The sequence below is a fragment of the Drosophila yakuba genome, chromosome 2R (assembly GCF_016746365.2).
Source record: "Drosophila yakuba strain Tai18E2 chromosome 2R, Prin_Dyak_Tai18E2_2.1, whole genome shotgun sequence".
Taxonomy (NCBI): Eukaryota; Metazoa; Arthropoda; class Insecta; order Diptera; family Drosophilidae; genus Drosophila; species Drosophila yakuba.
Window position 1 is genome coordinate 8,014,059 of NC_052528.2, and position 103,993 is coordinate 8,118,051.

At 43.0% G+C, this 103,993-nt stretch overlaps 20 protein-coding genes and 2 long non-coding RNA genes across 35 annotated transcripts; 11 read left to right on the forward strand and 11 right to left on the reverse strand.

Annotated features, from left to right (window-relative positions):
• Window positions 1-6,995: 6,995 nt before the first annotated feature.
• Window positions 6,996-34,541, reverse strand: LOC6529633 (S phase cyclin A-associated protein in the endoplasmic reticulum). 2 transcript variants are annotated; one of them, XM_015196598.2, is made up of 11 exons: window positions 33,873-34,541; window positions 31,386-33,611; window positions 29,880-31,326; window positions 29,432-29,689; window positions 29,233-29,356; window positions 27,171-27,310; window positions 11,089-11,234; window positions 10,891-10,983; window positions 10,518-10,609; window positions 7,821-8,147; window positions 6,996-7,718 (listed from the first exon to the last, which is right to left on the reverse strand). In XM_015196598.2, the coding sequence occupies exons 1-11, from the start codon at window positions 34,051-34,053 to the stop codon at window positions 7,608-7,610; spliced, it is 5,145 nt and encodes a 1,714-aa protein (XP_015052084.1). In that variant the 5' UTR covers window positions 34,054-34,541; the 3' UTR covers window positions 6,996-7,607. The 2 variants fall into 2 exon arrangements, with proteins under 2 accessions (XP_015052084.1, XP_002090627.1); XM_002090591.3 differs by having other exon boundaries at window positions 33,867-34,541.
• Window positions 34,542-34,721: 180 nt separating this feature from the next.
• LOC120320968 lies at window positions 34,722-36,638 on the reverse strand. 2 transcript variants are annotated; one of them, XR_005560494.2, is made up of 4 exons: window positions 35,731-36,635; window positions 35,360-35,572; window positions 35,184-35,284; window positions 34,722-35,125 (listed from the first exon to the last, which is right to left on the reverse strand). It is a non-coding gene; the product is annotated as an uncharacterized LOC120320968 (long non-coding RNA). The 2 variants fall into 2 exon arrangements; XR_005560493.1 differs by having other exon boundaries at window positions 35,360-36,638.
• A 702-nt stretch (window positions 36,639-37,340) lies between these two features.
• On the forward strand, window positions 37,341-38,145 carry LOC26534769. 2 transcript variants are annotated; one of them, XM_039371999.2, is made up of 2 exons: window positions 37,341-37,654; window positions 37,716-38,145. In XM_039371999.2, the coding sequence occupies exon 1, from the start codon at window positions 37,437-37,439 to the stop codon at window positions 37,608-37,610; it is 174 nt and encodes a 57-aa protein (XP_039227933.1). In that variant the 5' UTR covers window positions 37,341-37,436; the 3' UTR covers window positions 37,611-37,654; window positions 37,716-38,145. The 2 variants fall into 2 exon arrangements, with proteins under 2 accessions (XP_039227933.1, XP_039227932.1); XM_039371998.2 differs by having other exon boundaries at window positions 37,346-37,654; window positions 37,739-38,145.
• Window positions 38,146-40,008: 1,863 nt separating this feature from the next.
• Window positions 40,009-42,125, forward strand: LOC6529634 (glutathione S-transferase C-terminal domain-containing protein homolog). Its single transcript, XM_002090592.4, has 4 exons — window positions 40,009-40,273; window positions 40,334-40,503; window positions 40,567-41,032; window positions 41,092-42,125. Exons 1-4 carry the CDS (start codon window positions 40,130-40,132, stop codon window positions 42,067-42,069), a joined length of 1,758 nt encoding a protein of 585 aa, XP_002090628.1. The 5' UTR covers window positions 40,009-40,129; the 3' UTR covers window positions 42,070-42,125.
• A 187-nt stretch (window positions 42,126-42,312) lies between these two features.
• Window positions 42,313-43,003, reverse strand: LOC6529635 (NEDD8). Its single transcript, XM_002090593.3, has 3 exons — window positions 42,845-43,003; window positions 42,556-42,686; window positions 42,313-42,487 (listed from the first exon to the last, which is right to left on the reverse strand). The coding sequence occupies exons 1-3, from the start codon at window positions 42,860-42,862 to the stop codon at window positions 42,382-42,384; spliced, it is 255 nt and encodes an 84-aa protein (XP_002090629.1). The 5' UTR covers window positions 42,863-43,003; the 3' UTR covers window positions 42,313-42,381.
• Window positions 43,004-43,415: 412 nt separating this feature from the next.
• Window positions 43,416-45,625, reverse strand: LOC6529636 (homocysteine S-methyltransferase). The gene is made up of 4 exons (XM_002090594.3): window positions 45,487-45,625; window positions 44,679-44,848; window positions 44,433-44,612; window positions 43,416-44,206 (listed from the first exon to the last, which is right to left on the reverse strand). The coding sequence occupies exons 2-4, from the start codon at window positions 44,833-44,835 to the stop codon at window positions 43,548-43,550; spliced, it is 996 nt and encodes a 331-aa protein (XP_002090630.1). The 5' UTR covers window positions 44,836-44,848; window positions 45,487-45,625; the 3' UTR covers window positions 43,416-43,547.
• LOC26535352 lies at window positions 44,821-46,318 on the forward strand. Of its 2 annotated transcripts, XR_005560740.1 has the most exons (3): window positions 44,821-44,920; window positions 45,009-45,425; window positions 45,495-46,318. It is a non-coding gene; the product is annotated as an uncharacterized LOC26535352 (long non-coding RNA). The 2 variants fall into 2 exon arrangements; XR_001454194.3 differs by having other exon boundaries at window positions 44,855-45,425.
• Window positions 46,319-46,653: 335 nt separating this feature from the next.
• LOC6529637 (homocysteine S-methyltransferase) lies at window positions 46,654-48,656 on the reverse strand. Its single transcript, XM_002090595.4, has 2 exons — window positions 47,653-48,656; window positions 46,654-47,506 (listed from the first exon to the last, which is right to left on the reverse strand). The coding sequence occupies exons 1-2, from the start codon at window positions 48,265-48,267 to the stop codon at window positions 47,126-47,128; spliced, it is 996 nt and encodes a 331-aa protein (XP_002090631.1). The 5' UTR covers window positions 48,268-48,656; the 3' UTR covers window positions 46,654-47,125.
• A 332-nt stretch (window positions 48,657-48,988) lies between these two features.
• LOC6529638 (AP2-associated protein kinase 1) lies at window positions 48,989-60,027 on the reverse strand. 5 transcript variants are annotated; one of them, XM_015196596.3, is made up of 9 exons: window positions 59,537-60,027; window positions 56,710-56,843; window positions 56,513-56,646; window positions 55,885-56,437; window positions 55,453-55,816; window positions 55,245-55,386; window positions 54,445-54,743; window positions 54,126-54,356; window positions 48,989-51,911 (listed from the first exon to the last, which is right to left on the reverse strand). In XM_015196596.3, the coding sequence occupies exons 1-9, from the start codon at window positions 59,697-59,699 to the stop codon at window positions 49,558-49,560; spliced, it is 4,374 nt and encodes a 1,457-aa protein (XP_015052082.1). In that variant the 5' UTR covers window positions 59,700-60,027; the 3' UTR covers window positions 48,989-49,557. The 5 variants fall into 5 exon arrangements, with proteins under 5 accessions (XP_015052082.1, XP_002090632.1, XP_039228843.1 ...); XM_002090596.4 differs by having other exon boundaries at window positions 55,245-55,816; XM_039372909.2 differs by lacking the exon at window positions 48,989-51,911 and adding an exon at window positions 52,340-54,032 and having other exon boundaries at window positions 55,245-55,816; window positions 59,537-60,026.
• Window positions 60,028-60,312: 285 nt separating this feature from the next.
• Window positions 60,313-63,301, forward strand: LOC6529639 (transport and Golgi organization protein 6). 3 transcript variants are annotated; one of them, XM_039372912.2, is made up of 3 exons: window positions 60,313-60,454; window positions 60,513-60,691; window positions 60,745-60,942. In XM_039372912.2, the coding sequence occupies exons 1-3, from the start codon at window positions 60,394-60,396 to the stop codon at window positions 60,751-60,753; spliced, it is 249 nt and encodes an 82-aa protein (XP_039228846.1). In that variant the 5' UTR covers window positions 60,313-60,393; the 3' UTR covers window positions 60,754-60,942. The 3 variants fall into 3 exon arrangements, with proteins under 3 accessions (XP_039228846.1, XP_015052395.1, XP_039228845.1); XM_015196909.2 differs by adding an exon at window positions 62,775-63,301 and having other exon boundaries at window positions 60,314-60,454; window positions 60,513-62,714; XM_039372911.1 differs by lacking the exon at window positions 60,313-60,454 and adding an exon at window positions 62,775-63,301 and having other exon boundaries at window positions 60,553-60,691; window positions 60,745-62,714.
• Window positions 63,286-65,566, reverse strand: LOC6529640 (L-2-hydroxyglutarate dehydrogenase, mitochondrial). Its single transcript, XM_002090598.3, has 3 exons — window positions 65,175-65,566; window positions 63,871-64,728; window positions 63,286-63,817 (listed from the first exon to the last, which is right to left on the reverse strand). Exons 1-3 carry the CDS (start codon window positions 65,294-65,296, stop codon window positions 63,430-63,432), a joined length of 1,368 nt encoding a protein of 455 aa, XP_002090634.1. The 5' UTR covers window positions 65,297-65,566; the 3' UTR covers window positions 63,286-63,429.
• A 371-nt stretch (window positions 65,567-65,937) lies between these two features.
• LOC6529641 lies at window positions 65,938-69,538 on the forward strand. 3 transcript variants are annotated; one of them, XR_001454195.3, is made up of 3 exons: window positions 65,938-66,119; window positions 66,181-68,487; window positions 68,553-69,538. XR_001454195.3 is itself a non-coding variant. In XM_039372914.2 (3 exons), the coding sequence occupies exons 1-3, from the start codon at window positions 66,049-66,051 to the stop codon at window positions 68,047-68,049; spliced, it is 1,773 nt and encodes a 590-aa protein (XP_039228848.1). In that variant the 5' UTR covers window positions 65,938-66,048; the 3' UTR covers window positions 68,050-68,197. The 3 variants fall into 3 exon arrangements, 2 of the variants coding, with proteins under 2 accessions (XP_039228848.1, XP_002090635.2); XM_039372914.2 differs by lacking the exon at window positions 68,553-69,538 and having other exon boundaries at window positions 66,181-67,710; window positions 67,878-68,197; XM_002090599.4 differs by having other exon boundaries at window positions 66,181-69,538.
• LOC6529642 (EF-hand domain-containing protein D2 homolog) lies at window positions 69,051-78,125 on the reverse strand. Its single transcript, XM_002090600.4, has 2 exons — window positions 77,887-78,125; window positions 69,051-70,052 (listed from the first exon to the last, which is right to left on the reverse strand). Exons 1-2 carry the CDS (start codon window positions 78,123-78,125, stop codon window positions 69,638-69,640), a joined length of 654 nt encoding a protein of 217 aa, XP_002090636.1. The 3' UTR covers window positions 69,051-69,637.
• Window positions 78,126-78,923: 798 nt separating this feature from the next.
• Window positions 78,924-79,543, forward strand: LOC6529643 (ER membrane protein complex subunit 5). Its single transcript, XM_002090601.4, has 3 exons — window positions 78,924-79,086; window positions 79,155-79,207; window positions 79,276-79,543. The coding sequence occupies exons 1-3, from the start codon at window positions 79,005-79,007 to the stop codon at window positions 79,468-79,470; spliced, it is 330 nt and encodes a 109-aa protein (XP_002090637.1). The 5' UTR covers window positions 78,924-79,004; the 3' UTR covers window positions 79,471-79,543.
• Window positions 79,544-79,601: 58 nt separating this feature from the next.
• On the reverse strand, window positions 79,602-82,841 carry LOC6529644. Its single transcript, XM_039373423.2, has 3 exons — window positions 82,149-82,841; window positions 81,950-82,081; window positions 79,602-81,076 (listed from the first exon to the last, which is right to left on the reverse strand). The coding sequence occupies exons 1-3, from the start codon at window positions 82,219-82,221 to the stop codon at window positions 79,602-79,604; spliced, it is 1,680 nt and encodes a 559-aa protein (XP_039229357.1). The 5' UTR covers window positions 82,222-82,841.
• Window positions 82,842-83,032: 191 nt separating this feature from the next.
• Window positions 83,033-84,465, forward strand: LOC6529645 (actin cytoskeleton-regulatory complex protein PAN1). The gene has a single exon (XM_002090603.4). The coding sequence runs from the start codon at window positions 83,033-83,035 to the stop codon at window positions 84,116-84,118; it is 1,086 nt and encodes a 361-aa protein (XP_002090639.1). The 3' UTR covers window positions 84,119-84,465.
• Window positions 84,466-84,537: 72 nt separating this feature from the next.
• On the forward strand, window positions 84,538-85,553 carry LOC120321252. Its single transcript, XM_039373424.2, has one exon. It carries the CDS (start codon window positions 84,752-84,754, stop codon window positions 85,319-85,321), a length of 570 nt encoding a protein of 189 aa, XP_039229358.1. The 5' UTR covers window positions 84,538-84,751; the 3' UTR covers window positions 85,322-85,553.
• Window positions 85,554-85,631: 78 nt separating this feature from the next.
• Window positions 85,632-87,963, reverse strand: LOC6529646 (keratin-associated protein 10-1). Its single transcript, XM_002090604.4, has 4 exons — window positions 87,800-87,963; window positions 87,623-87,733; window positions 86,166-87,050; window positions 85,632-86,019 (listed from the first exon to the last, which is right to left on the reverse strand). The coding sequence occupies exons 1-4, from the start codon at window positions 87,876-87,878 to the stop codon at window positions 85,814-85,816; spliced, it is 1,281 nt and encodes a 426-aa protein (XP_002090640.1). The 5' UTR covers window positions 87,879-87,963; the 3' UTR covers window positions 85,632-85,813.
• Window positions 87,964-88,454: 491 nt separating this feature from the next.
• On the forward strand, window positions 88,455-95,840 carry LOC6529647 (probable multidrug resistance-associated protein lethal(2)03659). Of its 2 annotated transcripts, XM_039373422.2 has the most exons (11): window positions 88,456-89,341; window positions 89,767-89,855; window positions 89,923-90,008; window positions 90,080-90,388; window positions 90,459-90,667; window positions 90,726-92,299; window positions 92,368-92,837; window positions 92,892-93,157; window positions 93,221-94,150; window positions 94,213-95,712; window positions 95,781-95,840. In XM_039373422.2, the coding sequence occupies exons 2-10, from the start codon at window positions 89,779-89,781 to the stop codon at window positions 94,255-94,257; spliced, it is 3,966 nt and encodes a 1,321-aa protein (XP_039229356.1). In that variant the 5' UTR covers window positions 88,456-89,341; window positions 89,767-89,778; the 3' UTR covers window positions 94,258-95,712; window positions 95,781-95,840. The 2 variants fall into 2 exon arrangements, with proteins under 2 accessions (XP_002090641.1, XP_039229356.1); XM_002090605.4 differs by having other exon boundaries at window positions 88,455-89,855.
• Window positions 95,414-100,057, forward strand: LOC6529648 (probable multidrug resistance-associated protein lethal(2)03659). The gene is made up of 6 exons (XM_002090606.4): window positions 95,414-95,555; window positions 95,781-96,035; window positions 96,106-96,259; window positions 96,325-98,123; window positions 98,184-99,810; window positions 99,869-100,057. The coding sequence occupies exons 1-6, from the start codon at window positions 95,488-95,490 to the stop codon at window positions 99,887-99,889; spliced, it is 3,924 nt and encodes a 1,307-aa protein (XP_002090642.1). The 5' UTR covers window positions 95,414-95,487; the 3' UTR covers window positions 99,890-100,057.
• A 68-nt stretch (window positions 100,058-100,125) lies between these two features.
• Window positions 100,126-101,184, reverse strand: LOC6529649 (60S ribosomal protein L30). Its single transcript, XM_002090607.3, has 3 exons — window positions 101,071-101,184; window positions 100,817-101,005; window positions 100,126-100,392 (listed from the first exon to the last, which is right to left on the reverse strand). The coding sequence occupies exons 1-3, from the start codon at window positions 101,178-101,180 to the stop codon at window positions 100,224-100,226; spliced, it is 468 nt and encodes a 155-aa protein (XP_002090643.2). The 5' UTR covers window positions 101,181-101,184; the 3' UTR covers window positions 100,126-100,223.
• Window positions 101,185-102,736: 1,552 nt separating this feature from the next.
• On the forward strand, window positions 102,737-103,390 carry LOC6529652. The gene has a single exon (XM_002090609.3). It carries the CDS (start codon window positions 102,849-102,851, stop codon window positions 103,194-103,196), a length of 348 nt encoding a protein of 115 aa, XP_002090645.1. The 5' UTR covers window positions 102,737-102,848; the 3' UTR covers window positions 103,197-103,390.
• Window positions 103,391-103,993: the final 603 nt, after the last annotated feature.

The following is a 103,993-nucleotide window of genomic DNA, read 5'->3' on the forward strand; positions in this document are numbered from 1 at the left end:
AATAACCAAGCATGGCCAATAACAATGCGAAATACAAATATGCAATAAAAGCAAATGGAAGTAGGAAAAACATTGCAGCGCAGAACCTGAAACTAAAGTCCAGACAGAAAAAGTTTACGGAAAACTGTAAGCGAACAAAGCAGGCAAAATAGTTCACTAATAATATACATAATACACATTCTTTAAAAACTTAAAAATAAGATCGCCTACAAAAGTGTTTACCTAAATGAAATGCAATCGTTAATAAATATGCTATAAAATTAAAAACATTAAAATTAAAACATTAAAACATTAAAGCATACATTAAAATTAAACATAATAGCATAGATTTAATCCCTAATTAACTAACATTCTCTGACCACTGAAAAATGTGGTATTATCCAATTTTGTTGAACTTTTGATCAACTTTTATTCGACTGCCTAAGGACTTCCGACTATACTGAAATTCCAATTTGAATTCCAAATGCGTTGCCTTAGCGGTGGCAGCAAAACAACAGGAATAAGAATAACAATGGCCAACAGCAGTGGCAACAATGGATGATGGCCGGCAGTGTAAAAGCCAACTATAACCAAAATTCGGCATTGTCCAGTGGACGAGGGAGGGCGGGGGTTGCCCCTGCACTGGCATGTGGCAAGCAGAGTGGGGCGTGGCACGTGCTTTTCCAACGTGGACCCTGGGCACAGATTTTTATTTTTAATTTTTTATAAACACGCAAAAATGCTGGACACAGTTTGCGGTGTTACAACGGATTCCTGAATATCCCTGCTACGTCCGTCTCTCATTTTCTATCCCTTTCGTTCGCTGCACAGTAAGAAAAATTCTATAAAACACTAGCCATGTGTCAGTGGCACTATAACTATAGTTTTAAAAACATACTAATATCCAGCAACATCTATCAATCCAGTATTTCCAAAGTATGATACATTTCATGTAGCTCATGGGCATATGAAATGTAGGATTACTTGTATTATTATCTCCATATCCACTATCAGCCATTTTATCTACGCATTGGCCCCTATCAAGACTTTGGCCATATCGTGACTTGGCCCATAAAATTAAATCAAAATCATATTGTGCTGACACTGAACATGATAACTAATTGACAGATTGTCGTCCTCATTGCTACCTTGATTTCGAGTGTTCTGTAGTAGATTCCTGGTTTATTGATGGAGTTGTTTTTATTGCGCAAATTTGTTGGGGGACTTTTCACCACCCGATAAGCTTTTCCGATTACTAAAAGCTGACTGGACATGACCGGGGGCAAGCAATTCATTGGCAACCTGCGTAACAACGCAAACAAAATAGTTGTTTCATGTCAACTGACAATTATGAGAGATTATTTCATTTTTTGTGAAGTCAGGATGATAAAGGAAGAATTGCACCGATGTGTCCCGAATTAGTCTGTCAATTAGTGTTACAATTTTTCCTTTTAAAGCAAACATATGTAAAATGTTTAAATACATGTGAGTGCTTAAACAGTAAAATATATTTTAAAATGATGGGAAGTTGTACCTGCGATTTCTGTAAATTGCTATGGACTTCTTGCTATTTTCATACGATTTGACATTAAAGTCCACGCTATGAAAGAAGATCCAGCCCTTCATCTGGATAATCCAAATACTTTTGGCCGCTCTTCTTTTATTGTTTTTGAAGCCAGAGCATAAAGTGGAAATTATATTGCTGAAAAAAAGAGGCGAATCAACGGAGAACAACTTCCAGCAAATGCAAATAACGCAAAAGTTGCTCGGGGCAGAGGGGCGGAAGTGGGTGGGGCTCTGCCGAAAGGGTTGTGGTCTGCGCCCAGAAGTGTGGGCGTGGCATGCCACTGCCACTGCCACTGCCGCTGCATGGATTTCGATGATTAAATGCAAACACGCAAATATGACGAGCGACGAGCGACTGACAGACGAACTGACTGTCTATACCATCGCATTTGTTTTCGAGTGTGCGTCTGTTTGCCGACTGCCAACTGTCTTCAAATATGTAAAAATACGTATCGTATGTGGGCAAAAGAATGGGAATAAATAAAAGTTGGCATCCATAATTTATGCAATATTGTACAATGTACATATCCGAACGCATATCTGCATGCGAGACCGAAAATATCTCCGAGATAGCACATGATGAAAATGGAATGCCTTACAACATCCAGTTCTTCTGCCCCATCTCCGCCCTCGGGATATGGCATTTGGAGTATAAGCATCTCTTTGCTGCTTCAATTTGAAAATTCAACAAATGCTGTCAACGCTTTTGCCCCAAGCAGGCACCACTCAAAATAAAAAGCACATAAAACACATCCCGCATAACCGTAATGTAAATGGGCTCTCTCCCTAAGTTTAACCAAAATCGTAAAGCGTAAGTTTGTTTCTTAGCATAGCCACCAAAACTCCTGTCTATAGTTGTATAACACTTTATGATAGATTTAAAACAAAATTAAATATTCCGCTCTAGAATTTTGTACTCGCATTCTCCCAGTTATTCAACCGGCAGTCGTATCATCGCCTATCTTATCGAGTGCGCCCCACAACATATGCTATATATTCGAGAACGATATGAGGCAGGCGAGTGCGGGTAAAACGCGTTTAATTAACCACTTACATGGTTTTAATTTATCTCCCTGCTGCACTCGAAAAAATATAAAAAATATATAAATAAAAAAACAGAAAGCGCACGGAAGTGCTGCGATAAAGATTTAGCTACAACAAATTGGTGTTATCTCCGGTGGCGGTCTTATCGAGACAGGAGAGATACCTAGGCCACATGTCAGTGATTTATGGCCAGAAAACTGTCATGGTTTTCCCCCGTATCCCCCCTATCCCCCTGTTTCCATGACCTCAAACTAGTTTTTCGAGTGTGGCATTTTGGCATCAAACGAACATTTTCGCCGTTCATTTGTCGAGTCGTGTCGAGTTTTATTTATGCATATTTAATATTTATCAATATGAACTGCGCCCGATACATATATGTAAATACATAGCTATAGTCTGGGGACTGGACTTCCTTCTGCTCGGTTCAGTTTCGGATCTCAGCCTGTCTCGGGCTGTTGGATGGTTATTGAAACAAAAGAGAGTGACAAAATTTATAGCCATATTATTTGTTATTTATTTAAGCTATAAATATGCATATGAAATGAATGAATGCGAGCAGCAGGTTTTTTACCATACCGTAGAGGCTAGCTTACTGATAGTGGGAGTCATGATGGACTTAGATTGGGCTATCGTTAAACTCGAGCTCCTTTACAGGGAGTCAAGAATACAAAATTGATAAATCCAAAAATAAAGAATCACTCTTAAGTAAGTACCACCTAATTGTTAATTCATGGATAAAAAGCAACAACTTAAAAAATTTACATTAATATGAATATGGGTAAATGGATAATTTAAGCATTATTGTTCTACAAATCACAATAATACTATTGACCTATTTGGGGTAACGCCACATAATTAGCGTAAATACCATATGACCGTATTTTTCCAAGGTACTCTTATCTTCGTTTTAATATCGTTTTGGTTTTGTGGGGTTTTTCGGCGGATGCCTCCCTGCTGCCATCTCTTTCGCCTCAACTCTATCTCTTTCTGGCTTCGACTGCCACTGGTTTTTCTGCTGCGTTATTTATGTGGTCATAAATTTGGAGCTGAAAGCAAAGCTCCGAGAAAATGGTTCGGGGACTAATAGTTGCACAAACACACAGATCCCATTCGCTGCGTTCGAATACTGACACTGGAACACAGCGATAATGGTAAATTTTTCTGTATGATCTGCTCAAATGGATATAAAACTTATTCCTGATCCCATAGAGTTTAAGCCCGTTTTATAAAAAAGAAGAAAGAACCCAATAGGTTGATAATCGCTTTGGATTTGCACACGATATAACAGTTCATCAATTTTTGATGTTCGAGTTAAACAATTTCCAGATACACACATATGTATATAGTTCTTAATAAGCCAAGTGAAGTAGCATTTATAACTTATTGCATTTCGACTAATTCTGATCATATATATGTATTATATTTCTCACTGTGTACTCCTAAGCCGTAACGCTTCGCTGCCTTTGGGGGTACAACTCGGTTGAGCTGAGTTTATTCCAGTCGGGTCTTGCTGAGTTATACGTGCAAATGAGCATCAGCAAAGCCGCTTAAGGACATTGTCCATGGATGGGAGTTGGCAACAGGAGCTTAGGCCACTGCGCTCCGCTGATTTTCAATGGGTAAGGCTCTTCCAGTTGCCCCGCCTCCGAATATCCTGCGTGTGTTACATAATTTACCGTTGCTGCAAACATTTCCGCTGAATTTGAGGCGAGCACGCAAGCCAAGTCCAGGATATTTCTTTATAATCAGCTGGGTGTCATCATAAGGTCATCACGCAATGCCATTGTTGCTCACATTATTTGTCCGCTAAGTCCTGGAATAAAAGTCGGAAAGTCAACCCCCGTGCGCTTTTCATTGAGTCCTGCGAGTCCTTCTGAGTCCTGTGTTCTTATCGGACACCATGCATCGTGCATAATGTGCATGGGACACGTCAGGATTGTGGAATCTACATGACCAAGTTCCCAACGCGGCATACACAGAACACAAATATGTATGTAATTTTTCGTAATATTTGTAGTGTGTATTTAAAATATACGTAGTGTGATTTATAAATTTTAATTTTTAAAACAAAAGTGAATATTAAAAGAACAATCTTCTATAAACAATGAACGCCTGCATTTAACCAGAAAGCTAAAACTAGAAGAGTTTAATTTTCTGTGTAGGTGAATCAATTGAGTGTGGCGCAAAAATAAAGTATGGACCGTCGGCTAGCCCTTGTAAACAAATTAGGAGCGTATCCTGACCGGAAGTCCAGGCGCAACAAAAATAAGGAAACAAAACATACGAAAGATACACAAAATGAGCGGTCAGGATAGTCAACTTTCCCTTTCCCTTTCGGATATCCTTTCCATGCCCTTTTTAATTGGGTATAGAGAACAATGACTTCCACAAAGGTGCTTAAATATCTAGGCTACCTTTCGTGTGTTGTATCGAAAATATTATCCTTGGCAGAGTATTAGGCTTTCGGACAAAAACTTCCTTCTTTCTTCAAGCTCGTCTCTTTCCTGGGTTCCGTTGGTCAACAAACTTTGTGTGATGGTCTAAAATTTGTTTGTCCTGGCCGCGCCTGGAAATCAGTTGGCTCTGCTGCGCCTCTTTAAGTTGCAATTAACTTTTCGGCGGCTTAAAGCCAACTAGAACCAACCAAATGACCTCCATCCCGAGTCTTATGAGGCCACTGCACGCAACCCAGACGCACACTTTTTCATTTTAATTGCCCCTGACTATGCTAAACTAATCTACACAAAACGCAGCTCCCCTGGGGGTGACTTCTATCCCGTTTCGATATTGTAGCCGGCCGTAATTTTGATTGAGAAGGTGAAATTGGTATTTTGTGATATATTGACATGGCCGCTCAACGATGTCCTCTGCTTAGTCACTTGCGGCAATTAGTCGAGTGGACAGTTGGACAGTGGGAATCCAGGCATCTACATAGCAATTATGACTTTTTATGGTTAGTGCACGGATGGTGGATGGATGAAGGGCTAGCTGGCTGGAAGGGTTGATTGACGCACTTTCATTTGCGGCAAGTGCACCCACTCCATCTCCAGCCTTTCCACTGCCAGCTACTGTAACTGCACCCCCACACCACCCCACCCACTCGCTTGAATACTTTCTATTCTTTGTGCCCGAGCACTTGGCTTCTGCTAACACCAATTTGTTCATTGCTTTCCGGGCCTCAAATTAAAAATGATGTTTGACAAAAAAGGGAAATAGAAAACCGAATCAGTGATAAACGCTTCATACCCCGTACATAAGTAGTATGAGCGGGGTGTGTATAAAATATTTTTCGAGGTAATATCCTAATACTTTGCACATCTTTCTTCATTTATTGTACATAAATGTATTATCTTAATATTTACAAGTTGACAAAAGTAATATGTAATACCTGAACAAATTTAAAGGTAAAGCAGATTGATATTCGCTGGCGTTCCCTTCAAAGTCCAACATACCTTTCCCTCGAAAACAAGGATATTCCAGGATATCCGCCGCATATTGTCCCCATTTGATTGTGCAACTGTTCAGCGCTGTCGCATTTTATTTCAAGTTGAGTGACTTCAATCTGTCGCCAGAGAAAACGAGTCTTGAGGCCTTTTATTATTATTGTACTTGTTGTCGTTGTTCGAGCTCTTTCAATTTGGCAAAATAAAAAGTAAAAAGCGAGGGTCTGCCCAGGGGTTGTGCATATGGCAGCATTAAAAACCCACACGTACAATGTCCAAAGAAATTAGATGTCGTCGCTGCCACTGCTTCCTCCGATTCTTTTTCTCTCGCGCCGTGTGACATACATAATTCCGGGCTAGGTGCAACAGCAAGGACAATCGAGACAATGGCCAGCCCACACCATCCTCCCGCCCCGACGAATCTTTGCCAAGCCCCCCTTTCAGTCGGCAGGACAAAAGGACATTGCGCGATGTCTCAGCGTTGCCGACACTGATGAGTTTTGCCTTTGTCTCGCTGACAAAGCCCCAAACGCCCCCTCTGGACCACGCCCACAAATGATTAGGGCACATTATTTTTGTCGTTTTTAATTTGTTGTTTTTGGGGGGAGAGGAGGAAATTGCCAGGCCGCCGTTTCATTGCAGCACTTCAAACGTAAGGGGAAAAAGCTGATACACCTGGCTAGGGTGAATTACAAAGAACTACATTTTGTATATGAATTGGGAAAAACCCAAGTGCTATATAATCTAAATGTTTTAAATGATCCTGAAGTTAATTGGTATTACCTGTTAAACTTTATCAGAAACAGGAAAATAAAGTCATTCAAACAACTGTTGTTTAATACGGCAATGCAAATAAATAATTACTCTGAAATTACATATTGCATATTGATTTAATTAAATGAAAACAAACCCCCCTTTGCCATCATATTGCCCCTATCATATTTATTCTTAATAAGACTTTTCTTTATTTCATTTGCGTTGCTTTATTTGTAATGTTTTTGCACAAAACGTTGATATTTATAAAAATACATAAGGTAATTTTATTTATGTTTGCCTTTCTCCCATTTCTTTTTTTGTGTAGGTGAAAGTTGTGTATGCTAAAAGCATGGGTTAATTCGATAACTGAGAATTTTCTGTGCTTGTGGGTGAGTTTGATAGAAGCGCTAAACTAATGTTAATACTTTGCATTAAACATAAGTTACAATCAATACATGTACTAAGTGTATATATTAATATAAAATCTATGCGAGTTCGACTTGTTGTGAATGTGTTTAGCGAATGTGTGAGAGTAAGTGAGATGAAGTGATTGTTAAGTAAACTAGTTTAAGATAAAGTTTATGGTTATATAAATAATATTACAAATATTTTGTGTGCCGCTTCTGCATTCGATATTCAATTATCCTGCTGTTCATCTGCTTACGAATGTTTCAAGTAGTTTTGCCCTTCAGATTTTTAATTTTCTTTGAAAATAATATCACTTTGAAAGTTGGGACTTCAGTTTGAAGGATCATTGTATGGGATACAAATCTTTATATACATGTATATTAGGTTGCCGACCTAAAACATATCATATATCTACGCATTTTGTTTATTACCGGTGCTGATTTTGTCTTTGGTGCGGCTGTTTATCAGTTTAATGACGACATTTTTTTGTGCCATCTCCGATTTGCTGTACTCGTCTAGGAACTGCAAGAATATAGAAAATAGTAATAAGAAATTGCCATCATTTCAATGAGTTAAATCATTACAAGAAATCATTAAATCATTATAGTAAATAAGAACCCTTACCGACAAATTGAAGTCCTTGCTGAGAAACTCCCTGGCAGGCGGATTGTTGAAGGAAACCGTGACCAGAAAGGGATAAATTACAGGGTTGAACTGGGTGGGCAACTTGGCCAGGTTCTTGAAGATCACGGAAAACTGCTCAGATATCAGCAGGTCCTGGTGCCTGCGATTGTTGACGCAGAAGAAGGCCAGCGAAGCGATAAGGTCAATCAGCATTGGGGTGCTCTCGCTGTTCTTCGCCCACTGGGCATTGGCCAAACTGCAGTTCAGGATGAGGGTCATCACGTCCAGCAGCTTCAGCGACAAAGGACCCTCCACAGTCAGTGCCTCCTGAAAATACCGAAGCACATTTAATTGGCAACACAAGCCAACAACAATGGTAAAAAATAACCAAAGCCGAAATCACTGAGCAAATGTTTTAATTAAGTCAAAGCAAATATCAAAGAGTGCCACTTGTTTAGGGCAGGAAATGAAGGGCCGGCACGTCCTGCCCGATTGTTTATTTAATCCTGCCTATATATTTGCCTGCTATTTGCATAAGGGACTCGCCGAGCGAGCCAGAGAGCGCTTCTAATTTGTTTATCCTGGCAGGCCAAAACCCGAAACTCGAAATTCAACAACTGAAACTGGCAACTTGTTCGAGTATGAGTAAGAGTACGAGCACTGAGCAAATATTTAGCCAAACAATTGACATGCCTGGCTGGCTAGAACAACGCCCCTCACTTTTCCGACCCTGGCAGGATATGAGCGAGCGGCAAGGATTTTCCAGCCGGAAACGAAAAAGTAAAACAGAAAAAAAAATGCAGAGAGCGCTCGAGAACGATTGAAATTGCGTGGGTTTTGGATTGGCTTGGCTTGGCTTGGGTTAAACTTGAAAATTTCATTTTACAAAGTCAATATTTACGCAAAAACAAACGCGGCCTCTGGAGCGGCTCTCGAAAATTGAGTTTGCTGATTAAAACCGAATCAAATTATTTGCCAAAAACGGAGCAACCGACCCTCGCTCGCAAAACTTGATGATGATGATGCTGATGGTGATGACGAGCAAGCGAAACCCTTATCTATTTTTGTGGTAATTTAAAACAAATAGCTCTAATCCCAGTGCAATTCGTGGTTGGAGCTTTTGGCAGCGGCAAAGTTTGTCTAGCAAATTAGTTTGTCAAGTGCGTAGCCTTGCCTCTGCCAGCCTGCATCCGTTAAATATTGACACGTGCAACAGACGCACACACTCGAGAACTTAGATACTTAGATGGAGGTACACAGGAAATTAAAACCTAGCAGTCAAACACTTTGGATATCTATTTCAGATTGGTAGCTCGTACGAAAGTCTAATGTGAATCCTATTCATTTAAAATATTTGCATTAATGCAACCTACTTGGGGATCACAACATTTTAATGTGCAAAAGTTGAACATAAACCATCGCCTTAGGTACACAAATTCATGAATATAATTTTATATAGAGCGGTTTTAGCAAGTACTGGTAGCTGCACCATTTACCACTAAAAATGTTCAAGTGCCGAACCTCAGATAGATTCACGATAGCACTCCGACATTCTGTTTCGTTGGCGCGGTTTTGGCTGCCAACTCCAATCCGGTTCCTTTCGTTACGGTTGGCATAAATATTTTAGGCCACGCCAAGACGACAGCCGACATTTGGCCCAAGTAAAGTGTCAAAATATTTGCGTATGCCACCCACCCAACCTCTATTTCGTCCACCCACCAGCCACCACCCAATCCTGCCCTTTTCGCCATTTTCTCCTCCGAATTTTCACAGGTACACGAGTACAGAGCGAAATGTCATCGCGGTTCAATGGCGTCTGCCTCATGTTGTGTTTGTCATTTGGCGCTGTGTTGTCTGTTGCGCAAAGCGCAAATGTCACTCTGCCCCAAACCAAGGAACTAAATACACAATTCTCGTGGTGGCTGTCATGACATTCGGCAATATGCAAATCACTCTGGCGAAACTCACTCGCAGATTGCAAGCCGCCGCAATTGCAAAGTTTTAAACGTCTACACTAACTTTTCCTCCTTTTCTTCAGTTCCTCCCGCTTATGCCGATGCTGCAATCGTTGTTGTTGTTGTTGCCGATTTTCTCAATTTTCACCAGGCGATTTCACGTTCGACAAAGTTTAGAAGTGCAAAGCAAAGAAAAGCCAAACGCATACACACGCCAACAGCAGATTCCACGGAAAAAATAAAACAGACGAGAAAAATTCTAATGAAATTTTCTCTGCTGCTTGAGCGGGCAAAATTGAGTCACATTGGTGAAAATATGGATTTGATCTTAGATTCCAAAAAAGTTTTGAAATAAATTTCTGTATACCTTTAAAAATCATTTTTAGGTAAGATAACATCTATATTAATACAATTATTTAAGATGAATTCGGAGAACTGGGATTAAAATAAACTCTTTTAAACTTATCAAATTATTTATTTGCTTATATGCTTTACCAGCATGATTCAAAGTTTCTAAAAAAAAACCTTGAGGAATTCTTCCTTATAAAATGTTAAACTTAAATTTGAGGAACGATTTTGTGATCTCTTTAGGCACTAACCACTGTGCTTTCGTATTGGGGTAAGGGCTGGCTGGCTGACTTTTTGATTTGTTTAAACGGCGACGCACGACGTTCGACTTTCGACGTTTGTCGTTTGCGCTGAAACTCCCAAGAATACCCCTCCCGTTGAAGGGCAAACTCACCTGGAAGGTGTTCACATCCAGGCAGGCCAGGGACACGTAGAGATGAAAAGTCGATGCCGCCAGGGCGGTCGTGCGTGGTGGAATGCATTCACCTGCAAAAACAGAACAGAACAGAAATAAAAAAGAAAATCGAGTCACAAAATAGGTAGGAAAGGCGTATAAGCGGCGATAGCGGATATTCACTCATAAAACATTAGAGGCTTACGGAAAAATCAAAACTAATTTCCGCCTTTGCGAGGAGATCACGTTGCTTGGGTTGTTCGTAAAGTGCATTGAAATCTAATTAGCACCTCCACCTCTCTACTACTCTACTTCTCCGCCCCCGCCTCCGCAATTCAATTTGCAGCTACTGTTTGGTTCAGTTAAAACTCACCCATTGGCATCACGCAGCCATAGAGCATCGAAACGGTTCCAAAGAGCTCAGTGGACTTGGCTGCGCTCAGCAGACGTGTCGGATCGGCAGGACCTGTGGACGGAGGATAAGGAAACGAATAAGCAACGATCTTGCTCCGGTTTATTTACCCTCTGGCAGGTGCGACTTCAGAAGCTGGCTACTGCTAGTGTGACTCACCGGGCTGGCAAACATCAATGAAGCGGGACAGGAAGCCCAAGGTGGTCAGCAGACCCAGCATCACACTCTTGTTGCCCTCGATGGACTCCCGCACCTTCTGAATGCGTCGGGAAAGGACTTCGATCAGGCCCGTAATCACAGCGAAGCTGCAAAGGGAAAGATGGGTCGGAAATATGTTATTATTTAATGGATATAATTCAAATAAGTACTGTTAATATAGATTTAATTACAATGATCCCCTCCCAACTGTACCTTTCAGCTATTCATTGCTATTTAGCAGTAGTCACTCGGCCGTTTTCCCTTAATTTGCCCCGTGGTTTCCATGTCCATATGTCGCTAGTTCTGTTGATCTACACCCACGTCCTACCCATTCAAATGGCTACCTTTCGGGCCAGGATACTCCACACTTGTTAATCGCCCGGAGCGTTCACGGGGCAAAACAACTGGAACCCGACCATGTGTCATATGATTTGAAAGCGATTTAAATTCATACTCCCCCCCTCGCAAACGACAAGTATCCCAGCACCGGCCGGAGAGGATGGCCACCTCTTCATCCGGACTATTCAAGGGGCAAATGACATTTCATTCACTCTCCCAGCAAGGTGTTTCCATTCTCATATCAAGGGTGGAGAACTCGTGTCCTGTTGTCCTGTTTAACCTCCGAGTGAACATTAACATGTCCTTGCTCCGGCTTCTGTTGCTGATTTTGATGCTGATGCTGATGCCCGTTGTCATTGTCAGCGCAAATCTGTTTTGATTTTAATCCAGCTTATGCGAGCCCGAAATGCCGAAATGCATGCCCATGGTCCTGCAGGACAACTCCTGGTCCCTCCTGCTTCCGGTTACTTCCCCCTAGTCCCTTCATTCTACACATTGTTGTTCAGCGAACTGTGCCGCTCATTGGCTACACTTACAAAAACGAATAACAGTCTAATAGGTATTAAAATATGTTAAAGTATAATATGTTCTCTTTATATTCGTATATCGTATACCATTTTCCCTCGACTAAAGCCCTATTTGAAGGCAAAATTATTTGAAGAGTGCACAAATCCGCGGCCCTTCCCGTGTTATGCTGCCGATTAAGCGTCTTAAGTGCCGAAATCAATGCACAGAAATGCCCAAATTACAAGCGCCCGTGAAAAGGACATTTTCCAGTTGAGAGAGGAAAGCGAACCACTTCGTGTTCCTTGTAAAAAAAGACATTACTCAGCCAGGAACAAGGGGTTGCACTTTTTCCTTGCGAATCGCAACTATTTTGTTTAATAAACAAAACACACAGAGCTTGAGTTAAGTAGCGTGTGCATTTGACACTTGTTAAAATATTTGCGCCTGTCCCACACACATACATACACACACTCATGCTTGAGGGAGGTCCTTGATGATTAAAAGGGGGGAGGGAAGAGGGTTGGTTGGTGCGCCTGCAACTGTCGCGCGTATTTAACGAACGTGTTTTCACAACTAACAAGGATGTTAATTCTTTTTTTTGCCGGGGATTCTTATTTTTATTTCGAGCTTTGCACCAAATGCCTTTTCACACCCGAAAAAGTCCTGTGTCCTGGGTGTCCTGCCAGTGGTTTGCCCCCTCGACAACCATTTGCGCCCCGTGTTGTCGCATTTTATTTTTATTTTGTCGCCATCGTTGGCTGCTGCTTTTGGCTGCTGTTTATTTTACGGCACTGACGATTATGTCCTGCCCGGGGTCCTTGGTCCTCGGTCCCGGGTTTGCTATCCTGGCAGAGGAAGCCTCGGCCACATCCGATACGTCGTCTCTGGCCGGGGAGTTGGCCATTTTGTGTTTGGATTGATGCGACCAACGAACTAAATACTTTCCACAGGCGAAACTCGGGCCAGGACACATGACAAACGATGACAGCTCACTGGCGGCGGCAAAGGGGCGGTCACTCACTCGCCCACTCACCCACACAGCCACAGAACGGGGGTAAAAGCATCCTTCGAGCTGCGTGCTAGCTTTGTGCTTGTTGGTTTAAGAAAATTATTAAGGATATTTTTGTGGTGCTGATGAGTTTGCCGAGTACTTTTTGTCCAGCAGAGGCCAAAGGGACGGCGGGCGAGGCTGTGGGTTAGATTGACCAACCAGGAGAGCAAACATCGTGTGGATTGTCCCTGCATCCCTGTGTCCCTGCGTCTCTGCGTCCGGGTGTCCTCTTGTCCGTTCCTCCAGTGTCCTTGTGTCCGCCTGTCTGCGCTAAGTGTCCTGTGTGCGATGCGAGGCACAAATAGCAAAACAGGAAGCTCAAGTATGTTTACAGTTGACAACGCCAGAAATGTTGTGGGGATATCAGCAGGGGATCAGCAGAGATGTACTTTTAGCTTTATTTTTCAGTGTGTGCAAAAAACCCTTTTTGGCTTAAACATCGAACGGAGGCAATATCAAAGGCGTTAGGCTTTTTTCTTTATCACAATAAAGCTGCAACTTAAGTTTAAACCACCATCTTTTTCAAACATTTACAGAGTTAAGAGTTTTATATTAACCAAAAAACTTGAGCTATTATCAAAGATCCTAGGTCCTTGATATACTTTCAGTTAATGCTGAAACAGAACTCATTTCACGCAAGCATCTTAAGCGGGCAGCACAGACACAAATACAGATACAGAAAAGCGGGACTTGGGGTCTCATCCTGGCGGTGGCACGTAGTCCTTGCTGCTTTGTTTGCCTCTCCAGTGGGTGTGTGTGTGTGCGTTTGGCCGCTTATGTGCGTGTGTGCCAGCGTTTGAGTAATGGACGCTTTTATTTGCGAACAGGACTTTTGGTTGTGTCAAAAGGGGTCAAAATGGATTTTTCGGCTATATAAAAATTGCTTCTGGCCGTGTTTGCTTTTCAACGCTGCTACGGCTGCCACTGCAGCTCCGGTGGTCAGCTCTGGATTTTCAGATTTATGCGGCAGGACTTTGTCATGGCATATCAATCATTCATTTGTAGAATGTTATGGATCTGTATATGTTTATGGCTTGCCACTTAAATAGCAGAAATCTGTATGCCATTCATTTGTATTGTAAACATCAAACGATGAATGAGCTCCTTTTGTTGATGACTCGCTTTCGTTTATTATGATAAATCACACAGAAAATAATGAACGGACAGACAAAGGGAACGAGGTTTTGTTTGATATTTTTAGTGTTTGTAATCAGCACTCGCCTAATTGAAATCAAAACATCAAGCAAACTGAAATTATTTGCACAACAATTTCTCTTTCACTCTCTATTACCGAAAAACAAAAAACACAGCTCTAAAAACATGGAAGCCAAATGGTTTGAGAAGGACTTGCACTTGAATCTACGAAAGCTGCTAAATGGATGCAATGTCACAATTCCCGGGATCTCACACACTCCTCGCAAATTCACAAATTCGCAAATGCCACTCGTATTTGCTTACGAACATTTAGCAGTATTTTATGGACGAACGTATCTGAATCTTTTGCTAATCGGTTTTGCATTTTGAGCACATTTAATGCTAGACGCGTGCTGCTCATTAGCATATGAAAGAATTATATTGCCATTGTCGGTGGGCTTTGTAGTGAAATTTGCACAGCACGTGGCTTTTCAAACAATTGGACAATCGATTTTTAAACTATTTATGGGATTGGTGGCTAAATTGTGGGCGCGGAACTCCATGTTTTGGCTTAATAAAAAGTTGATAAACAAATTAGAAAATTACATTTTAATCAATGGGTTTGACTAGCTTCTTAATACCTCAATGTAATTTTGAGTGTTAATGTAATTTGAGTAACCCATAACTTGTGGCAAACTAGAGAATCTTTAATTGAATTATTCAATGTGGGTTAAAATATTCAAGTTAGCTGAGAATTATTTTATTAGTTGTACGCTGTATGTTAAATTTGTAAAACTGAGCTACAGGATGGGTATCAGTCATACTTGCAGTGGCTTCCCCAATTTATACAAATTGCATTCCTTCATTAATTTATTTACACACAGGTTAAATCAAATTTTTAAAATTCACATGCTGTCGAGTTACCCAAAACATGCTTTGGACATTTTTAACCCCAACATATTCTGTGTTTTCACAGCCAAATCTGCTTAGCAGCTTTCGCAGTAATTCAATTTCAACACGAACCATTGAAATTCATCAGATTCAAATTCATTCAATCAAGTAAAGTCAACAACGCAGGCTGGAAAAACGCCAGCTGGCTGCCATCCTGCATCCGAGAACACACGTAGAGACCCATCCGCATCCGCATCCACATCCGAACCCGATTCACATTCAGATCCAGGTCAGAGGCATGTGAATAAAACTCAACGCCTTGCGGTGGCCTAAAACAACATTAGAAATTCGATTGTAGTCGGCAGGCAAAACAAGCGACACACACACGGATCGGCTCTAAAGGTGTTAATGAAAACTAAACCGGAAAAAAAGGGAAATCAGAGAAATGTAGCCTGTAGCTAGCTACCCCGTAACTTTCCGCAGCGCGCACGAGCCGGAGTTGATTAAAATGCAATTTCAAATTGTTTTCTCCGCCGCTTGTCAGCACTTGATTAAGAGCAACTGTTTCCCTTTCGGAGGGTTAAAACTGTCGCGCCTGCGCCTTGCCATTGCAAAGTCCCCCCTTCTGAAGGGCATCACATACATACACATATTCCCGGGCGTCCCGATTCGGGTGTCATGTCAAAACAATGCAACTCGAGTCGCATTTTAGGGGTAGCAATCGGCAGTCAAACAGCCGGCCGGCCAGAGTCGATAGCTCTGATTGCCCACAAGTGGCTTGGAGACCAGAAGTGCTGAAGCAACCCTCGGTCGAGATACCAACGCATGCAAGTTAAGGCACCCATTTAAAAAATATATATGTATTACTTTAAGCAGCAAAACAAAATATATTTTAAAAGACGTTCATAAGTAAAGCATCATGAATAAAGTACTAAAATAAAATGTAAATTTCTGAACAGAACAAACATGTTTTCACTGTTTCAAAAGCACTTTTTAATCAATATGTAATATAACTCTATACAAAACTTTATGCAGAGCCCCAACCAAATTTTTCGGCGGGTACATGGCTATCATTGACGATGCTGAAATTACACAACACCTGGTACTGGGTTCGGTTGGCAACTTTGTTGGCCATGTTTATGCATTAGAGCGCGTGTTAAATAATTTCACGCTGCAAGTTGGTCGACTCCTTTATGGCCATAAAGGGAATCGGGGGCCGAGGGGTAAGGGGGTTTGTTGTACTGCGAGAGGGTGAACTTTTAATGGGCGACGAGGAAAATGTGGGCATGTGGTGTTAAGTAACCTTATCAGTGGGCGAGAGCAGGGACATCGTTATCATTAAAAGACACCAACAGTGTGACATCATCATCATCATCATCATTTTATCATCATAATTATGGCGCTTACTAGGGCAGCACGTGCAGCAGCTGTCACTAAAACAGCGGCGGGGGGGTTATATTTATAACATAAATCCTGGCCAGGACTAAGACAATTCGTCATGTCACAGGGATTTGCACGGAGAGATCTAAATTGCGGCTAATGGAGCTTAGACTCGGAACAATAGTCCTCTCGTGAATTTCAATTGCCTCTTACCTTTCTGTGCACACAGGGAAAAACACCCAGTCAAGTATCTTTATTTGGAAGTTTAATGACGTACATTGGTGGGGTAATATTTAGTTGTATTAAATGGAAAATGATATTAAATCGCATATTGCACCGATTGGTTTAAAATATGCATAGTAAGTTATACTGCATGCGAAACGGACATTTTCACATTGTTCCCTGTGCATGTTTACATTACTAATACGAAACTCCTCCAACAACAATAATCACATCAACAGGATCTGGGACGTGACTCCCTAATACCCAGCAAGGGTTCCTTTGCCGGCAGGGGTCTCCTTTCGGCCTGCATGTCCTTTTGCCACTTCGGACATCCTGCGGTGCTAATAACCCACTTACTTAGACTTATCCCATTGTTGAGATTGTTGAAAGAGGGCACAAGAGCGAGTGGAAAAGGACCGATTGCTCCGCTGCCCATCAATTATTGCCCGGAAAATGCAATTCGGAATTCAGAAGCGAATTGAAATTGAATTGACCGCATTCGGGCGCAAAACATTTTTGATTTTTTACGAAGCTATCCTGTGGCACGCATAGCGAAATGGTCATTCGAAAAAGGACACCCCTATGTGAGGATAGAATTTATGCTTTGGGTGGACGGTTATGGTTTAATTGCATTGGTAAATGTTTTGGCTGAGGCGGAGATGCGGTTATGACTGGGTGCACTTTGAAAGTTTTCCCAACGGGCGGTCTACGCGAAATACCGATCGATTTATAATTAAATTTTTAATGTTCACGTTAGTACTCATTATGTTACCAAAACAACAAAGGTCTGTGTCTACGCAAACACACTATTTTTTTGTATCTAAAGTACAAAATATTCTTTTGAAATATCCCTTATAATCTTGATTTCAACATTTCATTTACAGGTCATCAATTAGTCGAACACAAAGCAAATCCGTATCAAAAACCTTAAAAAAGGTAGAACCCACATATTAGAGAACTATTTTACAGTTTTTCCCTATTTGTGTACGCGAAAACCAATTGAATCCCATTGGTTATGCTCAAGGACTCGACAGGACATCAGTTACGGTCCTTTTTATATTTTTTGGTGGTCACACAGCTGTCAACGGAAACCTCCGAAACCCCTCTGTTTTGCGAAAATGGTAACTAATTTCAGATTTTTCGTAATAAACATAAAATAAAAAAAACCCAGCAGAGAAAAGTGTAAAATAAAATAACAACAAAGATACCAATCAAATGACAGGCGAAGAGGCGAAGAGGCGGAGAGGCGAAAAAGGCAGCTGTGTGTTTTTTCAGGGCCGCACCTTCGACTGATAAGAGTTCCAGTTGAGATCGTAATTAATTTCTGGACTCTCCCCTGTTTTTATTTTCATTTCTGAATGCAAATGAATTTGTACGGATTGCCGTACGGAGCAGCGTCAACTTTTAATTCATTTACCTTGCACCAGTCGCTGGATGACGATGATGATTCAGTCGGAGAATGAGGATGCCCGAGCCCAGAAATGGATGCAAATTGATTTGCAACGGTGTGGCAGAAAGAGCGCGGTATAAACATACCGAAAGAGATGGCTGTACAGGCTCCGCGACCGCAAGGTTGCGCTGAAATGGAGGTATGGCGCCTAGCAAAACCGCGGCGAAAGGATTGCCCTCGCATGAGATACATCTGCACATGATGCGAACATATGTATCTACAAACCAGTTTCTGCCCCTTGGGCTTCTGAGCTCATCGTAAATAATGGGAAAAGTGGCTTAAAGCTAGCCAACCAACGAAAGTCAGTTCTTGATTAAATATCGTGCTTCATACAGTTAACAAGTTTTAGCAGCGCTAAAAATGTAAGCATGCTACAAAACTTAAAAAAGGAAACATTTTTAGTACAAATGAATAACCCTCCGCGCTGGCCATAAAATCCCATTAAATTGGTTTATAATAACCATATTAGTTATTGACTTATAGCCCCCTGCCACGCCCACCAAGCAGAAGGTCACCCTTTTTTGCGACAGTTGCAATGGAACCCCTTATCTGAAATACTTTCAGGCGTGCATATTTTGCGAGACTACTGAATCTGTTAAACTTTTCACGAGGCTGCGCCTCATTAAACCGCCCAAAAATCGGCAGCCACGGTTGCAGGCCCATTACCACGCCCATTAATGCAAATTAACGCAATGCAGACATATGCCGAAATGAAGAGCTCATGGGCTGCTGACCCATCCAGTTGGGTTCGCTCCGCTTGGCTTCGGATGTGTCACAGCGCATTATCATTCATAAATCAAAACATGGAAATTGTTTAAGGCGGAGTGAGGGATGCATTTTGGCCGGGGACAACAATATAATAGCCCACCACCCTGGCCGCCCCTCCCCTCGCTCTGCGTAGTCTAATAAACATGTATAAAAAGTTATGAATAAATTAAGACATTTGGCTGTCAGTTCGGGTTTAAAGGGATGCAGATAGATGTGCTCCGGGGTTGTTGCTCACTTTTATTCCTTATACCTCAGTGATTAAACTCGCATTACGCGCAGACCTAAGAGTTGAGGGTAAAAAAAATGTTAAAGAGTGCCTGGCAAGTGCCGAGATTGAGCTGTCAAGTGGGCCCTTACGAGTTTGCCAGAAAAGTGTGCAAAAAGTGCGGAGAATTAGGGGGAAATGAAACCCAAGAGGCCGGCAGAAAATATCTCAGCGAAGTAAATCATCTCAAGTAAATCCGAGTTATAGATATGGGATGGAAAATCTGAAATCTGCATGCGGTAGGCCAACGAGAGGCGAAGACAAACACGGATGTGGCAATCACTCCGTGGGATATATAATCCCGATCCTGTCTAGCCGAGTTCTTAAAGTGAAAATTCATCAACACGTCACCCGTCCATCCAATCCATCCATCCAACCGTCCATATAGCAATGCCATACCAAACCATTCCGTTCCATCTCGCGTCGCGTCTCCTGTGTTTTCTTAGTAACGAACGCCACCCAAAGCGTTTTCCATTTACCCCAGAAACACGCAGGAAAACATTGGGGCGACAGGCAACGGGGTAAACGTTTTGTCTTATATTAAATACATATATATTTTGACAGGGGGCTGGGTGGGGCTGGAGGAGGAGTTCGGGCGTCTTCAATTACGACACGCGCGTTGAAAATAAAATTTCAGCAGTTTTTACCCATTTACACAGAGAGAAATGAAGTACTCAAAAACAGTTAAAGCTGCAAGGCCAATTAGTTTAGTTTAGGAGAAAGAATACAATTAATAGATTTTGTTTTCAAGATGTGGTACCAAATTATCTGTTTTCAATTATTAAATATCTTATTTGAATGCAAGCTAGGTTTTTTCTCAGTGTGTGCCTGCTTTCCATATGGGGCTTGTCATCCTCCTGCCTACCGCAGATGCTCATCCAGAAAGCCGAAAAGTAGGAAAAGTAGGAAACGTTGGAAAATATAAAATTGGGTGGGGGAATCAACGTCAGAAATGGACAACACACGTGGGGCAGCCCGATGACGGGATTTTTCTATGGGAATTGGCACTGGGATTGGGTCGCCAAAACCCCCGTCAACCTTTGCGAGGCTGTTAAAAAGCCAAAGTCGAAATAGCTGCCAGAAAGTAAAGCCGCTCGTAAAACTCAAACGAGGCGCGAAGAAGAAAAAGCTGGGGAGCCAAACGCCAGTAGTACAAAAACATGGCGCCAAATAACCGCAACCATAACGATGTTCCCCCAAAACTCCTTCTTAAGATCCGTCCCAGAGCCGGAGAAGGACCCCGAACAGGACCGTGCGGCGACGTTTGCCGCCATTTTGTAGAAGAAAAGTGCATATAATAAAATAAAATAGCAACACGGCCAACAAAAGCCAGTCGAACAACACACACGACCAGGAGTTGGGTCACAAAAAATGGCACGGGCATTAAACGTAGCCAAGTCGAGAAAGGCAAGGCGAAGACTCAGATACCCTACTCTATGCTGATTGAAAGATAGGAACTATTTAACAGTACTTTAAATCTAAAATTGTAGCTGGAAAATATTTGAATAGTTTTAAATCATGCTTAATGCATAAAAAAAGGCAGATATGAAAAAAAGGAAAAAACTAAGAACTGTTTTAAGATTGTTCATATACCCTTAGAGATATTCAGGATAGGAAAGTTAGAGTCTGGGTCCAAAGTCACTGTAAATGGGCGCCTGCGATTTGGCTTTCCCAGGCTGAGAGTGTGTATGTGCAAAAGTAGAAAATGGAAAATGGCGAGCGAATGAAAATGTCGCAGAGTGAGCATCGTAAAAAATTATGCCCAACGTAGGGTTCCAGAGCTCCTCCAAATAAATGTACAAGTATGAATATATGCATGGGGAGTCGAAACCAAATTGCGTTCTTATGGCACTTTAGTGGCAAAATCAAATTAGAATTTATGGAAAGTCGCCGCCCAATCATAAATGCGGCGCCCCTATATACATATATACTCGTATATAAGTAAGTATACGTGCACCCCCTCCTCCAGAAACAATCCACAGCCATTGAATAGCCATAACCATAGCAGCGACTTTTCCTTTAGTGCTAAATGACCTTTACGGCTGGGCCATTTCAAAGAATACTTTGCGAAGATTTTTAGTTTTGTCGTAAATTTTTATGCGAGTCTGAAAAAGCGTATGGGTACGCTTATAGCGTATAGGGTATAGGGTATAGGGTAGCACCCGGATTAGCGGCTTGTAATGTGCGCCATCTGCTGGCCACTTGAGGGCATTACTCATGCCACAGTTGGCCCGATTCAAGTGCTTAGCGTGTTAATTTGCACCAGTTTCGGTCCCCGTATCGGGATCTTTAGCAGGGGATGCGACCAGTATTATCTATCTATACAACTATTGAGCGAGGGTAGCTCGGCACTTCGATTGTGTTGCGGCCCGAGGCCTCGTGTTAAGCCCTCACAATTGCCATTTGATTGAGTGATGCGTCAGTTGGTTGTCCTTGTTGTCCTTGTCCTTGCGCCTGTTTTGTGTTCCCGTTCTGTTTATCTCCACCCCCTCATAATCACCCCCTGCCTGTTTGCTTTGAGAGCTACCAACGCGCATTAAGTGCACTGGAAAAAACACTTTGTTGTACACATCAATTGCTGCGATGTGTTACAGAATATTTAAATGTAACGAAGTTAGTTTAATTTAAAAATGGTACGGTTTTTATGTTTACCAACCAAATTCCTTTTGGACAACTTAATCATTACCAGTCATTTCATTTTAAATGTTTGGCATTTATAAAATCATATTTGGTTGAAGAAATGCACATTGTTTAACCTTTTTTTTAAGTGATGGAACAACGAAAACTGAACCAGGAAGGATGTGATTTTATAGAGGGTGCATTATCATCCCGGAGATATAGTACTTCGCATCTGACGAGCATTAAATTAACTGTAACCGGCACTGCACTTTACACATTTTACATATGTCGCCTACCAGAGACAACTTCATCTTGGTGGGTGGTTGCCGGCCCACCCACTCCCCCGGAATTTTCCCCAGAGAGGAAAAACCCAAAACAGAGCAGCGGGGGCACAACAACAAAAAACCAGGCCAAAATCAAAGCGAATGCACTCAAACGAAGAGTGGCTCAGCCTCGGACTGAGCCTGTAGGTAATTCAATAGCCAGAAGCCGTACCGCTCGCACCCTCCTCTCCGCCTTCCCCCGCTGCTCGTCCTTTGACATGCGGCGGAGCTGGACAGGCACTCATCAAACTTTTGACATGCAGCTCGACAAGGGACAGGAGTTTGAGGGCGGGGAAGAGGGCAATAGCTGCTGAGGTTGCTGGGCTGCTGCGCCTTTTTGCATGCAAAATGTCAGCGCATATGTCAGACTTTTGCATATGACCTCTTCGGGTAGAGTAGAGGGTAAACTCGAAAGTTACGTACTATCTTGCCACCAGTCTATCTGATACCTCTTACTCGGTTTACTCAGCGACTGCTTTCTCTGCGCAACACCGGACACATTATTAATTTATAAACTTTGCGGACAATATAGTAACCGTGCGTGTTATTAAGATCTGCATGTTGAATCCCTACTTTCTAGCTCTTATATTTCCCGATATCACCGTTCATACGGACGGACAGATGGGTATGATTTCCAAAACACATGAAACCCATCTCGACCATGGTTTTTTCCTCAGTCCTTTATGGCCAAATGCATTTTGATGCAAATATACAGCGAAGTTTTGGGCTACACTTCTTTTGAGCTACTACTCTGACCCTTGGCCCTTGACCCCCTCTCTTTTGTGCCACACCCCCTCGAACACACCTCCCCCTGCTCTCCGCTGCTCGGATTTCGGGTGTATTTGTGTGGGTTTCCGTGCAGGGCTTTTGCTATGATGTCTTTGTAACTGTAATTGATGCTGACTTTTTGACAGTTTGAATGTCGAAACGAACAGATGAGCAACGGGAACTGAAAACGAAAACTGAAACTGAACTGAAATAGAAATAGAAATTGAAACTGAGCTCTGTTGAGCAGTTGACTGCAGTCGGAGGTGGAACACTCGCACTGCAAAATGCTAGGAACAGGACCCAGATGACAACTCCGATTAGTTGTGTGACAGCTTTCTGATTCGAATTCAATTATGACATGCAAAAAGCTGGCAGGTGGTTCTTAACGTTAAGTTAAGTTATGAAATAAGCAGTGCAATACTTTAACACAAAAGAAGGTTTTTAAATTGACTATAATTTATTTTAATTTATTGAATTAGTATTTGGCCTAATTTCTAGCACGTATGTATGTATGTTTATTTTGAAATTCGTAAAAAATCATGGGTTTTTTTTTTACAAATGCTTTATTTTTAATGTCACTTCTAATTAAACAATTTATAATAGAGAAAGCCTGCTTAATACGAATTGAATGCCCCCTCCCAATGCCAATTTTCCACCCTCCCCCGCTGCCATTTTCGGGGTAGCTGAAAGATCAATAGGCACACCGTTAAGAGTCAATATTTTGATTTTCCTTCAAGCGGGGGTGGGAGGAGTTGTGGAAACGGCGAGGGGCAAACAAAAGGAGCGGCGCAGTGGGCAAATAGGAAACTTCACCAATGCCAAACAAAGCGAAAGGGACAGAAACTGAGCCGAGCCGAGCCGAGTTTTCCCTATGCTCAGCCTTTTGTCAAAAAGAATCAACAGAGACTAGGGGGAAACTGAAATCGGATATTAAACGCAGCACATAAAAAAGCCAACAAACAAAGGGCCGGGGAGGAGAAACATGAGAAACAGGAGATATTTCCAGTCGAAGGATATTTCCAAAGGAGTACGAGAAAGCGAGAGGAGAGAAGAGCAGCATGGACAAAGGACCCAGAATGAAATTAATACATTTGACCAGATAGGAGAGTCAAAGACCATGGTCTATCGAGGGCGGAGTGGGCTGCTGTCTAGTTTAAGGTCTTAATAGTTGCACTAATATGTCGATGGTAAAATAAAACCGAGTGGCACGTGTGTGTGGGTGTGCAAGTGTGCTTAGATGCCAGATACTGTCCTTGTTATTGAGCTGAGAATTTTTATTGGCACTGGGAGAATGAAATGTATGAAAGCATACACTAAATATAATGAAGAGTAGTCAACAAACATTATTTTATATGTAATACCTAAGTTGAAAATGGATTTTTGAAGAACTTAGGCTAAGAACTTCATTCCGTGTACATGCTTAAGTTGTTTGTTCTACCTAATTTCAATCCATTTTTTTTGGCTTAGTAAAGTCCGTGACACAAAAACTTGCACTCTCAGACTCTGCATGCGAACATACTGCAGGATGTGGATGCAGCAGCTCCAAGGCCTGCTGGCCGAATCTCCAAATTGGCCATTCGATCTGGTTACTTAAAGGGTAATTAAATTATCTGCCGCACAGCAGTCGTGTAGTTGAGCAACGAGCGGAAGTAACTCTGCCAGCATGTCCTCCTTGTCCTCCTTGTTGACATCCTGCCAGTGGAAACAGCAGCCGCAGGAGCATCGACAGACAAGCTGGGGAATATCGAGAAGACCTTTTGCTTTTCCCCCTACAAGCAGAGAAATATGCATATATTTCATTATGACTGCTTTTTAGGGGTGGCAAGGTGAAAGGGGTTCCGGTTCCGGTTTCGGTTTCGGTTTGGGTTCGGGATTGGGTTTGGGTTTGGGTTCTGCTTTCTGGTTTCGATTCCGCGCCAAGGGGTGTTTGCTTTATCGCGTGCCAAATCATCGTTATGATTGCGATGAGCCGCCTTTTCAGTTGTTGCGATTGATGATCAAATCGTGATTAAAAAATTGTACTTCCCGTTTTTTACCAAGAGGGCTAATGACTGTGTTGATTAATTATAAATCTATTACAGTGTAAAAAGATATCTCGTAGATCTGCGCACACTTTTTGTGTTATGTGAAGGTGCCCAAGCGAGGCAAATTAAATTTGTAATGGTTCTAGAACGGGGATGACATACTGGATGGTGGCAGGATTTATGAAGGGCATTATGGTTAACCAAATACTATTTCAATCGACATAATCGTACTGCAATTAATCATATAGAGAAATAATGATAGTTTGAAACACCAGTCAATATAAACGTTTTCATCTTTCAGCTAAATATGTATTGTGTTTTATTCTATATATTAAGCAAACCAACGTGAAATATAATTAGAACTGAAAAACTGTAATATCTGCAAAAGGAAGTTTTTCTTTCAGAAAGCAAAAATCTTTTAAAAAAAACTTTCTAAGTGCCAGCAAAGTTTCACTGCCCTCACAGAAGGAAAACCCTTGTGTAGAATAAAAGTTCCTCTTTGTCAACTTTAATTCGATTTCACGACTCCCCGAAAACTTTATTCAAATGCAAAACAATATATACTTGAAGAGCCCCGCACCTGAACAATTAAAAGTAAACAAAAATTTAATTATGCATCCGGCAAAAGCGACACGCAGAGGAAGAAGAAAGAAAGCTGCAATCGAATTAGGAAGCCGGAAAATTCCAAATACTTCGTGGCCAGAAAAAATATGAAGTAACGGAAACGGAAAAGGGCCAGAAGAGGAAGAAGTGCAAGATGGCGGACCATTCAAGTGCGGCGAATTGAGTTTCCCATTCAGCCAAGTTTATTTATTTCCAAGGCAAAATGGCGCAAGGTGCAGGCACCATAAAAGGGAGTGGGCAAGCCGGGGGTTGTTTCCCCGAAAATTATAGTCAAAAGAAAATTTGATTTTGCAAACGCTGTAATTGAATTGAGCGCCGAGATGCGCGCTACGAAAAATGGCCGAAGAAATAAAGGCGAGTAACCAAAAGAATGAGGATAAAAAGCAGCAAAAGCCACCACAAAAGGCTGCAAAGAAGACACACTAACGTAAAAAAATAAAACAACAATGGCTGACTAATAAAATAAACGAAAAGCTTTTGTAACCAAATTGAAAATATAAACAAACGAAAATTGACAAAGAACATAAAAAACAGCCGTCAACAAGACGGGAATAATAAAAAATAAAGCAAACAGCTAGGAAAAGGCAGAACATTGGTCAGAGCCAAGAGCACACACAAAAGCATAAACAAAAGCCACGGCACACAAGAAAAGCCAACACAAAAAATGGCTGGGAAAACCCGAAACAAAAACAAACGCAAATGTAACACACAAAAGCCAATTCACAATTGGAAAATGCATGGCAACAAAGTTTTTTATGTAACAATAAAGGGATAAAACACACAAAAACTAACAGATACATAGTTGTATATTTCAATATAAAGGGAAAACTGAACAGTACTATTCTACATAAACAGTTTGTGATTTATTAAAATATAACTAAAATAAAATAAAAGAAATCGAACATTTTTTTGACGAATGAAACCCTTTTTTGTTGTGCAAAGTCTATAAAATGGCGCTTGTATTTTGCAGCTATGGAAACGTCAACAATAGCAACAATTCGATTACAACTCTTGTCTATAAAAATAAACGCAAATTTCAGGAAAACCATCAGATGAAGAAGAAGGGGGTGGGGTAATGATTCCAAAGCCCTTGCAGGACGCAATATTAAAGTATCTGAGATTAAGCATGAAAGATGCTTAAAGAGCAGAAATCCACCATTTTCATGGAATTAACTGAATTCAGCGTATAATTTACTAACTTTTATATGCACGTATTCAAATTCAAGTAGCATCTGATATGATGGAAACTACCAACACACAAGTGCAGTAAAGGAATAATCATACTATATAGTTAACAGTTGTTCAAGAATGGAAATCCATTTGTTTTTTATGTGCTAGACACCAAACAAATGCGATGGCGACCCACATGCTGTGCGATAGTGTGACCAACTAAATAAAAGTTAAAATTAATAATAATATTTTTTAAACGCAGCACGGTGGGCAGCGCAGCAGCAGCGACGTTGCCGCTGGCAGCGCAGCCGCATTTGCTGTCCTGCTCCCGCGCAGAAGAACACGCCCTCTCCGGTGTGCGAAAGAGATGGCAGCGGTGCCGACTACAATGGCCATCTCGCTCCCACTCCCGCCTGGTTTCGAACTCGCGCATTTCCCCTTTTTTCATTCGAAGTTTCTGTAGTTGGCCGCAATAAGCCGGCGTAGCTGCACTTGTTGTTGTACTCACTTTATCATGTCCGGCAGGCGTTCCGGAACTTTTGGGTGGGTGTTCTTTTTCACGTAACTCGAGGACAGCGCCTCCGTGCAGGCCAGCATTAGCTCCGTGGACAACTCGACCGGATGTTGTGGTGATTTTTCTTCGGGTAACTGCAAGAGATCGAAAAGGACTTAGAAAAAACACGTATTTCGGTAATAGGACTTAATTTCGAAAAAAATGAATCAAAATATTGACAAATTCCCATTTTTAAATAATCATGTATGTTAAATCTTGTTAATAATAAAGCGCCTATTGCAATGAAAATGCTTGTTTTGGCTTAGAGCAATGGGAAATTGGTTTACTGAATCCCCATTAATAATACAAGATATAACACATACGACAGATACATTGTATGTAGAAGTATCCTTTTTCAAAAAGTGGGTTACTCCTTAACAATTAAAATAGCATCGCACGACTGTTGCGTGCTTTTTGGGGCCAGCAGTGAAATTTTATGTCGCGTGTTTAAATTAATTATCCATTTAAGCAGCAACAGCAAACGGACAGAGCAACAGAGAAGGAGACATCCACATCAATCAAAAAGTTAATTGATATTTCTCCCTCGCTCACTTTTTTACTCTGTTGCGTCTTCTACGGTTCTCTCCTCTCCTCTTCTTCTCACAGTCACCTTCTTCTTCTTCATTACATGACAAGCGGCGCGCAAGCTGATCCATCAACGAAAAAACGGAAGGTGATGTAGGTGAGAAGAGGGGAGGGGGGGAGATTAACAATGAACACGAGCCAAGTTAACAATGCCAACGACCAAAAATAACAACTCCAAAGGGCGGTGTAAAAATATTTATATAGATTTAAATAAGAGACAAGAAATTATGTCTATTATACGTTTAATGCTATTTTAAAGCTTTTGCATTACAGCTAATATTAAAAAGAGAAAGTTTTAGTTAAATATATAAAAAAAAAGTATATATGTATGTATTACAAAAAAAAAGTTTTTCAAAATTTTATATATTTAGATTTTCAGTTTAAAAAAAAAATACTTTACATCATTCAGTTTTCCTCTCGCCCAAAATTGCACTTATAAAGCAGCAAAAATATAAAAATTAAAAATACTAACAAAATATACATACATATATTGGGTGGAAGAGTGGCTTTTATGCCACTTAACGATTGATTTAACAGCAGCCGCAAATGCATAAGCATTTTACACGATGACAAATTTGCCAGTAGAGGGGGAAGAGCCCCAGAAAGTGTAGATCCATTTGGGCGGGGATCAGGGAACCGACCCGGTCTAGTGCTTAAAAATTGATGGGCCAGGCGGCAGACAAGCGAGTCACGGGGCCAGTAAATAAAATTCAAATAAAAATGCCAAACAAACAAAAGGCAGCGCCAAATAAAAGCGTCAAAGAAATGGCGAATAAACAACGCCTGCGAAACGAGCAAAAACAAAAGCCAGAAAACATAAACTTAAAACGGGGCCAAAAGGGTCTAATCGTCTACCAAATGCCCTTTCCAACTTATTTTGAATTGCCTACAATGGCATAGTTAATTTAAAACAATATTGATATGAAATACTATAAAAATGTAGGGAAATAACAAGGTGTTGAATTATCTCTGACAAACCAAACAAAACTATTAGGTCAATACAATTAAAAAATTTAAATTAGGTATTAACTACTTGTATTCACTTAGTGCACATAAATGGCAATCTCTAGAACAATATAGTTGTACAAAGACCTTTGATTAATCCCCAAGATCCCCGCCACACCAGGATTTCAGTTATAGCGAGTTTAAGTTGGACAAAGACATAAACGCGGCCAAGTGTTAAGTGGATGCCGGCAGGAGTATAACGCCAGCCAAGTACGAATGTATACCACACACATAGGCGACTTTCGACGTGCCCTGGGGAAATGTGAGTTGCCAAGTTTTGCGACCGCTCCTAACCCTCTGCCCCAATCCCACGGACAACGCTTCGATGCGAGACGACTGCCTGGCGACACTTTTATTGTGGAGCAGTTTGGGTGGCCAAAAGTTGATGAAAGTTTCTTTTGTGAAGCGGTTTTTTTTTGAGGATTACCTGAAAACTCTTGTTGATGGCATCGAACAGAACGGTTATGGAATTGCCCAGAAGAGCGTGACGAGCAATCTGAGGACACACGGAGCAGGCATTCCTGTACAGCTGCACGGCCAAATTGACGGACCTATAACAATAACAAAGTAGCGAAATTAAAGATATACTCAAAAGTGGAAAGGTGAAAAGTTCCAAGTCAACTCACTTTCTGGAGATCTCAGAGTTATACTCCATGCCCTTGCTAATTACGTGGTTGGTCAAAATGCCCAAGCCGTCCATGCAGAGAAAAGCCTGGAAATCGAAGGTCTGAGCTTTGGGTATGACACGCAACAGGTTGCCTAGGTTCCTTTCCAGTCCCTGGGCACCTCCACCCTTGGCCACCAGATTTAGCAACTTAGGAACTGTACTATCTCTTTTTACGTGTGCGGGCAAGGGCTCCAAACTTTCCAAATAGTCGGCAGCGCTGTAAGAAGAGCACACAACATAATAAATACAGATTCTGATTTCAGATTGATGCTTATTGAACCCAAACCAAGGGAGAGTCAATGTGTTTTAACGATTAAGCAGAAATTCAACACTCACGTTAATACCCAATACCTACAGCAATTAATGAAATTCCATCAATAAAAGTTAAGGAATCTCATTTTACTCACCACTGACTCATCCTTTGCTTAAGCTTCTTCATCTTCTTCTTGTAGCTCCTCGAATGACCGGGATTGCCCCCCACTTCGGAAAGAGTAGATGATAAATCGCAATCCTCGTTGGTGGTGCTCGTGGCATTTCCATTTAAGATATCCTCGGACTCGTCCTGATCGCCACGTCCCTCGTCCGCCTGTCTTGTGGGTATGGTCAGCTCCAGAGCCCTTTGCCGAATGTGTTCGATGTTCTCCTCGTGACGACGAGCGGATTCCATTTGTTTTTGGAGGATCTTCCGCTGAAGCTCTTCCGTCGTCTGTTGTTGTTGTACTTGTAAGGCCAGAAGTCGTTCCTCACGATCCCTGGCTTTTTCCCTCGCCAGTGCCTGTCGCTGTTTCTCCTTCTGCTCCTGCATCTTACCAATCCTCTGCTCCTTTTCTAGACGCGTTTCATTCATCTTCTCAAGCTTGAGTAAACGTTCTTTTTCCAGGGCTTGTCGTCGTCTTTCCACAGCGGCTTCTTTGGCAAGTTTTTCTTCCACCCTCTTTTGCCTTTCCTGCTCTAAGTCTTGTAGTCTTCCCTCTGTTTCCTTTGAGGATTCCAGGAGATCCAGCCGCTTATTTTGAGCTTCAATGTTCTTGATGAAATTAATTTCCTTGAGTTTCTTCTCCTCGTCGTGAGCCTTCTCAATGATTTGCTTCAGATATTGTTCTCGATTTTCAGCTGCCCTTTGAAGTCTTCCTTGCATTTTTTGACGCTTGTCTTCGATAATTTGATTCTTAGCTGCTTTCACATCCTCCACCCTTGAAAATAGCTGCTGTAACTTAGCTGCCTTTTCCTGCTGGAGCAGATTGCGCTTTTGCTGAGCTCTCGCCTGTTTGGCTTGGTATTTCTTCAGAGTTTCTTGTAGGGAACGACGTCTGGAGGGGGATGATAACTTCTGGTGCAACTCTTGAGCTCTTCCAGGATGTCTGGCCACATAAGCCTGCAAGGTGGCCAAAGCCTCAGCCCTTTCGTTCCAGGACATGTCAGAAAGCAACGCTTGGTATCTTAACTCCAAGCTGGCGTTTTCATCATCGCTCATGGTCACAAAAACAGCAGAATCATCGCCGCTGCCCATTTCCAATCCATCCACTCCGTCGTCCTGCTCCTCCAGCTGAACTTCACAATCAGTTTCATCTGTTTCCGTATCTACGTCAATCTCAGTTTGTTCCAACTCCCTGATCTGACGCTCCAGAGATTCCTGAACCTCTCCTAAGATCCTTTCATTACGCTCCTCCTCGTTGTCATCAGTATTTTGCTCTTCATTTTCGTCACAAGCACTTAGGATGCTAGCATTGGGCTTAAGACTTCCGCTTGGAAGCTTGCAGTGGGCAATGCTCTCGTAGAGTTCGCCTATGGTCTTGGAGAACTCGCAGTTGGTTTGGATCTTAATATCGATCTTGCTATGGTCGTCGTTGCAAGCTAAGATAATATAAATTTTATATTTAGGTGTACATATCATTAAACTAATAAATACTTACATTCCACAACGGTTTCCGCGGAAGAGGAGCTGCTGTTGTGTTGCCTGTTGCCCTGCTCCTTTTGTTGAAGTTTTCTTAGCGCATTCTTCTCACTCCTCATGTACTCCTTGTGCAAGGATGTCATTTTAAGTCCTGTAAGATCAGATTTCTGTCGTTTGATAATGGAATTACGTCCAATACAAATACTGCTGCTGCTGCTCCGAGTGTTACTTGAACAAACAATCGGCGTATCGGACTTTTCCTGCTTTTCTGGTTTCTTCACTTGATTAGTGTAGCTTTTCTGAACGGGGAATGAATTAACCTTGGCCTTGGCGTTTTTGATTTCTGGTCGGGTGATGGTTACTGATGTTTTCGCTTTGGCCTTTGCCTCTCCAACTGGAGCTTTAGTTTTAGCCGATATTGTTTTGCCGATTGCATCACCTTTCTGATTTTCCTTATGTTCCTGCTCTTTTTGCTGCTCGTTCAACAACGCCAATGTCGGCAAGCTAGCATAGCCTGTGGGCTGATTGAATCTGTTTGCCCAATGCATACTGCTCCTTCTTCGGTTTTTCACAGTCAACCAACCATCGTTAGCATCTGTCGGAAGTTGAATCTGTTTTGGTTCGGAATGTTGATAATCTTTTAGAGTGTTTCTTGAATTTGAAAGTTGTTCATTGCTAGCTTTCAGAGTGGATGTGGAACTAGTTATATCCTCCCTAGAACTTAGCCTAGAACTAATATTAGTTCTTCTGGCAGTGCTTAAAATGGAACCCGGATTACTTTTCTTCGGTAGAGTTCTAGCACTTGAACTGATGTTACTCCCATTTATTTCCAACATGGTTCGGGAGCGTGCAGACAATCTAGAGGCCACATTATTGGGTGGACCATGGCACTCGGTTTTGCTAGAGGGCCTGGGTTGTAGCTGTAATCCACTTCTACTAGTTGTTTTTATAGGAGGAGGAACTGTTTTTGTGCGACGTAAACCATTGACTGGAGGCGGTAAATTCGATTTTACATGACCCGGTTTAGATGCTATGGTCTTGTGAGCTGCTACTACTCCAGGTGTTGGAAGCATCTTCTTGGAGGGACGATTTAGCACACTAGAATACTTGAGGGGACTGTTTTGAACAATGTTTCCTGTTATGGAATTTAATGGTTGTTGTTTCTTACAAATTTCCGCCAGTGCTTTAACGACAGTGCTTGGCGGCGTAGGCTCTTTATTTGCCTGCTGATTAAGTAAGGCGTTTTCCATAGACTCCAGAGAGGCCACAGTCATCTCTAGAGCTGTTCGCTCTGGTGCTGTTTGCATTAAATCAGATTCCGTTACGTTAATAATTGGTTGTTCGAAAAACGACGGCTCTTGTTTGTGTAAGATTTCAGTTGTGTATTCATTGGCTATTGGAATGTTCACTTCTTCTAAAGCCTCCTTTTCAATCCTATTCTGAGCTTCTCTTTCCTCCGCCTCCTTGCGCATTTTCTCCCTGATATCCGCTAGAGTTAGATGTGGATCCTCCAGATCTGTTTGGGAATACTGCGTATTCAGCTGCACAAAACTAGATTTGTCCCCACTTAAATCTAGAGGACCCTCTATGTTATCAGATTGTGATGATCCTTGAGTAGCTCTCTTGTTGGCCGCAAAAAGTTCTCTAACATTTAGTCGCATTGCTCCCTTTGGCACTTGGTCATAGGCACGCAGTAGTTTCCTGGGCGAAATCTGTCCTTGATCACAGCACGGTGAGGTTTTTCCGGATTGAGTACCCGGAAACAAGGCTGGACTGGATTTGCCCGAGTTATTGGGGCTGCAGAGACTTTTAGTCCGAACTCTGGGTGTGGGATTGCTTTTACGCACTTCCCAAGCCAGGCTTTGGGGACGCTGTTGGAGTGGTCGAGATTCATAGTCCCACGATACTTTGAACCATTCGCTTAACGCTTTGAAATCTCGCACATAGTTCTCAAGCACCAGGATAGCCTCTTGGCAGCTGGAAATGTTTTCATAGCACTCCACAGTTTGATAAATCTCATTAACAGCTCTCTGTAGATTTCCGAATAGCAAGGCCCAGTACCTGGCTTGCAGCTCAGACTTTTTGTCCCTTCCAGTGGAGGCGCTGCGCACGCGTGGTCCACTGCTACTGCCTCCGCCGCCTCCCAGACTGGCAGCAGATTTCAGTCGTGGTGAAGTGGGCGATTGACAGTTTTTGGGCGTACCGTTGGGCGACTTCGGCGGCACCATGGGTGGCTTCCGATAGCCTGCAACGGATTTAAATATTAATCAGAATTTAAATTAAAATGGCATATTTCATTGAAGTCTATTTAATACCCGGTAATCATGTGGTTTTCAGAAGATTATGACATGAAGGAATAACTAAATTAACCATTTGAAAATTAAGCTTTCTAAATATTATTTAGACAACATAAAGTAATTTCGTAACTAAGAAAGAATGCTATAACCCTATAAACTCCTCAAGTACCGGATACTCAATAGCAACAGTTGTTGGTTCTTACAGTCACCGTTTAAAAGTACGCCTCCGCATCCAACAGCTGCTCCTCCATCACCACCTGCTCCTCCTCCAACGCCATCGCCCACAGATCCACTGGTTGCACCACTCGAGGTTGTCTCATCGCAGAACTGGTAGACTAGCAGATTCTTCGCCTCTCTGCCCTCGCGACTCAAGACCTCTCGCATTTCCATTGTTGGAAAGAAAACAGAAGACCGAAAATCTTGTTGTTATTGCTGTTGCTGCGCAGCCTCTGCCGGCGTCTCTGCCGCGTCGCTGCCCACACAGCTGCTGCAGCTGTTCACGCAACTTTTGGTTTTGTCCTTTGATGCAAACCGAATCCTTAAAAACTATCCAATGTCTACAATGCTTCGCGGAAAACACTTGCTTCCGCTTCGATTTTAATTGATTATTTCTGTTTTTCGCTGCTCCTATTTCAGGCGTCGCTTCTTTGTTGTTTTTGTCGCAGAATTTGGCAGCGCCAGTGGACTGGGCAGCATTTTTCGACGGCGTGACTTGCCTATAGGAACCGCTACGTGGTCAATCGAGACCTAAAGGGTTCCCCTTCACTTTCCCAGTTGTCTGCTGCTTGTCTTGGATTGGTTAAATAGAAAAAGCCCTTAGTAATTGCGTCTAAACTGAACTTCTGATTACTGCCATATTCAGCCGAGCAGAGCCAGCTGATTTGAACGCACGGTTGCTATTGGGCACCAAGTGCCATTGGTCAATCGGTAGACTGCTTAGCTATCGATAAGAGCGCGGACTCTATCGATATTGAAAGCGAATTCAAATTAAAAAACTGCTCATGGATATTGAAAAAATTAAGTAAAATTAAGCTTTAATGAAATAAAGCAATACTAAATATAATTTATTTATTTATTACACACAGTAGCTGAAGGTTTAAGTTTTAAGCAACGGGGAGGGGAGCTAGAAAAGATTTGTCAGAGAGTTATAGTTATACAATATTTGCTTATATCGTTGCGGTTGACGTAGAATATTTGGTTTTAGTGGCGCAGTAGTTGCTTCCTTAGCTGCGGCATCAGCATACTTATTGCGTCTGATCTCTAAGTCTAGCCATAGATCTACCCACAGTAGTCGGATTTTTGGGGTGTACATAATAAGAGTCCCATATAGCAGATATTGTTGTTAATATTCTGTGTTGCATCCAACGTTGACAGAGAGTCAAGGCAGATAGGTTTCAAATGAAGTAGGATTGGGATTTCAAATCGTTGACACAGATACTACTGCTGACTATACCCGTCACTCCTAAAGTAAATGGGTATACTGATTCGTTGAAAAGTATGTAACAGGCAGAAGTGCTTACATGTACTCCAAGGGCACAGTTTACACAAGTGGATTTGCAGAGCTTTGCGGTACAGCGCATTCGAAGGGTATATACATACATATGTACATACATCTTATCAGCTTGAAGGGAATTCTTGGTTTTAATAAACAGCTTGCCATCTTTCTTTACCGTTTTCTTACAACTAGCGACTTTACCTTGGATTGTGTTGTCAATCATTTTTTTGATAGTTAAGGTGATGATCAGCAATTGACTTGGTTTCATCGTCCGTTTTAGTTGGTACCAAAAAAATCCCGTCTAGATAGTGTTTCCTCCAGATGCCCGGTCAGCTGCCGAAATAGACTGCCGCACTACACAGTTTCTAAATAAGAACTTTGTTTCTTTTGTTGATTTGATCTCGGATTAAAATGCTGCTAAAACATATTGCGGAAGAGCATGCCCGTTGTAATTGAAGGACACCAAATTGCAATAAGTTAATTTATCGGTTCGAAATTCAATTAAAATGAATTCTCCTATTAACAGGAGCTTGAAAGACCGCCAAATTCGAATGGTTGGTTTCAAAACTTACCTTTGAAAGTTCCGCTCAACCGGAAGCTCCAAGCAAAAGCTCACCGCGTGCAAGAGGGACAACGCGAGCTTCGCCAGAGTGGGACAGCTAGCGGGCGAGAATAATCGCGACGAGTCGGTTAACCGGTCTATCGGCGCTGTGCGCCTGTTACAATTCCGGTCTAAATCTAAATGATGCTGCTCACTGCTCTAGTTGTTCGAATCGGAAGCGCTGGCGGAGCGAAAAAGACGAAAGAAAGAACCCGTACACTCAACTTTTGAGCAGCAAGTACATATGTATGTACATGTACGCACATATATGTGTTTGTTTTCCAGAAATGTCCTACCACCAGATATTAAAAACAAGTTATTTCGCAGTCTGAAAGCATCTTCTCATGCGAATATCGCTCTCGTCAATTGAAGCGACTGCAACGCAACCAACACTAATTTTCGAATTAAGGCATCGGACGGGCGAACGAAGTCGAAAAAAAGACCACATCGTCACTTGAGCCACACAATTTCGATTCATGGACTCTAACGAACAGGCGCCCAGGCTTCGCAGCCACTAGCCCATGAGATTTATCGCGCTGCCCCCGATTTCGTTCCGTTTCAACTGAGTGTGAATTTCTACGGCGTCTGTTTGTCTGTTTGTCAGTCTGTCTGTTTGTCTGCGGGCTTGTTTGTTTGTTTGTTTGTTGCCTCGCCATGGAGTCGCCGCTTTGAGCGGGCGTACTATGTATGAACGTGTGCCTGTGGAGTGGGGCGACGATAGAGTGGTGGTTTTGGGGAAATCATTCAGCGAATTGAGATTGAGTGGTGGATAGAGTTAGACTCGGAGCAGACTACATATTAGAGCTCACTCTGAGGTTTGGATTTTGGTTGAAAATTACGAGTCAAACGTACCTATGTACATTTAGTGGTACCATAGCCATAAAATATTTAAAAAAAGGTCTTATTTTTCCATAGGGATTACATTTTCGTTTTGTTTTAATTATGGAATTCTTCGTTCTTCTCCAATAATGCAACATTTATTTTCAAGATTTACAGACCTGCCACTAAGAAATTAAGTTTCTTAAATTGAAGACAATTTCTTGTCTTCTTCTCATTTCTTTTAATCAAAATAAAAGACTGGTCCAGTTTTTGGCTACAAGTGCCTTCAATCAAAATATTTTCTGAGGTAACTACATATGTGCTCAAATCTTATTAGAAGAGGCAACATAAGTCATCGGCATGCCTGGAAGCATGAAAAAATCCTTGAACATATTGACAGACCAGGAGTGCAGTAGCCGGAGCATATGGCTGCATGTCTGGCAGAGTGTGGCACAGATAACTGGAATAACTTCTGCCGAGTCAATGCCACATTATCGGAAACCGAAGTTGCTGGAGCCGAGAGGCAGTGAGGTGGGCGATGATGAGTCGAGGCACGACATTCGTGGATCGACCATTAGAAGAGGCCTTGTCCAAGGACGTGGGGCAGGGGAATGAGGAGAAGGAGGAGGTGACTGAGGAAGTGGTTCCAGTTGTCTCGCAATTGCTTAGGCATTCCTGGAGCTCCTCAAGGCCGCGTTTGTTGGGGCACAGTGGGTATAAGAAGTAAACTACAGCCATTATGTGTTTTAACATCTGGTTGTTCTATACTTCGGCCCAGTAGGTCTTGTCTCTTTATGACTTTTATTCTACTTCAAAATTCACAAGCATTTCGTTTTTCCAAATCCTGCACTCCCGACCATGGCAATTCTACCAGTCTTCAACATTCGCTCTATTCGACCGAATTCTCTCCAGGGTCTGGAATTCTTATACGTTCCATTGCATTATAGTGTGCACGTTACTTCGACTATAATTTCGACCATCGGTAACTTCTTGTACCGCCTTTGGTCGCCACCCTTGAGGAGAAGTTGTTGATCTCAAAGTTCGAAGCGCGATTCATGCTGCATTTTGTAAGAATGGTAATTTAAAATTTCTTTAACTGATTTATTAGAGGTGCTATGATAGTTTTTTATACGAAAGTTATTTCTAAACCGACCCCACAGTGCCACAGTTGCAGAAAAGCCTTAGCAAAGGAGAGGTTAAGGAGGTTAAAGCAGACGCGGATGCAGCAGATGAAGAAGATGTTAGCCCAAGCGAATGCAGAAGTAAAGTACGAAGACGACAAGGGTCCATGACCAGGACCAGTCTGGACTTGAGGCGCTGCCATGGATCGGGAGGAGGTCGAGGAGAAGCAGGGCGATGGGAATTTGAGAAGGGGCAGCATCATCAGCAACAGCAACATAAACAAAACGACCATCAGAGCCGCAGGAACGGAAGAACCATGCACTCAGCGAAACCAAACCAATGTTTGAATATCTAAATAAGGAGGGAAGTTGAACATTTTAAAAAATTATTAATATTTTGTAAAGAAATGCCATATCAAAGATTTTATAAAATGCAATTATGCAAAGGTGTGGGTTTAAATATTGTAGTTGTTATATGCACATTGTTTGATCATTTCGAAACACTTAAATTGAATTTCTTTCAAAAAGCATTGGTGCTGATGTCCTAGTAAAAATGTTTTAGTATTGGGATGTACTCAATTAATTATTATGATAAATTATAAATCGTTCTTTCATACTTTCTATGAAAGGTAAGGTACACGTGCATACTTAGTTTTCCAATCTCTTGATCTCAGGATAAAAAGGGTAATATTTTCCAGTGCATTTACCCTCATGCATAAAAAAAAAACACGGAAAAAAAAGAGGCAGAGTGTGTATGTGAGCGATTCTCCGGCTGTCTCTTGTTGAAATTCTGCCCATCCTCTTCCTCTTCTTCATGGGAAAATTCAGGCCGTGGGAATACATGTGAAATTTCGATGGTGTCCGGGAACAGGCGAGCAGCAGCGCTGGAAAGCGGATAGAGCACAGTACCCCTTCCCGCTGCTACTTCCCGAATCCCATTCCTATTACCATTCCCATGCTGTGTTCCCCATCACGTTCCAAGCGAGAAAAAATTCTAAGCAAGAGCGAGAGGGCCAGAGTGCTGGGTGTTGCATTTCATGGCGAAGGGCACGCAAGGAGTACGCGAGTGCGAGCGGGATGACTGCTGCCGGCCCTTTGTGCAACATTTTGTGGCCTCTGCCCTAGCACAGATTTTAACGGAACAACTTCGAGCAGGCGAACAGCTGTTGGAGCGCAGCGATCTCATACATGCAGCATGTTGCAAGTTATATGTGGTTGGTATCATTGAGTTCTCGTTCCCCAAGCAAAAAATTATAAACTCCTATTTTTCAGCTAACAAAGGGCCAAGGTTATTCCCCGAGGCCATCATTAGGGTAGAAGGTTTCGTTTCGATTAGAAATCGCAGCAGGCGAGCAGCAAAGTGCAGCAGGTAAATAAAGCCGTCGCAACATTCTGCGGGGGGATCCATTCCCGTTCCACATCAACATTACCATTACCTTATGCCCATTCCTTGGTCCATCGTTCCTCGGAATGGCTAAAATTAGCTTGCATTAATGGGCGGGTAATACCCTTCCACTTTAGCAGGTCCCAAATTTTAAAATCATCTCCCTGCTTTATGTTTAGAAATTTAGAATTATTTGACTTACTATTCTGTAAGACCAAATCATGTATGTATATTATATATGCAAATATTTGAGTTGCAAAATTGTTTTGGGTTAGTTATTTTTAAAGGAGATTTGGGTAAATAAATGTTTAAAAATTTACTTGCTTAAACTATTCCAAGCCAACTTGCTCCTAAAAGCGGAAGGAGAATTTCCAAGGGCAGTGTATCACCACAATTATGTTGCCCTTTTTGCTGAGCCAGAAGAACGGCGGCAAGCAGCACTTCTTTATTTATAGCCATCAGACATTGGGAACAGACAAAACAGGGGAAGTTAGTGGGAATAAGAATGGGAACGGAAGAAACATAAAAAAAGGATGATCTGCTCAAGGCGAATCAAAACTAGTCTGTCAGAAGGGATTTCAGGAATATTTTATTGAAAACCATCGCTTTTGCTTCACAGAAATGAACTTAAATACATCAAACCAAAAGAGCATATTCAATATGGGGTTCAGAAATTGATTCTTGACAATACAATTTGTTTTATTCCTCTTTACAACGAGAACAAAATTAGTAGTTTTATTTGAACAATATTACATAGTTCAATTGTACAAAGTTACAACTCTCTAAAAAAAAAATATGATATGCCATGGAGATATAGATATGGATATGCTAATTTAAAATTTAAATAGTGCGCCACATACAGTCCGATAAGTAATCGATAACCCAAGTTCACATCGCAGAGTAAATTGACAGATGAATGCCGATGGCTCTTCCTCTTTCCTTTTTGGCCCCCAGCTGGCTTATAATTTTCTTGCTCATTTATTATATTTTCGTTTTTCGATTTTCGTTTAGTTTCCATTTTGTTTTGATGATCGGTTAATGAAACTATGGATCAGTTGTACCTGGAGATCGAGATCAGCACTCAAAAAGAGACCACGATTTATACTAGTGTGTCCTCGTTCTTGGCTTTGTTTACATACAAGTTTTTAAACGATCCAAAAAATGTGCGAGTGAACTTCGTTTCCACAAAGGTTGGACACAATTCAATTATGTAGCTTAATTATAGAATGATAACCAATCTTCAATCTAAGATCGAAGGCGGTAAAATAGCTTTACGAAGTTCCCAACTCAAAAAGGAGCTGACGGATCGACACATCACGTGCAGGGAAGCCGCATCCTTGCCCGCCATCCAGGATTTAAAACTTCCGATCTACGAAAAGGACGGAAATACCTTCATAGCTGGAACGTGTGCTGTTTGCCGGTTGGATAATAAGTTTAATGGTAAATAAGTGGAAACATTTACTTAATTTTTCCTTAATTTCAGTGAGCTCATTGCAAGACAATCGAATGAGGCCCTTAAGAAACTTTTAGGATTTAAGGGAAGCTGCCTGTTGGCTCCGTCAGAAGCATCAATTTGGACTAGGTTCTGTGAGGTGGATGTGGTTGCTGTGGTCAGTAAACTTCATAGTGGGCAAATTTTGGATTCCGTCCCAGAAGAAGTGGTGAGGTTCGAGCAGCATATGAACGAACCAGTGAGGATGCATAACATCTATAAACAGGCCAGGGAGCAGGCCAATCAGACTGAGAATGGCGGCAAAGTCAAAAAGAGAGAACGAGTGCAGATTAAGTGCACCACACCTAAGGAGGAGCTGCTTATAGAACATCGCTTCGCCGAGGGCATCAGCTTCACAATTGCTGATATAATTTTGTACCCCCTGTTTAGAATTGTCTTCCTGCATTGCGGGCAGATGCTGCCTCATTTTCCACTTACTAGTACCTGGTTCAGCGAGGTTAGTAAAGGTGATCTACCCAAATAATTATAGAAGATATAAATTTATATTTGTTTTAGATCGATTCTTTTGACGATAAATGCGCCAGGGTTCTAAGGGATCTTTATGTGCCGCAAGCTGTAAAGACCCCTCCCGGTGAACTAGGAATCCCCGACTGTGAGGCCACCAGTCTGTACAAAGCCGATCCCAAGCGATACAAACCCAGAAATCGCATTTACACCAGCCAGTTAAAGGTGGAAGCGGCTCTAAGTAAGCTTTCCTCGCTGCAACTGCAATTCAACTCCGATTCTGAGCACACCTATGGCCAGCAGCTTATCGATTGGGAGCAGATTGAGCCCACACATGCCAAGAGTTCCGCACTGCCCAAGGAGCGACTCGAGCGCAAGAGGCAGCAGCTGGAGAACATGGCCAATGCGGTGGTTTCCCTGGCGCAGCGAGGTGACCGCATTGTGGACTTCTGCAGCGGCACAGGGCACTTGGCCATACTTCTAGCTCTCAAACTGCCAAATTGTACCATTATTGTGATGGAAAACAAAGCTTTCTCCTTGCTCCAAGCTCAAAAAAGATCAACCGAATTGGGCTTAACCAATTGCGTTTTTTACCAATGCAATATAGATTACTTTGTCGGAGCATTTAAAATCGGGGCCTCTCTGCACGCCTGTGGAACAGCCACAGATATCGTCTTGCAGCAGTGCCGAAGAGCCAAGGCACATTTTGTTTGCTGTCCTTGCTGCTACGGCTCTCTGCAGCCCATGGCTCACATTTCGTACCCATTGAGCGCAGCGTTCCAAAGGGTGTTAGACACAAAGAACTACTTGTACATTGCCCACTCGGCAGATCAGGCACACGAGATGGGGACCACCAACTGCAAGCCGGAAACCACGCTTCAGGGACTCCACTGCATGTCCGTGGTAGACACCGATCGCCAGCTGCAGGCGGTGGAGGCGGGCTACCAGGTTATTCTCACACGCTTAAAGCCCGAACAGTGCACGCCAAAGAATCACCTGCTAGTCGGACGTTTTGTTAAACAGAACTGAACTTACAAACTGCCACTGAGACAAAATAAATGCCTTTTTGATATGCTTTAAGTCTACGCCCGCCATTGTGCAGTTTTCTTCTTTTTCTTCGAGTGATTTATATTTTGGCTTACAATAAAAATGTGTTAGACCATGCTGGCCCCAATTCATTGTCTAAATTTTTCCGATGCGAATATACAATTTGTTTTCTTCTAAACCACTTTTAGGACTGCTTTTTTAGGTTACATATATTAATTCTCCATATGATGCTTCTCAAGCTTAATATATTTGAGTAAATTTTAAATGAATGTTTTCCGCTTATGAACACGCTAGTTACATACAAGGTATCAGAATGGAATCCCCTCCTCGCAGAGCCAGAACCAAATGAAGAACAGATCCACCTTGCACTTTGTAGTCCGCCGCGGTTTTGTCGTCATTCCTGGAATGGGAGTCAGTTATTCACATCCGAAATGAGCTAAAATCAATGACCAATAGCTCAAAACTCACATTTGTTTGCCGGAGAAAATAAGACGCTGTTGCTGGGGTGGAATGCCCTCCTTTTCCTCCACGCGCTCCTTTATGCGATCTACCTTGTCTGTGGGCTCAATGTCGATCTCGATTTCCTTTCCGGTCAGGGTCTAATTAAATCATAATACATATTTACATAAATAATCCAACCACATATATATTCACTGTAATCTCCCCCGATTTTGTTGTTGTTTGGAGTGGCGCTGGGCACGTTGGCTTTGATTTATCTTTATTCTAGTTATTTTGAAATACATATCCTCCCACTAACCTTCACTTTGATCAACATTTTGTCTGTATTTAACTAGCAGCTCCTCTACAAATTCAAAAGTTCCTAAATTTTTGCAAATCTCCACAGCTGGTTCTCTTTTTTTGGCTGTCACTTTCGGCGTTGGTACGACTGTCAAAACATCGATTACACTATCGATTTTCGGACTACACTATCGATTGTTTTACACTCTATTGAAAGTATAGTATTTTTTGTATCGTTTCTATCTCTTCAAATTCTCTACTTGGGCACCTGTAAAATATTACATTTTGACATTTATCTAAATTGGGCACCTGTAAAATATTACATTTTGACATTTATCTAAATTGGGCACCTGTAAAATATTACATTTTGACATTTATCTAAATTCGTTTTGGTTATTTATAATTTATCTAATTCGGTTTCGAGTCCTACTTAATTAGAACTGAAATTTTGATTAGTTTATTTAGAGCAATGTAAAACAAATCCATTGAGAACCATAGAAATAAAAAGCGCCACATCTTAGAGGTTTCATTTAACAGTAATGTGCTAATTAATGTTGTAACTCGGAGATTAGAATATAAAGAAACTTATCTTTGTCTTTCCTTCCTTTTATTCAAATAAGTTCTAAGCCTTAATAACTAAATACACATATATTTACAGTACTAAATGAATAATCATTTTGTTCTTTCGAAGTTACTGAGATCGCCAGCTCAGAAGTGCATCTCTAGGAGAGCTTCTTCAGTTTGTTCCAGTCGCGAATGGCTTCCCCTATGTGGCGTACATCCCGCGCATAGGTGCGACAACATCCCCCAATGACCTTGGCACCCAGTTGCGCCCACTCGGGTACGTAGTTTGCCAGGGGAACACAGTGCTCCTTTCCCTGCCAGCCGTTGACCACGTCGTAGACCTCCCCGCTATTGGGATACACCACCAGCGGTATCTGCTCACCCACTTCGCGGTCTCCATTCAAACTCTTAAAGAGAGGAGTCACAAACTTGGGATGCACACAATTTACTCCGATTGCCAGGCATTTATCCTGGGCATTACGCTCAGCCAATAAGTCCCAAATAGCATTTGTCGCATCCGCAAAGGTCTCTCCATGCGCCAAGGTATTTTCATCCTTGCACTGGAAAGCCACCCAGAACTTCACATCCGGATAATCATCGCACAGCATCTCCACCAGGGCCTCCGCCTCCATTTGGCAGGGAATCGTCTCGATGGCCAGCGCATCCACACCAGCCTCCAAGCATGCTTCGATCCTCACGCGATGCCAATCCGTAATCTCCTTGGCCGGCACGTAGTCGGCATAGCTACCGGTGTACTCGGAGCCATCGTGTAGGTGGGCCCCAAAGGGTCCAATAGAGGCGATGATCAGAGGGTATCCTAAAAAAAGAGTTCCGGACTTGGTTAATTTTTAAAATGAAATTACTAATGGAGCACGATTACTAAACAAAACAAAAAAACAAATTTTATTTTGTTTGAAATAATGCAACTTTTAAAACTCAATTGAATATTTAATGAGTACCTAATTCCCTTGAGCGCAATCTAAAGTGCGATCGAAAATATCAATTAATCTAACTCGAGCTGAACCATGTGGATGTCCGCTTACCCTCCGGCATCGCCAGCTGTGCCTGATAACACTCGGTGAGATAGCGCTCCTTGGCGATGTGTGCCAAGCGGACAGTGTTCCTTATCAGCTCTATGCTCTGCTCCTCGTCCAGCTCCAGATACTCCATGTAACCATCGACACTGGACTGGTAGGTGTTGGTCAAAATGATATCTGCACCATCTGGTATTGTCGAAGGGAAAATTTAGTTAGTCTGTTGCTAATTGCTACCAGCAAACATTTACTCACTCTGCAAAAAGTCCAGGTGGGTGCTGATGATGGCCGCCGGATTGGTGGCATTGAAGCGGGAACTCCATAGCGGATCCCCATCCACAGAGTCACCCACATGGACAGTCATCTGGGTGCCAAAACCGCCATCCTTCAGTAGCACGCGCGTCAAACCCATGATTAAAAGATTACTATGAGGGGAGGAACCATGGCCAATTGATTATTAGTTACATTTCTACGTCAGCGGGCTGCGAGATAATCAAGTATGTATATTAGGTCTGGCACCTGGATTCCACTGGAATCAGATCGATGTGATACAATGCAACGGAAAATCTAATCTCTAACTTGCAGTTCAACGAACTTGGAAGAAAAGAAGACGAGGGCTTCGACTGCTTAAGAACAACAATCAGGAAAACAGGTCTAAGTACTTTAGCTAAGATATATGGTTGTGGATCATATTTTAAGATTTATTATCAAAAAGGTTAGATTTTAGCTGAAAAATATTTGCAAATATTTCATTTCAATAAAACGGATACAATTATAAAATCAAGGTCGTATTTTTAGGTATCTCAATAAATGCTACATTCGAAATATATACATAAATACATGAGATCTTAAAAATTTGTCACCATTATATGGTTAATGTATATCTTTTAAAGTGAGTCATGAAAGAAGTGTCATAATTTTGAATTAAAATATTTTAATTTAAGTTATATCAGTAGAAAAGCTTAAAAATTCCCTAGTTTTACTTTTAAGGATACCTCTTGGGTAGAGTATACAGAATCTATCAGTCAAAATCGACAAACACACGATAACGCCTCGCACTCACCTTGACAGCTTGTTTATGGATCTTGTAAATGGGCAAATTCAATAACAACTTTATTAGGCGCTAGACTGTCTGGTTATCAAGTGGTTATCACAAAACTTTCGGACCGGACCGGTGGATATGATCAGTCGCACTGGGTGCTCAACGAACGTTTAAGTGTTTCACTGCGCGACGAGGGGCTTTTATACTTTCTGAAGGGCCACTCAGCTGTGCGGCTTATCAGGGCGAAATTTATAATAATAATAATAATAATTTATAACAAAACAAAACGGCAAACACAAACATGAGAGTGCCCCCACCAAGTGATACTTTCTGGGCGGCGATAAGCCGGGTGCACAGCTGCCAGACGCTGGCCAGCCAGATTGGATTGTCCGGGTGGACTGCGACTCCCCCTCCACGAGGCTGATGAAATCGTCAGAGCGCCGCAGTGCGTGCTTCTGGCTTCCGAGTGACTCTGATCGGGATGTCGGCTCTGCTAAGTCGTCGTCGATAACCTCTGGACGCCGCATAGGACCAACACTACAAGATGTACTTGGTTGTTGACTCTGTCCTCCTCAAAGGAAAATGGGGGAGCTTCCGACTGCACACAATAGATTGTGGTCCAAAAATAGGTTTACTGATGTAGAAGAACAAAATAATGTGAAACCCCTTTTCTGGTAAACAAACAGCTAATGAACATGGAAATAAGATGACATAACAAAAGATACGATAGGATATCAATCAAATACCTCTTAACAAGGTGAGACTTAGGTGACGATTAAGAATAACATGAAGATTAGGAATACAATTAAAAAAGGAGTGAGAGAGGCTTTCATTCAGTAAAAAAAACAGGTAACATCTTGTTTTCTTAATACCTTGAAGTGGGACAAAATAAAATAGTTTTGCACAGATGGGGACGCAGTTCCATCGGACAAAACTGCCTCAGATTTAGAAGGCTAGTACTTCCACTTTCACTCCGTCCTTTCTCTTTCGAAAATACGGTATGCAGTTTCAGTTCCTTTTGTATACATACCTTTCAATCAATATATAAATTGGTTTCTGATAGTAGTTTCCTAGTGAATTTTACTCCTGGTGCTCACCATCACTACGTAAGCTGAGAATACCCTTCTGTATAAAATATGACGCGAACCTGAAGGGTTTGCCTTGGTAAATTACTATAAGACTAACTGCTTAAAATTTCAGTTTCGTACAGTTTATTGCTTTACATCTGTACATACACACATACACACTTTATAACAATATTCAAGTTTCAAAATTTAATTTGGGTAAAGTATAGAAAGCTAAGTACACAATAAGTTTTTTAAAGGACAAATGCATGTTTACGTGTTATAATTTTATAAAAGATTGTTTTGATTTGGACTGAAAAATTGAGCTAGGTTTGCAAAAACAGTCGTTGAGTGAACGTCTGCCCATATCCCCAGCCCACTTGTTTACCTTTGGTCCGCCCGTATAATCTGTGTTCGTCTCCCAGCCAGCCGTCCACGCTTTTTTCCACTCTCTGCTGATTAGGAAGCCATCTGATCTGGGTACATCTAGTACATATATATGTATTTAGCAAACTAAATAGGTCTAGGTCTAGTCACACGAAACAGCTTTCGCATTAGCGACAAGGCTGCTATCAGTGGCCGAAGTTCTCGCCCGATTACGGCTTTATGTTGAGGCCATCGACGTACTTGCGGATCGCCAACACGTCCGTCGGATAGACCCGGCAACAGCCTCCAACGATGCGCGCTCCCAGCTGGATCCACTCGGGCACAAACTTGACCACCTCCTCGCCGGTTCCAGTCCACTCTCCCTGCTCCGCGTCGTAGATCTCGCCGCGATTGCTGTACACCACCAGTGGGATGCGATCCGATCCGGCCACTTTGGTAAGCGATGATAGCAAAGGGGTCACGAATAGTGGGTTTACACAGTTCAGGCCGATCCCAAGGAGCCGGTTCTCAGCCTTCCGACTTTGGACCAACCGCCAGACAGAGAGAGCCGCCTCCGCGAAGGGTTCTCCACTAGCCAAGTGCTTTTCGTCCTGAAAATATTACAACAGACACGGATTTTTGATAGCACGGTTTTTGTTGTTTAATTTAAATGCAACCGACCTCTCGATTATAATTATCTTTTTATTGAAAATGTGGAATTAATTGTCTACCATTATTTTGGTTGGTTTTTACTCACCTTGCACTGCAAGGAGACCCAGAATTTGGCATCCGAAAAGTTGTCCAGCACTAATTCGGCGACCGCCTCCACCTCCAGCTGACAGGGAAGTGTTTCCAGGGCCAGTCCATCCACACCAGCTGCGAGCAAAATCTCGATTCTCGTCCTGTGCCACGACTTCAGCTGCTCCTTGGATATCTTGTGCGCATAGTTGCCGGAGTACTCAGATCCATCGTGGAGACATGCGCCATATGGACCTATTGAGCCCAGTATCAGGGGAAGGGCCGACTCCAAGTCAGAACCGATTTCAGTTAGGTACTGTTCCTTTGCCTGCCTGGCCAGTTGAACACTCTTTTGGATTAGCTCCACACCTCGTTCTCTGGTCACGCCCAGGTACTTTACGAAACCCTCCACGCTGGACTGATATGTGTTGGTTAGAATAATATCCGCGCCGTTGCGGAGAAAATCCAGATGTGTTTGGACCACAGCCTCTGGATTGGTGGCATCAAAACGCGATCCCCACAGTGGATCACCGTCCACTTTCTCGTTCACATTCCTGGCCAATTGCGAGGAGAATCCTCCGCATTTGACCAGAATTGGTTTGGTGTCCCAGTTCCAGTTTTGGTTCTCCTTCATGTCTTCGCTGATGTACGTTTTCCGCTAAACTGCAAATATTTCTGAGGGCGTACTGTGCGATACGACAAAATTTTGTATCTGACAGATACGTGATATTGTAAGTACTGCCGACTTGGAATTTTATTCTTTTTATCGGATTTTTCGCTTGGGCTGGCAACTTTTTCCACTTATCTTGCATGAGTTTCCACAACGCAAAAACTTACACATACCTCAACACATCTCAGCTGTTCTTTGTTTACGATTGCAGTGGGCACTCGATATGTTGGAATTCTAAAAAACTATGTGTAGGCTTAGTAATAGGCTGATCCTCAACAAAACATTAGGATCCTTCGACAAATATCATAAACCTGGAAATCTCCTGTTAATGTCTAATGTTTTAAAAACAAACGTACTGTGTTTAAGTACAAATCGAATTATGTTGAGTTGCTACTGTAAATGTGTAAGAATTCAATGGCATTTAATGTCACAAAAGTACTAAAATAGCAACAAGCGGTTGACGAGAAGAAACATTTGTATGAGGTTCTTAACCGCAAAATTATACATGTATACAATTTTTTGATAAGCAACAGATGTCCGTGCATTATCTTTTGTTAAGAAGCAACCCAACAGCTGATGCCTGTTACCAGCTCTCAAAAGTTAATGCTTTACAATTTTTATTTGGCTTAGGAGAAGGCTAGTTTGCTGCTTTTCCCAAGGAAACCAAAGAAAACACTGGAATAAATTATAAATACAATATGCATATTTTATATAGTCGAGATAATACATAATGCAAAACAAATGGTGTACTAACATAAACGCGTATGTTATTCGATACGGATAGAATAATTAATGCTTAAATACCTTGGTGTGTCAGTGAATGCAATTGGCTTAAGTGATAAATTGTTTTTTGGGGTTGTTATTGGGTGTGGGTGTATAATCACATAGTTTTGTATAAATAAATAATTAATGAATTACTTCAAGCTGAAAATGCCACAAAAATAAATGTAACTTTGGTATATTTACACACCGTATACATTAAACTTGTTTCGCTCCTAAAACTAGTTTACATTTTTGCACTAAATAACAGTTATAGGTATTGATCTTGTTGTGTGTTTAATATGTGTATGTGTAGATGGTATTAACCATTTTTTAACATTGCTACACTAGAGTAAATACTATGTTCAAAAAAACACATATTGGTTATTTTTGGAACCACACTAAAAACGGAACGGAGAAAAGCTTCAACGAAATGCCAACATAATTTGAAACACTCAGTCTCAGGTCTCCTTGATGGTCGTACCCCCTTTCCACTTATGAGAACAAATTGTTCCGCCGTTTGAGGGAACCGAACTTCTTCTCCGCCTCGAGTAACATCTTTTCGTTTCTAACCACCTCAAAGGGAATGGTCCTGGATAGACGATCCATTTCTTGATCCGAGGGAAAGTCCTCAAAACTCATGTTGCTGAAGCCGGTTTTTGCAGAATTTTGTATGGTGTTGGATTGGAAATTGCGACCGCCGCCAGCTCCTCGGTTCTCGTCCTGATCCTGCTCGTCGTCGTCATCGTCGTGGGACTGGTACTGCAATCGCTGGTGCTTCTGCTTGCTGCCGGAACTCAGGGAACTGGTGGATCCCAGAGCAGCAGCGCTTACTTTTTTGTACGAGTGTCCCTTAACCTTCTGGGTGAGCTTTCCCGGCAGAACCCTTACAGCCAGATGGGACTTCTCCTTTTTTGGTTTCGCAGGGGTAGGTATACCGTCTGCCACCACATCGGCATCACGCAACACCACGGGCTCCTCCTCGTCGTCCGGTGTGAAATCTGAGCAGCGATCTTGGGAAATTTGCACATACGCATTATCGGCAATTGGCAGCAAAGGACGCAGATGGGTAACAACCGCCGGTATTGGAGTTGGAACGGAAACAGAGGCAGGAACTGGAACTGGAGGAGGTGCCTGAACTGGAGTCACAGCTGATGGTGAGGATTGTGGCTGGTTAATGGAGCTGGAACTGGTGCTCATGCTGGAGAAAGACGGCACATTCACATAGACACTGCTGGTGCCACTCGACTTAACAGTCTGGTTATTATTAAAGTTCATCGGCGGCTCCGGAGTTTTGTTGATAATAATCGAGTGATTTATGGTCACCAGTTGTGGGGCAGACGAAGTGACGGAAACAGACACAGGAACGGAGGCAGGAAGAGCAACAGATACGGAGGCGGGCACTGTGATCACATTGTTATTGTTGTTGTGGCTGGGAAATTGGTGGATCTGGTGGTGCTGTGGGTTCTGTTCGATTGTACGAATTACCTGTGGAAATGGTTCCAAGCCGAACAGGTCGCATTGATTACTTTCCTTCGGCTGCGTCTTCTGTGTGCTTTTCTGGAAGGGATTGAAAATTGGTTCATTGAACTCGTCCAGCTGCACATTTTCCACATGATTTGTTGGCGTGAGCTGCGATGGAAATCTGGCAAAGTTGGTAGAGGGATCATCAACAGCGGCGGTTTTAACTGGTGTAGAAGTCCACATCTCCGGCTCAGACGGCTTGGTCTTAGTTTTGGGCTTACTCTTTCGTTTCAGAGGAATTCCGACTGGTAATTTAAATGGAGCCAGGGCGAACACATCTTCCTCCGATTCCTGCACCTCGGGATTGGTTGGCAGAGCTGGAGCCACAGGCGATTCAGTGCTACTCTTGCTCTCTCCAGAACCATAATCCAATTCATCATCTAGGAGCAATGGACGGTCACCAAACTTGTGCAGGAGATCGCTGGAAGTGGGACTTAGTTCTTCTGACGGAACACTTGGATCGCCAGTGCCAGTCACAAGGGCACGGTCCTTCTTCCTCATTCGCACCTTCACCACCACCCTACTCCGCACATCGTCCTCATGGGTAGTTACACTTTCACATTCTGCATGGTAGGCAGAGCTGCTACAGGTCTTAACTGACTCGCTTATTCCATCCATTTCTGTTGGCAAAGGACGACGTTGCTTGGCTTGTGTCTGTCGAGGATTCTCGTCAAACATATCATCATCCTCTGCCCGCAGGTCACTGGCAGATCCGATGGAATCACCGTCGGACTCCGCCGCCTGGGCAGCTTCTTCAGCTTGTGCAGCTACCGCAGCAGCCATGAGATTTAGTTGTTGGGCCGCTTGATGGGCAGCAGTGGTCGGTTTCTTGGTCTTATCGCGAAGCTTCTTTACAATTGGCAGATGAGCTGTTTTGTCCACCTTGTGATAGGCAACTTGTTGGATTTTATGGATGGTTTCCGGCAAATTGCTAGTCACCATCTGCATTTGCCTAAAGATGCCGCCACCTCCTTCATCGCTGTCCTGTTGAAAGAACTCCGAAGCTTCGGAATCGGAGTCATCTGAAGTTGGCTGATCTTTGCTGCGAAGCTTCTCGTACTTGTTGCGGTCTTCCACAGGGAGCTTAACATAACCAGAGACACCTTCGCCAGCCCCTCCAACACCGCCTGGGATTCCACATTCCGAGTCTGTTTTGAGTTTGCTGATAAGCGAGGTTTTCTCTTCGCTGGAAACCTCCAAAGTGGGCGAGAGCATCCACTTGGATGAGTTGGATGAGGTGGCGGTGTTTGCTCCTCCCGTTACCAAGCCGATAGGCGTGGCCACTCCGCCTCCTGTTCCACCTGATGAAACGCCGATGAATTTCGCTGTGGACGAGAGCGAAGGACTTTTATGCAGTAAGGTAATGAGATTACGGGTTTACGGGTTAGCGGCAGTTTGTTCTACAACTAAGTATGGATGATAAATGTGAGAACACGTGGATGTTATCCCCTGGAATGTAATGTTACTAAGTGATTTATGCTCAACGTGACGTATACGTAATATTTGGTTAGTTGAATGACGAAGGCGACGATAGAAGCTGGAAAAAGTTGTAATGTTGACCCAACAATTGATTTGGAATATTATTTGTTGATTTGGAGGCTCGCACAGTTTAATACGATTTTTGGAAATTTCCCATCAAACATTTTGTTGTTGTTTAATTTGCCAATAACGAATTCTGATTTTTAGAAATTCAAATGTTTATCTGTGCATCAATTACTTATCATAATGGGACCCACAAATTTAGTTAGCTTGATTTACATTTTGTCAATGTTCAGTTTTTGAAACATAATATAGAGTTTATTGCAATTTTGCTTTAGTTTTGGTTTAAATCTTATACAATTATTGTGGCTAAGCTTAAGCTAACGCCCTTTTTTAATTGGTTTGTATAAATATATAGTGATTTATGTATATATAGATATAATCTGTATTTGCTGTTATCTGATAATCTGGTTGTATGTGTCTTGGTTACCTGACTTTTGTTGCTTTCATTGCGCTTATCGGTTGCTCTTTTTGGGTAATTCAGTTACTAAGTATTAGCTCTTTGGTTTAACGCTTAAAGTTTTTTTCTCCCATTCGTTTAAATATTTACAGTATTAACAAGTGTAGTAATTAAAGCTAGTTAAACATTTAAATTGGTGTCGCTGTGAGTAGGGGACAATAGTGATCAATTTGGACAATTTAAAAAGCATTATTTGACTATCTCGAACTTGATGGTATATATATTGTCTTGCGTTGATTGGACTCTAGTAGTGATAAATAACAATTGATTGGATTACTTTTGTTTGTTTGTCTGCTGCCACATCCGCACAGATCGGAGTTTTATGTGAACTTTTTCGAAAGCGGAAATTAAAAACGATAAGAAGGTTAAAATCTTAATAGAGTCAACTGTCGTGTTTAGCGATAAATAGATCTACAGATCCATAATAATAAACTCTTTACCATTAATCTTTAGAATTGCACGTTATACACATGTAGGTATAGTAAGTAATAACTTTGATATGCCAAATTATCTGATTATTGCCAAAAATGTATACGCCAGTTAGAATTGAATTGCTTTACACTCTACGCCAACAACATAAATAAATATTTTTAAAATTTTCTCTTAGCTTAAGTTACAATTACACACAGAGTAGATACATGTACTAATAAGCCAATGAATTGTACAATACAGATAATTGAAATTTGTTCTTTTGATTGGTTAGTTTTTGAACCACAACCGCTAATTTATTACCCTTAATAACTAAATTAACTTTATGCCTAGGTGTAATAATATATTTATATATGTAATTTATTACTTCGGGTTGGTTTTCTAATAGTCTGTATCAAGCACAGTACCAGCACCAAGTATTACTTTGTTAGAAGCGCGTAGATTGATGATTGTTTAATAAATGGAGGAAGGGAAAAGGGTTTATTTATTTTCCCAATAAACAAAAACAAAGTGACGAAAATTTAACAAGTTTACCAGGAAGAAATAAAACTTTTTAGGGTTTTGATTTTTAAAAGCTTGAGATGTGGTATTTTAGACCAAATAGTTGTAAGGAATTACAGCTCATAGTTTAGTGAAGAAATCATATTAATCACCGAATCTACTCATATGACAATAGATAAGACAGTTTGTTTAGATATTTTTGGTGCTTTTTTTTGGTTAGTAGGTGCACGGGGTATTTACAAATTGATTGATTGCACTTAAATAGTATTCGCGGGATCTTCCCCCATCTATATGGCACCCTAAATTTTTTCGATCGAGCAGCGATCGGCTAGTATACGGTTAATTTATAGCTGGAGCTGATCTTATCTTACGGCGGCTGCCGATGTGGTCTGGAAGCGGCTCCTTGGATGGAGGATATCGAGGAGATCGCCTTGGCGGCACTTTGCTGAGTTGAGCATAGCGTTACTAGGAAGTTTTTAGACTACGTCTACGTCTACGTTCAAATCACTTTCACTTTCTGGATTGAGATTGAGAGCGAACAAAAGCGACAATCGGAAAACTAAACGTATTCTGGTATTGCAAAAAGTTAAGGTAGAGTTTCATGCTTTACCTCCGGTTTTGCGCAGCGAGCTCGCCTTCTCACGCAGTCCGGGTGGCAAACTGAATGGCGCCGATCCGAATGGATCCTCGGAGACCTGCGACGGGTGAGGAGATACAGCGGCAGTAATCGGCGGAGGAGGCACTGCCCCTGAAACAGCTGTAACGGGAGCCACAACCGCAGAAGGAATCTGCTCCGTAGGTGTTAGGGTGGAAGTTGTGGATGCCGATTTTGCTGTGATGCCTAATGAAATCAAAGAAACCAATTTTGAGTTAAAACTTTAAAGGTAACTTTGAGTTAGTTAAAAACCCGTCTCTTTCCCAAAACTTACTTCCTTGACTACCTCTTTGTCGAATCTTGTCGAACTCTGCCTCAAAGATGTGATCCTCGGTCATCTGGCTGAAGGGCTGCTCCTCTTCGAACGGATTCCAGGCTTCCACTCGCTTTTCCACTGGTGCTTGTCCTGGTTTCATTAATTCGCTAATAGATACCGCGGATGAGTTCGCCGTTGCAGATGCATATATGCCAGGATTTGAGGCAGCAGTAGCCAAAGTCTGCGGACCGTCTCCCATGGCAGCCAAGTTGTTGTTAAACGGGGCCAGAAACTGACTTGTCTCATTGGCAAAAGTTCTAGAGCGCAACAAAACAAATGAATGATTAAATGATCAGTGAGCGATGGACAAAAAATAATAAGTAAGCAAAGCAAGAAAAGTAAGTAAGAGGGGTTAGGGCTTGAAAGAATCTATTGACTCCGTGGCTCATCGCCCTCGTCCTGGTCACTTCTAACTGTAACTCTTAAGGATCGGGAATACACAGAAAGAGACAAGCAGAGATTGAGTAAAAGAACAAGAGAAGAGCAGAACACAGAACACATACAGATCGTGCAGGACCAACGCATTTTGAAATGTCTAACATCAAGAATAGTCAAATATTTTTGAAACCATATTACAATTTGCAGTCTGAAAGCTATTTTAGTGAAATTGTATTAGTTTAGAGGAAAAGCAACAGTGATTCTGGCCGATTATTTAATTTAAAAGACAACTTTTGTGCTTAAAATAAAACTTAAAATTTGTGAAATCCAAATGTGTATTCTTGATTTTAGATGACCCTTTTTTCGTAAATGCAACTTACTTATTGAAGGCCGAGGTGTCGCTAACGTTTCGTCTATGACCACCGCCTCCGCTGGGCTTGGGAGGCGTTAACATGCTCTTTGTGGGCGTGCCAGCAATTACGTTTGGGTCCTGAGGCACTTCTTCCTTGTTAGGTTCTTCTCCTGCAGGTAAAAATTCGGTTGGAATTACTGCTGCATCTGGCTCATTGAATGGATCTGGATAGCCACTTGACTCGAAGAGATGACTGGCAGTAGGAGCTGCCGAAGTAACAGCTTGAGGAGGTGGAGGAACAGCAGGTGGCATAGCTGGGAAGTTGGCCTGGAATTGCTCGACCACGGGTTGAGGCTGAGGCTGTGGAGAGGTGATATTCTGTCTTGGCGAGGGACTAGGTGGCAAGCCGAGTCCCAAAGGATTTCCTCCATGCACCGAAGAGGAACCCTTGGGACGAGACCGGGGAACTACGCTGGTTCCCGCCTCCACAACTGACACATTCTGAGCCTTCGCCGCCTTGGAGGCTGCTGCACTGATTCTCTTGGCTTCCGACTCAAACGGAGGCACTACTAGTAGATCGAAGTTTGGAATGGGAGTTTTCTGATAGAAAATAAAGAAAGATTATCATACACCAATTTAAGAAATAAAAAACATAGAGCATCACTCACATGGAGATTCTGAACGGGATTATCCTTGCCAGCCAGTCGAAAGGCCACTTCGCAAACTTGCCAAATGTTTGGTCTTTTCTCCATATCGGTTTCCAACATATATTTAATCAGTTGGTGCATGCCCTTCGAGTACTTTGAGGAGTCTGGAATAGAGAACTGTCCATTCTGAATAGCCAACGTGCTCTCTCCAAAGGGCAAGGAAAAGAAGCACAGCTTATAGAGCATGCAACCCAGAGCCCAAATGTCCGCCTTTGTGGTTATGCTCTTTCCTCCGTAAAGGTCGATCATCTCGGGAGCCCGATAAGATAGAGTGGTGTACTTTTGTATCTCTTCCTGCACCGCGGTGACTCCGTGCTGCTGAGGATTTAACGTCTTGGCCGTTGCCGATCCAAAGTCGCAGAGTACGAAGTTGCCCACGTCCGTTTGCAGAATGTTCTCCACTTTGAGATCCCGATGGATGATCGGAGTCTGACAGTAGTGCAATCGAGACACAGCCTCGGCAATATCACAGAAGATGTTGAGAACCTCGGGCTCCGTGAAGCCAACGTGTAATCTGTGGCGGATTTCATTGAATTACATTCGACTTCGAGAATCAAGCGGACTAGATTTTTAGGTTCACTTCGTTTACCTCGCATTCATCATGGCCAGCATGTGATGCTTACAGTAGGGCATCAGGAGCAGCACCTCGCACACCCCGTTTCCGGTGGGCGTGATGCTAGAGTCCACATATCCAATGATGTTTTTGTGCCCGCTCAGGTTGCTCTGGGGGAGTAAAAGTTATTGTTCTATTAGATTAGGTTGGTTTGCCCTGATTTATTTACTCACCGCAATCTGGATCTCCCGCTTTGCTACGTTCAGATCATGCTCATTGTTGACGTACATTCGCTTCAAGGCGTACTTGGTCGCCGAGGAACTGCCTCCGCCGTTGCCCCTGGCCAAAAAGACCATGGCAAAACCACCTGCGTGAGTATTGAAGAGATGGGGTAAGAGAAAAACAGAGCATTAGTGGGATAAGTTGAGTGACTAGACATCCATAACAGCTGTCAGCTGTAAACAACATAGCAAATTTGAATAGGGGGAGGAAATGCGAAAAAGTACAACCCGATGAGTACCCTGTTATTTTATGTTATGTCATAAGGCATACAAGATGTAAAATAGCTGGTTTAAGCCGGAAGTAAATGAACTAATGTGTTTATTAAAGAATGTTTTATAACACGCGTGTTTGTAACAATTCCCGCCCACTTCATTTAAAACATATCTACGTGATAATAATGGAATTTCTTGACTATTACGTTCACTTATATCCCCCCCTTGGTGTTTTAAAAATATAAGGGGTACCTTAATTCGAGCGATAGCAGTTACTGTCTGGCCATGGAACGACTTACACATGTTTTGCCTAACAGGCCATTTGCATGAGGTTTATTTCAGTTTATTGCAAATAGAATTCAAGTAGAATACCCCCACATTTCAGCCCTCTTCACCTGTCGCTTTGCGCCACTTCAAAATGTACGATAAAAAGGCAACGCAATATAAACTAAACTATTGAAGGTCACGTACAGAAATAACAACAATAACATGCGACAATAACAATACTCAGCGGGGGAAGACGGAAGGGTGGAACAATAAAAAAGATGGGGACAGTAGAAACTTGGAAAAAATCATCTATACTGGACACTATACATTTTTGTTAATCCATAAGATAATGCATATACCACTGGTTAAAAGTATAAATAAGTTTTGACGAAGTATATAAAACATTTTCTATAACTGCATACATCATTTTTCCCTGTGTAGACGATAGTCAGAAGTGAATAGCGAACCAGCGAATGTAACCATTTTTGCTCGACTTTGTGAAATTATGGCGTCAAATGTTAATCAATGCTGAAGGTTGCCCAGCCAACAGCAACAAATCAACATTGGCAAAAAGTACAGCAACAACATCCAGTAATAATAGTATGAAAAGCAACAGTAACAATGCACAATTGTAGCGATGCGAGAAAACTCGAGAAGGCAATTTGAATCGCAAACGAGGGTAGAAAAAGTGTCTGAAGGGGCGTCAAATGCAAGCTGGGCGGTAAGCAACAAGGGGCGAGGGGTGAAGGCGGGATGCCGGCGGGAAAGCTTTATTCGTTAACTGTTTGACGCTTAGTCATTTGTAATTGTTGTGCTCAAAAGTTGAATCAAAGAAAGCAGGTAAATATTTAAGGTGATTAAGCACAGTGTTGCTTTGGAGGTACCCAGCATATCAGACAGACTAAAATTGGTTATACACATACACTGTTTTATATTTAATAGTTTCGCAATTTATATTCTAATACTTCATATATCAAGCACATATAAAGAATTTTAAATAAAGGTTCTTTCTAAAGTAAAGTGTAAGTGATCAGTTATTTGTTCCAGCAAGTCACAAAATGGTAAATTTAATGACATAGTTAAATCTTTTTGTTAAATATAATTTATACTAGTTATTAACATTCGCTGCCAAACTCTCCGCCTTACAATTACAGGGTATCTACTTGCCAGCGGCGCCAGCGCATCGCAAAACAAAATTACGAATCGAGTCCGATTGCCAAAAGTATAAAAAGTATAAAACACTACGTAATGGCTAAAGGAAAGGTGGCGAATGAATGGGAAGGCGGTGGGTGAGCAATCGTTAGGTGATCAAATGTAAGTCGGAGAGTGCTGGGGCCAGGCCAACAAGGAGGCACTTGCACTGCAGGATGATGTGGAGCACTCCGCATTTCAAGGACAAGGACACACACAGCACAAACGATTTCCTTAGGGGTGAACTTTGGCATTTAGCTCGGCGAAAGGTGAAAAACGGAAGACTAGGAGACAGTCGGCTGATGAGTGTTGGTCTTGCCGCTTCATTGGCAAAATTAACATAATTGATTCAATTGATTTGTGGCCATGTGTAGTGGCTACGGGAATTCAATGGGTATTCCATGGAAAAACCAACCAGAACCGTAACTGTATTTTTACAGTCGGGTTTCTCTAACGCGGACACAATTGTCACAATAGAAAGGCTGGGGCTTCTGGTTTTGGCAAAAATAAACCTCTTAAAGATTTACACAAATTTAGCCACAATATCTGCAACCCATTAGAGAGCCGAGTTATGGATTCAGTTCCGTGCCAAGGGCCACAATTTTACTGCAAAATGGAATGAAACTATAAGTTGCAGTTAGACTTCAGCACGGGAACGTGCTATAACATCAAAATTAGGTATTTATAATTGATGAAATAATTTAAAATGCTTTAAAGTTTTGTTAGGAGGTAATATATCCAGGTCGGAGTGTAGTTGTCATGACTTTATGGCACTTATACAGAAATGTTCGAGAGAAAAACGAGAAAATAGGTTTGGAAAACAAGTGTTTGGACCGTATGTATAATCGGAAATGCGACAAGTGGCGCCCCCAATTATTGTGGATACGCAGCTGATTTTTATGCTTTCTAGCGGTTTAAGTACGCCCCACATTTGTAAATTCTCGCGCTAAAGGGGTTTATCTAATCTCTGACGAGGGGCGAGACCAAAAGCGGTCTGCAGGCTACTGCCCACCTGTAAATCAGCCAGGTGATAAGCATAATCGCGAGCGACGTGTTGTAGATAGGGGAATGGGGGAACAGATATAAAGTGGTATATATAGTCATGTACCTTCTGCCAGGACATCCTCCACGGTGACCGTGACGCGTCCTACTGTAAAGACCTTGCCCACGAAGCTGTTCTTCTCGTTCGAGGACGACGAGCTGCTGCTGTTGGGCGGATTCTCCAGTCGCGAGTTCTCATTGCGCTCGAACTTGGACAGGATTTTCTTCATTTTCTCCCGATTTTCACCAGAAAATGTTTACTGCCCCAGCAGCACAACACACACTCGCGAGCACACACGCACACTAGCTCACACGGTCTTAATTGCCTGCGCGTAGGTGTTTTTGGCAATTTTTAATTTTGCGGGGGCGGCTGTCGGTGGGCGGGGCCTCGGTGCCGCTGGTTAATTATTCCACTTTCGAGTCGTATCGGCTAGCTGAATAAAGCTATTCTGCGCACTTTGTTTTTTTGCAGGCACACACACAATGCAGTGGAAAAAGAAAGTTGTTCGATTTTCCTGCTGCTCTCAAGTTGTTCGTGGGCCAGTGTGACCAAAGCGCTTCGCTGTAGTCAGATGTGCAGTCCGCCGTTAGTGCAGCCGTCTATCGATATAGAGATAAATTTGGTTGCAATTTCGAAATTCCAAATAATAATAATAACAGTAATAATTATAAATTAAAAGGTAAAGTTTTATGGTTAAGCTATAAGTACATAAAAACACATTTTTGTATTATGTTCAAATATAAACAAATAACTTTTTATTATTGCTACATTTGCATTCAAATATCGCGCTGATTAAATGAGCTATACTGTCAACACTATGTTACTCTTATCTGTAAATTATCGATTGCACTGATGCCATTGTAAACAATCATCTTTAGCAAATGGTCGCCACATTCGCCAAATTGTAGTTTGCTGTGATAACAATGATAAATACGGCCAAGTACTTTGCTATTTTAGAGAGTTTGAAGTTTACTAAGGCTCTTGGTAATTTACATTACTTTATTTAATAATTTTAGTTATTTTAATACTTATATTACGACAGCAAATACAGCTAATAACTCAGGGACTCCCGACGCCTTGGAATTCAACCTGCGAATTTTGGAAAAATTTGCTAAACTCGAGATTGGTCAGCAATTGCATGAGTTATGCCAGGAATACCAGTTAACGGACATTCAGGAATCCAGTATAGATCCCGAAGCGGAACCTACTATATCCTATATAGTGAGACTGCAACATGTGCTACATTCGATCACGAGAAACATTAATTTTCACAGCGACGCTAAGGAGGATCTTATTTCGGTGGCGCACCTGAAACTATGTATCCAGGCTTCCCAAGAACTATCATATTACTCGCTTCGATGCCAGTTACATGAGGATTTCTACAAATCGCCCATATTTCGTGAGGCCCGGGAGAAAGTTAAGGCAAATTCTTCATTGCTGCTTCTAAGCATTCATTTCTATATAAAACTACTGCCTATTCGACAATACCACATAGCCAACTCAATGGAGCTGGTGCAAAGGGATCTTCTGGCGGCAATTGTAAGTCTGCGTGTGCAGCATGACTTTCCACAGCTGGATAAGGCTATAGCCTACCTCTGGCAATATGAATCGAAAGCAGATTTTTTTCGCCACATTCTGCTCCTCAAAGCCACACCTCTCTGCGCACCTCTTGCCCAATTATTGCATCGTCAACTCCTAGGAAAGCTTAACTTACCCCAAGGATTCGCTAGTCTTGTTGAGGCACTTCATCAAACTCCCAATGTGAGTTCTACCAGAAATGCGGAAATTGTTGCTAGCATTGTGGCCAGGAAAGGATTTTCTCAGTTAGCACAAGAAAAGATGATTCTTCAGGTGTTGGATTATTGTAAAATCTATCTCCAAAATGAAGACAAAATGTGCGCTGGGGTTCTATCGCTCAGAAGGCTGTACGATTTAAGTGATATAAATCGAAAGCAGATAGAAGAAATATTATCTAAGCACTGGAAACCCATTTGTAACCCTGAAGATATTATTAATGGTCTAATCTTAATGGAACACCAGGAACTGTGCAATCACATCCTCTTATGGCACCAAATCTTCTGTTTTTCAACCGTGGCCTGCTTGCCTAGTAGTCTACTTATTCCTTACCTTCCTCTGCTCCTTCAACTATACGATAGCCTACCACTGGAGTTGCCGGGCTCATCGCAGCTTTCTGCCATTATATTGCGTTGTCTGGACAATAGAGAGACGGAAAAAGAATTACCTGCGATACTACAAAAGCTGTTTAAATGGGAAATTGAAAAGGAACATCCTTGGAAGAGTTTAAATCCTCGCATTATAATCCTGCCTTCCATAAACGCAAATCAAGTTCAGGTTAAAGTAGCTCACAAAGATCATAAAGTAGTTCACGACATAGGCAGGATATTGCCCGGTCTACTCACATCCAGCTCTCATCATTCCCTAACTTGCAAAGTTTTTCTTACTCTTCTGGGCTTCATAGGTAAACAGTTAAATGATAAATCTTCAGCCAGCGTAGATTTCATTTCATCAGAAGCAGAGCTCAACGACTTTTTGCACTCCAAATATCAACTCAAACTAGATTTGCTCATTGCTTTAAACCAGATGGTAGCCCATCAACCATTAAGAGCTCAGCTATCTCAGCATACTAAGAAGCTTCTACATATACTAAACGACTTGCTTGTGCACCGATGTAGAGAGCAAGATACCACGGATCAGATCCTTCTTCTGGTTCTGAACCTCTTGCAGGAAATTCTTGAAGACAGTGAGAAAATTCAACTTTCAAAAGACTGTAAAGAACTGAAAGAGCAACTGAACCAGTTGAGTACTCAATCTTCCAACCCTCTAATTCACCAGTCTGCACAATCTTTGCTTGCAATAATTCACGGAGCATGGCAACCAAGTGAGGTTGTTAAAATACAACCTTTTCAAAAAGCTCGGTCCCTGATAGAAGAAAAACAATCCCACATGCAAGTGTATGGCATTCAGATGATGATCGATTTGCTCAAAAAAAGAGATCCCGCAACATTAGCGCAGGGTCAACTTATCATAGCTTTAACCCTGACCACTCTTAAGGAAAAGGAATCTTATACCTTTCTGAATTGTGTTCGGCTCTTTGTGTCGCTTGTTCATGTTATGGAGTCCGATGTTCTGGACAAATTGAGTGATGAGTACCTATCAGAGACGGATCAGTTAGATTACCGCCTTGTAGTGGGTGAAGCTATTCTGAAAGTCGCTCAGGAGTTAGGTATGCTATGTTCTACACACCTATGAACTATTCCTAAACTTGTATACTTATCCCATTCAGGTCCTCTTTGCTATCGATACAAGACTGTTCTTCTCAACTGCTTCATGCACGGCTCCCGGTCTCCTGTTCACGAATTTCGGATGTCAGCCTTTTCCAATCTTTCCCAGTTTTGTCGCCTGTTGGCCTTTCAGGTACAGAACTTCTTCCACGAGCTACTCCAACTTGTTAATATTGAATTAACTACCGGAGGCTATGTTCCCGCTAAGCGAGCAGCTGTTTTGGTCTTAGCTGAACTATTGAATGGTATGGAGAATCTTCTGGATTACCAAGAAGTGTTACTACCCATTTATCGACTCCTAAAAGCGATTGAAGCGGAGGAATCCTGTGATCCTCAAATGCGTCAGCATGCGGCAAACGGTCTAAAAATTTTAAACGAAAAGTGCACAAAACTGATACAATCTGCCTTGGGGGAGCAATCTATACAAAAAGAGATTAAAGTATTGGGCATCAAGGACAGTGCTTCAGCTCAGAGAAAAAACCGTCACATACTGGAACTGAATTAAACGCTATCTTAAAAACCTAAAAAATGGTTTATTATTGTTTTACACAATAGATCAACATTATAGTTTCGAATAGCAAATGCAAAAGTGGCGAATGATTACAGACATTTCCGACAAAGTTTTTAACTTTGCTTATATTGTTTGGGATATTGACATCACTTGCCGATAGAGAACTCGGTCTCGATCTTGTCTGCGATCATCTTGGCAATGGCCAAGCTGCTAGTCGCGCCAGGTGATGGGGCGTTTCTGCAGTGGAGCACTCGCTTGGCTAGCGCTCCCGTTCCTTCTCCGCGATCGAAAACAAAATCGTCCACGAGATTGCCATCCAGATCCATTGCTTGGGCACGAACTCCAGCGGGACCACGCTGGATATCGTACTCCGTGATGTCCGGGATGTACTTCTGCAACGCCTTAATCTGCAGGTTAATGAACCACGATTTGGACATCTCACTAAGTCCGAAACCGATGTACTTGCTGGCCATCTTTACAAAGCCCGGATAGCGTAGGGCGTCAAAAAGCTCGACAAGATTAATGTCACCCCAGCTGAAAGAAGAAAGGGTCAGTAGAATTAAAATACGAACTCTGAGAATACTTACGTGTAACCTTCGCGTTTGAGAGCCAAAACGGCATTTGGTCCCAGCCAGATAGATCCGTCCATTCGCGGCGTAAAGTGAACTCCCAGGAAGGGAAAACGTGGATCCGGCACCGGATAAATATTACCCTTGACCATATGCTGTTTTTCCTTGGTCAACAGCAGGTACTCTCCACGGAAAGGCACTATGCGGGGATCTCTGGGGCATCCAGTCTTCTCAGCCAGCAGGTCGGACTGCAAACCGCCGCAGGTTAACACGTTCTTGGTACGAACCGTTTGACCCGACTTAGCGCCATGGATGGTCACTGGGTAATCGGTGCCCTCCTTGGTCTCGCTAAATTTGCTGACATTAAAATCCAGGTAGATATCACCACCGCACTGTTTAAAGTCCTGACCATAATGCTGGGTAACCAATCCCCAGTCAACGATACCAGTGTGCGGACTGTGAAGAGCCTTCAGTCCCTGGCAGTAGGGTTCGATTTCCTGGATCTCGCTGCCTTCGATCATTCGCAGATCCGGCACGTTGTTGGCAATACCACGCTTCTCCAGGTCCTGGAGCAGCTTCACCTCTTTTTCATCCGTAGCCACAATTAGTTTCCCGGTTTTCTTGTATGGGATCTTGTGTTCATCCAGATAAGCGTAGGCCAAATGCATGCCCTCCACGCAAAGGCGGGCTTTCAGGGTTCCAGGCTTATAGTAAATTCCAGCATGAATCACGCCGGAGTTGTGGCCACTCTGGTGCTTGGCCAGTTTGGACTCCTTCTCCAGGACAGCCACTTTGAGGGATGGGTGGCGCAGAAGAATCTCTCGGGCAGATGCGGCGCCCACGATGCCACCCCCAACGACAACCAGATCATAATCTCTGAGGGAATATAAACAAATTATCACTTTATATTTGAATTTGCGGTAACACGTTTTACAAGTTCTTAGGAAGAAGTTTGTATATCCAATCCTAGGAAGTGTATATATTCTTGATTAGGATAACTAACCGATCTCGCCACGTCCGCCTGTCCGTCCAACTTTCTGTCCGTGTGAACTATAAAGGCTAGAAAGTGGGATTAAGTGTGCAGATTCCCGGTATGCCTTCTGTATTATATTATGGGACTTGTGTGGGAGTTATTGATATGCAATAAATCATATAAAAGAAATTCTAAATAACTACGCTTTGGTTATACAATGGGAAACTTAACATGTTTTAGAACAAAATAGAAGGTACACCAACCAGAGAGTTTGGAAACAGTGAAGAAGTACCTTAGGACCGTAACACCCCGACAATTGGACATTTTATCTTAACCTCAAGAGACTTACCCGCTGCTCGACGAGCTGTGCTGCGATCTTTTGTGGGTCGCCGTGCACTCGTGGGGCGTGGCTACGCCTACGTTAAGTAGGCCCCGCCGAAATCCCTGTACCAGCAGTCGCACCTGAGCCATATCTCTTTGTTTTCTCCTCTCACCACCCGCGCACGCACGTAGAATTTAGATTTTTCGCCAACCCGAAAAGAAAGACCTTGCTTGACCTTGTCTTCTCCGCAAACTTGTGCGTACAGCCGCTATCGAGGGAATCGAAAGACTGACTGAAGCCCGTGGAAGTTTTCCGTGCGGCGAGAGAAAATAAATATGCTCACGGGCCGAGCATCTGGGCGGTTTTTGGGGCCGCGGGGCTTTCATAAACGCGCTAATTGATAAGTGTGACGGATTAACGGTGAAAGGGGATGGTTGGGGGAGGACGTGTGCGTCAGCTGTTCGGTTTGTTGATAAGCATAAGTGTGCCCAGCTGATATTTGCGAATTTTCTAATATTTAACAGTACCATTATTTGAACGGGCTCGTAAATAGATCAGAACTAATGCGTATTGTTAAATTGCTAATTACTTGAATGAAGTAATAATGCTATGAAGTAATTTAAAAAAAAACAACAAGCAAAATAGTTTTAACCCTGAATTCGAAACGGGATCCCATTACATTTAATATTAAATTTTTTTGAACAAAAAATTAAAATTTTGGTTTTAAATTTCGATATTGACAAATACCGCTACCAGCAGTTTGTGAGATGCATTTTCCAACACTAAGTACTGAACAAACAAAACAAGAACAGCTGATTAAGCAACCAACAGCTAGCTTACAGTTGTAAACAACAGAAAACAGCTAAATTATTTTAACTGATTGGACTATAAATATTTTAAGATGCCCGCCCACTGCGCCGTGATAAATTGTAGCCATAAATATGTGCACGCGGGCAGCATTTCATTTCATAGGTAATTGCGTTAATTTTTATAGTATTGACAAGATAATACTATAGCTTCTATTCCCTCAAAGATTTCCCTTCAAGCGGAAAGATCTTCTACAGAAATGGAAGGAATTTACCCAGAGGAGTGGTCAGTGGATGCCCTCAAAATGGAGTGCGCTGTGCAGTCGGCATTTTGTTGATGAGGACTTTAATTGCAGCCATAATCGGAAAACGCTGAAAAAGAATGCTGTGCCATCAATTAGAGTTTCGGAAGAAGACTCCATAAATGGGCACCTGGAACAGTTGTCACCAAGCAATAGGCCTACGCACAAGCAAACTCTCTCCAGAGCCGCCGAATCGGCAGCAACAGGTGTAAAAGCCACCTGCCGCTTTTGTGGTTCGTCTGCCACCAATTGCACCTCGTTTGACAAGAGTTTTGAGCTCTTTGGTATGATCCAGAAGTGCTTTCCTACGCTACAGATTCTTCAAGACGACACCTTACCGAAGGAAATATGCCAGGAGTGCTGCGTGCAACTGGAGCGCTTTTCCCAGTTCATCGATGTGGTGATGTTGGCGCAGAGTGAGTTGCAGAGAAAATACCGCCGACAGCTGAAAATCAAACAGGAACCCTTGGTTCGTGTGAAACAGGAGGCCTGCGAGAGTTTGGACAATCTTTTTCCTGATGAACTGGACATGGGTTTGGAGCAGGACGATGGCTGTGATCAAGAAGAAACTGAACAAAAGTTTCAGTTCTGCGATTTTCCTATGCTAAATTCCCAAGACATTATCAACAATTGTGACATCATGGAAATTATCAATCTAGATGATCCGTTTATCAATATTCCAGACGATGCTGATGTGGGACAGTCGGAGAGATTACAGCCTGGAAGAACAGCCAATGAAATGCTGCAAAATGAACTGCTAACTGAAGAGCACAATTATGCAAAGGAGGAATGGCAACTACCCCCGCATCAGTACAAAACGGAAAAGGTGGAGGGAGCGGATGCTGTACCAGACGCCGCTCCTCCGCCTGCTGACCCACCTCCTCTTCAGAATAATATAGCTCCCTCATCAGCTCCCGAGCCGCGCTCATGCAAACCCATTGTGACCAATGTAAGCCAGATACCCAACCCACTCATGTGCGAACTGTTGCCACCGCCTGTTTCATCCACGTCCGTCAAACCCAACATTGTGGTGCTCAACGATAGTGTGGTCGAGTCTTCAGCTGCTTTTCGGCTTCACAACTGCACCTTGTGCACTGCTAAATTTATAACAATTGATAGCTTAAATCAGCATTATGCACACAGTCACGGTAATTCCACTCCCATGGTTAGTGTTCCTCCAATGAATATAAGCCTGCCCAGCTTGACTATAAACCCTCCAATGAAACTAGAGAGCAACAGGGGATTTGTGGCTACTGAACAATTGGAATACTGGCAGTCAGAGTGGCACAATAGTCCTGTATCCAAGCAACCTAGGAAAAAGATTGATATACTGGACATGCAGAGTAGCTTCCTGCATCACAAAGACCTCATACCGACAGCAACTCAACTGTCAGCACCCACACCTGATCCTCAACTGGTTGCAGTGTCTGCTAGCTACGCTAAACTGGCTAATAGGTATCGTAAGTTGCAGCTGAAATGCAAAAACATGAAAACTCCAAGGAAGCTGCATAGAAAAGCTTATGCTTGCCGGATGTGCAGGAAGCGATTTTCCAGCCTCAAGAACTTACTCCACCATCGTCGCCAGAAATCACATTTTGTAAAGTTAATACCTAATTTTTCAGGACGCTGTTGTGGTTGCCTGAAGTTCTTTCGATCCCGCTTGGGTCTTCGCCAGCATATGCGATACATATGTCAATCGTTGTCGCTCAAAAACCATCGGCGCCTCCAGAGCTTCAAGTGTCGCCACTGCCGGGCCATTGCCTTTGCTCACTGGCGCCTGTATCGTCGTCATGAAGTAAATTGCAGACCCAGAAAATCGAAAACGAAGGTGCAGACTGCCTTGAATTCAAAAAAGAAAGTTACGCCCGCCCAAATATTTGAGTGTAATATTTGTAAAAAATCATTTGGGTCACTCAACGGACTCCGCCAGCATAATATTACCCACTCGACGGAACGGCAACACAAGTGCGGCATCTGTGAGCGGGTCTTCAAGCGACGCAACGGACTCTCTCAACACATCAAGGGATACCACCTGCAGCTCAAGCCGCACGAGTGTCCTGCCTGCCAGCGTCGTTACGCCCTGAAATGCGATATGCTGAGATGCAGGCATTCCCTCCGCAAAGGTCCAGCTGCCGGGGAGTGACTGGAAGCCCTGGAGATGACTCACAATTCGACAAAGAAATGGTCTCCCTAGTAAAAGTGTTTACTTAAGCAAATGCTATGATCTTTGAGGTAAAACCAATTTGTTGTTCTAAAACAAAGTGCGATAACATGCCACTACAATTTTAATTCGTCAGGAATCTGATCTGGATCTTTATGTCAGCACTAAACTTAAAGGTACTCCATGGGGCACTCAGTTGGTGGCCTTCCAATAAAGCACGCAACGTGATGAAGGGTTCCCAGCGGGAAGGAAATTGGTGCTAGTCAAGGTTACTTGTATTAAGTAATTTCACTTAATTAAACTACCGCTTCACTGAGCAGGAACAAGGTTTCGCAGTTTTTAACAAAATTTTTGAAGAGGTTGGAGATAAATAAATGCGATTTTATTTATTTTGTATTATATACATTTATTTATTTAAATTGCAGTATAAGTTTGTAGTAAACGCTCTCTAAAAGTACGTGTATTTTCTTGTGTATTCGTATTTACCGTATTAGTATTGCTTAAAACGCTAACTGTAAACGTGAAATACTGAATCGAAACATAGTGTTTTACTTTAGATTTATGCAACAGAAACTAAGATTGACTGCCAACATAGGATTAGTATGTACAATGAAAGTTGAATTTCCCAAATTGATTTGCTTAACATAATTATCAATTTTATTAACACAACTAAAACGAAGAACATAAAAATGGCACTAAAAGTACAAAATCATAAATTAAAAAGCATACACATGGATAGCCATGAAAGATTAACGTAATTTAACAAAGAAATTTTGCGCAACACCAAACAATAAAGTAGTTCTTAATATAAAACATTTAAAACTTAACTATAGATTAACTATAAATACGCTTTTGGTATGATCGTTATTTATGTACGTATGTATGCATATGTGAGTGGCTAGAGTGGCTCAGTTTGGTTGGTTTTAAAAAAATATATTTTAGAAATTGAACATTATGTTTGGATACTTGATAAGTTGTTATGTGAACTTCAAAGAGCCAAAACATAATTTCGTTTGTCAAAGATAACATTCAATTTCCGAGATGTTTTTGCCAGCAAATCGAGTTTATATATGTATGGGACGATAAGTTTGAATATAATTAGTGTATGTGATGCTTGAAAAATGCTTGTACGAAGCGTATTCTATTCTCCCGGGTTTGGTTCCACATTCGATTAACCTACGCCAGATAATTACGTGCTAGACTAAGGGGAACATGAATCCTCTACTGGAAGATCGCTGCCCGCTGCTGGAACTGCTGACGTCGCTGGGCCCGCTCCTCATCCTCGCGCCGGCGCTCCTCCTGTTCCGCCCGAATCTCGTCGTGGAACTTGTTCGTACGCAGCTGTTGCTCAATTTTCGCCTCAAAGAAGTTCTTGGCTCCGCTTACGCCCACCTGCTCCACGTCGACCTCGGTGAGGCGGGCCAGCTGATTCAACCCAGAATCGGAGTCCAGTTCACCGGCTTGGGCCTTCCTGAAGATCAGCAGGAACTCCCGGAATGAAATCTTGCCATCGTTATCCTCGTCCACCTCGGCAATCATCTGCTTGAGTCCCAGATGCGTCTGCGGAGCGCCCAGCTTCTCCATCATGAACTTAAGCTCCTGCAAGTCCAAGAAACCATCACGAGCTGTATCGTACCTGGAAAAGCGATAGGTAAAAATAAGCAAATCAATTAGTCAGCACTCTTTAAATCAACGAAAGGAAAAGGTAAGAGTAAAACACATTTGTCACTGGTCATTGACCAACCGCAAGACACGAGACCCCCAATGTCGAGGATTAGCAATCGATAATGCAAACGTGGGTGCACTGGCGTCAGAGGTCGCGTGGCCCGTTGTCTGCGAAAATGGTTGGTGGCAGGGAATTATGGTCGGTGGGCAACCCAATTTCATGCTAAATTTGCAAGCAACAGCGGCGGCTGAAACAATAGTACCCAGGAATCGAGCATAATTTGCCTGAAATCGATTAGCTTTGCAAAGGTGGAGTTTCAAAATAACATGTTAATATGCTTTGTGACTCTATAACAGGATTTGCCTAAATAAATCAAATTTGATGATATTGACTGATAATCATTGAGATGGTTAAAAATTCAGATAACTCCTATATGTTTGCAAATAAACAGATTCATCGAATAAAACATAATTTTGGAGTCCCGTTCACCATCTATCGCCAGTTCGACGACCGAAATCGGCAAGTCAAGAGTTCAAACTTCCGCCAAAGTGTGGGCAGGAAATCGCGATGGAAATGTAAATAAAGCCCATTTAATATCTAATTGTGTAATATATTAAAAGAGAAAACGCAAGAAGCACGCGCTGTCGTCTAAATAAATCGCGTGTTGCTGCGGGCGGCAGATGAGCCACACTTGCCACACGAGCGCCATCCACAGTGGCGGAAACTAGTTGCACAGGCTCCAAACCAGCGACCTTGCGAGTTAGGCGAAGGATGCTGCTGCTGCTGCTGGTCGTAATGATCATCATCATCTGAAACTAGTTAAACTAGTTAGAGCTCTTGCTAAAAATACGATCAGCTAAAGGAAGCAGCAACTTCATATGACAATAAATACCCATTACCCACGATCCGCGACATGTGTGTGTACGCTGTACACCTTGTTGTTATCCAATAGTCGCAACTTTCAGTTTCGATTTCTCGCTCGCCTAGAAGCCGCCACCTAATGACGAAATAGTATCTATTAGATTACAGCCGAGCAATGGAAGTTTCGCTTTCGTTTCATTAATAATTGAATCCATATCGACAAATTGCGTGCTTCCATGGTTTGGGGGCAGAAAAAAGCGAGTGAAAGTAATTAGCCGCGATGCAATGAAAATTGTATCATCTCAGGCGTGTCTGCAATGATGGCTAGGTGTCACCATCACCACCATCACCACATCATCGCTTTTGACCACCATCCCAGTGGGGCAATTAACGACGGCTTGTGTTACGCTATCGTCTCTTTAATTAACTCCAATTGCACTCTTTTCTCCAACTTCGAGTTGCGTCAATGTGACAATTGGAGGCACTTTTGCTTTTCGCCCGCCGGTTTCTCGTTGTTTTCTTTCGAATTAATCAAGGTGTTGTTGTCTGGCTTTCGTTTTGGATACCCCCGGCGTAATCACAACAGACTTCAACTGCTCCATTCAATTAAACCTGACGCCGCTTGTGTTTATTAAATCATATTCTATCAATTTAGCAGCAGCCACTGGGGGTATTCACGTGGGTGGGACTGCAACCGATTGCATAAGGATGGCAGCGGAATAGATGCTATTACCTTAATGGTTGCTATGATCCACTATTGGTGGATACTTTTTTGGGTGGATAAGGCTTTTCATTCTATTAATTATTAACAAAGGCAAGGAAGATGGCATTTAAGACTCTGTATGAACAGATTTTAAGCTCAAATATGTATGTTTTCTGTGTTTATATTTTTCGAGCACCTGCTGTTTCTCCGTGGGGCACCACCACCCTTTCCCGCCCCAACCCGCAGCCTCCCACCGGATTTAGCCTAATTTGTATTGATTGTTTTCGTACCAATGAATCGTGCAACTTCACACTCCGAGGTTTTCGGGGGTGTTCGTTCATCTCTATGCCCCATTGCATGTGGCCGGTCTTTCTGTTGATGTTGTGGCAGGGCCATATGCTGTATGCTATATACTATACTATATGCTATGTATGCATGCGATTTTCTTTATCGTTTGTGTTTTTGTGTACAGTTCAACAAATAACGGGGTCAGCTGGCCATTGTTATTGGTCTTGCCGTTTATGCCTGCCGCAATTTGCATCGTAAATTTGTCTATGCATGTACTTCGCCACGTAGTTTGTTAACGATTGCGGTTAAAAAAAATAGCAACCCTTTATGTGTACCACAAATTCTCCCTTTTCTGGAATTAGAAACGTCTGAGCATGCGGTTTTGGAAAAATGTTTAGGAGGCTTTAGGCCAAATTTTTAAATAGTTTGTGGGTGCAATGGAAGTTCTTTATATAAATATTCAAATAAACTTGTATAGATGTTTGTTTGATCCAACACTCATACAGACAGGGCTAGTACTTCACCTATTATTGTAAGAACTGCTCCTGAGTTGCGATTACTAGATTGAACACAGGTTTTCGCTATTAGCAGCCAACTGCCTCGCACTTGCAGCTCTGGTGCCCTCGATGCTCAATTGGGCTAATGGCGAAGAGAGTGCGATCCAAACTTCGCCGCGTATGCAGTTGGAAGCGCGTTGAGTTCTTGAACTTTGCGGTAACGGTTAAAAAACGCTTAAAATGCACCGCGCGTCTTCATAGGGCGGGTTTCGTCATGGTAGCAAAACATCTATTGGAGCCGAATCGAAGCGAAAAGTGTTCAAAGACAATGTCTTGCATACGCAATCGCTTGTTTATTTCCACCGATGCTGACTGAGTGGCCTGGATGTATGGATCGTTTCACTCGCTTAGCCGAGTGTTTTCTGTTTCGAAACCAAACATGCACCTGTGCACATGGCCTGTGCAAGCACAGGTAACATATGTAAAATTGTAAATCAATAAAAGGCATGCCTGGCAGACTGGGCAACTTGTATTTAAACTTGCATTTAAGGCGCTATTTAGGGTCAATGGTAGTTCATACATATCGTCATGTACAGTAATCGTGTTTAATCTGTAATTAACCTTTCGTTGACGACGATTCACACTTCTAATGGGGGTCTGTCCATCCTTTCTCAAAAGGCGCATGAAATGGGTGGGGGATTCCCAAAATAAACCAGCCATACTTTGACATTTCGAAATTGGAGCAGGCCAAGACGATGGGAAGCGGGAAAAGAAGCGTTGCGTGGGTCGCATCTCTGATTATTTTTAGTTGCTGCAGGAAGCAAGAAAGCAGCAGCAGCAGCAGCAGCAGTAGAAGCAGCACAACATCAAGTTCTCCTTATCTCCGTAAAAGCAAATCAAACAAATAGACTGGACAATGAGCAAATGACATGACTAATTGCAGCAAGTTGGGGCCACCACAATTGCCGCACGATGAGTGGTGATGATGCGCCACTGGCTCGCACATAATTTGATATTTCCTCAATTGAGTGGACAACACTCGACAATAAAGCAGTAGTTGCTACTGCATATGTTGACACAGTTGTGGTCAATCTAATAGCACTGCAACGGGGTGTAAAAATATATGTACATATTACTGCGCCTCTAATGCCATCAGTGCCTGTTTAAGTGTTTCTATAGTTTCTATAGCTTATATGGAAAACAAGCTTATTTAAAGAATATGCTAATTAAAATCGTATCTTAGAACATTCAGTTAACTAGTATAATTCCACGTTTATCATCAATTCATGTCGGCTATGCTAATTTCGTGCCCGAACTTGTGCCGCAACCGCAGATAGCATAAACTGTAATCACAATGCGCACAATGAAGCGTCGATGAACACAAGGCGGGGGCCCACTGTCACTGGCTCTCCTTTGTCAGCTAGTTTACTGTACGTCATTTGGTTTTTCCTTTTTATTGCGTTTTTCTTTAGCGTGTTTTGTGGACATGCCAGACTGCCCGTCGCCAGCTGGATGCAATTCCACATCTGCAGTTCGCAACTCGCGATTTTTGGTCAAATACGAAAAGGTCGGGCACATGTGCGCGGAAATAATTACAAGTGGAGGCTGCAACCGGATCTGCGAGGGGTGTACAATAATGCAGCGCTATCGATTGCCTGAAAACCCGCTTTCCATCGCTGCTTACCGAAGATTACCGAACCCACAAAAGCAGGCATGCAAACAGCATTGGCGAACAACCAAATTAGTGTCAATGAACCTAGGCAAATACAAATATGCATTTGGGCGGGCAGAAACTCTCTCTAGAAAGCGCAAAAGTCCTGCACTAAAAAGCCACCCCCAGAATAAATAATTCGCACAAGTGCAGGAGGGGCAGTCAAGGGGTTATGCCCGAGTGATAATGGGTGGTGTGGTGGCAATGGCAGCTTAATTAAAGGTTCTCCTCTCAACGGCGGTCGCAATAAAAGCCCACACAGAAACGGATTCCTCCCCCATTGTAAAGTGCGTACAAGTACGTTGCTTTTTGTCCATGAACTCGAGTTGCAAACTGTAACCAGAGCGACGACAGCCAACGATACGAGTAGCATTGGCATTAATAGCACCCACAACAAAAAACTGGGGGAAGCATAAATCGCCTTACGCCCACAGTGGTCACTCCCTAATTGAAGGCTTTCTCTATTTGCCATCATTTCGAAGATATTCGAATAGTTTTGTTAATTTAGCAAAGTGCCGTGGGTGTATTAAACAATTCAATGTTTCTCATTACTTTGAATTTAATATTTCTTTAATGATATAGTAAATGACATTTTTGGGTTTCTGATGAATGTCAGCATATGTATGTACATATTTACAAGCAAAGATATTAAAAGGGGAATTGCTAAAAACTGACTAACACTTTTGAGATGTCCCGTGTTTTTGATACATGAGTAACGCGTATTTACTTGACAATACAGTACGCGCATTCGAAATATTACTAAATGAGTAATCACTGTAAAGACCTATGTATTGTACATACAGCACTGATTCAATTGTAATTGCAATAAGTACTAATGGTAAGTGATTCTTTGGTGGTTGGTTTGCCAGGAGTTTGCCGGAAATAACTGAACTTTGCAAACAGGCGATGTAGCTACATTCATATAAATAAAGCAAGAACTCCCCACTTTGATGAAATTTGACAGACTTGCGACGCCATAAAATGTAATAATCGATATGATTCTGCAGTTTATCGCCTCCCGGAAGTTAGTGCCTCTGTATATATCTGAAATTCAGCAGACATCCGTGCGGAAAATGGCGTATTAAAAGGGGAAACAACAAGGAAACTACAACAAGCTACAAAAGACGCTGTAAGATATCTTTATGCATTGCGTGAGCGATAAAAAGGTTAGGCAATAAACTATGTATATATGTGAATATAACACATATAACAAATATAGTAACCATTGAACAGAGCTTGGTCAGTAAATAATCTAGACCTTATCGCATTGGGAAGTTTGAGAGAAACACTGACTTCCTCTGAAATTGTGACGTCTTCAAACGAATTTGTTTACATTTGCATTTACTTTGATTATCGGAAGGGAAGGCATGTTCGCAGAAATCCGCTCGTTCGTGAATCAGTGGCGAATTGTTTATATAAATTGCTTTGTAAAACGAAGTCAATGCGTGACTCAGGCGGCGTTTGCTTTCGATTCTCGAATATATCGCATGTTTTAATTAAAACCGATCGGGTTTAAGCGCTTTAAACTCGCCAGTTTATCACATCACTTTAGTGGCCGGACGATCCAACGTGACTGGAAATGCCAAATGGGCCGGCACAAAGGCGCTTCTTCAGCCGGTTTTTGTTATTATTATTTAAAAATTCCGATCGCAAGTAAGCAAGAAGATCAAGCCACCGGGGTAAATGTCTGCTGACATTTAGTAGGGTAGAAAAAAGCACTACGGAGTCTACGGAGATAATTTAATAAAGTACGTGAGTAAACCCATGAGTAAATCCCCATGAAAAATTTGTTTGCGTCTACTAATCTTGTCATGTTCGTCGAGCCTAATATAAAATGTATAAAAACTAGTTGACGAAGTTTCTGTGACGATATTCTAAAAATGTCGCATCAGCTTTGAAACCCATTCTAAAAAAATGTTTGTGAATGTTTGTATTCATTTCTTGAATAAATGAAAGCTAAACAGTGTCCATATTTCAGCGAATTTAACATATTAGTTGCTAACTTCTGCTTGCGAGTATACCAACTTTTGCATTTCCTCAATTTAAGACCCAAAAGAGACAATTGTATAATCAAAGCACAATTGTTTGCTGTCCAAATCGAATCTTAAAATCCATATATGTATGTAAACCACCGCATTAGCTAATCGCAGACCAAAAGTCTCTTGTCTGTCTGCCTTTTGTGGCACATGCACACAGTATTTCCCAGACTGCTTGGAGTTTTTCTTTCTGGTTTTTATCTTTTTTGCTGCCCGTGCATTACTTTACAATTGCAGAACACGTTCGTATTGCCATAATGCGGGTTATTTACGATTTCAAAGTTTTGGCAAATACAAACTTAAATTTTTGGCTTGGAACACAAAAAGGAAGCCAATAAGAAGCCTTAAGATATCCTAAGGCTAGGATAAGTAAGTAATCTTAGTTGAGTGGCCAATGATTCAGCTAAGCAAAATCAGTTACAGTTTTAAGTGTGCTAATTAATGTTATTAATTTCATTATAATTCTAATTTGTCTAGTGATTCAGTCTCACCTCAGCTGAGTAAAGTTCTGAATCATTTAGGAGAGGTTACAGGTGCTTGGCGAATCTCCGCTAATCAGCTGAGTAAAAGAGACAGCTCGGATGAAGCCGAGATAACTTATCAGCCTAGACAAGCCTACGTGCCAACTACTTGAATTTAAATAACAATTCTAAAGATTTAATCTGACAAACCATTGCGCAATACTGCTGCGGTTGATTGAGCGAAACCAAAGCAGGGCTAAAGCGATCCACCGCAAGACTAGGAAACTGGGCAAGGGAGAACCTCGGAACACCTTTCTTTCGCGAGGTGTCCCATCTGACGACTGTTGACATTGTCGGATGGTAATACAAAACCGTAAACAAATACAGGTGGTCTTCGATAAGCCCAATGGGTGATATTAAGTCTTAAGGTCGAGCATAAAAACCTTGGAGAAAAGATTTCAGTGAGCATTTCCCTTTTATTAACTTAGGAAAAGCTCGTTCCTTACAGAACAGATTCTTCTACTACAAACTAATGATGATAATAATCACCTACTTAAGAAACACACAAAAAATAACATGTATGTTCTTTTGTAAATGTTTTATAAAACATTTGAAAAGCAATCACCGATAAATAAGATGGGCTTTTCTTACTGAGAATTGCACTTAGAGGAACTCTACTGTGGTGTGATAATTGAATCCGCCTGAAAGTGTTGGGGCAGAAAACCACTTTTGACTCATGATCCGCGCGACGGGAGCACGACTTGGGAATGAGCCAGAGACTGTGACAAAACTGCTCCTCAAGTACTTGTGAGTCATGCCCCATTGCACAGTGGAGGGGGGAGGGGTGGAAGGCGGGCGGGAGGGGCTACAGTAAATGCAATTTAAATGCCCATTAGGCGCATGAGTTTTATGTTGCCATCTAATGAGACGCAAATGCGGTGAGATGCCTGGGAAAGTGTCCGTTGCAGGTGAAAGGAGACAGAAGACTTTTTGCAGATTGAAAGGCATAGCAAACATTTTCAAATTTTTTTCTGTTTCTGGATTGTGTTGCATAAAATTCGATTTTTAAATGTATGTAATACATAAGAGTGTGTCTAGCGCTTCTGGTCTTTGTGAACTTACTAAGTTCAATTTATATTCACTTAAGCTGCGGCAACTGAATTCATAATTCGCTATTCAATTTCAACCGCATTGAAAATAAAATAAATGTTCCCCAAAGGAAAGATTACTCAGCGGCCTTCACTTACGTATTGAAGGTCTTCTGGTAGTCCTTGATCTGGTTACGGGAGAACTCGGGGAAGTCGGTGTAGACGTTGACCACCTTGTAGGTGCGACGCACTTCGATGCCCGCCTCCTGGGACTCCATGATCTCCTGGCGCCGATTGAGGATGTGCGTCAGCTCGGAGCTGTCCGTGTTGGTGGTGCTGCTAGGGCTGTCCACGCTGTCCTTGATGGAGGCGGAGGAGGCATTCGAGGAAACGGACATTGTGTCGGACCTTGTTGACTCGCTTTAATGTGCTGGAATTTTCCTGCCCTTTTCTGCTGCCTTCTCTCTCTTGCTTTTTGGCACACCCACGCAAAAAGGACCGTAACAGAGACGTCGGGATACACACACAAATGCGGCGACGCGAAAGGAAAACAAACACGGACTCGTTGCACGTAAGCTTTGGCGTGAGGCGTGGCCCTGAGTCCTTTTTTGGGTTTTAAAAAAACAGTTGCAAGGTGCGTTTGAATAGCCGGTATTTTTTTTTTTTTTTTTGCTGCAGGTTGGCTTTCTTATTGGACACTGATGTTGCGCTTTAACCGCCGCGACTTCTTTATCTACTGAACGCCGAGAGACGAATAGTGCGACCGTAACACAAGCGTTCAAATATACCAGCGGGCGCGGTGACTTTTTTGCAGTGACCGTCCACGGAAAAATACATAACTTAGCTGAGCTTTGAAGCGATAGTTAAAAGTAAATTATAAAATACAAATCAGACTATTTAAATTGGGGGTATTAAATAACTAACTATTATTTAAGTAACGTTTCAAGGAATAAATTCTTTAAATAATTTGGTATATACGAAATAATTCCTTATAGCTGATGAACAAACGACTTTAATTTTCAAGCGGGTATTTCTTATCGAAATGTGGGTATATATTTTGTATTTTTATAAGATTAGGATTAAACCTGGTTTTTTAATTTTAATACTGAAACGTATTATTAGAATTATAATAATTCAAAGATTTGAGATTTACCGACAACCCTAAACTATCGGACAAAGTTCCATCCCCTGGTGTGCCCGCATTTTTATAGCAATTTAGCAAAATTTTGTAGGAAATTGTCCGACTGTGATTGTAATTCGTAATTGTTCAATAAAAAATGGGCAGTAAATTGTTTAACAAACTTTTGCTGATTGCCGGATTTGCCAGCTTGGCGCACGCAGCATTTTCTGCTGCTCATCGTAAGTTTCCGTCACAACTGTGGTAAATAAACTTTGGACCATTAACCACCATTTGGAACACCCCACAGATCGCACCTATTTGAGGCTGACGGAGCAGGAATGGACTAGCCTTCCATTAGATGTAAGTTTCAGGGCATTCACAGTGTTTCTATGGTTACTCACGAAGGATTTCCCTTTGACAATCCTTAGATTATCCTGCAGACCGTCATCAGTTTGGTGATTGTGATTTACAACATTATTGAGGTGGTTGGTAACTTCAAGGAGATCCGTGCTACCGTGGACATGCAACAGAAAACTTGGGACACCTTGGGCAACTTCCCCTCGTTCTACTCCTTTAATCACCGCGGTCGTGCCTTGAATCCTGGCTATACGCCCCCGGAATAAGTTTTAAGTTCTGCTAGCCCTTTATTTATAGTCTCTGCAAGTTACAATATAGATAATGCTAAAAATCAAGTAATTACAAGGCTGTCATTACGAAAACATAAGTCAACTTTAAAGACTGGATTTCTCCTATCTTAATTCGAAAGATAGCTAGCGCTTAGCAACAACCAAATTCCGTAACAAACATTTGCAATTTCGATGGATATTGCGGAACTCTTGCCTTGTAACAAAGACAAAGCCTTGGTCTCCAGATCATAAGCAGCTCTTAAGTCCTGGCCAGGACTATTATTGCATGCCTGACTGTGACATGTGCGACAACTGTCGAGATGGTTGCTCTTTAAAAGGCATTCATAGTATAGCTGGGAATTGGAACGGCATCCTCTTACAATTTCTTTACTGTTGATGTCAAAGAACTCCAAGCAGGCCAATTCCTGATGCTCTGGCTCATTCCCTCGAAGAGGACAAGGCAAAGCTGTTTGTCCCCTGGAGATCTCCTCACAGTCCTGCACTCCCCTACACTGATGACACCAAAGGCGCTCCTCCGGGAATGGTCCCTTGTTGCAGAAACTTCCTTCGCATGGTCGACAACTGGCCACATTTGCGGAAGTACAGCTGAAGTCCGATTTTTGGCAACCTCTAGCAGTGGTGCCGTTATTATAGGAAACCACCACACATGGTGCACCAGGCTCAGCGCATTCTTCTATGTATATCTCGCCAGGTCTTTCCCAATTTGCACAGCCTGCTCCAGCTTGCTCCGTGCTGCATTGATAGCACCGGGTGAAATCCTTTCTATTACACCCAGCGCCATCATCGCATTCATAGCACTTGGTGATTTGAGGATTGGTCGGCGGTGCTCCACAGCCCCGTTGAATACTCCAGTTTGAGTACTCACAGGAGAAACAGGAAGAGGCTTCAGCGGAGCTACAAGTGCTATTAGCTATAGAGGTAATATTTGTCCGGCAAAGTTCCTGATCCGCGGAGTTGCATGTAAAGCACTTCTGCTGCGCAATGCAGCCAGCGTTGCAATGGCCACCGGATCTACACTTTTCCAGCTGCTCTACATACGGCTCGAGGTCTGATGGCATTTTTGTAGAGCAGCCTCTGACCACGCGGCTTAATCTTTGGAAGCTAAAGCAGTACTTGTCCTCCTGCTCACCCAAAAGAACATCCTGCTGGCATTCTTCGTATAGGCTCACATTGCACCTGCCGGTGTTGACCTGAAAGAGATCTATCTTGCAGCCTCTGCTGTTTGCTGAATCGCAGGTGGCGCAGACTTGGATCCAAGCACCTTGGTCTTCATTACAGCCATTGATGTCACACAGCTTGGCGGCATTGGACAGCGTGTGATTCTGCTCGGAGACACAGCCCCTGTACGCCTCTGAAGAACTTATAACATCCGTGTAGCACTGATCCTCTTCCAAATGATAGCGACAGGGTTTTGGCTTAGATGCTGGAGCCGCCACGCATTCCTGTCCAGCGCAGTGATGACATTTAAGTCGTCCCGGCGGATAGACACCCGCATTGCACAGGTTTGATGAGCAAGTTTTTGAGTAAGCTGCTCCTGCGATGGGGGTTTCTGCTCCACAGCCGCGGTATGTGATGGAGTCCACTAGTTTATGTGTAAGTTATGGTATTAAAAGATTTGATTTCCTAAATATTTCGAGTAACTTTTATGACGGGGTAAGCCCACACGGTTTGAAAACCATCAATGGACTTTACCCTTTAAAATAAACTAGTGGACTCCATCACATACCGCGGCTGTGGAGCAGAAACCCCCATCGCAGGAGCAGCTTACTCAAAAACTTGCTCATCAAACCTGTGCAATGCGGGTGTCTATCCGCCGGGACGACTTAAATGTCATCACTGCGCTGGACAGGAATGCGTGGCGGCTCCAGCATCTAAGCCAAAACCCTGTCGCTATCATTTGGAAGAGGATCAGTGCTACACGGATGTTATAAGTTCTTCAGAGGCGTACAGGGGCTGTGTCTCCGAGCAGAATCACACGCTGTCCAATGCCGCCAAGCTGTGTGACATCAATGGCTGTAATGAAGACCAAGGTGCTTGGATCCAAGTCTGCGCCACCTGCGATTCAGCAAACAGCAGAGGCTGCAAGATAGATCTCTTTCAGGTCAACACCGGCAGGTGCAATGTGAGCCTATACGAAGAATGCCAGCAGGATGTTCTTTTGGGTGAGCAGGAGGACAAGTACTGCTTTAGCTTCCAAAGATTAAGCCGCGTGGTCAGAGGCTGCTCTACAAAAATGCCATCAGACCTCGAGCCGTATGTAGAGCAGCTGGAAAAGTGTAGATCCGGTGGCCATTGCAACGCTGGCTGCATTGCGCAGCAGAAGTGCTTTACATGCAACTCCGCGGATCAGGAACTTTACCCTTTAAAATTAATGAATTGCAAAAATAGATTCTATAAAATGGCTGACCATCCGTCGATTTAGAATCAATTACAAATCACATTTAGCTGCACTTACCAATGGACATGGCACACGTCAGCTCGGTGGGGCACTCCTTGTAGGGAAGAACTCCCACTTCTCCGAGGGTCTGGGAACATTCCGGCAGGGCAATGGAATCGCAGTGGTAGCAAACAATTGCAAAAGAACGGCCTGCCATTAAAAAACCCCTTCCAAGGTTAACATTGCATTTTTCCGTGGGAAATTACGGATATCTTACTTTTCAGGAGGATCAGGAGAAGGAGGAGCACGCGTTGGAAGCTTGAGTGAGGATTCATCTTTAGTCCATGCATTTTGACAGCTCATAAAGAATGTAAGCTAAAATGTACACCTTTGTTTGCAAAATAGGAGTCCCTAATCTGTTTATGACTTATCAGACAATATAACAATGAGTTGATATAGCTGAACTGGTGATAAGGATAATCTAGAAAAAGACTTAACTTGAAAATAGTCAAAGTAGTCATATAGAAGCATTAAAATAAAAAGCTAAACTTCATGAGTAGAAATGTTGAAATTATTTAATAGATTAAAAAAGATTTCCCGATATCTTAATAAATTCCTTTCAATAGTTATTCATTCCCCAACCACAGCCAATTTAATTCCGGCATATGCATAATGGCCAAAAATGTCATAACTATAATGTGCTCTGTGCCTTGACCCCATTATCGGAGTGTCCCATAGGTTCCATCGAAGGGTTCACATCATCAATAATTCAGAGGCTCGCATTTGTTGCGGGAAGTCTGGAGCTACTCAAAAGTGTGGGTCAAGGGTCCCGCGACCGCCCCAACTTATCGATTTAGTTTAGAGACCGGATAATTGCGTGACAATCAGCGGATTCGAGTACACATAGCACATGTCCAGGCGGTTTAATGACCATCGACCTCAGTTGCCAGCTAAACAGACACGGGACAGGTCGGAATCAACAACCTCATCGGTGGCCAGCACGGAGCAAATATTCATGTGTGCAGAGCTCTTCAAAACGGGGATAAACCGATAACAAAAGATACAGACCTGATAAACACATCCACTCTGCGGGTTCAGTTGAAGATTTATTCTCCCTCCGAGTCATACGCTCCGAGAAGCTACAACCGATCGGTGACCACAATGCGGATGAGACTGCTGGTCATTTGGATTTCCCTAACGGCTCTGCTTCAATGGAGCAGGGCGCAGGAGGACAATATTGAAGAGGTCAGCTTAAGTGGCGGTCTAGCAGGTGAAGACTCAGACAACAAAGAAGTTCAGGTACCGGGAATGGAAACCAGTGAAAATGACGAAGAGTCCCTAGGACACGGCCAGTTATTTTTGAACACAACACAAGGTCCAACTGAAGACCATGAGCCAGGAGACGCTAGTATGGCTACACAGGAAATACCACCTAATGGAAGTCAAGAAGGACAAATAGGCCACCAGCCAGATGAGGATGAGAAGGCACCGGAAGCTTCAAGCGCAGGCACTAATCCCGAATCGGATCACAAATTAGCAGAGGACAAGGAAGAGCCAGAAAAGGGTTTCGGGGATTCTGGTGGCTCTCCCATAATTGAAGTTCCTCAAACCGATAAAGTTGACCAATCGTCCGGTCATTCACATCATTCGCCTACGGATACTCCGGAATCATCTTCAGAAGTGACTGCCGATTCTGGCCCACCAACTTTATCAGAGAGCGGCGTGGAATCCCAACCCACGAACAAAACTGAAACACCATCACCCGATTACCCGGCTGATGGGCCCCAAGAGGACACCACACTATCACCCCCAGACGAAACCACCTTGGCACCACCCAAGCCAACAGTTCCCGAACCAGAAAAAAAACCCCTGAGCTGCTACTCCTGCATGTTCTGCAACAAAACGATCACCAATGAAACCAAGTCCCTCTGCGGCCCGATACCCGGAAAGAGGAATGGATGTCGCACCATACTTCTCATTGATCCCAATGTTGTTCCGGGGAAAAAGTATTTCCTGCACCGGGGCTGTGTATCCGAATTAGATATGGAGCTCTCTCGTTATTGTGTTGACAATGAGAAGCTCTGCCCCACGTGCTACGAAGACAATTGTAATGTTCAAAATATGACAGAATATGAGGTCAGTCCTGGCTCTGCAGCAGTTGCCCATCATCTGGAGGTTCCATTCCTCATCTGGAGCATCTGTTTGATTAGCTGGCAGGTGGCTTTTTATCCACCCGCTCTATTCTAAGTCATATTAATTAAAAAGTAAATTAAAGAACAATTGGTATGACTAATATTAAATATCGCAGATTAAATCGGTTGTCTGACCAGATAAGTTTGTTTATCTATGAAATACGTAACTCTAATTACAAGGAATTTTTCTCTATGAAACAGTATCTCTTTGCAGCGGAAACGCATGGGGATTTTCCCTTTCTTAAATAGTAAAATATATTGTTCTTAATATTCAAATGTATATATAAATTAAAGTATTCAAAGACGACGCAAAGCTCGAATCCGTTTATTCAGTTATTTGTGTTCACTTTAACAAAGCCATGATTAAAAATGCAAGGTTATCGACAACATAACTAGTACTTACATATGAGTTTATTACTTGGATACTTATTGTTCGAGCCATTAAATGTTTAGCAGTTGCATTTAATGGAACAGGGATACTGGAATCGGGGCTTAAATTTGGTCCCTTGAGACCATTTCCACAAACCATATCATTTAAGGCATACAAAATGGCTCAACAAAACGTAGGTTTCAGTTAGCCAGATCATCGAGGCGTGTGTGTAAGCTCGGCACAGCAGAGTCACAGTTGAATAAATCTAGTATACTAATACCATTTTTGTTTTATGCTTAAAGAGAGAATTTTATTAACATGGGTCTGCTTTCCAAGAATATTATTTTATTTACTCTACTGTCATGCCTTGAAGTTCATGGAGTTTATCAGGAGAAATCAAGTATTAATCTACCCAGTGAAGAGTACACTATGAGCTCAGCCCACACCACTGGAATGGAGGAAACTTCGGCACCTGTCGAGGGAACATCAACCGTTTTTCCGCCAATAAGATGCCTTAGTTGTAAATACTGCTCTCCCAACGAGGGTAAATCTAAAACTGAGAAGGGAAAAAAGATGTGTCCCATAGTATTGGGCGAACTGAACGGATGCGTATCCATGTTCTTCAACTTCCCCAACAGCGCTGGAGGACCAGATGGCTATATGGAGAGAAGTTGCATTTCCGACATGGACGAATTTTCGTTGGTACACTGTGCGAAACATGAAAAGCTCTGCGAGAAGTGCTTCGATGATGATTGCAACTATGTGGAAATAGACCAACATGGTTTGGTCACGAATGCAGGCTCGCGAATAATGTACTCGAGTCTAATGATCTTCTGTTTAACCGGATGGCTTTTCAGGAGTGAAAAATGCACCGTGGTTTTATTATAAGCATTTTCAGCCTGTCACATTGGAAACCTAACTTATGTAGTTCGCGATGTCACCATGCTGACTAAAATGTTACATTTTGTTAAGTGAGTTACCTAGAATGCAAAACTTTAACTTTAACTTGCGACATTACCAGCCTGCTCTAGTTCGCGAATTCTCTATTACACTTTAATGAACTTTTTTGACCTAACTGTCATTTTTATTGTTTCAATAAATACATATATACGTATATATACAATGTATATTATTAATGTAATGTTATGTGCTCTGCAGCCAGTTTAAGCATAAACATCCATGAACATAATTACTAAACTCCCGGAAAGAAACATTGTTTTATTAAGATGATTTATTTTGGATTATACACGTATTTGTAAAATGCTTCAGCTCCTATAATTAAGTTATGTCTTTTAGTCTGTTTGTTATAGTTTACACTACTGATAGACCCAGGCACCTGGTAAATTGATTAGATCAGCCAACTATATGTAGGTAGCAGGATTACAGGGCACTGCGTAGTGCGATCACTAGGCCCATCAGCAGACCGACCACGCCCACCTGCCCGAGTGGACCTGCTCCATTAAAGGCCACCTTGTTACAGAGGCTCTCCGTACACGTGATGCACTGGTGGGGCTCCACTTTGGCAGTGCACTGGTACTGCATCAGGTGACTAGCAGAGGTAAAACATCCTCGCACTCCAAGTTCATCTAGGGGAAAATGTTGATGGGTAGTAGTATTTTCTTGGGCATTATAATAATATAACTTGGGAGTACGCCTATACATTTCAAAGTAAAATCTTTGAAAACTACAGCATTGACTCGCTTTGCTTATATAATATTTGGTACCAACTTACTCCACACTCCGCTGAAGCACGTTCCATTGGGGCAGCTGACCGCAGGCAGAGTGGCCGGATCACTGGCCGACCAGCAGCCGGAAACCTCATTCGAGATGCATTCAATGCACTTGAACTCGCTAGCAGCCACATTGCAGGCATTTTCGGAGCAAGACGTGCACGAATTGGTTGTGGAGCAGCCAGCCTCCAAGGCGTTCAAGCACCCTCGGATTACATTGGTTCCCGAAGTCATGGTATAACACCCGACTGTCTGGTTGTATTGGGCCTCTCCGCAGGACTTCGCCTCGGTTGCCACCTGTTGCGGCGCACAGTTCTCGCAAATGATACAGGAACCGGCATCCCTTTGGTACGCCAGACTATTGCAAAAGTCCGAGTTGCAGACGAGGCAACTGGGATCACTGCTGTCAGCCGCACACTTCGTGCCTGTGGTGGCCGATGTGCAACCACGGGTCATGTTGCTCGTAGACGTTCCCGTGGTGAAGCACCCAGCATCGACTTGACTGCATCCCGCGACCGAGGTACTTGTGACCGCATTGCATTCCGCGCCCGAGCAAGTGTAGCATTGCCGACGATTTTTGGGGTATAATCCCACATTGCACAGGGATTCCGTGCATGAGGAGCACGTGGATTCCGTTCCAGCAGCACAGGCAACGCCACATTGGCGGGTCACCGTCTTGTTTTCATTCAACTGATTCACGCAGACCTGGCCATTTTCGGGGCACAGCGCATTATATCCCGTAGTCGTCACGTTGGTCGTGGCGCACTCCTCTAAACCGAGGCACTCCTGGCACACTACATTCGTGTTGCATTTATCTGCTGTGCAGGACGAGCAGGATGGTAAGGTGCACGAAGCTTCACTTTCCAGGCAGCCCCGAGTTAAATTTCCTTTTGGGATATAGAAAATAAGTAACTGAATGCCAAGAAAAAAAGGTTCAGAGAGAAACTTCTTATGGTTCCTTATATCCTTACTAGAAATACGCTTAAGCGAATAGAATGCAGCCTATAGTGAGCCTGAATTGATTTATAATATTGCCTCTGCCACTCTGAAGCCCAAACTTTTGAAAAGTGTTTAGTTTTAATACATGTCTTGGCAGTTTCCAACGATATTCCTCCCTTAAACTCCAACTAGCTGACGAAGGGGTATCTGATAAACGTGAGACTCTACTATAGCATTGTCTATCGTCTTAAATCTAATCATACATAATATCCAAATCTAAGACAACAAAACGTTAAAGCCAGGTGGCCTTTGCTTCTCAGCCGAATGAGTCACTACATCATAAACCTTTTCGTTCCGCACGAAATTAGAAAAGTGCTATGGAAGTACAGGGAAAACAAGGATCAATAGCTATCAATAACAGAGATAATCGCTTATCACCTTCGGCTGCACTGAACGATAAGAGGGCCACTACCATTGTCTAAGAATATTAAATAGTCGCTCATGAGTCAGACAAACTCACCCGCGTTAAATTGAGTATAGCACTGAGTTTCGCAGGATATTGTGTTTTCAGTAGATGGACTCATTAAACAGCTTCCAGATTCACTTATCGTTGAGTTGCACGAATAGCATTCTGCAATAGCAATAATGAATACAAGTAAATTATTTGAACAACGTATACAAAAAAGAGGCAACTTACGCAAAGTGGCCAAAGTTCTGTCCACCTGGGTGACGATGAGTGCTGCTATCACAATAACACATAGGTTGTATTCTCTCATGGCTCTCGTTTGTTTTCTTTCTAACCTCTTACTTCCTAACTGAAATGTTGAACTGGCTGGATCGACCACCGTTGGTTAACTGGCTCCCCCACTGTTTGTCCATATTTTTTACCCCTATTCGCATAATCAATTTCACCTGAACTTTACCAAGCTCTCCGCATGCAGCGCTTATCTGTTCTACATAGGTACGTATGTATATCTATGCATATGTATATATAACCGGAGCAAGTTTGTTCTCTTTTGGCTGATAACTTCAATGCCTAGGTGTGAAAATATGTATAGGTGTGTATATCGCTGTTCACATGCGATGATAGTTACCACAAGCCTGCATTTGCTTTGGAGCTTTTGGAAAAGTCAAAAAATTAACCACGCTGCCAAGTTTTTGCATTACTTTCATCGATGCCAAAATAGAGTTTGTTTCGTGATCTGCGGCAGATCATTGCACACAATTATAATAATAAATATAATATTATATATTATTTAATATATAATGCCTCTGGCAGCGTATGAGATATATTTGTCCGATTCCGATCAAGTTAAAACCGAAATTAAATGAAGTCCCAAAACTGATGTACTTATATCGAATTAGAACACTTTGTGCTCAGAAGCAATGAATCCGATTTCCCCTATAGCAACTATACATATATGATGTAGTGGTCCGTTCCGAATTATATTATACTACCTGATCTTGCGGAGGTGTATACTTCCTTATGGTCCAACATGTGAAGTCAATACACCCTCTGCAAATGGCAAAAAGGAAAAAAGTGTGGGGTGATAATTTATTTTTTCAGGTACAACAACGTTTATATTGCTTTGTTAAATGACTTTAGCTCCATTATTAAAACAAATGTAATTATGATCTAGCAAGAGAGATCGTGATTGTCAATTTCCTCGACTATCGGATACCCAGATTGATAGCCAGACTCAGCTGGTAAAACTGAGCAGGAATAAATAGTTTTTTGTAGGGTACATACTCTTCAAAGAATCTAATAGCCCTGTTACTCTATGAGTAACGTTCTTTATTAGATTTCCTTTATTACCAAATAACGTAATTTTGTGTTCTGTTCTCGGAAATAAGTGGGTACTAATCTTATGCTTTCTTACAATCATAAACAAGGTCCCTTAAGGTATAAATCCAGCCATAATGATACAATATAACAAAGTACAAACCGTATCCTTGTTTTGTAAGATAGTGCTTAGTTTTATATCCCTAAGACATATCTTTTGAACAGTTTTTTGTAACCAGACTGGTAGTCAACACAAAGTCTTTATCTTAACAATAGGCTCAAAAATATAACAGAAATCTAATCTGGGTAATCTGCCACAAAGTTGGCACCGAGAGCCAATTGTGTTGCACCCACTCAGTCCCTTAAAGATCTTTTCTGTGTGCGGACGTATTTCTGTTTACCCAGATTCCGGGTACCACGATTTAATAAATTATTTCGTTTGAAAGCATATTATAGGTAAAAGTATACGGTTTCGAGCCTCGAAAATATAAACATTTTTGCATTGTCGGTCTGAGCATGTCCGTATGTTCGTCTGTCCGTATGAGCGTATGAGCGTCGAGATTTCGTGAACCTACGCCCACATACTAAAAATACTTTAGATACTTGGTAAGAACTTCTTTGTCGACAACCAAAAATTACTACTCAAGCATTATATTATTGTATAATTTTTAATAACCTTAAGAATTAGGCCTCATTCACTTATATTATCTAATACAGATACCTGGTACGTCTGATAGTCACTCGACTTTGGCATTCTGTCCTGTTTTAGACAAGATGCTATATAGCTAATTCATAAGTGTTTAGAAAATCATTAATTAGATATGCTGAGCGCGAATTTATTACTTACTGTTTAAATTAATTCATAAAATAAATAATCATAGCCGGGTTGTAAAATGCAGTCCTTGAAGAATGAAGATCTGCCCAAGAATCCTCGCGAGCGATCGAATATTTTTTCTGCGCTTTGCTTTTGGTAAGAGAGTGCATGCGTGTAAGGTCCAAATATATTTAAATTGTGTCAATTTGTTTAAATAATTCAGGTATACCATTCCCACTTTTATGAAGGGGCGCAAGGTCACTTTGGGTGTGAATGACCTTTTCAGGGTCTTGAAAGAGCACAAAGCCGGTAAGTGTTATCAGATTCAAGCTATAATATTTCAAATTTGTATACATCCTCATTTCCTTTTTTCGGAAAAGAGTCGCTCGGCAACAAGTTATGCACTTCCTGGCAGAAAGAACTGAAGACCTACGAGAAAAACGCCAGTTTGCTAAGAGTTCTCTTTGGCGTATTCGGCCAGTACTTCGTCCTCCTCGGAGTGGTTCTCCTCTTCCTGGAGGCTCTACTAACGGTGCAGCCCATTTTCCTCATGGAGCTTATATCTAGCTTTTCCCATTCTAGCCCGAAATCGAATGGAATGGCATATGCCTACGCGGGTGGAGTGATTTTGGGCTCTGCCCTCAAAGTGATTCTTATGAACCCGTACTCATTCGCCGTCACTCACCTGGGTCTGTTCCTCACCTTTCCGAGTTGCACTAAGCTTCAGGAAAATGATTTTTTTAAATCTATAAACTGCAGGCCTTAAGATTCGAGTGGGGGTGAGCAGCATGGTCTACCGGAAAAGCCTTCGATTGACGAAAACAGAACTGGGGGAAATATCTACCGGACATATCATGAATTTAGTTTCAAATGACCTCGGCAGAATGGACACCTTCCTTCAGTTTACTCACTACCTTTGGTTGGCACCATTACAGACGCTAATGGTGACCTATTTTATGTACCAAGCAGTGAGTTCCCAGAATATATTACACCGGATAATAATTTAAACTTATAATTTGTTCATAGATAGGAATCGCTGCAGTGTTTGGCATGACCTTCATGCTGCTCTTCATACCCTTCCAAATGTATTTGGGCAACAAGATCTCGGAGCTGCGATTGAAGACCGCTCTCCGGACGGACAAACGGCTGCGGATAATGACTGAGATTATTGCTGGTATCCAGGTGATTAAAATGTACGCCTGGGAGCTTCCGTTTGAAAAATTGGTAGCCCACGCCCGCCACAAGGAAGTCAATGCCATTCGTCACGTGGCCTTTGCGAAATGCCTCCTTTACTCCTTCAACAGATTCCTCACTCCAGTATCAATATTTCTCAGTTTGGTAGGATTTGTGCTTTTGGGCAGGTTCCTTACAGCGGAAGTAGCTTTCCTCATCACAGCCTATTACAATGTTGTACGCACCAACATGACAGTATACTTTTCGTTGGGCATGACGACAACTTCAGAAACCCTCGTTTCCATCCAGCGGGTTCAGACGTTTTTGCTATCCGGAGAGGTAGAAGGGCCGGGTGAAAAGGTAGTTTCTAACAGAGCTGAGGAAGTTACTCAGGAGGCAAGCGAAAAACTCCTAGAGACTCCCATGCCAATAGGTACTCCCGAGAAAACTCAACATCATTCCGAAGATCGCGTATCCATAAGTGAACTTACAGCCAAGTGGATCACGAGTGGGTCACCCGATTACACGCTCAATGGGGTAAATCTGCAGGTCCCCGCTGGCACACTGCTCACCATTGTGGGCCACACTGGCTCCGGGAAGTCGAGCCTGATACAAGCAATTTTGGGGGAACTGCGTGCCGAATCTGGAGAGATCGAGGTTACTGGATCGATATCATATGCTGCCCAAGAGCCGTGGCTTTTTTCCGGAACTGTGCGTGAGAATATTCTCTTCGGTCAGCCAATGGATCGCCGGCGATACGATTTGGTGGTGAGGAAATGCGCTCTAGAACGAGACTTTGAGCTACTTCCCTTGAAGGATAAAACCATATTGGCAGACCGCGGAGCCTCGCTCTCGGGCGGGCAAAAGGCGAGAATCAGCTTGGCAAGATCTGTTTACCGGGATGCTTCCATCTACCTGCTGGACGATCCTCTGAGTGCGGTGGACTCCAATGTGGCCCGTCGTCTCTTCGAAGATTGCCTACGTGGCTATCTGCGAGATAAGATTGTCATCCTGGTCACCAACCAGTTGCAGTTCCTGCAGCTGGCCGATCAGATTGTGATCATGGAGAAGGGCCGGGTGAAAGCTGTGGGAACGTATGAGTCGCTCCACAAATCGGGTGTAGACTTTGGCAGTGTCCTGGTGGATCCTGTTGATCACAACGAGCCGACGGACATGATCGCCAGCATGACTGACCAACGGCGCAGCAGTGTGAAATCTGTGCTCTCCAATGCGGAATCCTGCCCAGCGGATCTACAGGAGGAACAAGTGATTAACCTTGAGCGGCAACATGTGGATCGCAACGGCTTAGGAGTATACATCGATTATTTTAGGGCAGGAGGCGGATTCCTCTCCTTTTCAGTGATAATGAGCTTTTTCGTGTGCTCCCAGGGCCTAGCCTCTCTTGGAGATTACTTTCTGGCCCCCTGGTAAGGAGTAGATTACTTTGACACCTTTGAAATCACTTATGTAAAATGCGCAAATCTTATGATTTCAGGGTCTCAAGAAATGAGATCATGGTTGCCCATAACGACACAACATATTCTAAGGATGCGAATATCGAAGAGCACGCTGCATACATATTTATGTTGATTACAGTGCTATCCATTATTGTGACCATAAAACGATCCTTCCTGTTCTTCAACCTGGCGATGAAGGCCTCTACCCAGTTGCATAACTCAATGTTTCGAGGGATATCTAGAGCTTCAATGTATTTTTTCAACACGAATCCTGCGGGAGGAATCCTTAATCGTTTCTCCAAGGACATGGGTCAAGTAGATGAGATGCTGCCCTCCATTATGATGACCGTCATCCAAGAGTTTCTCCTGATCACCGGCAATATTATGGTCATATCCTTTGTCAATCCCCTCTTTCTCATCCCCGCCCTGGCTTTTGGAATAGTAATATACTATCTCCGCTCTTTCTATCTCAAAACTTCGCGGGACGTAAAACGCTTGGAGGCCAGCAGTAAGTACTTATTAACTAATTACCACTTGTATACCCTTTCTTACCTTTCGACAGCTCGATCTCCGGTGTACTCCCACTTGGCTGCTTCTCTGAATGGTCTGACCACCATTCGTGCATTTGGGGCCGGGAGCATTTTGGAGGCGGAGTTTGATAGCTACCAAGACATGCACAGTTCCGCCTCCTACATGTTCATTAGCACCTCGCGTGCCTTCGCCTATTGGATGGATACATTCTGTGTGCTCTATATAGTGATTGTCACGCTGGCCTTCTTCATCTTTCCGCCGTCTAGTGCAGCCGATGTTGGTCTGGCTATAACCCAGGTATACGTATACGATCGAAAGCACATTATGTCTCATTTATAATATAATCTGCATATATTCCAGGCCATGGGCTTGACGAGCACGGTTCAGTGGGCTGTCCGTCAGTCGACAGAGCTGGAAAACACAATGATTTCCGTGGAGCGGGTGATCGATTACGAGGAAATTGAGCCAGAGGGAGCACTGGAAGCCCCGACTGACGAGAAACCACCCGAACCTTGGCCAGAGCACGGAAAAATAGAATTCGACGACCTAAGTCTGCGTTACAAGCCCTATGAGAAAACGGAGAGCGTTCTAAAATCCCTCAGTTTTGTGATAAAACCAAAGGAAAAAGTTGGTATAGTAGGACGAACAGGAGCGGGTAAATCCTCGCTGATTAACGCTCTTTTCCGCCTGTCCTACACCGATGGATCTGTGCTCATAGACGATAAGGACACCAGTGGTATAGGTCTGCATGACCTTCGCAGCAAGATCTCGATCATACCACAGGAACCAGTTCTCTTCTCTGGCACATTGCGACACAACCTGGATCCCTTTGATGAGTATAGCGATGAAAAGCTGTGGTGCGCGCTGGAGGAGGTGGAGCTCAAGGATGTGGTGTCCAGCGTGGCCACTGGCCTGGAGACGAAAATCACCGAAGGTGGCTCCAACTTCAGCGTAGGTCAGCGCCAATTGGTCTGCTTGGCTCGGGCTATTCTGCGGGACAACAGAATACTTGTGATGGACGAGGCCACCGCCAATGTGGATCCCCAGACGGACGCTCTAATCCAAGCCACCATTCGAAACAAGTTCAGGGAGTGCACCGTCATTACCGTAGCCCATAGATTGCACACCATCATGGACTCGGACAGGGTACTGGTAATGGATGCCGGAAGAGTTGTGGAGTTTGCGACACCCTTTGAGCTCCTAACTGCGGAAGACACCAATGTCTTCCACGATTTGGTCAAGCAAACTGGGCAGGCCACATACGACGCTCTCCTTAAGATTTCTCAACGGGTAAGATCTCCACAGGTTCATCTGTAAGGTATTCATAAATATTTATAAAATATCCATTTCAGGCCTTCGAAAATTGTGAAAAACCCAGCCTAAGGCTTCCCTCTTGACGAGGGAATTTTCGATTTAAAATAATTAATATGTGAAAAGTTTTATCTCACATAAGTTTTTAGACGTTCAGCTAAGAAAGGGATTTTTTCATAAAATGCTATAGAGTATATATTAGAAAAATATTGAAAAGAACCCTATTATTTTGCTCTTCGCTGCAATATTAGAATATGTTAGAGAAATTGTATTGATTAGATATATGTATATGTACATACATAAGTACGTGTTATCACATCTGACAGGCGCGATAAGTTCAAGTGAAGTACTTGTAGACTAATGAGGCTTCCTCATTTAATAATACGATGAAAAAGTTGTCTACCGCATTTCCGTTTGTGGTGAAGCAAGCCTAAAACACCAATAATTTGAAATTAAAAATAATTTAATATGCTAAACATCCGGAGAATTGGTAAAAAGAATTAAATCGATACTAGTTATTTTATAACTAAAAGGTGCAACCTTTGTTAATGTTATTAAAATTCCAAGATACTAGTATTTGATACCTACACTGATACAAACATACATGAATGATAAATAAACAATTAAATTACACTTTATTACACGTCTTAAGTCTTATCGGTGCGAACATCACCCTAATGTTTAAAGAGGTGCAGAGTTAGCAAGTTGCAGACTTTCAAATAATATGAATAATATTATCAGTTATTTTTAAAAATGTAACACCTTTAACCTTCTCTTAGCACAATTTTTGCAACAGTACAGGACAGTGTAAAAGGGCTATGAGAGGATGGGAAATGAATTAGAAAGCCGCTCTTTATCTTATCTTTAAGTGGTCCACTCTAATGCTATAATGCTGAAGTGACCATGTAAGTAAGCACACACACACACACACGCACGGCCCTTGCGTCAGCCGGTCGAACAGCTGATTCGACGAGCGTTTGATTTGGCATCGAAGCGCTTGCTACTCGCGAGTCGCGACCAGTGGACAGAATGATTGGAAAAGCGGGGCGTCGTGGACGGCTCAAGTGATTTGTTGTGTTTTGCTATTCGGCCGAGTGGAAAGTTTTCCGCTATCAATTGTTCCGTGTTCCGCAAATTGCGAAATTTCGATCCAGCATCTGTCGGTATTTGTTGAATTCTTGTCTTTTGCTGCTGAATACGAATACATACAACATAAGTTGCATGCTTTCGAGTGATGAAATGCTGATAAATAAGAACTGAATTCCGCGACTATTGTTTATGAGAGCTTGTGAAATTGCCTGCGCATTTACATAATCATGCAGGCCAGTAAACTTCCGCCCAATCCCCGCGAGTCGGCAGGTATCTTATCCTCGCTTATGTTCTGGTACGCACACGTTTCATCCTACCGCTAAGAAGTGTTTCCTTTGACCACTTTTCTACGTACATCGGTACATACATATGTACTCACCTATGTACCGTCACCTTTCTACTGCCACTTAGAAGTGACATCCGAAGACAACCGTTATCGGATACCACATACTGTTCGTAGCATAACTCCCATTTACCCGCCGTTGCGAAATCAATTTACGCAATTACACTCCTATTCCAGCTTTGCCCTGCCCATTCTGTTCAAGGGTCGCAAGCAGACGCTCCAGCCCACGGATCTGTACAAAACGCTGGATGAGCATGGAGCGGAGAGCCTGGGCGATGAGTTCTTCCGGGCATGGGAGGACGAAGTGGCTCGGTGCCGGCGGAAGGGTGATTCCAGCCGTGAACCAAGTGTCCTGCGGGTCATCGGACGTGTCTTCGGCTGGAGGCTCATTTTTTCCGGTATTACAATCGCGGCCTTGGAACTGGGAACCAGGTAAGAACCGTGGACTTTGCTTGTCAACGTGTCACTGATAATTTATTCGAATTAATTTGCTTTATTACAGGGCCACTGTGCCGCTTCTTCTGGCCGGACTCATATCGGAGTTCAGTGAGCACGGAAATGGCCATAGCTACTATGCCCAGATCTACGCAGTGCTCCTCATAGCCTGTATTTTGGCCAGCGTTCTTCTCACGCACCCATACATGATGGGAATGATGGTAAGAGCTCCAACTTTATGCTTGAGTAAACTTGAATCTAATTTGGTTATTTCTAAATTCTGCAGCACTTGGCCATGAAAATGCGAGTGGCAGTAAGTAGTGCCATATACCGCAAGGCCCTGCGTCTCAGTCGCACATCGCTGGGAGGTACCACAACCGGACAGGTGGTGAACTTGCTCTCCAACGATCTCAACCGCTTCGATCGGTGTCTTATCCATTTTCATTTCCTCTGGCTGGGCCCATTGGAGTTGTTGATCGCCTCCTACTTCCTGTACGAACAAATCGGAATCGCTTCCTTTTACGGGATCAGCATCCTAGTACTGTATTTGCCACTGCAAGCCTATCTCAGCCGAGTAACTTCAAAGCTGCGCCTGCAGACGGCCCTACGGACGGATCAGCGAGTGCGCATGATGAACGAAATCATCTCGGGCATCCAGGTAATCAAGATGTATACCTGGGAGCGTCCGTTCGGGAAACTGATAGGGCAGATGCGGCGCAGTGAGATGAGCTCCATTCGCAAGATTAACCTCTTGCGCGGCATCCTGCTCTCCTTCGAGATAACTCTGGGTCGCATAGCCATCTTTGTGAGCCTTCTGGGATTCGTCCTAGGCGGAGGCAAACTGACGGCAGAGCGCGCCTTCTGCGTCACTGCCTTCTACAACATCCTTAGGCGTGCTGTCAGCAAGTTCTTTCCGAGTGGAATGTCGCAGTTCGCTGAACTTCTGGTCTCAATGCGTCGCATAACTAACTTTATGATGCGGGAGGAAGCAAATATAATAGATATGTCGGAGCGAAATGAAGAAAAAGCAGAAGAGGAGCAACATTTGCTGAAAGAAGTGGAGAAGAGGTCTTACCCGTCTCGAATTGGCACGGAACCAGATACCTTGGTGGAAATTAAAGCTTTGAGAGCGCGCTGGAGCCAGGAGCAACATGAGCCGGTGTTAAACAACGTCAACATGTCGCTGCGCCGTGGCCAACTTGTAGCTGTGATTGGACCCGTGGGATCGGGTAAATCAAGCCTTGTGCAGGCCATCCTAGGAGAGCTACCTCCCGAATCAGGATCGGTACAAGTCTCGGGCAAGTATTCCTACGCCTCCCAGGAGCCCTGGCTTTTTAACGCATCTGTTCGCGACAACATTCTGTTCGGCTTGCCCATGGACAAGCAGCGCTATCGAACTGTCCTCAAGCGGTGTGCCCTAGAGCGGGACTTGGAGTTGTTGCACGGTGATGGAACCTTCGTGGGTGAGCGCGGAGCTTCACTGTCCGGTGGGCAGCGAGCGAGAATATGCTTGGCTAGAGCTGTGTACCGCAGGGCGGATGTATACCTTTTGGACGATCCCCTCAGCGCAGTGGACACCCATGTGGGTAGGCACCTGTTCGACGAATGCATGCGCGGCTTCCTAGGCAAAGAGCTGGTGATACTAGTCACCCACCAGTTGCAGTTTCTGGAGGACGCCGATCTGATTGTAATAATGGACAAGGGTCACGTCTCGGCATGCGGAACCTATGAGGAGATGCTGAAGAGCGGACAGGACTTTGCCCAGCTCTTGGTGGAAAGTACTCAGAACAGCGGCGGAGGTGATGAGACCATAACGTCACCTAACTTTTCCCGTCAGAGTAGCTCTCTAAGCTCCAAAAGTTCAAATGGAAGCTCATCCTCGTTAGAATCCATGGTCGAAAAGGAAAAACCAAAACCAAGTGCGTCACCGGTGCAGGAGTCCCGCAGTGGTGGTCAAATCGGCTTGTCCATGTACAAGAAATACTTTGGTGCAGGCTGCGGCGTCCTCGTTTTCGCGGTTCTGATACTGCTGTGTTTTGGCACTCAGCTCCTGGCGTCTGGCGGAGATTATTTCCTTTCCTACTGGTAAGTGCTACAGGTATCTGCAAATATTTATATATATTTAACTCGTTTAATCGTTAATAGGGTTAAAAACACCGCCTCTTCTTCAACGCTGGATATCTACTATTTTACTGCCATTAATGTGGGACTGGTTATCTGTGCTTTGCTCCGAACGCTTCTTTTCTTTAACATCACCATGCACTCCTCCACCGAGCTGCACAACACTATGTTCCAGGGCTTGTCGCGCACGGCTTTGTATTTTTTCCACACCAATCCCTCCGGACGGATCCTCAATCGGTTCGCCAATGACCTGGGTCAGGTGGATGAGGTGATGCCCGCCGTCATGTTGGACTGCATACAGATCTTTCTCACCCTGACGGGCATCATCTGCGTGCTGTGCGTGACCAACCCGTGGTACTTGATCAACACATTTGCAATGATATTAGCATTTTACTACTGGCGCAATTTTTACCTAAAGACGTCGAGGGATGTGAAGCGCCTGGAGGCGGTGGCTCGGTCGCCGATGTACTCGCACTTCAGTTCCACTCTTGTTGGACTTCCCACCATCCGGGCGATGGGCGCCCAACGAACTCTGACGGGCCAGTATGACAACTACCAGGATCTGCACAGCTCCGGCTACTACACTTTTGTTTCTACCAGTCGAGCCTTCGGGTATTACCTGGATCTGTTCTGCGTGGCATACGTAATATCGGTGATACTGCACAACTTCTTCAACCCGCCTCTACACAACGCTGGCCAGATAGGCCTGGCAATTACCCAAGCATTGAGTATGACGGGAATGGTGCAGTGGGGCATGCGTCAGTCCGCAGAGCTGGAGAATGCAATGACCTCAGTGGAGCGAGTCTTGGAGTACCAAGATCTTGAGCCTGAAGGGGATTTCAACTCGCCTTCGGATAAGCAACCTCCAAAGAGTTGGCCCGAAAAGGGAAAACTGACGACCAAGGATTTGAGTCTGAGATATGAGCCCGATCCCAATGCGGCTAGTGTGCTGAAGCGGCTGAACTTCACGATACAGCCGATGGAGAAGGTGGGCATCGTAGGACGCACAGGTGCGGGAAAGTCCTCCATTATCAATGCACTTTTCAGACTGTCCTACAACGATGGATCAATAATCATCGACAATCTGGACACGAATGTTATGGGTCTGCACGACTTACGCAGCAAGATCTCCATTATTCCACAAGAACCCGTCCTGTTCTCCGGGACAATGCGATACAACTTGGATCCCTTCGAGCAGTATCCCGATGATAAGCTTTGGAAGGCTCTTGAGGACGTTCACCTCAAGGAGGAAATTTCAGAGTGGCCCACGGGCCTGCAGAGCATCATATCTGAGGGCGGGACCAACTTTAGCGTAGGCCAACGGCAGTTGGTCTGCTTGGCAAGGGCCATCCTGCGCGAAAACAGAATTCTCGTTATGGACGAGGCTACGGCAAATGTGGATCCTCAGACGGACGCCCTGATTCAGGCCACCATTCGAAACAAATTCAAGGACTGCACCGTACTTACAATAGCCCATCGTCTGAATACCATCATGGACTCCGACAAGGTTTTAGTGATGGATGCTGGTGAAGTCGTCGAGTTCGGCTCTCCATATGAGCTGTTGACCCAGTCAGAGGCTAAAGTGTTCCATGGAATGGTTATGCAAACGGGAAAGGCCAGTTTTGATCATCTACTTAAAGTTGCCAAGAATGTAAGCACTAAAGTCGAAACCAATGTTGTAAATATTTAACTTTTCTTGATTTTTTCAGGCCAAACAAAACCATATATGAAACCAATATCTACCATATTAATGTGTTAGTCTACGTAAGGGTATTGGGCTGAATTGTTAATGGATGTGGAATTTTGATGTCCTGGATAATGTTTGTAAAATACAAATCGTTTGTAAGTAGTAAGAAAAATGACAATGTGTTCTTTTAAATAAAACGCTACTTAAAGAATTTGTTGGATTTCCTTCTGCATTCTACATTTCAGCTTTTGAAGATGGAATAATTGATCGCAGCATTGATCTCTGTGAATTTACCAAAATAATAGTGTTTTTATTTTAAACTTTATCTCTGCTCATACAAAACTTTATTGGGTCGTCTTGTTCGATTAAAAATAAGTTTAGGCCGACTCCAGCGAGCGGATGATGTCCGAATCTCCAGGATCGGTGATGGACAGGGTGCACACGCGGAAGTATTTACCGCAGGCGGTGCCCAGCTCAATGTTGGTGCCGCTGTAATGCTGGACTTCAGTCTTGGCCAGCATGGCGTAGTACTCGATCTCGGACTTCCTGCAATGGGAAAAACGGATGTCAGTACCGAAATACATACGTACGAAGAAGATGAACCATTGGTTTGAGAGTCAGAAAGAGTCTCTAGTAAATAAGGATTCGTCAAGGCATTCGGAATCAATAGGATCATCATAAATGTAGTCAACTAAAGCAATGTTGAGCAGGTTCCTTACCCCAAGTGATGTGCAGGCCCGTTGTTGGTGGAACCATTTGGAGGCGCCGCAGACTAAAGCGAACCAGTCCAAAGCTTGAGATTGATTGATCGTACTACTCCATAGTTTCCATCAACTACTCCGCCGCTCGGAATCATACTTCTCAGTCAGCTTTAAGGGCAGACTCCATATGGTTCCATCAAAAACGTGGTCACTTGGGCGCAGTGGCAGTGGAAACCCACTCCTCTGTGGCACACTCATGGGCATCTCACCTCAGGGCGGGGGTGTTGCTGGCGATGAGCACCAGTTTGGCCTTGCCCTGGCGCAGGGTCTTCAAGGTCTGCTTGTATCCCAGGCAGTACTTGCCGGACTTCATCACCAGCGCCAAACGGGCATTGGTGCTCTCCAACGCCTTCTTTTGTTTCTTAACGGCCACCATGTTGATAGTTTGGGTTAAAGCACTGCAAGCAATAAAAGTTGGTTAGTTAGTCAAGTGATTTTGTGCAAGCGGATGAAAAACACCCACCTTCGTCGGCTGACAATGGCAAAAAGAAAGAGGAAGAACAGCCGGAAATGGGTAGCACGTTTCTGTTGGTGTGACCGGCGCGGTGATGCCAAAAAATACCACTGGTCCATACTAAAATATACCACACACCCGATAGAAGTACCATTTAGTTAGTGCACAATCCACCATTAGCGTGGTCTCCCACCAAAATTTGCTGCTAGCCTATACAACACCCAACTGGAAGAGATTGGCAACGCGGTTTTCGAACTCGAATATTTGAAGATGCCAACCTTCTTGAAGATTATGTGTGGGCGTAAAATTTGAAATGTTAAAAATCTTAATAATGCGTAAGCAATATTGTAGATTGAATACCATAGACACGTATCTATTAAAGTTTACATTTCGCAAATACTTATTTATGCAATATATTATATGTTCAATTTCACCATTCCTAAAATAGTTAGACAACCTTTTAAAGACTTGACCATAACATTTGTTTTATTTACAATATATTCCCGACAGAGATTAGAACACCTGACAGTTGGTGTGGGCATGAAGGTATTCACAACCGCGTGTTTGGAGGAGATTCGGTTGCTCTGTGAGTGAACAACCCTGGATCGCCGTGTCAAGCTCTTACGCCGAATTATTGAATAAATAGTTCCGCACGGCGAACGGGTCCGCAACGCCAAATGAATTACACAACGTGGATTTGGGGGTCCGAAGAGGGCGTGACGGAACATTCGCATCCACACCCGCACCTGGAGGCAGAGTCAGAGTCAGAGGCAGTCGCAGACGGCGACCGGCACGTGACGACACCACAACCCAATCCCGGAACATGGCCCACAGTCATAAAGTTGCCTGTTTGGGAGTCCTGAGCTCATCATCATCGGCTCGTTGCGTTCGTGCGCACTCGACTCACTTCCAGACAATCTGTGGCCTGGCCCGGCTTATGAATGATGCACAGGCTGCTGGCCGGGCAGGAGTGAACTTTTCAGTTTCAGTTCGGGACTTCAACGCTTCGATTGTCGGGCTGTAATTCAACGCTATTTACGTGGCCCACCCCACTCCGCCCTCGTCGTCGTCAGCAGCCGTGGCCGCATGCTGGCAGGAATGATTGCCGCCTGCACCACCGTGGGTGGTGGCGCCTCGTCTGGGCTCGCTACTTCTTCCACCTCCAGTTCCTCATCATTTCCATTCCCCTGGCGACGCGTGCTGCAGCACAAATAAGGTTCAACCTTTGACATGGAGTCCGGAAATTCTTTCACTAGCCGGCTAGCTGGATGGTTGGATGCTGGGATGACCTTCCCAATAGCCACGGGGCAGATCTGAACTCTCCCCGCGAAATAAACTCCAAGTCGCTGTGAAATTAAGTTGCGAAATGCCCATTGATTTGCGTGGCTGCTGGTTCCGCTGGGTGAAGGACTCAATTACAGGATTGACTCAAAGCATTTCCCTGTGGCATTAAGTTTTTTAAGGCCGATGTTATGTGTAGCTCGAACGCCAGGATTAAGATTGTGTAAGTAAATTTCAGTCAGCATTTTGACCAATTAGCTTGGTAGCAAAATACGGCAATATTTTTTATTTTTATTTTATTTATTTGTATTTATTTTTACTTTATCACTAGTTTGCACCTTAAAGATTCAGCGAGCAGTTCAATTATCAACTTCTAGCCACAACTTTAAAACAGAGATCAAAACGTCTGTGCGTTTGCTTTAAGTCACCCACATCCGGACCCAAATAATCCAGCCCCTGCCCCTTCAGTTGGCCCAAGTAGGGTTCCACTTCCGCTCTTGGAAGCCATGGCGTCAAACAGTGTGCAGGCGACCTTCGATCGGCTGGTTCAACTGCCCGGCGTGACGGGGGCAATCCTGATCAATGGCGATGGAGTTCCGGTGCGGACCAATTTGCCAGCGGATGTGACCCGAATATACGCCGATCGGATGAGGCCGCTGGTGATCCTGGCCCGCTCCATGGTGCATGACTTGGAGAACGGGGACGAACTGACCTACGTGCGGCTGCGCACCCGCCGCCAGGAGACGATGGTGGCCACCGGGCACGAGCATACGATCATCCTTATCCAGGACAACCGTGTGCTAGACGAATCCCGGAGGAACAGTGTCGCTTCCCGGCGGTCCTCGGCGCTCTAAAGGATTCGCGTCCAGTTGGCAGGCAGCACTAGGTGTCGTAAGCAAGCTGCACCACCGGGAAACGACCATGTCCTGGGTGAGAAGTCCTTGCACGGACGAACTCACAAATCCAAAGTACAGAACTGAAATTGTGAGCCGGGCATTGCTGTGCTGGAAAGGCACGCAAAATAAAATCCACATACAGGCGGGGTAAATTGTGTTTGCGTACCCTTGTTGGGAGTCCTGTTGGCTTGGGGCAAAGGTCATGTGATCAGTGAGTAATATTAAGAATATATTTTCATTTTGGTTTTTAAATAAAAATAAATTAAGTAGAGTATACTAACCCTTTTGAAATATCTTTTTTAAAGCTTTTACTTTGGAATAACTATTAGATATATGGGTTGAATCTGAAAACCGATGGTCGTACGTGGATCTCATGGCTTACCACTTGGCATAGCACGATTGGGTATCTACGGATTCGGTCTGCGGGGAAGTTCCTCCCCATGCTTTCCCCTGAGTTCGTTTCCATTGCTGGCAACAACCGGCTGCCGTCACGCCATCAAGCATTCATGCCAACAGCAACAACAGAAGGGGGCTGGAGGACGTGAAGCAGCACGAGGACCCGCAGAGCAGCCTGTCGCCTGCACACTTACACACACTCATGTGCACGCACACACCCTCAGCCAGGCACACTTACACAGCAACACGCCGGGCTTTACACGCCTCCGCACGCGTCACACGAAAGCACGAAACCAATTTAAGCACCCACATTCTCTCACCCAATTAGTCGCACACAGTTCACTCACACCCACCCACAC

Coding starts and splice junctions, on each gene's coding strand:
- LOC6529652 (XM_002090609.3), top strand. CDS start 102,849: ATGGCGTCAAACAGTGTGCAGGCGACCTTCGATCGGCTGGTTCAACTG.
- LOC120321252 (XM_039373424.2), top strand. CDS start 84,752: ATGGGTCTGCTTTCCAAGAATATTATTTTATTTACTCTACTGTCATGC.
- LOC6529643 (XM_002090601.4), top strand. CDS start 79,005: ATGGGCAGTAAATTGTTTAACAAACTTTTGCTGATTGCCGGATTTGCC. Junction 79,087..79,154: donor AGCATTTTCTGCTGCTCATC/GTAAGTTTCCGT, acceptor AACACCCCACAG/ATCGCACCTATTTGAGGCTG. Junction 79,208..79,275: donor GGACTAGCCTTCCATTAGAT/GTAAGTTTCAGG, acceptor GACAATCCTTAG/ATTATCCTGCAGACCGTCAT.
- LOC6529639 (XM_015196909.2), top strand. CDS start 60,394: ATGATAAATACGGCCAAGTACTTTGCTATTTTAGAGAGTTTGAAGTTT. Junction 60,455..60,512: donor GAAGTTTACTAAGGCTCTTG/GTAATTTACATT, acceptor ATATTACGACAG/CAAATACAGCTAATAACTCA. Junction 62,715..62,774: donor GAAAGTCGCTCAGGAGTTAG/GTATGCTATGTT, acceptor TATCCCATTCAG/GTCCTCTTTGCTATCGATAC.
- LOC6529646 (XM_002090604.4), bottom strand. CDS start 87,878: ATGAGAGAATACAACCTATGTGTTATTGTGATAGCAGCACTCATCGTC. Junction 87,734..87,799: donor CAGAACTTTGGCCACTTTGC/GTAAGTTGCCTC, acceptor TTGCTATTGCAG/AATGCTATTCGTGCAACTCA. Junction 87,051..87,622: donor CTATACTCAATTTAACGCGG/GTGAGTTTGTCT, acceptor ATATCCCAAAAG/GAAATTTAACTCGGGGCTGC.
- LOC6529633 (XM_002090591.3), bottom strand. CDS start 34,053: ATGGAAATGCGAGAGGTCTTGAGTCGCGAGGGCAGAGAGGCGAAGAAT. Junction 33,612..33,866: donor CGTACTTTTAAACGGTGACT/GTAAGAACCAAC, acceptor AATCCGTTGCAG/GCTATCGGAAGCCACCCATG. Junction 29,357..29,431: donor AACTCTGAGATCTCCAGAAA/GTGAGTTGACTT, acceptor TTATTGTTATAG/GTCCGTCAATTTGGCCGTGC.
- LOC6529640 (XM_002090598.3), bottom strand. CDS start 65,296: ATGGCTCAGGTGCGACTGCTGGTACAGGGATTTCGGCGGGGCCTACTT. Junction 64,729..65,174: donor CACAGCTCGTCGAGCAGCGG/GTAAGTCTCTTG, acceptor ATATTCCCTCAG/AGATTATGATCTGGTTGTCG. Junction 63,818..63,870: donor CTCAAACGCGAAGGTTACAC/GTAAGTATTCTC, acceptor TTCTTCTTTCAG/CTGGGGTGACATTAATCTTG.
- LOC6529638 (XM_002090596.4), bottom strand. CDS start 59,699: ATGAAGAAAATCCTGTCCAAGTTCGAGCGCAATGAGAACTCGCGACTG. Junction 54,357..54,444: donor ACAAAGAGGTAGTCAAGGAA/GTAAGTTTTGGG, acceptor TGATTTCATTAG/GCATCACAGCAAAATCGGCA. Junction 51,912..54,125: donor CTCGCTGCGCAAAACCGGAG/GTAAAGCATGAA, acceptor TCTCGTCCACAG/CGAAATTCATCGGCGTTTCA.
- LOC6529648 (XM_002090606.4), top strand. CDS start 95,488: ATGCAGGCCAGTAAACTTCCGCCCAATCCCCGCGAGTCGGCAGGTATC. Junction 95,556..95,780: donor TTATCCTCGCTTATGTTCTG/GTACGCACACGT, acceptor CTCCTATTCCAG/CTTTGCCCTGCCCATTCTGT. Junction 96,260..96,324: donor CATACATGATGGGAATGATG/GTAAGAGCTCCA, acceptor TAAATTCTGCAG/CACTTGGCCATGAAAATGCG.
- LOC6529635 (XM_002090593.3), bottom strand. Junction 42,488..42,555: donor ATTTTCTCCGGCAAACAAAT/GTGAGTTTTGAG, acceptor CTCCCATTCCAG/GAATGACGACAAAACCGCGG.
- LOC6529647 (XM_002090605.4), top strand. CDS start 89,779: ATGCAGTCCTTGAAGAATGAAGATCTGCCCAAGAATCCTCGCGAGCGA. Junction 90,009..90,079: donor CTTGAAAGAGCACAAAGCCG/GTAAGTGTTATC, acceptor TTTTCGGAAAAG/AGTCGCTCGGCAACAAGTTA. Junction 92,838..92,891: donor AAAACGCTTGGAGGCCAGCA/GTAAGTACTTAT, acceptor ACCTTTCGACAG/CTCGATCTCCGGTGTACTCC.
- LOC6529645 (XM_002090603.4), top strand. CDS start 83,033: ATGCGGATGAGACTGCTGGTCATTTGGATTTCCCTAACGGCTCTGCTT.
- LOC6529642 (XM_002090600.4), bottom strand. CDS start 78,125: ATGTCCGTTTCCTCGAATGCCTCCTCCGCCTCCATCAAGGACAGCGTG. Junction 70,053..77,886: donor TACCAGAAGACCTTCAATAC/GTAAGTGAAGGC, acceptor TCGCTTTTCCAG/GTACGATACAGCTCGTGATG.
- LOC6529649 (XM_002090607.3), bottom strand. CDS start 101,180: ATGGACCAGTGGTATTTTTTGGCATCACCGCGCCGGTCACACCAACAG. Junction 101,006..101,070: donor GCCATTGTCAGCCGACGAAG/GTGGGTGTTTTT, acceptor TATTGCTTGCAG/TGCTTTAACCCAAACTATCA. Junction 100,393..100,816: donor AGCAACACCCCCGCCCTGAG/GTGAGATGCCCA, acceptor TTCCCATTGCAG/GAAGTCCGAGATCGAGTACT.
- LOC26534769 (XM_039371999.2), top strand. CDS start 37,437: ATGGCAATTCTACCAGTCTTCAACATTCGCTCTATTCGACCGAATTCT.
- LOC6529634 (XM_002090592.4), top strand. CDS start 40,130: ATGGATCAGTTGTACCTGGAGATCGAGATCAGCACTCAAAAAGAGACC. Junction 40,274..40,333: donor TGAACTTCGTTTCCACAAAG/GTTGGACACAAT, acceptor CTTCAATCTAAG/ATCGAAGGCGGTAAAATAGC. Junction 40,504..40,566: donor GGAACGTGTGCTGTTTGCCG/GTTGGATAATAA, acceptor CCTTAATTTCAG/TGAGCTCATTGCAAGACAAT.
- LOC6529637 (XM_002090595.4), bottom strand. CDS start 48,267: ATGAAGGAGAACCAAAACTGGAACTGGGACACCAAACCAATTCTGGTC. Junction 47,507..47,652: donor GGGTCTCCTTGCAGTGCAAG/GTGAGTAAAAAC, acceptor TAATATTTTCAG/GACGAAAAGCACTTGGCTAG.
- LOC6529641 (XM_002090599.4), top strand. CDS start 66,049: ATGCCCGCCCACTGCGCCGTGATAAATTGTAGCCATAAATATGTGCAC. Junction 66,120..66,180: donor GGCAGCATTTCATTTCATAG/GTAATTGCGTTA, acceptor ATTCCCTCAAAG/ATTTCCCTTCAAGCGGAAAG.
- LOC6529644 (XM_039373423.2), bottom strand. CDS start 82,221: ATGCATGGACTAAAGATGAATCCTCACTCAAGCTTCCAACGCGTGCTC. Junction 82,082..82,148: donor TCTCCTGATCCTCCTGAAAA/GTAAGATATCCG, acceptor TTTTAATGGCAG/GCCGTTCTTTTGCAATTGTT. Junction 81,077..81,949: donor GACGTGTGCCATGTCCATTG/GTAAGTGCAGCT, acceptor CACATAAACTAG/TGGACTCCATCACATACCGC.
- LOC6529636 (XM_002090594.3), bottom strand. CDS start 44,835: ATGGGTTTGACGCGCGTGCTACTGAAGGATGGCGGTTTTGGCACCCAG. Junction 44,613..44,678: donor CCACCTGGACTTTTTGCAGA/GTGAGTAAATGT, acceptor CGACAATACCAG/ATGGTGCAGATATCATTTTG. Junction 44,207..44,432: donor ACAGCTGGCGATGCCGGAGG/GTAAGCGGACAT, acceptor CTCTTTTTTTAG/GATACCCTCTGATCATCGCC.